The sequence below is a fragment of the Mytilus edulis genome, chromosome 13 (genome assembly GCF_963676685.1).
Source record: "Mytilus edulis chromosome 13, xbMytEdul2.2, whole genome shotgun sequence".
Taxonomy (NCBI): Eukaryota; Metazoa; Mollusca; class Bivalvia; order Mytilida; family Mytilidae; genus Mytilus; species Mytilus edulis.
The window spans coordinates 56,207,796-56,351,974 of NC_092356.1; the positions used below are offsets into that span (position 1 = coordinate 56,207,796).

The 144,179-nt window shown below is 32.0% G+C and overlaps 3 protein-coding genes across 3 annotated transcripts in view; 1 reads left to right on the forward strand and 2 right to left on the reverse strand.

Annotated features, from left to right (window-relative positions):
- Positions 1–7,928, reverse strand: part of LOC139502110 (uncharacterized) — an 11,102-nt gene extending 3,174 nt beyond the window's left edge. Inside the window, exons 1-2 of the mRNA XM_071291476.1 lie at positions 7,855–7,928; positions 6,316–6,636 (exon numbers count right to left, since the gene is read on the reverse strand). Coding sequence (XP_071147577.1) covers positions 6,316–6,636; positions 7,855–7,885 — 352 coding nt within the window. The 5' untranslated portion in view covers positions 7,886–7,928. The remainder of the gene's footprint in view (positions 1–6,315; positions 6,637–7,854) is intronic.
- Positions 7,929–22,693: 14,765 nt separating this feature from the next.
- On the forward strand, positions 22,694–54,091 carry LOC139500419 (uncharacterized). The gene is made up of 7 exons (XM_071289158.1): positions 22,694–22,975; positions 43,917–43,989; positions 50,357–50,497; positions 51,567–51,725; positions 51,891–51,960; positions 52,928–53,010; positions 54,012–54,091. Exons 1-7 carry the CDS (start codon positions 22,694–22,696, stop codon positions 54,089–54,091), a joined length of 888 nt encoding a protein of 295 aa, XP_071145259.1.
- A 6,241-nt stretch (positions 54,092–60,332) lies between these two features.
- Positions 60,333–91,826, reverse strand: LOC139499965 (uncharacterized). The gene is made up of 10 exons (XM_071288629.1): positions 91,692–91,826; positions 79,857–79,971; positions 78,629–78,711; positions 75,782–76,102; positions 71,905–71,946; positions 70,196–70,265; positions 65,934–66,013; positions 65,311–65,415; positions 62,972–63,061; positions 60,333–61,729 (listed from the first exon to the last, which is right to left on the reverse strand). The coding sequence occupies exons 3-10, from the start codon at positions 78,684–78,686 to the stop codon at positions 61,674–61,676; spliced, it is 822 nt and encodes a 273-aa protein (XP_071144730.1). The 5' UTR covers positions 78,687–78,711; positions 79,857–79,971; positions 91,692–91,826; the 3' UTR covers positions 60,333–61,673.
- Between the last annotated feature and the right edge of the window lie 52,353 nt (positions 91,827–144,179).

Here is a 144,179-nt window from a genome sequence, read left to right on the forward strand (position 1 = left end):
ACAGAGATGTGTTGAATGGATACCTCAATCAATTTGGACGACACTAACTCGTCACAAGAGAAATTGAAGATGTTTTTAAATGGATGCAGGACAAAATGTCACCGACACAATCTAAACTGAGAACACCAGGTTGCTTTAGTTGCTGCTAGAAAAGAGGGACGAAAGATACCAAAGGGACAGTCAAACTCATAAATCTAAAACAAACTGACAACGCCATGGCTAAAAATGAAAAAGACAAATAGAAAAACAATAGTACACATGACACAACATAGAAAACTAAAGAATAAACAACACGAACCCCACCAAAAACTAGGGGTAATCTCAGGTGCTCCGGAAGGGTAAGCAGATCCTGCTCCACATGTGGCACCCGTCGTGTTGCTTATGTGATTACAAATCCGGAAAATAGTCTAATTCGGTAGGTCACATTCATGAAAGGGAAGGGGATTGTAGTTACGACGTAAGGAACATATCCGATATCATTTGTGAAACGGTTATTCCATAACGGTCAACCAACTCGTAATGGCGTCCGTAAAATTTACGAAGGGATGATTTCAACTTCACCATTTGGAACTCTTGGTTTAATAGCTTCCTTGTGAGCAGTAACTCTCTATCAAGAAAATCATGATAGGAAATGCAAGCACGGGAATATCGTATCAATTGGGAGATATATACCCAGTATGCAGGTGCTGCTGGAATATTGCTACTTAGAAATGGAAAGTTCACAATTGGAAAGCTGAAATCATCTCTTTTGTCGTAAGTTTTGTTTTCAACCGACCCTCATTGTCAATTTCTAGATGTAAGTCAAGATATGAAGCCGACTTAAATGTATCTGTAGTATCCTTTATCTCCAATTCGATGGGATAGATCCGTTCCACATAGTCACCAAATTTTGAATTGTTTAGAATATATGACATCGATGTCATTGCAAAAAAACCTCAGACCGCTTAGATTAGAAAACTTTCAATCAGTTTAGATTAGGTTACCTTATGGTGTACTTCATCGAAATTAAGTAAAGATAATCTTTAGAAATCCACGTCTGGAATTGTAGAATTGTGTGGAATCTGAATTGTAGGACAGTATTGGTATCAATGAAAGGTTCTGACAGTACGCACCATGTTGAATGGTACCACGTACAATACCAACTGTCGGTTTAAGAAAAAAAAACCTATCATTGTTTATGTCGAGTTTTTCTGAATTTTGGAATTACAGTAAGTAGGAAATACAGACAGCATTGTCAGTGCACAGGTAGACCAGGGTTAATGTTGTTTGTTTCTTCGACGATGATCAATATAACATGTGTGGTCTCAGTTGGTAAACTGATCTCTTCGTCTTGTTTTGTCATATGTTGATTGTTTGGCCCTGCAAATCTTCAAGGTCTCTAAGGTTCATTTATTTTTGGTGCAAAGAAAACTGCATTTCAATTTTGTTTTAACCTTACACATGTTACAGAGTATCTATTGTATATTTGCTGTAAAAATTAACTAAGTTAAGTCATATATTTGCAATCGAGCTCATGGGATTCGTGAAAACAATATCATTGTTTTGTATAGGAAGTGCCAATATTGTATGTTATGATCGCTAGAACAGCTTAGATAAGTACCTAGATATACGAAGATGTGATACGAGGAGTGTCAATGAGACAACTATCCATCCAAGTCACAATTTTAAATGTTAACTCTAAAAGGTTAAGGTACGGTCTTAAACACGGAACCTTTACTCACATCGAACAGCAAGCTATAAAGTGCCCCAAAAAGTACTTGTGTAAAACCATTCAAACTCAAAAAGCAACAATCTAATCTACGAGAAACACTTTCTGCCTGCACAGCGCCGTCGGTAAATGTTTTATTAAAGGTACCTCCCCATATTGCTGCCAAAGGAGTAAGTCAAAAACCGCTTTCATGTCTTTTGAAATACTATAGGTGTGTATCATTTAATGAGATCATCCTTGCCTCCCCAGCCCGTTTTGAATGTGAATTATTACAGATCGATGTCACCAAGGAATGTGGAATATCCATGAAAACAAGCTTGCTGGTGAAACATGAGATGCATGAGACAGTACAAATTTGACAGTTTCTTGTCATTCAACGCTATCGTGGAAATGTAATGGTGAGGCAGAAAATCGTGTTTTGACCTTCATTCAAAATCGTAATGGTTTTCCTGACTATACGATTCATCGCCAGTGTTTTTGTAAAAATGTTGTGGGTTTGCGAGAAAGACAGAATTAAGGGGGCACATAACACCTAAGATAAGATAATTCTTACTCATAGTCTGATTCATTGCTACATTTTAAAATCATATACATTATGCATGCTTTTAAAAAATCATGATCAGAATGTTTACATTATGCTAAGAGCAGCTGTACACCTACTGTTATTGTGCAATTGAATATTTTATAACATGATTTATATTCATTAAAAAAGCTAGAAGATACCGAGGGTATAATCAACCACCAGAGCATCATTTACATGTCATGGTACAAAGAAAAAAAGAAGAAAAAAACATCCAATTCAGTCCACAAGACAATACACATATTCCGCAATTTTGGGGAAAGAAAAGTCTATATTTAGAATCGTGGTTGAAACTGAAACTATACATGTATGATATAAATAGAACATGTTTTTTTTTTGCATTATCAAATTTGAATTTCGAAGGAATAGCAAAATTTGTTATTTTTCTTTTGTTATGCATTTGTCATGTTTGTGTATCTTTCCGAATTTTTTTTTTATCAAATGCAATTTGAAATAAATATAAAAAAGAAAGTGTGGTGTTATATTGCAAGTGACAAGTGATTTGTTTTCTTCTAAAGTCTCAATTCAAGATTATTACTGAATAGAGTAATGATTCTCTTTACTAATAAGGGGCCCAAAAAATAATGTGAAACTTGTTACTGCCGTGCTTTTAACTAAAAACCAGTTATATCTAAAATTTTCATAACCCTGCATAAATACTAAAAAAGTTCTATGTTTAACAAACTTGATTTCGCAGTATAAGGATTTTGCGCAGTCAGCTCTATTTCATCTCTCATGAGCCGTCATTATTTGCACGAATAGATTTGTTCTTAAGTTTTGAATTGAATATTTTTGAATCTGTAGACCAATGAATTGAAAATCTTGATCATGTAAGCATCTGCCAACTTAAAAGCTTTTCCCTATGTATCATAGTTTGTTTTACGTGTCATGCTTAATTTCAACATCTCGTATCTCAAATCAAAAATCAGTTACATCCTTTTTTTGCCCCTGCAACTGAATGTCGGGTAGGGGGTGGGGAATTGTTTTACCCCTGTCCGTCTTTCCGTCAGTCCCATTATTGGTATATATTTGGCATAACTCCTCCTACTGTTTGATTCCTAGCAAGTTTTCACCTTGCTGTCTGTTGAGTAGTTAAGTACGTACAGTGCGCTTCAATAGAAACTATTCATTTTTCAAACAACTTTTTGTGACTGCATGTCCATTATGTATTCCGTGTGCATGGAATCGGTTTACATGTCATAAAATGTGTCTATATTGTTGTATGGTCGATTAAAGCTTGTGTGATATGATTTTTTTTAAAATAAATATGAATTCATAACTGCATAAAAGGCATGGCCCGTACAAGTGTTTCTGACCAAAAAACACAATTATCATCCTCGAGGTCAACCTTCAAGGTCACAAGAGGGTCCAAATTTTAAGAAGGAACACTATCTCATGATGATACATCCACATGCCAAAGATGTAAGACCTAGGTCAAAAGGCGAAGAAGTTATTGCCTACATGGTTTTGTTTTTCATGAAAAAAATAACATAAAGTTGACCTTGAGGTCACATTTGAAGGTCACAAAAAGGTCCTCATGATGCAACACACTTAACCACGTAATGATACATCCACATGCCAAATATCTAAGACCTAGTTCAAAAGACGAAAAAATAATATGGCCATTATGTAATTTTTGAATAGATTTTGCCCTTATTTAATGAACCAATTTGAGGGTGGAGGATATTTTAAACTTAAATACCAAAACATCTAACAGTTAAATTTTAAAAAAAAATTACAAGAACAACCGACTAGTATAGCACTCCAAATGGTTAGTTTTTTGAAAAAATTAAACGACACATTTTTTTTCAAAAACAAAAATCTTCTTCAAATACTAAAAGCACATCATTCACTTTTCGGGGCTGATTCTGACACCCCCTATTTAGTGGGGCGGCTTGGTACCAAAATTTGACACAATCATGCAAACGGTGATATAAACATAGGATTTGGCACAGACGTTCTTTATGGTGTACTTTATCATATTGGAGAGGTAGTCAACATGTTTTTGATTTTTTTTACGGAGGCCATCTTGAATTAAAAATTGACTTAATTTTGTACAATAGTGGAGATGACAAAACTATCCTAGCCGTTTTGTAACATTTTTGATACATTACAAGCAAAAGGGATACATCTGATGTTTTTTTCCCTGCAAAGACGTCATTTTGAGAATCCAAGATGACCGCCATGATCGGACGGATTTTTTTCGTGGCTACCCCTGTAATATGATTACATACACCTAAAGGCATGTTCTTACACAGTTTCATGCTTGTATCACCATTTGCATGATCTGTGTGGTAAGCTGCTTAACTAATTAAAGTTCGGGCAACGTTTTTAATCCGGAATAAAAAACTTACAAGAAAAGGGTATCAGTGAACTAATATACATCTCAGCTATCATTATTAGCTATGCTATTGTCAATTTAGGATTAAATTTTAAAATTTTTAACGTATTTAACCCCATACCAATATTTCAGAAACTTCCAAATTTGGCCGATACTAGTATGTAAAAGATGCCATATTTGAGTAGCCAAATCTTTTAAACCTAAGATTTAAATCTTTTTTAAAAGATGTTTAGGTTAGCCTAGTTTATCAATGGAAAAAAAATAAGAAAAATTAAACGACATGATTGTTTTGGGGTATAGTGTTGGGTACCACCTTAAAAATATTAATTTTTTTTAATGATACCATTTGTACTTTACGGGAAAAAGCTACTGCTGTGAGCGGCCGGATCTACAAAATTCCGCTGAGTACTAGTACTGAGAACTCTAAAGTCGCAACAGAAGCCATCCCAAGTAAAAATTGCAAAGGTAAAGTATAATCAACTTGTGTTTTGGAAAAAAATATATCTTGTTTTCAGGTTTATCTTAAAGTTTATGAATGTGACTAGTTCTACCGGAAGGGGACGAATTATGTGTCACAGACATTAATATGGAGGCATTATTTCACATTTTACAAATTACTTTACTGTGTTTCTAATTAGTGAAGTCTTTTCTGCTCCAATATGTGACACAACAACGTTTATGCTGTCTCCCGCATACAACTATTGTTATGACGCCTGACTATGCACTACAAGATTTCTTGATTCTTAAATTAACTTAACAAATTCTCGACTTGTTAACGCTATCCTTAAATTTCACGACAATTTATGCTTTTCTCTGTATGGGTTGACATATTCCGAACATTTTGAATTGTGTCTTGGATTTAATTGCCAATTTTGATCTTTACAATGATACATGATTGGTAGTTTGCTTTATTTCTCCTTATATAATACACTGTTATTACGAGTAACATTTATTACAACAAAAACAAAAAGTTTTAAGTATTTCTTTAATAAAAAATGTTGGTTTGTAAATATTTTCATTAATACAAGTATGTGTATAATAATATGAACCAATTTTAATCTGGGTTTGCAATTAATCAAATAAGATTGATTATTATATCCTAATTTTTCTAAGTTTGTTTTAGCGATTAAACTTTCAGGAATGTGTCGATACACAATTCACACGAAAGTTATACTGTAGTTGTAGTGTAAGACATCTTCAATACCGTCACGCATGTTGAAAGATATATTCAGACATTTCTTAGACTGTCAATAATGTGTCGAGACATATGCAGACATCTTTAATGTCAATAATATGTGAAAACCAATCAAGACAAATTTTAAACATTCGATAATTGGTCTAGACTAATTAAGAAATTTTCCTGACTCTCAAGAAAGTATCATTACTGAATAGGGTGATACTTTCAGAATGAATTATTTGGAAATGGCATCATTTTGGTTAATTATATGAATAATTTCCATAATCACAAATCTACGACATAAAATACTTAAGATGGTCAATAGATGTTAGTAAGTCACACATCAGTATATCGTTTTTATAATGTGTTCTTCGTATTTACATAATTGTTTTTATGTGTTAAACACCGATTTGAATTATTTACTTCAATTACAAGCTTTATACAATGAATGTGATTATAACTTTTGCCATTCTTTTGATTTTTAAAAGTAAAAAACAAACTATACTTACCGAAGAAAGCATCTTCCTCCAGTAACATTTTTTTCTTGCTGACTTGAAATCCATATGTGCATGAATATGATGTATTCAAGTCATTTTTTGTTATGTTACGTATGATTAAAAACCATCCTGTCTTTTCTATTCCTCCACCATATTTTGAGCTTCCATCATTAAGAAAATATTTTACATCAATAAATATAGTATCGAACTTATCATCGGATGTCCATTTGCCCCATCCTGCCGATTTTGTACAGCACTTTTCCACTTGACAGTAAAGGCGTAAATCCTCACCATACTTCAAAGCTTTCTTATCAATCCTCCATGTTAGATTATCTTCAATATAAATATTAATTTTGTTTGTCATATATACACCCGGAAAAAAGGTATTGCATCACTTCCATTGAAAACAATGTAAAATGACATGATTGTAGAATGCGAATTATTTGGGTTTTACCAAATACTTTTAATCTGTTGGTGGTTTAAAATTTAATTAATGGTATTAACTTACTTTTCATCCAATATTATCGCTACATTGATAGGACATAATAGCTGCACGGAAATAGTTTCACGCGCTTTTCACATAAAATGCAAATTTTGCTGGACTCATTTTTCCAAAACATTGGTTCTGCAATAAATACAGATTTTGTATGCATTCAACTTATTCAGAACTGTTTCGAATGGCTAGTTTAACACACATTTTCTGTATCAAATGTTTAGTTTGGTGTACAAATTTCTTTAAATTTATAAAATATCGGTTAAAAAGACAAGACAAAGCTTAAATAACTTGTCAGTACAGCTGGAATGGAAGTATTGCAATACATTTTTTCCAGGTGTATATATATAATTTGTTAACAACGTCGGTCATGACTTTTGGCTATAAATACTTATATCATTTTATTCTGGTATCACCTAAGTGGAAAAAACGTATACAGAAAAACATATTAATTTACATTACATTGTATTGTACAATTGTTGAGGAGGCATTAAATATCAGTTATTTTACAACGGTATGATCAGTATAGCCGACAGATTAACATCAGAGACTAAAGTACACATGTTTAACTGACCTAACTGAGTAACGTGAAAGAATGACTGACATTGACACTTAAAAACTCTTTTACTGACAATTTAATTTTTCGCCAGCTTATAAGATCTGTATTATATCAATAACTATTGAAAAAGTCTTTTGAGTCACATTTGCGTAAACCTGTTATGCTATACTGATTTTAGTCCAGTTTCATTAACTGGTACCCTTCGTTTTTTCGTCTTTAAGTCCAGTAGATATTACAAAAACTGATAACTTTATTTTTAAAGCATGACATTTTATAAAAAAAGAAATTCGTAACTCAGATGAGAGCGCATAGGTTTCTTATGTCGTTACTACAATCCCGTTCCCTTTTCGCAAATGTGACCTATAGAATTCGACTTATTTCCGGATTTATACTAACATGACGGGTAGACATATAAACGAAGAGGAATCATGACCAAGTTAGTTTAAATAACATGTTTCATTATAACAATGATACATTGATATTGGCTTAACTCACATACCTTCTGCTTTATTGAAACATATCATCACCATAAAAAGGAGAACCAATAAATTTATTAAACGACTTTTTGCAATTTGATTCCTAAAAATATATATAATTCAAAAGTTTTTATTTTGTTATGTATTTTATATTTTGTAGATAATAGGAAAATGTGTAATATCAACGCAAGGAAACAAGATGAAATGAACATGAACATCGTGTACGGATTTTGTATCATGAATGGATACCACATATCCTTTGTTTTTCTATCATATGTAGAGAAATAAGGTACATTAACCACAAATAGTTAGAACATATATTGTGCATTCTGTTTTATTTAAAAGTTTTGAAAGCATATATGAGTTATTGCCAATTGTGTTTACTTTACAACTTTTCATTAAATATTCTTTAAAGGATTTTGAGAAGATACATGCGATATAGAAATGCTTGGGCTATAACATTTTTAACCCAATGTTGTTTAAAAGTATTTTAAAAATCTTTGTGATTTACATTGTATTGAAAATCATTCTAGGACCTACATATGTCCATTTTTCGTGTGCACACTTATCACAATGTGTTTTTCAATCTTGATTTTATACATATATTTTCTTTTTCAAATTCCCACATAGAAGAACAGCTTCGTTGTTTACATTAATGGCGGGAGACTAGCAGATATGAATATAAACACCTTTTCTTTGTTGTTTATAAGGCGTTATAATTAACTATTATTGCTTACGTGCATTGAGAAGAAACTGAATCCACCATAGCCATGCGCTTTTTAAACATCTAAAATGTACAGTGTGGCAAAATGTTTAAGAAGTGTTGTTAAACATATTCTTAAGAGTAGTTATTGGAATCATTTGCAGTGTATATATAGTCGTTGAAGCATGATATATGTTACACTTAAGGTTAAAAAAAAACCCAAACAAACATATTTGAAAACAATGATTACTGTTGATCTATTATATATTGACTTCACACAGATTTTATGCACGGTTTGCAAAAACAGATTAAATTAAAAATGGTATCATACCTTGTACGTAACAAATGTGCAACTATGAAATTGTTTACCACAGTCTGCAGTTTTATTTACTATAAGTGAATCATGTTTATGCTTTGATTGCGATGGCAATATTGATATACGAAATATAAATCAGAATGTTTGGGCGGATTGAAAAAAAAGATATGGTATGATTGCCAATGAGACAACTTTCCACCAAAGTTTAAATGTGAGTGTTAGCAATTATAGGCAACCCTGCTTCCGGTGAGAATAAAAAAAAAAAACATGCTATATATGTGGCTTTAAAAAGCACCGACATAAAAAAAAAATGCAACAGTCCCATTGAAAAAAAACTAACGTCTAAATAAAACACAATTTAATGACAATAACTAATTTGCTGGCGCCAAACCCGCCCCTACCTGTAAAAAATAGTTGAGAACTGTTTGTTTTTTTGGTTTGTTCTGATAGTGTGCTGTTACGCCATTGTTCCAGAATAGGTAGAGGGTTTGCGACTTTAAATAAGTTAAACTCCGTCACATGCATTAAATACGGTCGTTTGTTACTGTATATTATATATTTTTTTGTCAATATTTTGAACATTCACCAGGCTGATAGTTTTCTCGTTTGTACTTTTTTACGTTTGCGATTTCTGGAATTTTATAACTGACTGTGCGATTTGGGTTTTCTCATTATTGAAGGTCATACAGTGACCAATAGTTGGAAATGTTTGTGTAATTTGGTCTATTGTGAAAGAGAGACGGAAGATAAAGGTAGAGTCAAGACAATCATACCATCTCTTCCTAATTTGTCATATCATTATGGTTCCATTATAAATAAATTTGGTGTATTTACTGTTTTCCGATTGGTTAAAATTATTAGTTTTATTTTCAATGTTGTCAATTTTGATGGCGACACGCCCACTCTGACGTTGTGTATTCATACGCCAACATGTGTGTACGTTGTTATTGTTAATATGAATAATATAAAAAGTTCTTTAAGCCTTATTTTTGATAGAAATTTATTTATAATGAATGGCAATAATTTATTTTGATTTTATTGAACGATAAAACTAATTTTTGACTCTTCACATTTTACATAATCCGCTTCGCGGATTATTCAATGTGAAGAGACAATAAAAATTAGTTTTATGGTTCAATAAAGTCAAAATAGATAATAGCCATTTATTAAGTAAAAAGTAAAATCACATTTCCGAGGAAAATTTAAAAAGAAAATTCCTTTATCAAATGGCAAAATCAAAACCTCAAATACAACAAACGAATGGACAACAACTGCCATATTCCTGACTTGGTACAGGCATGTTCTTATATAGAAAATAGTGGATTGAACCCGAGTTCATAGCTAACTGAACCCTCTCACTAGTATGACAATACCATCAAATTATATTTTATTGACACCGATGCGTGAAAAAATAAACAGACATAATAAGTAAAAATGTAAAAAAAAAAATAAGGATACAGCAGTCAACAGTGTGTTATCATCTGACTTACTATAAAAACAAACAAATGTTACAAAGAAGCACAAAAAGGCATACATCAAATTTAACAACCTCATTTTCTTAATCACCCGTATTTAGAATCCACCTATAAAGGATTCAGAATGTAAAGTACTGGGGCCGAAACCTTACCCTGACAGACACATGGTTAGATATTAACCTTAATTCTGATATAGAGTCGTGCGTTTGTCGTCACACGGGTAGAATTAAAAAAAAAATTGTCGTTCAAAGTATGATGGGAGGCATAAATACAGAGCCATGTCAAATGGATATATATCATAAAATTAATGCAGACCCAACAGTTAAAGAAATATTAATAAACACAAATAAAAGAATACTATAAAACGTTATTAACAACGTCAGTACGCATAATCTATATTTTAAGACAATTGTGTATTATTTGTAAAGTTGATTCGGAATATTTATCAATAAGATATTGGTACCTTTCGATGATTTTTTTAGAAAAAGAACTAGACGTTCTTTGACATAACCCTGGTACATAATTTTTCTGCTCAGACACTGGTTAAGTTTTACAAAGTCTGAGTTGGAGCTTCAAGCTCTTGCATACCGAATGTATATCCCATATGCAGGTGAAGTTTGTATATTGCTTCTAAGTTGGGGAAATGGACAATTTCAAAATTAAAATCGTCTCGTTTGTCATAGATTATTGTACTAAGATGACTTCCAATGCGTTTATCGATTGTTTTCCAACAAACATGAATAACTTACGAGAATGCTATGTTCTGCTCCTAAACAGTGAAGCTGACAAGCTCTATCGAAGATAACTTTAATTTGTTACTATTTTCTTGGGGTGCCAAAAGTGTTTATTGTTGGACGTCCTTTTTATTTAATTTGGTACTAAGAAGTCGACTGGGTGATTACAGAATAAAAACATCTTATAGATAATTCATAAAACAATTGACCTCGGTCCTCTTAACATATATAATACTTAAAACCGAATAACATCTATCTTTCCCTTGATATTTTTAATATATAACAGTCATATGACCGAAAACAGCATGTGTACATGATCAACTGCATGTAGCATACATAATGCAATTGAAAATTTAATTAGGAAGATGTCAATGAGACATCTGTTTTCTGCTCATTGGTCGAGTTATTGTCTCTTTGACACATTCCCCATATTTACCATGTTAACAGTACATAATGTATTTTTAGCTGTATGCTCATAAATTTTATTCGTGATAAGTCATGTCTATGAGTAAAGTGTAGAGTGAATTTGAATCTACCAAGCCCTTGAAACTTTCATACATTCAGCCTTTTTCTCTTGAATAGAAATTCAGTGTGTTCTTTGTAATTGTAACAAAGTAAAAAAAAAGAAATTTACCTGTGCAATTCATGTTTGCTTTTTACATCCTTGTTGTAACTCACGTGAACTGAAAACTTGTGATTTGAGAATATTTATAGATTGTTTCATTGCACTTTTTCGGCCTTTATCAGTTCTAATCTCCACTATCGGACAGAGTGATTTAGTCGAAGGAGCGATATGGAAATGTCATGTAATGATCTATAATAATTCATAACATAATTAACAAATACAAAAAAAATAAATCAGAAAAATTAAATATAAACAATTGAATAAGGATTACTGTTTTCTTTCTATTGTTTACTTTTCATTTTGTTCTTTCTTTTTTTTTTTTATCGCATTTGAAAATGATCTAAATTTCCCTCAATAATTCCCGTAACCATTGTATTGTCTACATCATTTGCAATATCTCACAACATACACATACGGGTAATCCTACATATTCTATAACATCATTTACCAAGGATAAAATTTTACACAAACACAAATCTGTCCTTCTTTGTTTTGGTATCAACATCAAGGAAAACGAAGAAAACTTTTCTAACGTCATTATACTGGATACCAAAACTTCATAAAACTCAATATAAAAAAAAACGATACATAGCTGGGTCATCAAAATGTTCGACTAAACATCTTTCTAAAATACTGACTTCTATTCTTTTTACAGTTAAAGATGGGCTTCACAAATGTTGTGATGAGAAATATTTTACCGGTGGTGGGAAACCAGATGTGGATTTTCAAAATTTCGAAAGATCTCCTGCCTAATCTTCGATCATTTTTTACGCTTTACACTACTATATCCCACGGTATATCCCGCTCTCAGTTAGAAGATCGACTTCACCATCTCATTAAACAGAGCTTTTTCAATAAAAATGGAAGTCGTTGATACAATTTTTTTGTTTTGGGTTACAATAATTCCTATTTTGTGAAGAACCACTAAATCTACCAGAAAATGAACTAAAGATCATATTATAAAAATGCTGGACTTTTTGATCGATAATATATTTGTTGAGGTTGGATGAGTTATATTTCAACAGACAGTCGGGATTCCGATGGGTACTAATTGTGCACCCTACTGGCGGATTTGTTTTTGTACTCGTACATGTTTGAAGCAGAATTCATTCAGAACCTTCTAAAAGACGAAAAGATAAAGCACCTTGCGAAATACTTTAATTTTACTTTCCGATATATTGATGATGTCTTGTCATTGAATAACTCATATTTCAGCCATATATTTACATTTCATATATCCCGGTTAATTTGAAATTAAAGATACTGTCGATACTAGAAGGACTGCTTCATACCTTGATCTTTTCCTCAATATTGACACAAATGGACGACTTCACACGAAAATCTATGATAAACGGGACTATTTCAACTTCCCAATTATCAATATCCCATTTCTCAGCAGTTACATGCCCTCTGCACCTTCGTATGGTGTTTTCATATCTCATTTGATACGTTATATTCGTGCATGATCACACAATACGAACTTCATATAAATGAGTGTGCTTCTAACGCAGAAACTGCTCCAAATATGTTAAGAGGACGACAGATTAAAAATGAACATCCGTAAATTGTACGGACACGATCACGAATTGGTTGATCCATACGATGTGTCTTTGTCCAAACTAATTTAGGACATATTTACCACGTGTTAGATTGTGGTTTGTCATTACGTCGTCTGATCTCTTAATTACCGAACGGGACCTATTCCCGATTGTGACTGTTTTGCTGAGTGTGAATTTGCATTGCTATAAGACGAATCACGGTACTTTGCTATCCAAAATTCATGCATTTAGTTTTGTTATTCTTATTGAAGTTTGTCAACTGTCTTGTCGTTTGTAGTTGTAAATCTTATTTTTTTTCTGTGTATTCGTGTTTTATGCGTTTCTGTGTGTGTTACATTTTAATGTTGTGTCGTTGTTCTCCTATTATATTTAAAGCGTTTCCCTTTTCCCCGATTTTGTTTTTTGTCCATGGATTTATGAGTTTTGAACAGCGGTATACTACTGTTGCCTTTATTTATGGTAAAGATAACCAATCACCCAGTTCATTTAATAGATTTTAATTTGGGTCAACTAAATTTATACGATATATTTGGTTTACAGTTTAATTTAGAAGAAACACCGACATAGCTATTTAATACAATTAATTATCTAAGTACTACCACAATTTTATATCAATAAGTGTTTTAATTTACAGTGTTATATCATGCTATATCAGTCATACAAACCTAATCTTGACTTCTATCCAAATTCTATCCAATTTTTTTGAAAGTTTTTGGAATTTGAACAGCGGAATACTACTGTTGCCTTTATGTATCTATCAAAAACATTATGATATAGGATATGACTTTTAGTATAAAGTTCAGTTTACTTTTTTGGAATAGCGCTATATAGAGTACAGAAATGTCCTTCTGACTAAGAAGGCAACCTGTCGAATTTTATCAACTACGGATTTAAAAGTCGATTACTAGGATATGAAATTTGACTTTTGTTTTGGACGTCAATATTGGCTCTGATTAACTTGCACGGAAAATCTACATTTAGTACATAACCTAATGTTGTTGTAATAAATATTCCATAAAACTCTATCCGTGTTAAGAGACATCGTGCTGCATAAAACAAATAGTTATAATCTTATTTCTGTTCTGGTTGAGTGTTTAAAGTCTAATAAGCTGAGTGCAGCATTTTGTGAAGAATAAGTGTTGTTGAACATAATCAACGCGTAAGTATATAAATAGATCAAAAATATAGAACGTGCTATATCACACGAAAAGCAATACAACAAGAATGCATAACACCGAGTTTATTTTGAGAGACTAGTACTTTAACCTTTTTTTTTGTACTTTGTAACAAATATCTATTATTTTTAATAAATAATTTAACACTGTACATATAATTCCTTATTTTTGTTATTTCCTTGAAAGGTGCAAAGTACACGAGGAAACTATTCAATTATATAAACCATACATCTTATATTATTTGAGGATGAACACACATTGAAACCGATAGGTAAGTTAACAAACCTGGGAAATAAACTAATTTTCTATCTGATTACCCTGAAATATCTTTTTTAGATATCACTAATTGAATATTTAAAAGATTTTGTAATTGTTTGCTACGAAGGATGTTTATGTTGTTACTTGTTATAAATCTTTAGATCGGATCTACCAAACTTTAAAGAACACAAATATGTCATTTAGATTCAATAAATACAAGGCTTTTACCATTTGTCAACTTTAACTCATTCAGTGTAAGGAACACGACATCACGTCAAAAACAAAAAGTCCTTTATTCAATATTTATCGGTAATTTGTGCATTTTTCCCTTGATGTGAACTGGCTGATAAAAGCAGTATCCGTGGACTGGTCGTGATAAAGAAATTATTGGGGCAGTTCGCAATTGACATGCACGGTAGCAGCGCGTAAGGATCTACTTTCTCTTTTATTCACAAAATTGTGCGTGATTTTTTTCCGCAGAGAGACACGAGGTTTTGGTGAACGAAACACTTGTCATTGTTTGAAAGTTTCAGTACAGTTAAGATTGAGGAAGTTAGTTAAGCCTTTTTGAACGATTGTGTGAAAATTGGAATGCAAAATGTACGAAAAACCCGATTATCTTTAGAAATTTGCATTATTTGCAGTATAAATCATTGATCGCTTTCTTTATTATGTCACTATTCACAAGGACCTACAACTAAAAAGTAAATTCTCAAAAATACCAAACTCCAAGGAAAATTCAAAATGGAATGTCTTGAATGAAATGGCAAAATCTATAGCTCAAACACATCAAACGAATGGACAAAAGCTCTCACATTCTTTACTTGGTACATGCATTGTCTTATGTAGAAAATGGTGATTGAAACATAACATAACGTCCGGCATTCTATTCCGATTTCAGTTTTTATTCATACATAGACTGGTGCTGTTCCAAGTTGTCTTCTGTTTATGTTTCTTGAGAAGTATTTGTTCAACTGTTCAGTAACTATAAAGTGTAACACTTAATAATTGCACGCAACAAGTAAAAAGTGACCAAAAAGGTACCACTATCGCACAAGAGAAGCTAGAGAAAGAAAAAAATGAAATGTACACATTTTCGACAATTTTTAAGGACCTTAATATACAATGTTAAAAGAAGATGTGGTTTTATTGTGAATATAATTTATAGTCAAATATTCATAGACTGAAGAACAAATAAGCAAACAAATACAAGATAAATTTTGAAAAAAGATGTGCCCGGGGAACCCGAATAAGACCACGTTTGATGTTTAACAATAAATATAGCCTTTATAAAGGATGAACCGGGTCGCCTTCTCCTTAATCCGCTTCTAAATTTGAGGTAACCGCACGACCTTCAATGTTTTATATTTCTCAATTCTGGTACGGGTTGAAAATTATAAAATGAACATGTCTGAAAAATATCAAGAATTTTAAGGGAAAAGAAATAGACCAAAGTTGAGTGACATCTATAAAAAATGATTGAATGAAGTCGACAAAAAAATAGCTAGTTCAGATGAGTTACAGTCAGCCAACAGATTCGTTGGCCCCTGTCTGTAAATAAAAGTCTGTGTATACAGTGCTTTTCTAAAATGGTTTGAAATCAATGTGATCGTGTTAATCATAATGAACAAGAAGCATATAACGAAAGATAAATGTTATCTACCCAACTATAAGTAAAATATTTAACGTGTCGTTGAACATCTCAAGCAATGATAAATCTGCTGATTCATATAGTATCATGTAATGCTTTATGAAAAATAAAGTAATTTGAGTTACCCGTAGGCCTTTGCTGAAATTCTATTTGAAATTGTGAAAGTCATGTGCAATGCAGAATTAATAAAACGCAAGCAGCAAAGCCATGTTGATTGCACTGCACTGAATATGACATGTTGAAAATGACTCTCAAATGGCTGAGTTTACTAATTTAGTAAATAACATACCCTTAAAAAAATATACATATATGCATGAAGTAACTGTATAAAAACAAGTTCTCATAATAAACTTTTATTCATTTTTCAGTAAACACCATGGAAGTGACAGTTTCTTTTGCTTTCTTACTTCACGGTAAGAGTAATTAGTATCAATGTACACTGTGTGTAGAATTCAAATTAAATAGAGTTAACAGACTTATATTTAATCTATTGGATTTAATGTTGAAATGATAGGAATACCAGAAATATATAATACAGAATTAAACTATAATATTTGGTCCTATATTTAAAATAGGAATTAAAATAAGGTTGATGAGATTGACCAATTTGAAACGTTTTACAACATGTTGAACGTATTTATGAAATTAGTTATTCAAAACTGGACACATCAATTGCCATTCGAAAATACTGATTGACATATTTGAACAGTAAATTTGGAAAATAATGTTTTTTTGTTTTTTTTTACTGTTGACTGTAATGAATTAAACATGTTAAAATCCATGTCACTGTGATAGATAGTGTTCTCATTGACAATCATACCATATTATGTCAGGAAAAGATCATCTATTCTTAGTTACCTATATTTGGAATAACCTTCCGGAAATTTTGACTCTAAATGCTCTTCATCTTATTTAGATTTTTCAACTATTTGGATTCAAGCATTACTGTTGAGTATATGTTGGAATTTGATGCGACTGTCATGCAAGTGAGAGGTTTAGCTAGCTATAACACTAGGTTTAATCCACCATTTTCTACATGCCTGTATCAAGTCAGGTATATGACAGTTGGTATCCATTCGTTTGAGCTGCTGATTTTGCCATTTGATTAGGGACTTTCTGTTTTGAATTTTTCTCGGAGTTCAGTATTTTTGTGATTTTACTTATTATTATACGATGATATGCACACAAACATGTTTAACCCCGCCGCATTTTTGCGCCTGTCCTAAGTCAGGAGCCTCTGGCCTTTGTTAGTCTTGTATTATTTTAATTTTAGTTTCTTGTGTACAATTTGGAAATTAGTATGGCGTTCATTATCACTGAACTAGTATATATTTGTTTAGGGGCCAGCTGAAGGACGCCTCCGGGTGCGGGAATTTCTCGCTACATTGAAGACCTGTTGGTGACCTTCTGCTGTTGTTTTTTATTTGGTCGGGTTGTTGTCTCTTTGACACATTCCCCATTTCCATTCTCAATTTTATTTACAAACAGTTTTTTCAGCGTTATGCTTCACGTTAGGAGGTTCAGGAACAATTCAGTATGCAAATATTGGAGAAAATGCTATACTGATATGTCAACAACCGAAAGGGGCAGCAAAACTTAGATGGCTCCGAGATAATTTGATTTTAACTGATGGACATGAGATAAACGATCATATTCCTCGGCACACAATGATCACGATAGATGTTAAAAAAGACGAGAGCCAGTACAACCTTGTGATTGATAATGTTACTGCAGAGGATTTTGGGGTATATCTATGTGAAATGCAATTAAGAAAACAAGTTTCACAACAACAAGTAACACTTACAGATAAAGGTAAAAATCCCAAGCAATTCAGGTTTATGATTCTAAAGATGAACTATTAATGTTAAACATAATTCAAACTACGACAAACGTAACCATAAATGCAAACCGTAAACCTGGTAATTGTTATTATTTGGAATCATGATTCCACATTTCAAAAAATCATGTATATATGTAGTCATGCTGCAAAAATGGGTCTTATCTCACTTTTACAATTATACGTTAACCTAATCTTAAACTAACACGTGTTGCTTTTATGAGTTCTGTGTTCTCGAATTTATAATAAGACCTGCAAATGTTTTGGTGTCGTCTGTCCCATTCTAGATTCAAACCAACAGGATATTTTTGGTTAAGAGAGCGGAAAAAACCTTGTATTTTTTTTATATTTACTTTTTTTGTTTCATCGAATTATAATTCTGTCTTTTGGTCATGTCTCACTGGGGCGTTGTCTCAATGTCATATACATTTACTCTCCGTATAAACTGTATAAAAATTTCAACGACAACAATCAACACGAATCACAAAACACCAACGTGAATATTGCACCTCCACTACTGCAATTAAGTGATACTTGAATCATATTTCAATGAATTAGATTTGTTAAAACAATATTTGATTAATCAAGGAAATATCATTTGAGTCATCAATGTAAACTATTTTTTTTTGTAAAGCAAACACATATTTACTCCAGAGGTACAACATTGTTTACTTTCGCGGTTTGTCCTATAATTTTTGACCTCGAGAACAACATTTTATTTTTTTTGTTTCTTTTTTCTGATATTTTGATAACTACTTTTTTACCTTTTTTTCAAAGTTTATTGCTGAAGTGTTACCTTCGATATTTTTTACACAAAAGTCCAATTAAAATATTAACAAAACAATTGATAGATTGAAATTAACTTGAAAAAAAGTCGTTTGATAAAGAAATTTGTTGAATTTTTTTCTCACAAAACTTCAGTATGGGTTTTGTTCATTGTTGAAGGCCGTATGGTGACCTATAGTTGATAATCCCTTTGTCATTATGGTCATTTTGGTCTCTTGTGGAAAGTTGTCTCATTAGTAATCATACAACATCTTTAGTCAACTCAACATTATTCAATAATTACATATGTAACCATTTTCTAGAAGTCCGAGGAAATTGTGTGTTTCGCCATTATATTTCATATTTCAATATTACTTCAGAATTCTGGCAATTAACAACAACAAATCCTGCTTCAAGCGAGTTTAAAAGGATGACAGGTAAATACTTTTCATTTTTTTTTAATTTGTTTAATTCTTTGTTGTTCGTCAGAAATGAAAATGATGATGATGATGATGATGATGATGAGGAGGAGGATGATGAGGATGAGGAGGAGGAGGAGGAGGAGGAGGAGGAGGAGGAGGAGGAGGAGGAGGAGGAGACCGATAAATGAAATCAAATTTATAAAAAATGAAAACGAGTCAGATAAACTTCTAATGTCTTGATATAGGACAGACATAGGAAAATGAAAGACTAACTGTCATGGCAATATACAATATACAAAACACAGCACACAACACTTAAAACTGATCAAACTAAACTATCAACATATGGGTTTTGTTCATTTTTGAAGGCCGTATGGTGACCTATAGTTGATAATCCCTTTGTCATTATGGTCATTTTGGTTTCTTGTGGAAAGTTGTCTCATTAGTAATCATACCACATCTTTAGTCAATTCAACATTATTCAATAATTACATATGTAACCATTTTCTAGAAGTCCGAGGAAATTGTGTGTTTCGTCATTTTATTTCATATTTCAATATTACTTCAGACTTCTGGCAATTAACAACAACAAATCCTGCTTCAAGCGAGTTTAAAAGGATGACAGGTAAATACTTTTCATTTTTTTTGTAATTTGTTTAATTCTTTGTTGTTCGTCAGAAATGAAAATGATGATGATGATGATGATCATGATGATGATGATGATGATGATGATGATGATGATGAGGAGGAGGAGGAGGAGGAGGAGGAGGAGACCGATAAATGAAATCAAATTTATAAAAAATGAAAACGAGTCAGATAAACTTCTAATGTCTTGATATAGGACAGACATAGGAAAATGAAAGACTAACTGTCATGGCAATATACAATATACAAAACACAGCACACAACACTTAAAACTGATCAAACTAAACTATCAACATTCGTGATTATCACATGTGCTCTGGTATGTCGAAAAATTCGACGCAACATATTACAATGCAAACATTTTTTCGTTAGCTTATATCGATCGCGGAAAGTCTTTTGATTACAGTTATTCCTAATAATATATATATTGATTTACATAGAGATTAATACATGGCCTTTTCAATATCAGCCTGGGTATCATCCCGAGACCCCCATATCAGCCCGAGACGGAGTCGAGGTGCTGATATGGGTCGAGGGATGATACCCAGGCTGATATGGAAAAGGCCATGTATTAATCGCTTTATCATATACTTCCGACAATAGTTTTATGTAAGGCAAATGAATAAATGCAATAACTAAAACAGTCAAAAACTTTATAAAGAAGTTAAATTATGAATGAAATATACTATAATTGTTCAACAACAGCAGCACTACCTCCTTATATAATAATAGTAACATTTCCTATAGAGGCATTTTGAAACATTGAAATTTTGGAAGAGTTTTATGATCATTACTACTCGGAGTCTCCATGTTTGTTGTACTATAAAATGATTCATAATTGTCATTGGCATTTTTTAGCAAGTACTAAACTACCCACAAAAGTTCCCGTTAATTTTGACGTCGTCATAAAAAATATCTGACGTCACAATGGAAAAGTAAACAACCGATGCCGGAAACACCGGAAGTAACTTACACGAGAGGCACTGATATGGGTTTTGTGCACGAGATGCACCTGATATGGGTTATCAGCCCGGGTGGGAAGATATGGCTTGTGCACTTCCGCTCATTACACATATGCAAAAGCTATCATATCAATGCTATAAAGTATATGATAAATGTTTTTATCTATTCCAAAATAAAATGAAGAAACAGCGTTCCCATCTGATGTATCAAATACACGAAACATCCCGACAACTCTTTCAAACACAGAAAATACTGGTAAGGATAGTACTACTTGTTTCCTTTTAATCATTTTATAACATTTGCTTCAAATGGTTACTAAAATCGTCAAACATACTGAGGATTTGTAACTCATAAAATCAAGAGTAAGTTGAGTAACTGTGTATCGACTGTTTTTGGATATTTGACATCTTTGATTTCCCCTCGTGGTGTTTTCAATTTCTAATAAAAAAAATATGCATATAGTATTCAGGAACATGTCCTATTCCATGCACATGTCGAATTCCCGCAGCATATCTATGTGATTAATGCAGTCATTAATATGTTGTTTTTGGCGACACAACATCGTCAATTTATCAGAAACACTAACTGCAGAACTTTTTGAGACGCGTTTTCGTTTGCCTAGTGGTTCTCTCCATATATATTTAGCGATATCACATAAAATAAACCAGGAAATATGTATACATTTATCATATATTTTTATAGAAATAAGAGTTGCTATAGCCGATCTTTCGATTTAGCATCGGTAGTGTAAAGCGTGGAAAAATAAGGTTTTAAATATTACTGAATAATTGTTGAGACTGATATTTGAATTTTCGTCAGTCTTAAAAAAGTTCAACAAGCAACAGTTTATTAACACCACTGGATAAAAAAATCATCAAAAGATGTCTGCAGGTAAACTTTAAATACGGTAAAACACAAGAAAGATATGTTGTCATCATGACAACCTGGCTATATATAGTTCCATATGACCTAATGTATGTTAAATCTAAAGGAGAAACAGACAAACTTGCCATTTTAATTTTCGTGGATGATGTCGTAATATATGTCACCTTGATAGTTTTTAATCTCCCAAATAACTTTATATGGATGTCCTGGGATAACTGGTTTTATTTATTTTGTCCTTGAACTGCAGCAGTAACCCGATCTAATCATTTCCGAAAAGACATGTAAGCGGTAAAATAATGGAGATTATCAGGAATCGAAAGGTGGGCAGGTTTCGGTGGACAGAATTTCTTTGTCACGTTTGAGCGAGTAAAAAATCGGACACATTTGAACGAAAGAAATAAAAGTACCCTTTTTGACTGTATATGAATTCAGAAACATTTTGGAGCGACATATACTCGTTTTAAAACTGTTATGTTTTGTTTACAATTAAGGATAAGTATTTTTGCCTGCATGTTAACATTATTAATAAAAAAGTAAAATTTTAAATGTCGAATTAGGTATTTATGTTTTTGGCACATGAGGACTGCAAACGAAAAAAATAAGAATAATTTAAATGATTAACCTCCATGCAATTATGATCTATGTATAATCTGTAGTGTATCGGTTCTTTTTAAAGAAATACTATTTATTTCAGTGTCAACAATTGACCAACAGTTTGCCTATGGGTTATTTGCTGCGGGTTTTGTCGCTGTGTTATTGGTATCTATAGGATGTAATATTTGCATAAGTAACTACAGAAATAGGTTGATACAATCACATGTAGGACAACAAAACATTAATAAACAAAATATGAAAATTCTTGATGAAAGCATACATGAATTAGGATCAATTGATGAGATTAGTAATGTCTCGTCCAAATATGAGACAATCAATGAAATTGACTTGGCAGTGCTTAATAATACAAGTCACGAAAGCCAAAAAATATCACCCCTATTTGAACCTTCTTACTTAGAGGTGATTGCAGATGATGCTGTCTCTACTGAAGAAACGATAGAATCTCCTGGTAAATCAAAGCTTAAAATGAAAACGTTAAATTCAGAGGAACAATATACATATGATATAGATGCTGAGGTAGACTCATATCGTTCTATAAATTTCGAAAACTGTCAGGAGTCAAACATATCTTCATCATCGAGTAAATCAATTCATGTAGACATTGAATGTGTCAATAAACTTATTGATAGAAAGATCTTTTCAACAAAGAAAAGGGAATTCATGAACCCTTATTTAACGTTAAATACAAGTGAAATGAACAACAGTCAAAGCTACTACACAACGATAAAACCCGACACTAAAAGCTCGATCACAACGGGAAAACCGCCGTTCAAAGCGATCAAAAGACATTCTTGTCCCTAACATTTTATGGTGTATGACTCCATATATTTTGTTGGAAATGTATTTGTATTATAGGAGACTCGTATTTATACATTTCAATTGGATTGTTTGTGTATTGTAATATGTATGAACTTGAATACAATTTTTTTTTATTTTAATGAAGGTTATACCATTGCTTATGATATGTTTCCATTGTAAGGGTTAAATTTTCATTTGTAAATGGTAAGGATTAATGAACATTTTAAATGTATTGTAAATTAGTTTGTCTGTCACAAGGTTTGGTTGTGAAATGTGATTCTTTTTTTATTTTGAGACTTGATGTATGATAGTAGTTTCCTTTGTATAATAATCATACATTTCAAATATTTTTTTTTATCAATTAATGTCATCAGAACAACACGTCAGAGGAAATTTAGAAAATGTGACATCCTTTTAACAAAGACAAAGCATAGCACAAGTTTTATTGATTGATAGTCAGACATTCCTTGAAAGTTCAATTCGGCTAAAATTAAAGAAACACATATCACGTTTTCGTCTGTACGTAGTTTAACAAAACAAGGACTAAATAGATTTATATGGAGCACAACATTGTGTTGAACGGAATGACTAAAATCATAAAAATTTATAATATACACAACTTTAAATTGTGTAAGCATTTATCTTTACAGCCTTTGTAAGATTTATAATGCATCTTTTAGGAGGGACTATTAGTCTCTAAGAATAGTCAATGCATTTGTGAGTTAGTGAGTTAATTCGGTTGTTTTTAGAGGAGTTCGTTCACTGAATGAATTTTTAGTTATTTCACTGTCCAATCCCGCCGTTGAGGACTATTCGTTTGAATAGCAAAGAATGAGAAGAGTTTAAACTAGTGCATTACCTTCCATTTCAAAAGTTGTTAATGCAGTCTAGCTCAGCCTGATTGGAATAGTAATTAGGGAGCAACAATTTGACTCCAAGGGGGAGTCGAATATTTGTTTTCGCGCAAAGCGCGATCAATCCTTTTTTTTAACGCTATTAATCAAATTATTTTTTTCCAATATTAAACACTATAAGGTATGGGAAAAATCTGAATTCAGATTTTTTTTTGGTCATCTGCTTAACCAGATTATTTTTGTCTCATCAAAATGGGGATTAAAATATCTTTATTTAGAAGAAAAAAAGTATACCCCCTTTCCTTCTGAAAATCAAAATGTCATTCCCTTCATGAACGATGAACAAAATGAAATAGAAATGACTATACATTTTCCTACAGTTGTTTTGCTTGGAAATATGTTTAATCATGTCAAAATCAATAATAGTCTAAAAATAATCATATATATGTGGCACTTGATGTTTAGTAATTTCCTTAATTTCATAAAGGTCTATTTCCGTGTATATAACAAACATCAAACATTTGTCCTTTGACCTTGCACGAATTCAACATGCAACCATTGCAATCAGTTAACCGATCTCCTCCAGTTTTTTGGAATGAAAGAAGATTTTGATTTACCTTCATAATGGATAGTAGTGATATGTTTCCTTTTTATCACAACGTCCTTTGAAACTACACGTGTTGTTTTTGGTTTAAGGGCAAATAAACACAGAAGAAATAGAGCATGAATCCCACTGCAACATTTCTTTGAATTCTAAACGTACCTTTTATCGGACAAATAGATCCAACTGACGTCATTTTTTTGCAAATCAAAACAGTATCACCCCATTATAAGATTGACATACCGAAAAATGCAGTAAAGTTTAATTGGTTAGGTTTAACCTTTAACAAGTGTCATAGCAAATTTATGCTACAAATCATGTATAGACAAGCCTTACTCACTAACATATTTAATCCCCTCAAAGCTACTCTTTTTTTGAATTACATAAGTTAATTCGTAATAGGCGTGCTATATATAGAAAATGTCATTTGGAACAACCCCCCAGTGACATAATGTATGTATTTTGTTTTTAGGAAACTCTGCAGATAAAAAATCTTTTGAGGAATTGAAGTTTCTTTATTTCATACAAAACTCTTGAATATGGCATGCAAACTACCGAAAATAAAATCAAAATACATTATAATATATTATTAAAACAATAAATAAATGTATTATCAACATGAAAGTTATTATTGAATGCATTGGCAATGCTTTACATTTTGTCAATAAAGGGGATCAGAAGGTGGTCCTATCATTTGTTTTACAAGAACTTTTTCGTATCAGTTTTTTCAAAGAATGAAATATCATGTAATTGGAATGCATTATATCTGAATCCAAATATTGGGTATGTTAAACAAAACATAATGTTATATATAATGAATTTTTCATGAACTTTTCACAATTGACATGAAACATCCGGTTTTGTTACAAAGTCGTACACAACGGCACCGATTACATTCATTGTGATACGGATATATGCCCTCACTGATTGCATGACTTTGACCTGTGTACCAGGAAAAATTAGTGTACAATATTCTACAGACCTTTTATTCCTTGCACTATGTACATGTATTTATATATTTGTTAAGGGGCCAGCTGAAGGACGCCTCCGGTTGCGGGAATTTCTCGCTGCATTGAAGACTTGTTGGTGACCTTTTGCTGTTGTCTGTTCTATGGTCGAGTGGTTGTCTCTTTGACACATTCCCCATTTCCATTCTCAATTTTATTATGTACATGCATTTTCGTTAGAGGTCAAGTATCTCTTTATACCATATCCTCTCATTAAAAAAAATATAATAAAAATATTTCGAATCATATTCGACTTGTTACTGCTAAAATAAATAAAGTTAAAAAGATATAGGAAACTTAATGAAAACATCTTTGTTGTCTTATGTGATATTTATTTACTGTTTGATCAATTTAATACGGTTAATCCTAATGGTACACGTCATGCAAAAATCTTAAACCACTCCAGTAATTGCTTTTTAGACACTGGATGTAGTATAAAGGCGCTAACAAGCAAAGGTCAATGTCGACACAGTGCACTGTGACACAGTGACAATTCATTCCTGGATTCAGTAGAGCAAGCCCGGGAGCAAGACCTACTGCATAGTACTTTGTTGTAAACAAAAATAGACACTAACATTTTTTGAAATTCCCTTCTCTAATTGTTGTGCTTATTTCATTCGTCTTGAGCAGTGTAAGAAAAATATATTTACTTACAGAGAAATATCTGTTCTCATAAATTATTGGTCAATATTTTTAAATAATGACGTTAAACTTTCTTGATTTCTTTTTAATTTCCTATTGTGACGGCATGAATAAAGACGATCATGCCTGATGACGTCATATAAATAAAGAACACAACCTTCTGGAAATATTTGAAAAAGACTGCTAAAAATCATAAGAGAAGCAGATTCGATTCCACCACTATAACTCATGTACTTCGATATTTCTGCAATCTCAACAGTTAAATTTTAATTATTTAAATATGAGCTTCGCGTATTAAAAATTAAAATATAATTGCCTCGAGTGGAGAAATGTCTATCAAACAAAAATACGTCGTTACAACTATGTATGTGTTAAAACTGAAATATGATTTAACATAAATGTATATTAAAATTTACAACACGTACAAGAGCTTTATTTCGAATAATACACTAGTCATTGTGAGCTTAAACATGCTAAAGAGACCAGTAGCTTACAGATCTGGAGCACTCGTCTGCATAACAAAAATAAAGAACCAGTTTCTTAGGTAAAAAACCATCAGATAGGCATTTGACTCTGCACTGGAAATCTTCAATGTTGAAACTACATTGACACTGAAGTTGAAATCCTCCCTACGTAGATTTTACGGACGCCATCACGAGTTGGTTAACCTGTATGGAATAGCCGTTTCAAAGATGATATCGGATATGTTCCGTACGTCGTAAAAACAATCCCCTTTCATTTCATGACGTACCGAATTTGACTATTTATCGGATTTGTTATAACATGAGCAACACGACGGGTGCCACATGTTGAGCATGATCTGCTTATCCATCCGGGGCACCCGAGATATCCCTATTTTTTGGTTGGGTTCGTGTTGCTTATTCGTTAATTTTCTGTGTTGTGTCATGTGTACTTTCGTTTGTCTGTTTGTCTTTTTCATTTTTAGCCATGGCGTTGTCAGTTTATTTTCGATTTTTGAGTTTGACTGTCCCTCTGGTATCTTTCATCCCTCTCTCTTGACACCACTACAGACATAAGAGAATGTATGGGAACGCTTTTTAAGATACGGCATATTAACAACCTTATCTTAGAACCCAAACTATGTTAATTAAAAAATAGCTTGGAATGCGACAATGACCCAGTTGGCGAAAGGAGCAAGGCTAGTCTCTAAATGAACACGTAAATGTCATAACTATGTCGGATGACAGAAGTGTAGTGAAGGTGTCTATAAAACTGAAATGGTAAAGCAGATGGACACTCAGTGAAACAGGGATACAGCTATAAGATCTGTTATATATATTGCTTGGGATATAGTACAACTAGAATTCCCTTAGCTCCAAATAGGAAGAATATAAACAGAACAAAAACGGCTACAATAGGTCAAACAAATACAGAAACCTCATATGTCAATCCCTCACGCCATATATGCATGCGGTAAAGAGTAAATGACAGAACACTACTTCAATCATGTATTGCTCAAAGCTCAAAATACCATCAGAAAAGATGGGACTTGAAAAGACAAATAAATATACCTTAAATTCCACTAAACATGCAAATACTACTTTCATATTCAAGAAGAGAAACATATCAAAACACTGCACAAGTTATAGGGAGAATTCTAACTAAATCAGTGCGTTTTCAAGAAATGACGATCCCTGACTCTTGATCCTGTGCCTACACAATCTTTCTTCAAGTACTGTTAGAAATTTCTGTGAGAAATGATTTACCATGCAGGGAAACTATTCGTACAAAAAAGACAAGTTGTGTAAATTGTGACCTAAGAACCAGGATCAGGAAATCATGACGTCTCAAGATCAACGGCGTCTAACGCATTGAACCATTTTTGGGAGTAAAAGCTGATGATTTCTTTGATAGGGTTCAACCGTCAATATCACTTTCTATATCATATTGTTAATAGCATGTCGGACAGTCAGATTTATTGGCGGAGTTAACCAAAGTACCAAGCAAACCACAGACATGAGGCAGGAAATCAAAATGGCATTAACCACATAAAATATCTGACGTGAAAGTTGACCTTTAATTGTAAGACTGTCTATTGAACAGTAGATTCAGGTTAGTTACTTACTACAGTTATCGGATCTCAACCTCTGTGCACACTGCAGGTAATCTCCTATGAACTTTACAACGGTTTTTTTTTATCAGTAAGAGCCATTTGTGTTCTTAAATTGTGTGCAGAATTTCAAGCAAATAATTTCTAATTTTCTTTCTGTTGTATTTGGACTTGAGACGAAATTTATCCGTAAGCTCAGAAATGATACGAAACAACTCACGACTAAGACTTATCGTTAGTATACTTTTTTTACGTACGATTAATCATAATCGTAAGGTTTTTTTATGAAACCGACGCCAGACTATCTCGAGCCAATAGATACGTTTCTGGTTGTTTTTGATGAACTGACTTGAGTTAATGAAATACACTAAAGCTACGACTCCTGTTTTAGCTTACCTGATATTTTATTTAGGTAAATATAAAAAAGAAGATATGGTGTGAGTGCCATTGAGACTTTTACAACTTTACACAAGTGAACAAATGAGGCATGAATTAACAACAATAGATCACCATTACGTACGTACGGTTATCAACAATCCTTCTTCAAGCTATTTAATTTAAATTTCTAAAGTTTTCCTCTAAAAATGAACCTTAATAAATTGAATTTAAGATTGGGTTTATTTTGTCAGTGCATATTGTGCCGGCTTCAGCAAAATAGTGATTTATATACAGTTTTGCTATTTTGCCCTTCTTAAGATTAATAAGAGGTATATATATTATGAATAGAAAAAATATAGATAAATTGCTTGATTGTAAGTTGTTCAACGTCCAGTGGCAAATATTTCCTGCATATTCAGGACGAGAACAAGTTAACAATAAATGCAATAGGTAGATCGTGTAATATTAGAGGTCATCCGGCATGTTGGTCGGGGAAATTTAGACTACCACTAAAAAAAAAAGGGTATATTGAATAGGGACATTAATTTTACCTAGCAACAGGCTATCTACGGACCCCTAAAAGAGTTGTTGCAAGGGTTCTAAAAGTGCAAAGAGCGTGGTACTATTACACAAGGCATCGGATTTAACGTCCCCATACTGACCGGACGTGGCTGCAAAGTTGATACATCCCGCACAAACAAACATATCCCAAATTTGGCAAGCGTTTTACTGCAGGTTGGAAGAAGGTCAAGTGACCGTATGTCTATTCCCTAGTCACCCTTAGGGTATATATAGAAACATACACTTAAATTAGAAATCTTGAAGCAAATAAGTCTCCTCTTAAGCATGTATTCAAGTGCATATCACAATTGTTATTGATAATTCTTTATTCTTATAAGAAGTCTCTAAAACATGGGTTTATTTTAAAACATTGTTAAAGTAATCTATTGTTCAATTTGATTCTATTAATATTCTTTTCTTTAATATGAAGTCTGTAAAAAAAAAATTGTAATCAAAATAGAATAAAATACCTGTTCGAAGCAAAGCATGCAAACTCAAATCATGAAAAAATGTTAAAGTCAATATTTACTACATTCACGATCTAAACACGCCTTCGAGTAAGAATTATTAACTTGATCCTTATCACATAGAGTAGCAACGGCGATATCAGTCAGCTAGGTGATCATGAACAGGGTACACGTTTTGCTCGAAATCTAAAATGTTCAGAATCGTGTATTTTTTTCTAAACTCCATTGTTTTTAAAAACAAAGATCTGGCTTCTACGTTAAAGCTAGGTTCACACTGCCGATCAGATCAACTCGATGATCCCGATTGTCCAAATTTCCACGACCAAGCTAAACCAAATTCTTGATCGGGCCTGTTTACGACTTCTACCCGACCGCCATCCAACTATACACGACCTTCATTTCGACCATTCACGACTCCTTAACGACTCTATCACGACTCCATCCTGACAACAGAATTAATACTTATTCGATAACTCCGATCAATTCACAATCTTTAATCGACTAGCTAGACCAAATCAACTATTCACGATCTCAGCCTGATCTCGACCAGACCAGATCGACCTGATCGTATATGGGTCGTAGGGATAATCGGGAATTGGTCGGGTATGCAAATATTTAGTATAAAAACGTTCGAATGTTTTTATTCCCTGCCGCTTCGGAGTGGGCATTATGTGTTACCCTTGTTCGTCCGTACGCACTTACGTCCCGACATGACCCTTTATAATTTTATATATGCTAGCTGGGTCATTATTGGTGTCCCATGGACACATTCTCAGTTTATTTGGTTATATTCAGTAGAAGGTCCAAGTAAAATCATGCATTTAACATATCTACAGAGAAATAAAGCAGTTGGATTTGTAGGCAAGGTGGTAAGAGCTCAGAGAGACAGGTTAATAGCTGTGACGGAGCTTGTAGAGTCTATTGAAGACGTAGAAGATGGTGTAGACATCAACAGGCGCCGAGAAATCTAGGTGAGGCAGTGGCTGACACAACGACCACTGTGTGGACAGTTTAAAAGACTTGCACTAACTCAGTAAAGAGGAAGCAATGCTTATTAAAACTTCCTCATAGTTGACACTGATATGTAATGGTAGTTTTATTGCTTTCTTTTGGAAATGACACCATAAAATGAGATTTGTCACTGAATTAGTACTTATGTTAGATAGCAATATATATAAAGATGTTTATTTTTTTTGCTGTATGACAACAACCTGTATTTGCCTAAAATTATAGCAAAAAGAGGGCAAAGATGTCTAATATTTCTCCAAAATTTGACCCAAAGTAGAATTTCAATCCCCTGGAGCTTACCTTTTCTAAAACAGTTTACAACTTTACTAATATATATCAAGAGATCAAGTGTGCATTTCTTTCAAACCAAAGTTTCGTAAACGTTGTGTGCCGTTTGATATATACTGTGTTAAACGTAACAGAAATAGAAACAAATGTATCGTTTGGTTAGAGGGGATTGAAATTTTGAGTTATATTAGACAATGTTTTGAGTTATGACAGGCAAGAACACGTTTAGATAACTGATTTAATGTTAAAATTAGAAAGAAATGCATCGTTTGAAATAACAAACGACGAATGACAAACTGTAGACGCATTTGCAGCGAGTGTATAGTTTGTGAAAGTGTATGCAAACTTGCAAAAGTATGTTAGAAACAAATAATCAAAACGTGTGCTCGCTGAATAGTTTGTATCGTTACTGTTAGAAAGAAATTCGCACCAAATAAAAAATATTTGTCTTGCGTCTCATTTTTTCTGTGAAACTACGACAAAAAGTCCGAATAAAAAAAAATACTGTAAGGTGACCTATAGTTGTTATTGATAATTTTTGTGTCAGTTTGTGTTCTGTAAAGAGCTGTCTCATAGGCAATTGTACCACATCTTCTTTTTTTATGCTACAAACATTTCTGGACAAACTGAAAATACGGACAGACAAAACAGAAAATAGCCAATAAAACAGGTAAAATATCTTGATGTTCTTAAAAACCATTAAAGATAACTAAGTCATCAGCAGTCTAACAATGAATATTATTGCACAAGTACTTTAATATTTGAAAAATCCGCCAGTGCCAAAATTGCAGGATTTTCTTCCCTTCCAGCACATCTGAGATCATCCCAGATTTTATACTGTACATGGAGGAATTTTTATACATTTAAAAATAATGTTGCCAATATATTTTTGCGGAAGCCGAGTTATGAGTGTTATTCAGATCTGCACACACTTTTAGAGAATCGTGTAACAGTCATGTGTTCTGGTAAATGGCCGAGTAGAGATCGAAGAGTGGTCGAATGTGAACGCGAAGGTATTGGGTATTGGTCGAGTTGGTTTGGGATAATATAAATATACAAGTCGCGGTGATCTGGAAGCGACCGGGCATTGGTCGAGTTAATTTGGAAAGGATCGGACATTAGTCGAGCAAAGGTAGAAATGATCGAGTACTGATTGGTCAAATTTTTGTATTCCGACCAAACTCGATCTCTACACGACCCTTGCTCGGTCAATTCGACCGCTACTCGACGAATTCTTGATCTCTTTTCCAGTGACTTGCTTTTTGATCCTTACACGAATGTTTTTGACATGTCAAAAACTCTCGGGTAGAAAGTCAGATCGATGACGAGCAAGGTAGACTATCCCGAACATTATTGTCGATTGAGTCAGACCAGTCTTCCGATCAAGTAATTTGTCTTGATCGGGCTGTGTGAACCTAGTTTTAACATATTTTTTTATCAACGCCAACCTGTACGATATGTGGTCCAGATTAACTCGACCAATGCCTGATCGCTTCATGATCACCGCGACATCTATATTTTTTTCCATCCAAGACCAACTCGACCATTACCCGATCTCTACGTATATGCGACCACATTCGACCACTCTTCGATCTCTACTCGGTCATACACGAGTATGCATGACTGCTATACGATTCTCTAAAAATATGTGCATCTCTGACTAACTCTAATATCTTTCCTTCTGCAAACGTCACTATTTATTTTTAACTGTACTTTTGGAAGAAGATGTAAAATTTTAAAAGAGAGACCAAAGATATCAAAGGAAAAATCAAAGCAAAGGTCGAAAACAAACCGACACAACTAAAGCGAAAAACAAAAGCCGACGAGAAGACAAACAGAAGTATACATAACACAACAAAGAAAACTAAAAGCCTTACAACACGAAACCAAATACAACCAGGGATGATCTCAGGTGTGATCTCTGGTGTTCCGGAAGGGAAGTAGATCCTGCATTTTGATCGAAGAGAATTTTTCAAATATGAAAGTAGTCGAGCCTTCAAAGTTAGTTTTAAGAACATCAATATTATATTTTAAATATTAATGGTGTTTTTTTTGGTTAGCTGTCCTTACTTTTCGTAAGTCCAGAAATTTTTGTAATATAAACATATTATTATAAGAAGATGTGATATTATTGCCAATTAAACAACTCTCCAGAGGACACAAAATGACATAGAAATTAACAACTATATGTCGACATATGGTCGAATGTTAACAAAAACGTTTTTCATTCGCTTTTTGACACAGTTTTCATAAATAAAAAATGAGACGATAGAAAAAAAAAATTGAACTCGTGATGGATATATTTTGAAAAAGGTACCCTTCAGGGGATTGAAATTATTTTTAGGCCAAATTTTGGTAAAATATTTGCCATCTTTCCCCCTTCTTGCAATATTATTAGTAAAACATGCAGGTTGTTGCCATGGATTTACCAAAAAGAAATATCTTGAACCCTTCAACTATTGGGTATCAGATTTATTGAAAATACTGATTACATACATATGCACATATATGAAACAAACATTGGGCGTAACTTGTAAGAAAGCAATGAAGAGGGGATTGTAAAATTTATGTATATTGCTATCTAACATCAGTACCAATCCAGTGATAAATCTCTTTTTGAAGAACAGAGCAAAAAAACTTCCATAACAAATCAGCGTCCTAATTTACTTTAAGAAAGATTTTATAACCAATGGGGTTCTCTTTGTTTAGCCCCTGCAAGTCTCTCATACTTTTGATTTTGCCATTTGATTAGGGACTTTCCGTTTTGAATTTTCCTCGGAGATCGTATTTTTGTGATTACAACTTATACTGCCAACAGAGTGGTCGCCGTGGCAGCCGCTGCGTAGCCTAGATTTCTCGGCACCCTTTCATGTCTACCCCTGTTTGTTCGTCTTCTTTGCTCTCTTCAAGCTCCGTCACAGCCATCAACCTGTCTATATGAGCTCTAACCACCTTGCCAAACAATCCAACTGCTTTTGTCCATGTAGATATTTTAAATGTATACCTACATTTTGTACTGAATCAAACAAATAAACATGTGTCCATGGGACACCGAAATAATGCCCCAGCTTGCATATAACGTTATAAAGAGTCATTACCCAAGAATTCGCACTTGATCTGTGTTTTATGGTATTGCGTTTCATAAAATTTGGGTTAGGCAAAACTAAATTAGAGAACGAAACTAATTATTGGAACGTACAAACGGACAAGGGTAACACTTTATCCCCCCGCTGCAGCGGGTGATATAAAAGAGGGACGAAAGATACCAGAGGGACATTCAAACTCATAAATCGAAAATAAACTGACTACGCCATGGCTAAAAATAAAAAAAAGACAAACAGACATACAATAGTACACATGACACAACATAGAAAACTAAAGAATAAACAACACGAACCCCAGAAAAAACTAGAGGTGATCTCAGATGCTCCGGAAAAGTATATAAAAGAATTCAAACGTTTTTATTCTGAAATTGTACATACCTGACCAATGCCCGACTATCCGTACGACCCATATACGATCGAGTCGATCTGGTCTGGCCGAGATCAGGCTGAGATCGAGTACAGATGATTTGGTCTAACTAGTCGATAACAGATCGTGTAGAGATCGTGAACTGGTCGAATATGTATTCAATTAGTGGTCGGATTGGAGTCGTGTTGAAGTCGTTAAGGAGTCGTGAATGGTCGAGTTATGGTTGTGTACAGTCGTGTTGCAGCCGGGTAGAAGTCGTAAACAGGCGCGATCAAGATGTTGGTCACGCTTGGTCGTGGAAATTTTGACAATCGGGTCCTTCAAGTTGATCTGATCGGCAGTGTGAACCTAGCTTTATAGCGACAACAGTAGGTAACACGATCATTTGGTCTTGCTGACCGGACAAAATACGGCTTTAATCTCTCAAATTTTTTTTGGTTCATTTTAATGTTTGGATTGTTTATACAAAAGTCATTACACACTTCAGTTTGAGATTTATCAAGTATATGTAGAGGATGTTTTAAGAATTGTTTGGGGGTCGATACGGATACGCTTCGTGTAATTTTTGTTTCCAGACGGACGGGATGTATTAGGATCTGTCCAAAAATTATACGCGATTTTCTTTACATCGTCAGTAATATAATCTTTCCTCGTTTTTTCTCTCAAAATATCTCCAGCATGACTTTTGAGAAGTAAATATTTGGGTACGTACTCTTTTCACATCTTGAAAATTTTGCTTGATCGACTACATGTATCTCTTTAAGATCATTTAGAACAGCATTGCCAAGTTGAATGTCCGGTTTTTTTCTTCAGGCGTCACGGCAAACGTTATTTTATCAAGCGATTGAACAGTTGGGGATTGCTTTTTTGATTACCTTAGCCGTATTTGGTACAACATTTGGAATTTTGGGTCCTCAATGCTCTCCAACTTTGTACTTGTTTGGCTTTATAACTATTTTGATATGAGCGTCACTGATGAGTCTTATGTAGACGAAACGCGCGTCTGGCGTATTAAATTATAATCCTGGTACCTATCTAAGCACTAAAATGGCTTCTTTTAAACAAGCATTCCTTTTTTTAAAACTCAATCATATTGTTTTGGTAATGATTTTAATATGAATTTAGTAAAAGCAGATTTTAAATATGAAAGCAGAAAAAGGCACAGAAAAACAGAGAAAGATGTAAACAAACTACTAAATGAAGAAAAAAGACAGAATGAATGCATTAAAACAAAACTGTCACAATTGTGGTTATTCCGAAACTTCCGCGGTCAAAAAAAAGAAAGAAAAGAAAAACAGTTTAAAGCTGATACACGACTTTATGAAATTGAACGAAAAAAAATTATAGAAAAACTCAAAATAAATATTCCACTATAAACACTATAAATGACATTACCAACCCTTTTTCTGTTTGGTAGTGCCGGTTCATAGTTGTTCGTTTTTATGTAGTGTTTTGTGGACTGTTGTTTGTCTTTCTTTTTGTCTTTCTTTTCGTTTAATCTATTACACTTCAACTGGATTATCAATTTTTGAATATCCGCCTCTTTTCTTTTACAGGTTACTGATAATTAACGAAAGACGTTAAACTTGCGGCATGCAAATTATGATGACGGACGTACGGACTCCCCTTAAACATTCACCAACTAATTAAAATGCGTAATGTATAGTATATATATATGTATGATCCTTTTTTATGACTACAATTGATACAGATCAATGCACTAAATGAACATCATATGTCAGTCATTGTAACGTCAATTTCCACCTACAAGAATTGGAAAACCTTTACAAATAGCTAGAGTAATAAGTATGCATAAGTCATAATTTTAAATGTCTTTTTTGTTGTTTGGCTTTCGATCGGTTCACGCTTTCCATGTATACAATGATGTATGAACTATTTGAATTGCCACTGGACATAAAACAACATATATATATGATAAAAAAGGTCATGCCGACTACACGGTATTGGGTTTTCTAATTGTTGGCGATCTGAACGGTTATCTATTATTACTTTCATCTACATTTGTACTTTATGTGAACTTTGGTAAATAGTTGTCTCATTGGCAATCATATGTTTGAAATGCAATAAATTAAATGCGTTTTTCTTGTATCACTGATAGAATATTGAATAGAATAAATGCCTTAATTAAATGACTTTTTGTCGTTGAACCGGATCATATATAAATAAATATTAGATAACCTTTTAAACAAATGTATACTTAGTTAAATATAATGGGAATTCCCAACTTAAGTTATAAAAATAATCCTGCAATACTTGCACGTTAGAAAGCTTCATCACTTGTATAAGGTAAGAAGTGATATTTTATATTCGATATTTCTTTTCTTTTCTTTTTCTATTTTGATATGCCTGTTCACATGTATGAAAAAGATGAATGAAAAGATATCGAAACAAGAAAGGAAATCTATGCAATTATAAAGTATGTTTACCTGTTAACACTCCTTCAAATATTTCTTTGAATCTTTTAATGATTTAAAACTAATTTCTCCGAAATTATTTAAATTTAAAAGAACGTTAAATTTCATTTTTATATAATAATTTTATATACTGTTAAGTTTATTACCGTTAAATATTATATTGTCAATTTGTGAACTACAGGCTTTCCTTATAATTCGGTAAGTTGTATTTATGCAATACAAAGCATTTTCTAATTTTAGGCATTTTATAAAATGCCCGAAAACTTTAGGCATTTTCTAAAATGCCTACAAGATTCAATCATTTTACATAATGACTGATTTTTCTAGGCATTTTGAAAATGCCTTGAAATCATTTTAATATTAAAAAAATAAAATTGAAAGCTTTGAACACCGTAGCAGTTTAATTTTTGATTACTGAATTAAACGAAAATTAATCCAGAACACATTTTACCGAATTATTTAAAATTCACACAAGCAATTATTTATTATTTCCCAAAATTTTTGGATGACAGAACTGTTACACAATATTTTTTTTGTCCTGATAATTTGCAAATAAATTGTTCAACCACATTTGGTGAAACCTGAATCATCACACATTCAGCTCTTTCATTACCTTTAATTTACTGATAAAACACTTAAGGTTCGACGATATTGGGTTTCGCATTAATTAAGCGCACACGTCACACATAAATATCTTATTTTTCATATATTTTAATAAAAATTAAAGTACATTATCATGATCAGTTTGACCTGAACCTATTTGCTTACAGCTTAAAATGGACTGAGGGATATCTGCCCATGACGGATCATGCATGTAAACCAGGAGATGCTTATCCTGTCAAAACACTGTAATTTGTCTTTATATGTCGATTTTGTAATATTTTAACCACAGTCAACTACTGTCTCATTCATTTATCAGATTACAAAGACCAGGGAATTCCCTTGAGGCAATGAAGATTTTATCAAGAAACTTTTAGCTATGCAATACAATAAAACACGTACGGACTTGTATGGTGGAACCGATGCTATAAAGGGGAATATTTGGACGTTGATGCATAAATTCTAACTATTTCTAAATGGCAACATAAAATATATTGCCACATCTTTTTGCACGTCAAGAACTCTATTATAATGACTGCTCTGCAGCTGGAACTTTTTGTCCCCATCTAAAATACATTTATTTTAATTGCAAGCGGCAGTCGGAATTTTTGGTCTTTCTCCAGGTCAATTCACTGAAGAAATAACCAATACGAATTAAAACAAAATTGTTCACGTCCTAAAAATGCATGACAAATGTGCTACTGATAGCAAACAAATAAAAATCAGACAATTAAAAACAAATTTCTTTTTCTCTGCTTCTTATGTCTCACTCTACTGTTTTGAATCTAGATTTTCCAAAAAAATGTTTGTTAATTTTTGTTCTATAGACAGATCAATTTAGTCCGGCGGCTACAAGCATATTTCAGACGAATTGTGCACATCCTGCTACAAGCATGAAATTTGGCATAGATCTTCCTCAACTACTACTCTTTTATTTCAGATAGGGAGGCATTTGAAAAAAATGTCTCACTTCCGGTAAAATCCAAAATGGCGGACTTCATACTTAAATCAGCCTAATATCGAAGGCTAGTATTTGAAAAGGTGTTATTATCATGCTACAATCATACTATTTGGTACAAATCTATGTTTTGTACTACTTTTGGATATATTATATAGATTAGATATCTTAAAAACCCTACTTCCGGTAAATTTCAACACGGCGAACATTGTACTAAAATATGCCTTTTTTAGGGAGGGTAATTGAAATGGGTTTTAACGTATTGCTACTATCATTATACAGGAACCTTTCTTTGGTGCTTCTAATGGATACAATGTATAAGAAATCTGTCTTTAAAGCCCCTACTCTCGGTAATATTCAAAATGGTGGACAAAGAAATATCAATTAATTATTTAAATATTCAAATTTTTTTCAAAATGTAAAGAAAATGTTGTTTTTCGTGCTGGTCATTAAACTTTTGGCTTTAAGTTATCCTCAAAACCCCTAATTCTATTCTGTCGTAAATGTTTAAATACAAAGATGACACTGCCGGTAAAAAATATGGCGTAAATTTTAAAGATGAGTCCTAAATCCATTTCTTCGATGTAGGGTTTTGGAAAGATTGATTAAAAAAAATCACTATAATACTAAAACATTTTTAAAATTACTACTATTTGGCCAAAAATACATGTTTATTCACAGTCACCATCACATGCACACAAAGCAGTCCACTGGAGACCCGATTTCCACATTAATAACGACCGCGACTTCCCTTCTTACATCCACAATGTACAAGCTTCTGACAAAATGATGAGGCCGCAGAAAGAGTTTTTTAAAAGGGATCCTCTTTGTCCCTTCGCCATTCATTAGCGCCTGGACTGGGTAGCATAAGAGCCAATCCAATGTTCGTCCCCCTAAACACCTGCCCTAGTATAGTTCACGTTTTGCATGCTGGAAAAGACTAGACCAAGTTGAGAAAATAGTCTCAATCGCCTTCACTTTTTGCAAATATTTATTTTTTTGCTTCGTTAACCATATTGGCCCCATCTGATAACTTAACTGAGTCATAACTCGAACAGTCGATACTGATGTCATTGCTATTTCGCTACTCCGTGACATAGGGGCAGATGAACTTTGGTTTGCATTTGGAAGTGGGAAAACTTAAGATATATATCAATACATGACCTTCCAAATGCACTAGGCATTGAAAGATTACACGTTTGCAGGACAAGGAACTGTGTTGGTGACATGGATGGCGTTTGAAGATGTGACTTTAGCATTTAGAATGAGTACAAAGCAGGAAAACATGCGTTTTTGGAAGAGGAAAGACTTATCTCAGTCTAGTCTTTTTCAGCATGTAAAGCGTGCAATATACTATGGCGGGTATGAATGAGTAACAAGCTTGGAATTGGTTCCTGTGCTAACTAGTCCAGACGCTTATGAATGGCAAAGGAACAAATGTGATCCATGGGAACCTTTTTGTACAACTCTTAGTGAGGCCTCTTCATCTTATCAGGAGCTTGTACGGGTGTAAGAAACAATAACAGTCTTTGTAAATGTGGAAAATCACCTATCCGATTGTGAATAAACATGTATTTGCGGCCTAACGAGTATGTTGATTAGGTATTATGTCCTTACCTCAACAAAATACCTTGAAACTGTAACACGAGTGGATGAATTATCGGATGCGTATGGCAGTTGTAGCAAGAAATGCTCAAGATATTCTATCTTATCCACCACGTTATGTATTTCAAGTTTAGCACCATGTTCACATTAAGAGGCAGACCATAGAATCATGGTGAATGTATCTGATGCAGTGAAACACATACTTAAACGAGTCATTATTCGAACAGTCGTTACTGATGATGCTGTCATTACTGTTTTGTTTCTCCGTGACATAGGGGTAGACGAACTATAGATTGTGTTTGGGAGGGCAAAAAACTTTGAATTAATATCGATCAATGACCTTTCAAATGCACTAGCAATGAGTGATCACACACATTTATTGTGATCCATGCCTTTACCGGTTGTGATACAGTTCTCTCTTTACTTGAAAAGAAAAAAGACTTCGTGTGAGATATTGATGGCATTTGAAGATGTGACTCTAACATAAAGAATGATGATTAATCAACCTAGATCACCCCGGTTTTACTGTTAGATCGCACAAACTTAACAGATTGGGTTAACATGGTTAACGAAACAAGAAAATAACTATTTGTGCAAAAAGGGAAGGCTAATTGAGGCTATTCCCTCAACCTAGTCTAGTCTTTTCCAGCATGTTAAACGTGCAATATACTAAAGCAGGTGTTTAGGGGGACGAGCTTGGAATTGGCTCTTATGCTACCAAGTCCAGGCGCTAATGGATGGCGCAGGGACAAAGAGGATCCCTTTTAAAAGATCTTTCTTAGGCCTCATCATTTTGTCAGAAGCTTGTACATGTTGATGTAAGAAAAGATGATGCGTCGGTAACATCCGGTGCTAATATTCATTAGGTTAGCAACTTTCGTATAGATAGTTAAAGAAAAAGGCGTGATCCTTGTATTTTGTTTGAAAAAGGCGAAGACTCGGTTTTCCATTACGAAGTATTTACATACATAACAGTGTTTTCAAAATCTATAAGTATTGATTGTTGTTCGAACGATAAAAATTCCTCTATAGCATATTTTGGGATAAAATTAGCAACAGACGGACTTTATCGATGGATGAAACTATACAAAATATATATTTAGGTATTTACAGTACCCGATTTTATAACACTTTTTTTTTAGCATACTGAATATTTTGATGTTCTTACATTTAGTTCAGGTCCTGATAAAAAGTTTACACATCCAGATAAAAGTGTTTCAGTGTCAGTTTTGGTGTTTTTCGAGGCAGAAATGTTTTAGGAATGACATTATACAGGTTTAAAAGAGCTAAATAATATCATACTGGATAGTGGTCACTTCATCTGAAATTTCACTATTTCACGCCGTGACATTATTGTATATTATAAGATGAGCTGGTTTACACCAGTCAAGATTAAAATTGAAGGTCCGGACTAGTTAAGACAGGTCGAGACTGGTTGAGTCTTGGTCGAGACCATTTCAGACTACACCAAGATCATCAAGTACTGAATCAGACTAATGAAGTTAAGTACAGACCTAGTCGAGTACAGTCGAGTACAGTTAAGTACTGTCGAGACAATGTCGAGACTAGTCGAGTAAAATGTGTGCTCGACTTAACTGGTCGAACACAAAATCTGGTCTTTTCAGACTCTCAGCAGTTTGTAGTGTAAACATGTTGCTGCTGATTACAGGTGGGATGATTTCTTACTTTTCTTCGGAATTGTTAAAATAATATGTCACAGAACTGTTAAAGACTGTTATTACTCACTAAAGGTCCCAGGTTTATAACTTGTAATGTAACTATTCTACAAAAGTCATCCTGTCACCTTCAAAAAAAAAAAATGAAAAATAATCTATTACAATGTTTGTATCATTTATAATCAATTACAGGAACAATAGTAGCATATTTTCATTTACTAAACAGAAATGAGCCTGCAACCATCACTATTCCTTGTCATCGTTTGCTTCATACCATTGGTGAGTATAGTTATGCGTTTTCTAGTAAAAACAATATCCCCTTACTTTGGAACTAACTTTGGCCACAAATCTATCCTTATTTTATGGTTTAGCTCCAGGCTCTATATTATGTGTTGCAGGCCCGTCATGGTGATTATTCCATTTAAATTATTAACGTCGTCTCTTTAACTGATACAAGACAGATCCTGATAAGTACCCGGTGTTATTGATGAATTTAACATGTATAATTCCTTTTTGCTAGTTAAAATTAATTCTAACTTTTCTACCATTAATACTCTAGTTCACAATTACTGATTTCCACCTGCCGGGTGGGATTGTCTCGCTGTGTTAAAGACTCATTGTTGGCCTTTCCATTTTCAATTTTATTAACAAAAGACCTGCTTGATTAAACTATAAGTTTGATACGATGGCTAGATTGTGAACTAAAACAAGGAAAGATACGCGGATATGGGTATCAATTTCAAATCAGGACACAAAATCACGGAATGCAAACATGAAAAAAACATCTAAAGTCCTAAAGCAAAGTAAAAGGAATGGTAGAACACAGCTGCAGGTTACTTGCGAACTACGAAAGAGTTAAAAGAACACCAACTAATGATTTAGTGTAACACATGCATATAAAACATTTTTTAAAATTAATATGATTGTTTATTATCAGCACTTAATTAAATAAGAAGATGTGGTACGAGTTTCAATGAGACAACACTCCATCCAAGTCTCGATAGCAAAAATTCAGCTACTATAGGTCAAAGTACGATCTTCAACAGGCAGCCTTGACTCACACCGAACAGCAAGCTATAAAGGCCCCAAAAATAACTCATTGTATCACCAATCAAACTGGAAAACCAACGGTCTAATCTATTAAAAAAGGAAACGAGAAACATTTATGAGCCCCATCAACAAACTACTGAAAATCAGGTTCCTGACTCAAGACAGGTGCAAACCATTGCAGCGGGTTTAAACTTTTTAATGGTACCATACCTTTACCGTTATCTGAAACAATAGTGTAATATCATAACAAAGAAAGTCACAATATACATAGACCTGTTTATTTTGAAATATGAGTTTGATACGATAGTACGATTGTGAACTCAGACAAGAAAGGATAAGTGGATATGGGTATAAGTTTCAAATTAGGACACAAAATCAGAATGCTAACATAAAAAAAACACATAAAAACAATCCAAAAGCAAAAAAGATGTGTTTATCTTGCTAGGTGTCGATCAGGCTACAGGTTACTGCAAACAAATGAAGAGTTGAAAGAACACAAAATAATGAATTAGTATACTACATGCATATAACAAATGTTACTTAACATGATTGTTTGTTTCCAGCACTAAATCAAATGTCAGGTCATATTATGCAAAACTTTCCTAAAAAGAATCGAGAATACTAAAAGACTATCGCTTAAAATAAAAAAAAAAATACTAATTGTTTATAGGTTACAAAAGACGGACGAAAGATGCCAAAGAGGCAGTCAAACTCATAAATCGAAAATTAACTGACAACGCCTGGCTAAAAATGAAAGGAGACAAACAGACAAACAATAGAACACATGACATAACATAGAAAACTAAAGAATAAGCAATACGAATCAAACCAAAAACTAGGGGTGATCTCAGGTGCTTTGGAAGGGTAAGCAAGTGTTTTTATGTTTTTGTTGTTTTACTCCATTCTTACATTATTACTGAAACATTAGATTATCTCATAACTTTAAATATGTTAATACACCATTATCATGATTATGATTTTTTGCAGTTGTGTTTTGTATCATCACTGTTAAGGGACGAGTCAGATTATGGATGTTTTGTGTTTGTTGAATGTCCTCCAGGTAATTGTGCTTTACTTTAAATACTGGTTTGATATATCGTCCAAACATACAGAGCTACGATTTTTGACATCATACGTGCTGTAACCATAGTAAAGCGTTCTTTATAAATAAGCCACAAACCGAAATAATTGGCGTCATTAAAATGAAATACACACTTTTGGTAAATATGGGCATTGCCCATAGTCAATAAACAGGTAAACACATTATTAAGCGCCCCTTATATCATTACAGTCAATTTTTCACTAAGCTATCGTCTTGATAAACTGGAATTCGCTTGTATTACGCTACACTCAAAAAAAGTGTAGTAGTCAATTGAGAACTAGCTTATCGTCTTGACCAAAAAAGTTCCTTTATAATAGTTATTAAATTAAAGGTACCAGTGACGCTCAGATCAAAATAGTTATAAAGCCAAACAAGTTCAAAGTTTAAGAGCATTAAGGACCCGAAATTCAAAAAAGTTGTGCCCAATACGGCTAAGGTAATCTATGCCTGTTATAAGAAAGTCCTAAGTGTTTCGAAAAAATCAGTCTTTGGTAAAGAGGAAATTTATAAAAATAACCATACAATTGATATTCAATTGGCTGGTGATACCCTCGGGGACGAAACGTCCGCCAGCAGGGCATCGACCCAGTGGTGTAAAAGAGGGACGAAAGATACCAAAGGGACAGTCAAACTCATAAATCTAAAACAAACTGACAACGCCATGGCTAAAAATAAAAAAAAAGACAAACAGAAAAACAATAGTACACACGACACAACATAGAAAACTAAAGAATAAACAACACGAACCCCACCAAAACTAGGGGTGATCTCAGGTGCTCCGGAAGGGTAAGCAGATCCTGCTCCACATGTGGCACCCGTCGTGTTGCGTAAGTGATTACAAATCCGGTAAATAGTCTAATTCGGTAGGTCATATTCATGAAAAGGAAGGGGATTGTAGTTACGACGTAAGGAACATATCCGATATCATTTGTGAAACGGTTATTCCATAACGGTCAACCAACTCGTGATTGCGTCCGTAAAATTTACGAAGGGATGATTTCAACTTCACCATTTGGAACTCTTGGTTTAATAGCTTCCTTGTGAGCAGCAAACCTCTATCAAGAAAATTATGATAGGAAATGCAAGCACGGGAATATCGTATCAATTGGGAGATATATACCCCGTATGCAGGTGCTGCTGGAATGTTGCTACTTAGAAATGGAAAGTTCACAATTGGAAAGCTGAAATCATCTCTTTTGTCGTAAAGTTTTGTTTTCAACCGACCCTCATTGTCAATTTCTAGATGTAAGTCAAGATATGAAGCCGACTTAACTGTATCTGTAGTATCCTTTATCTCTAGTTCGATTGGATAGATGCGTTCCACATAATCACCAAATTTTGAATTGTTTAGTGAAAGAACATCATCTATATAGCGGAAAGTAGAGTTAAAGGATATTGCTAACTTCTTATCTTTCTTCCTAAGAAGTTCCTGCATGAAGTCAGCCTCATAATAATAAAGAAACAAGTCGGCGAGTAGAGGGGCACAGTTTGTTCCCATTGGAATGCCGACAGTTTGTTGAAAAACACGTCCTCCGAACGTAACAAATATGTTGTCAATCAAGAAATCAAGCATCTTGATAATATCAGTTTCAGAGAATTTTTTGTTTGAATCAGAGTGATTCTTTACAAAGTAGGATTTATCCCTCCCTAAGACAAGATACTTGTATCTACGTTGGCCATTCTGTTTTATGAAGCAAAGTAATATCAACTCTTTCAATTTGTCTTTTAGTTTGGAATGTGGAATACTTGTGTACAGGGTAGAAAAGTCAAATGTTTTAATACTGTTACAAGATAAAAGAGAGTTAGATTGTATGTACTCTAAAAGATCTTTTGAATTTTTAAGTATCCACATCTGATTCACGCCATCTCTAGAATAGGCAGTTTCACAATATCTTTGAAGCCCGTCTTTGATTGCTGATAAAATAGATGTTAATAATTTAGAAAGAGGTTTCGTGGAGCACTTGGAAGACCCAGCAATATACCGTTGTTTGTAAGGACACTTATGTAGTTTAGGTATCCAATACAGTGATGGAAGATCCAGTTTTTCATCTTTGGTTGAAATTCCAAAGGAACATAGAACAGACCTATGATTATCCAGGATTTCCTCTTTGGTAAGTGTCGTGAGGGTATATGTTGAGTTTCCAAGTGAATTGTCAATACCGAGTTCGTTTATCAAGCAGTTGATGTAGTGACTTTTACACACAAAAACGATGTTATTTGGGGCTTTATCTGCGGGGACAACAACATATTTGTCATGGAGGTCGGATAGGTGTTTTGCAACATTTGGGTCTTTAAAGATTGACGTAGCATGGGCATTGATGGACCCATTCAGTTTCTTGATTCTGATTTGTATCAACGACCTCACTGCCTTAATCCATTCGGAAAGAGTGTCTACGTCTTCCTTCTCGCGCTTAGCCCATTGCCTTGCATAATCCTCGACTGAATCCATCAAAATTTTAAAGTTGTATTTCCAATTGATGGATTTAGGCTCACGATATTTGGGACCTTTCGATAACACATTTCGTAGAGAAGTGTTATTAACAATGTTAAGGTCACCGGTAATAACGTGGCCAGCAGGATTATATGTGAATTTGGAACTAGCACAAGTGCAATCAGGAGGTTTAGACTTGAAGTCGTCAATATCGAGATCCTGCAAAACGCGTTTGTAATTGAAAATTTTAGTTGCAATAGGTTTGGTATAGGTATAAGAAATTATTGGTACAGACTGGTCTTTGAAATAAGGAGATATTTTCGATTGGACTAATTTATGATGAAGGATATTGCCTAGGTTGACGCCATCGAGACCTTTGTTGGCAAAGGAAAGATTTAGAAAAGATCTTTTATCTTTTTCATCTTTTCCAATGCGAACTGGCTTGAAAAGTCTGTGACTTGCAATATCCGAAATTATAGCTTCAAGTTTGTATTGGTTTGAATGAGGGTTTGTAACAGTGGATTCCAAACATAAATTGAACAGAGAATGAAGTTTTGAAAGGGGTAATGAATAAAGTTTCGTGCGAATGTGATGAATACCTAACGGCTTTTGTATGAATGGCAGCAAGTCATTAATAGAGACATCATGCAGAGAAGGTGATGTATATAATGACGATGACCATGACTGCGTCTACGTCGAGGAGTCGAGTTGAAAATATTCATCACATTCACCGAGTTACACGAAGGACTAGATAGAATACCTATACCATCAATTTTGTCATTGCAGCCATAAGGTGTTGCAGTTCCCAATTGTCTAATCCAGTAGTCTTCTTTTTGTTTACGGAGAGTCGTTGAAAGATTAGGATTGTTAGAGCTATGGTATATAGTTATCACATGTACCAGGCTAATAATTGAATACGCCATACGCGCGTTTCGTCTACATAAAACTTATCAGTGACGCTTTGATCAAAATAGTTATAAAGCCAAACAAGTTCAAAATTTATTCAATATAACAATTGCGAACTACTTAAATAGTTCAATCATTCAACTCACCTTTTGACATCTGTAAACAGGATATGTACAATAAACGTTCGTAAAGTGATATAGTAGCTTTCTTATCAGAAATATGTGTATAAAAAGTCATGTTACTTACAATTTTGGTCAAAATAAAGCTAAAATATTCATGGTTCTTCTGCAAAACGAAATCACGAATTCACCAGCATTTTCGGAAAACGACATCTGTAGCACACATAAACTTTTAGCTCCTTCTTTACAAACAGAACCAAGTGAAAGTTCCAACTACTCTGTATGTCCTGGCTTCCGAAGCTACACAAGAAGCCTTCCAAATTTAGATTTATTTCGTCTTCAAGCCATTGTTCCATTACTAAATTGTCAATACTACTTACTAGTACACTTGGACCAATCAAAACCCTAATAATAAATAGTTCAAATAAGGCCTTTGAAAATAGTGGAATTTATAACTTTTGGAGTGTCAATAATTCTTTGGAAGTACTTGATATATTGCATGCTTATATTGGTGGTTTTGAATCTGATCAAAGTTTTAAATTTACTACCCTATATACTAATTTGTCTCATATTCTTATTAAGAAAAAAATCACACACCTAATCAAATGGGCATTTAAAAAGTCAGAGTACCAATACATATTTTAAAACTCTTTTAGATCATTTTTAGTAGCAATAAACAAAAGAACTATGTCAATTGGACATGCTTTGATACTATAACTGCCCTTGATTTTTTAAAAGAAAACATTTTATTCGCTTTGGAGATTCCGTATATTGTCGGTTTATCGGAATTCCAATGAGGACTAAATGTGCCCACTTATTGCAGACCTGTATCTGTATTGTATTGAGTTACCATTTATGAGTAAAATCAGCAAAGACCTATAGAAACTACATTTGATAAAAAATTAAACAATACTTTTAGATATTTGAATGATGTATTGGCTCTCAATAATGACGACCTCAGTATTCATACTAAAGAAATGTATCCTGTTGAACTAACATTAAATAAACCTAAAACTAATAATGAACACTACCCTTTCTTCGATCTTGATATCTATATCATTGACGGGAAACTCATTACCAAAATTTATGATAAAAGAAATTATTTTCATTTCCTATCGTTAATTTATCATTTTTAGATAGTGACGTTCCCTTATCACCATCTAGTGGTGTTAAAATATCTCAACTTGTAAGATTTGCTCGTGTATGTAACAACGTATTGGATTTTAACGAGAGAAATTTGTGTATTACTGAAAAATTATTACACCAGGGTTTTATATATCATAAACTAATTAAAACATTAAAAAAATGTTATCATCGGTACAAGGACATCATTCAGGAATATAATTCAACATGCAGAAACCTTATACGTTCAGGTATTTCACATCCAATTGTTTATGGTAATTTTCTTTACAAAGCACAAACATGTCGGTATTCACATTAAAAGCTAACAGATCCTTTAAACATACTTATTAAGAAGGGATATAGTTACGATACTGTTGTCAGACCAGTAAAGGTTGCATATTTTGGTTTTAATATTGATTCACTTATAGGGTATTTGCATCGGAAATAAATACATTTATTCTAAAACCAGCTGTTGGCCTGATACGGATTATGATCTTTTCCTTTTTTATGATGGCATAATAATAAACCTATAACCGGAAGGATTGCACTTGATACTATTATAATGAACACGTAATTTTTTAATCAGTCTTGAGCTGGCAAGTCTGTAACTTCTAGTAGTCCTTTGTTAATTTATGTATCATTGTCATTTTGTTTATTTTCTTTTGTTACCAATGCTGACATCGGACTCGGACTACTTTTGAACTGAATTTAACTGTGCGTGTTGTTGTGTGTTTTTTTTTTACTACATTGGCTAGAGGAATAGGGGGAGGGTAGAGATAAAAAAAAAAACTGTTTAACCCCGCTGCATTTTTTTTAGTCTTGTATGATTTTTTATTTTAGTTTCTTGTGTTTATATTTCGAAGTTTAGTATGACGTATGTTATCACTGAACTAGTATACAATTTTGTTTAGGGGCCAGCTGAAGCACACCTCCGGGTGTGGCATTTTCTCGATGCATTGATGACCCATTGGTGGTTCTGGACTGTTATCTACCTTTTGGTCGGGTTGTTGTCTCTTTGACACATTCCCCATTTCCATTCTCAGTTTCTATGATATATAAATGAAGTAAAAAAGAAAATGATATTCAATATTTATTTCAAAGAGCACAATAGAGGCGTGATGAAAATACAGACAATAATAATATTTAAACAACAAATAAGTGAAAACAAGTCATGAGTAAATTCTATGGATACCATAACATTGTAAGTATGTTCTATGAATACCATTACTGATATTAATGCCATACACATATACATCACGATTATTAAAAATGAGTTGCAACATATAACCTACAGCATGCACTTTCTTTCGAAGTAAAAACCGACTTTAGCTAGAAATATAATGAAAAAATTAGTGTAAAGAATAATAATATTTAAACAATTTTATTTACATCTTTTCCCATTAATTTTCGAAAGAAAAATACTAAAAATCAAATACTCATTATGCATGTTATGTATTTAGATGATATTATATAACAATAACCATGTAGAGAATTAACCATTACAGAGTGAAAACGTGATCAAATAAATCTGGTAGACTATACGTTGCAATAGAAAAGATGTAACAATTACAGTATCAATATGGCTTATACTACAAGCTCCTTTTATTTATATGTTATTGTTTTGTTGCATCCAGGATGTTGTTTGTATATAAATTAGAACACTAATGGAATGGGAGTATTCTTACGTATTGTTACTAATTAAGAACGCATAGTTAATACACTAAAATATCGCATCAAAATTTTGTAGGAGAAGAAGTTAAACCATGTCTCGAGTCTAATGAGTTTTACTGTAAGCAGTGTTTACCTGGATATAAACAACCGAACTATGTAACATCAAATCAACACCACAACACATGCTTCAAGCCAGAAAGGCCTTGTTTGAGTCAAGGTAATTAAATTTCTCCTGATAAAGTGTATATTTTAAGACGTACGAAAAACAAAGAACATATGACGAATTTGGAAAAACAATAGATATTGCAGCAAATAATCAATATGTTATCTTGGAGGTTCAATTTAACATTTAGCATTTGACATTGAAATAACTGTTATAAGCACACTTTGGAATTCATACTGAACAAACCACAAATGATCAAAAGGAGAAAATTATCAAATAAAAGCACAAAATGCATTTATTTGAAGTTTCAACAATGTCAAAAATGGTGCTAGAAAGTTTTATTTTCCTGCATTGCCAAGGTTCATCCCTTACTTGGTGGGAATTAAAGTTCATGTTGCATGTTGTTGTCGCTTTGACACGTTCCCCATTTCCTTTCTCAATTTTATCATGTTGCACAATCTTTGTTTTTCTGTGTAGTGTTTTTGCATTCTTTCAGAATCTTCTGTGTATTGGTTGTCATGTTGCTTTTTATCTAACCCCAATATATTGATTGTATCCCCAACCTCGCCTGTTTCATAAACTTTTCGTATATAATGACAATTACTCATAAATTTTATGTTTACTGCACAAACGTAAGAATAGAAATATTCGATACGAATTAAGATATGTCGCCGTTTTTAATATATATGTGTATTTGCCTTTATAGTTTGGCAGCATGGCAGCCTTCGTCCTGATGTTGTGTGATAACAATACAACCAACATAAAACAAATAAATGTCATCCTCATTAACAACAGAATGCAAATTGAATGGCTAATTTCAGAAAAAAAATATCTTGCCTGAAACAACAAGAAAAATATCTAAAATATATTTATTTGTCGAGCGTTTGTAACGGAAAATTAAATTACTAGTAATGTGAAGTAAAATACAGTTCATGCGTGCGAATATCTTTCAAACTCAAATACTTTTACATTTTCTGCGTGGCGGACCTGTTATTAAAGATGCAGTTCAAAATACACTGATTAACGCAAAATCTGTTGATTAAATAGTCTGTTTGTGCGTTTTTAGATTTATATGTAGTAAATAGACACCGCATGACACACATAATATGTTTTCTTGTTGAAGATTTAACATACAGTCGAAAAGATGAAGAATACCAAGGCTTTTGCGACAGTCTGAATGGATGTAAATGTAACACAAACCATTGTTACTATGGAGACCCATGTCTATGTAATTTTCATAACCTAGGATGCCCAGTAAACACATCACTTGTTGAGAATGGAGGTAATATGGCAACAATTTTAAATCATAAAAGTAAACATAATGTGTGTGTCTTTTTATCCTTTATGATCATGATGAGTTATTTTGAAATTTACGTTTATATTATTTATATCATACGTAAACGAATCTAAAAATGAAATATTTTTTCAAAAATTGTCTTCATTTTAGTATGTCAACCATGTAACCCTGGGACAGCGAAGAATAATACAGGATGTGGACCTTGTAGAGCTGTTTCACAGTAAGTTACTTAGGATAAAGTTGTAATAAAGCCTCTTTATTTTAGATCAAACACATACATGTACGTATAGCGACTGATATTAAAATCACCTACTTTATAAGAATCGTCATAAGTTTGTTTTTATGCATTCATTTCCAATGGTGTGTTTTCATCAAAGCCAAAGATAAAACAGTTCATATAATGATACTTATTTCCCGGTATATATTGGTACGCCGGTTGTTATAATGGTTGGGCTTTGAACATGTGTTGGGATAGTTGTATAAAGAGCATTCATTAAAAGGATATTGATCAGGAAGAGTTGAAAAGTAGTAATTGCAACACACAATATTTTGCTCATACGATTAAAAATGTCTGGTAAAAATTGTCTTGTTAACTTTTCTTGCAAAAACATTATTCCTTTTTCATTTTTTTTTTTATAAAACTACTTTTTGAAAATTTTGATTGACTTCCATTTAGTTAATTAACTTACGTTTAACTTAAACAAACCTAGAGATTAATACTAAAATTACTTGGTCAAAGCTAACCAAAAAATTTTTTTTTTGTTTTTTCAATTTTTGTTTTAATCTTTTCCAGTACAACGAAAGTTCTTGATTACTTTGTAAAATAAAGTTTTAGTGTCTAGTCGGATGAAGTAGCTAAAATGGATTACAATAGCTGTATTTAGCGAAACCTATTGGAATTGTTGGCTCTCACAGAATTTCAACTTTGTTCTGTTTTAGCCTTTTATATTTCGATTCGAGAGTTTTTGGTGAGGCTTCTGCAGACGAAATACGTTTGTTTCTTTGATGATTTTTTTATCATATGTTTAAAATGACATCTATATTGAATGAATTTTATTTTTCATCAACTACAAAATACATAGGTACAGAGAATGTATAAACAATTACATTAAATATTTTTAGTTGTCTTAATCTGCATTGCATAGGGATGCAACTGTCATTTTATGCAATTTGCTTTATTATTCCAGGAAAATTCATAGTTTACCTGGAAATGTTTCATCAATGGTACACACTAAGCAACCATTAATGCCAACCATGGAAACAATAACAAGTAATGTGACACTTTATGAATAAACTTAAATCATCTGTTTAATGCAATCAAGGGGGCAAACATGCAGCTAATATGGAGACCAAGACATTTTCTGCTTAAAAAATGTTTTAAATACAAATTTATATGCTCTTTGGTCGGGTTGTTTTCTTTTTGATATATTCCCCATTTTCATTCTCAATTTTGAATTTAGTAATAAAGACTGTACCGATTTCCGTTCTTACCAATTTGCAATGCTGATTCATTTTACTACAAACGTAACACAAAACTTGTCACCCGGGAAGAATAAAATGATGACTCATTGGCTTACTAGAGGCGTAACAATAAAATATGTCATTCGTTCAGTAAAAAAGGCTGACCCGTCCGGTATACTAAATATTTCCAGGGTTTGATTTGATTCATTTTGTCAAATTTTCAGTATTCTGTGAATTTTTGAAACGAATTTTGTGAGTCGCTTCATTTTTTCTTTCTCAATATACTGTCTGTTCTTTTTCGACCTTTAGAAGTGTAATAATCATTCCAAGCTGTTTCAGTTGTCCACATTAAACTCCTAATAATATATTGCATAAAGAAAATAAAAATGTGTTCAAGATCAATAAGTTTATATAAAAATGTTTCGAAATATTATGGTAGTACTTGTATTTTAACGTTTCTAAAGTTTGGCTTGTGTATGATGTTTAAAAATTTACATTAATGTTTGTTAAATTGTGTTTACGTTAAAATCTCTTCGTTATATAGACATAGGAAGATGTGGTATGAGTGCCAATGAGACAACTCTCCATCCAAATAACAATTTATAAAAGTAAACCATTATAGGTCAATGTATGGCCTTCAACACGGAGCCTTGACTCACACAGAACAACAAGCTATAAAGGGCCACAAAATTACTAGACGTGTAAAACCATTCAAACGGGAAAACAAACGGTCTAATATATAAAAAAAAAAAGTACTGTACATCAGATTCCTGAATTATGTTCTAGTGCTATGTTTTGATGTATTTGTAGATTCAATGAAAGAAGGTACAAATGATACAACTTCAAGATCAAATCCTATGTTTAATGAACGTACGTTTATGGCTATGTAAGTGTAACACAATGTTAATGCACGGAACTGAAACAAGGGTGCAGCAAGAAATTCTAAAATTCTTATGAATGAAGTAACGAGTGTATGAATATTAAAGCTATATATTACTTAATAAGGTATTTCATGGAAGATGGATGATGGAAATTATCACAGATGTTATAATTACGTTTATAAAGTTCTAAACGTTTTTTTTGGAGGGGCGGAGGGTTACAGTTTCTGTACATGAATTTTGATAACACATTTTCAATTCATAGAACTTTACGAATTCAGTTGAAGAGTTTAAATTGGCAATGTTTTTAAATATATACTTTCCTGCAACTATTTGAAACTTTGCTTGCATATTTAAGAAGTTTCCTTAAGCTAAATGTGTTTTTTTAATTCAATATTAGTTTGTGCGTTTTCTTGCATTCGATACAATTAAAGCTTTACGAGTGTTCCGAATACAATTACTTCCAACTTTAGGACTTAAATGTTCATCATGTTGAAAGTAAGAAAAACTCTTATATGATTTTGGTATCGTTAATCACCTGATCCACTGTTTATTTTCCTATGCATCCTTTTAAAATATTCGCCTTTGAGTGTTACCTCTTGAGATAAATCCAAGAAATGGCTTCAGGTGCTTGGTATTTATAAAGTGTTATTTCATTTTTATTTGGTTATCTTATTTCACTTATGGTGTAATGTTTTATCTTTATAACAGTATTTTGATATCATATGTTACAATTTCGACCTACATTTGCAGTTATACATCTTTTAAAATATTTTAGAACTCATGTTAATTATTGTTTTTGTTTTAGAGCTATAGGTGTAGCATTTCTGGTACTCTTGTTGGTTATAGTTATCATCGTGTTGTGTTGGCGACGGAAACAATGTTGCTTTGACCCAGGTTCGTATCATTTATACATTTTATAAGGTTAACATAATAAAAGTTTTGAGGACTAAACACTAGACGGCAGAGCAACTAGAACAGCCATGTAAACTCTTGTGAATGATTTTGTTTCCTTCTTATAACTAAATGTAAGGAATGGTAACGAACCATACACGCTTTTTTATTTTATAATACAAGACATTCTATCAAAACATGACCCAATTTCATACAACCTTTGTCTTAAATTTTGAATGTTAACAAACGTTCGCAAAGGACAGATGCGCAAGTACCTCCTAGAATAACAAACTTCGAGTTAAATTAGAAAAAGGCGACGTCCATAAAAACTGCACAACTAAGTTCTGGGGTCAAATATCTAGAGCTCAAGGCACTATCGTCAATTAGAGGTAAGTTCTACATCATAACGCCTTATCGGGTGAATTTGATATATAATACTCACAATTTTATCTATCAAAACTCGTTTAAATAAAGCTGTTTATGCATTTCAGGTAACAACAGACTTCGAGTAGTTAGTTCCAATGGAAGTTCAGGAGAAAACGGACGGGAAAATGAGTATATGATGAAAGCTTAACTGGACATAATTTAATGCATGACACTTGCTTAATGCGTGTAAATGGATATGAGAAAGATTCGAATTCAGTGTATCGCACGGTTGTTTTCAAATAGACGTGAAGACTCTTTCTTCTAATAAAAACTTATGAAAACGAAATATTGATTTTTAAAAGTATGATTTTGAATCAAAATGATGAATGGTCGACAACATAACGATCAAGGTTAGCAAACAGTCATTGATATGGTAATACAAACAAGTTAACTGATTAAAAAAAATTTATACATCATGAAAAGATAACTTTAGCTGTATAAGGCACACATTTCGGAACTTTTGGTCCATAATGCTTTTCAATTTTGTACTTTAGTTTGTCTTTTAAAATTTTGATTTGAGCGTCACTCATGAGACTTTTAAAGGCAAAAAACACGCATAAAAATTATAATTATAAAAGTCATTTACAATTTTGTGTCACGAAAAGTACGATGTTGATGAGCATTAACTTTGAATATTCAAAACATTACCTGAGACATAAAAACTAGATTGAGGAGCTTGTTCATTTAAATTCATCCCTAAAAAAACAGTATTATGCCAATATCATAGACAGCAACATTGTAAACAGATATTGAATTAGTTAAGTGCCGTTTCAAAGAAATTGATGTCTGTTGCTAGAAGTATGTTAAGACCAACTATTCATTTTTATGAAATAATACCTGCCTTTGGTATTATAACTGGTATTTGTAGACATTGTTGTCATGAAACGACGTTAAGAACAATGTTATCTGTTTTCATACAAACTTTAATCTGATATCACCCCTGGTTTTTGGTCGGGTTCGTGTTGATTATTATTTAGTTTTCTATGTTGTGTCATGAGAACTATTGTTATTCTGTTTGTCTTTTTCATTTTTATCATGGCGTTCTCAGTTTATTTTCGATTTATGAGTTTGACTGTCCCTCTGGTATCGTTCGTCCCTCTTTTAATGTGATTTTTAGTCAATGGTTTTGTTCAAGAAGGTTATTAGTTATATCCGTAACAATCTTTCAATCTTGTATTTTATATCGGTACTAACTGTTTTTGCTTTTTAATAAATTAATACACAACAACATATGTATTACTTTACAGCTATGCTATTACATCTTTTCCATACTCTAACTAATAGTTTGAACACTAGCATGACTAGCTAACTGTTCAATTACGCTTTTACTCCTTCCTGTTCGTATATCATGGACAATTTGTATGTTTACCATTTCGTATTCCATGGAAGATGTGTATGTACACAAATTCGTATTCTATGGAAGATTTGTATGCATATCATTTTGTATTCCATTGAGGATTTGTATGTATACCATTCCGTATTCCATGGAAGATTTGTATGTATACCATTTAGTATTCCATGGAAGATTTGTATGTATTCCATTTCGTATTCCATGGAAGATTTGTATGTTTACCATTTCTAAATCCATGGAAGATTTATATGTATACCATTTCGTATTCCATGGAAGATTTGTATGTATACCATTTCGTATTCTATGGAAGATTTGTATGTATACCATTTCGTATTCCATGGAAGACATGTATGCATACCATTTCGTATTCTAAGGAAGATTTGTATGTATACTATTTCGTATTCTAAGGAAGATTTGTATGTATACTATTTCGTATTCTATGGATAAATCAATGAATGTGTTCGTAGATAGTAGATGTTTTTGTGTTCTGTTAAATTGTTCCTTTTAAAATTGTTATACGATGATGACTGATGTACCCATATTTTGACTATTTTATTTATTGTGTCTGTTTATTTAACGCATCAATGTAAATATAACGGAATTTGATGAGACTGTCATTACAGTGAGAGGGTTAGCGTTATAGAACCAGGTCTAATCCACCATTTTCTACATTTGAAAATGCCTGTACCAAGTCAGGAATATGACAGTTCTTGTCCATTCGTTTTTGATACGTTTTGTTATTTGATTTTGCCATGTGATTATGGACTTTCCGAATTGATTTTCCTCTAAGTTCAGTATTTTTGTGATTTTACTTTTTTTGTGTGTGCATGCCATTTTCTTAACTCATTGAGGATATACATGTGTTTCATTTATTGGTAAAAAACAGTTTCATTAAACTTTTACTGTAAAGTGGTTGAGGTCACGAGAAATGCATAAAAATCCAATTTAATAACCTATAAGATAATATAAAAGTCATTAAACAAATTTATTTGAAATGTGTATTAAAAAAAATAATCTCAAATATCAGTAAGAGCGTTGATAACAATGTACGTATACAGGTGATATTGGTTTCGTCCTTTTAGTATAAAGTTGTAACTACTGAAACCCGCCGAACTGGCATTTTGATTTAAAAAGGTAGCATTATATCTAATTGGATTGGACATGTTTATTGAAATGACATGCGATTTGAAATTGCATCGTGTGCCTTAATATTGAGATACATTCAATTGATTATCACAAGCTGTATTTGAACTTAAACGTATCATATGCATGAATTTTACTTAAGGAAATATGCACAAATCATCTCAATTCTTTTTATATTTTGAAAAATGAGAACTTAAACAATTATATGATACAGATTAGAAAACATGTGTTTGTTTCATGAGATTCAAAATGAGATATGTGTTCCGGACCATTTGAGTATTTGGACCATACGCGTATGGTCATGACCATATGCGTATACTCATATGGTCCGACCATACGCAAATGATCCGACCGTACGCGTATGGTCGGACCATATGAGTATAATACTCGTTTGGTTATTAACGAGCCAGACCATATGAGTATTTGGATCATATAGCCTTTTTTTTAAATTACATTATAAAAGTTTCAAAAATACAAAAACTTTATCTAAAAAACAATGATGGTAACATGACAATGTGTTATTTTTATAATTCAAATACTACGTTAGAATTAGATATTGATGCCATAGTTAGGTTTCATCGCTTATAACATTCTTGCATGTAGGCTTGGGGTGACATTTACTTCCACACGGCATCATAGCTTTTTGTTTGGCATTTGCAAGTCTTTGTTGTGCAGGATCTTTTTCATTTTCACCTTTTGTTTGCGAGTGAAAAGCTATCATATTTGTAGTTACGTACAGTGATACCGAGGTCTAGGGCCGTGCCGATATGTCTACAGTGTTTTTAAGAAGCCTTAGATCTCAAATATTGTAACATGACTGCAATACACCATATTCACAAGACAAGTTAAATTAACTATGTTACTTTCGAGTGACTTTTTGTGTAACCGTTCATTAAAAAAATTTGTGGACTTTATTTTTTTAAGTCGAAATATTGCCATTCACTCGTAATAACAAATCGGTAATGACCATCAGTTCATGTAATGACCATCGGTATAAAATGTGTTTATTATAGTTTTGACAAGTAAGTAAAATTAACTATTTAAAACTTATAATTTTTAATAAGCTAATGTTTTTATAATAATATAGTAATAAAATTTAATTAACCTCTATGATAGCGTCTTTTTAATAAACAGTCATACCATATGAAGAAGTATTGAAAGTAAAGTAACAGTTGTAATTAACCCGACCATACGCGTATATACCCATATGGTCCTGACCATACGCGTATGGTCCAAATACTTATATGATCCGGAACATATGCATTAGGCCCATTAAGTGCAAAAGTGTTTTTAGCGTTGGTACGAGATGTCAAAAGTTGGGTACGAAATGGCCATGGTACAAATCTGACTATGCCATATGGGCTTTGATTTTTGTTGAAGGCTTGATATAGTTGTTAATATCTGTATTATTTTGTCCATTGTGAAGATTTTTCTCATTGACAGTCATACAGCATCTTTTTTTTTATATATCCATCGCATTTAAATAAGAATCAGTTTATAATCTAAGTTGTCACCTATAATCACTTAATTGGTTTTGAATACAATAAAAATGACAAATGTACCTATCAAAATATTTTATTCTGAAATGAAATCTTCTTTTTTATATTTACCAGAACACTTTTAAGTGTCGAAAATTTACCGCAATTATAAGAGCTTGCTATAATAGTATTTGAAGATGTTTCTGTGACCACTTCGGAAATCAGTGTTTCCTTTTTCATTGAATTCTAGACAAACACGAATCAAACCTTTTTGCCCTGTAGCAAGTTTCGCAGGAATGTTAATAACAAAATTAACGGTACCAATTTTCTTGCACCAGATGCGCATTTCGACAATACATGTAACTTCAATGATGCTCGTGGCCAAAATATTTGAAATCCAAAGCTTATATAAAAGATGAAGTATGTTAAGTTAGTCCTGGTATCTATGATGAGTTTATTTACAACCACTGGGTCGATGCCACAGCTGGTGGAGATTTATTTCCCCGAGGGTATCACCAGCCCAGTAGTCAGCACTTTTTGTGCTGACATGAATTATCATTGATATGGTTATATATATTTATAAATTAACTGTTTACAAATTTTTGAATTTTTGAAATACTAAGGCTTTTCTACCTCAGTCATAGATTACCATAGTTGGATTTGGCAAAATTTTAGGAATTTTGGTACTCAATGCTCTTCAATTTCGTACTTTATTTGGCCTTTTGAACTGTTTTGGATTCGTGCGTCACTGATGAGTCTTTTGTAGACAAAACGCGCGTCGGCTTATATACAAAATTTAGTACTGGTATCTATGATGAGTTTAATTAAGACCAATTGTCCATAGATCATAACATAATACCTTCATCTTGGTATTGGAACTTGTATTAGTAGAAGTTTTTATGTAACAATGCATGTTAAGTCATTAAGTTATACATTTGTAAGAAAACACTAACATGAACACACACATTACTTTTAATTGTTTGTTGCAAACTTAAATTGGTCATCAGATATTTTACTATTTAAATAGAATAAACTTTTTGATATATTAAAACACAACAACATACATATTTCTATACAGTTATAACAACACATGTATAACTACACAATTATGCTATAACATCTTGTCCTTACTATAACATATAGTTTGGCTTTGTACTAGCCAATTTTCCTAAATGCAAGATATGCACAAACAATATGTGTATTACAAAAATATTTACATGGAGTCATACCCGTTATATATTTAAATACACAAACACATACTTTATAAGAAAACATTAACATGAACACAAAAACTACTTTTGATTTTATATAGCAAGCTTATATCTAAATCTTGCAGCTAGAGAACTACGTAAATTAATGCCCGGAATTTATTGTTAGTTCGCTATTGAGAGATAATGCAAGCTTAAATTGACAATCAAATAGTTCACTGTTTAATTAAAATATGCTCAAAAGATAATTTGATATTTTTAAAACATACATTATATACATAAATAATAGACTTCGTTTTGCCCAGTTTCACAAATATGCGTACCTATTTTACTTTTGGCTAACAGTACGATTTTGTTGTTTAATTAATTTGAATATTTTTCAACCAAAAAATATTTAATTTCTTTTTGAAATGGTTTTGTCATTTTAAATAGTGATTAAAATTTGGCGTGGAAGTTATGATCTGCTAAAATCCTTATTCTCTATTTTTGCTGAATAATAGATATACCATATAAAATTACAAGGCGATCGGAAAACCTTTTTATATAGCATTACACTTTCGACACTACCAGATTAGCACAAAGAATGATGAAATATCAAACTCTTTTGTATGTCTTGAACAGTCTAATCTGCACAGCCAGACGATGGCCAATGTACAATTGTTTGACTAAACTATTAAAGGTAGACGCAATAATTTACGCTGTGTATACATTGCTATAGTTTGCTTCTAGCGTCAGATTTTACACAAATTCTACTATTATATAATTCTCTTATTAACGTACTTCACATGTATTGTGTATGTATAATTGAATCAAGTGACATATGCAAATGTCATAATAAGCGTCATAAGCATAAATGACCGACTTAACTGCATAAAGTAGAGTTTTACATAGGAGGGAACTCGGTCTCAATATAAACAATGTCTGTTATGGCTTCTTTATTTTGATACGTTTCACCTCACTAAACAATCACACAATGAGGCAAGTTACTTGAAATTAAATGTATCTGTATTGTCTGAACACTTCACACAAATCAATACCAACGTTGTATTTAAAACATATACACTCTTGGATATTCTTTTTTTGCATACAAACTCTCAAACGTCACGAAAACAACTTTTGAAACTGTCTTCACTGTAATTAGACTTATTACCTGAAAGAGAAACAAAACGTTATAAATATGATGGTTTACTAGGTCCTATTCATATTCAATGTATTGAAAATTATAAAATGTAAACCTAACGTGGTCCAGTTTTTCTACTGTAAACAGCATGTGTATTTTTTTTTTTAAATATTCTGACATTTAAATGTTCCTATTTTGCTTTTTGGCCGGGTACTTATATTCAAAGTTCTAATTAAACGTTAAATAGTTACATGCCTCAAAATTTTGAGTAACATTTGAACTACTCTACAAACGCTACTCTACAAACGGATATAGGGTTATGTAGAAGGCAAATGAAAACGTCTCTGATAATGTTTTGTTTAAACATTCTTATGTTTCTTAAGAATATGTGCATCAACATCATATTATTTAAGGGGACTAACATTTTAGACGTCAAATGAACGATATGCTGTTCAACAAATATATATGTAGCCGTCCCTTTACAACAATATAACCTTAATTTGATATATGTAGTCAAAGGACATACGTTATATACATGTAATGGTTTACTGTTGTCCCAATTACGTATACATAACTTATTAACTCAATCTGTTGAAGACCCATTGGTGGTCTTTGGCTGTTTCCTATTGTTTCTCTGCAACAGTCTTCGTATCCATTTTCAATTATATCTTATAACATATATTTCCGTTAGTATATGTTTTTATTATATTATTTGTCAAATATTTTTTACAAAATCTAGCAGTACCTTTTTATATCTTGACTCTAATTAACATACTGATAATGAAGCATATTTACTGAATATACAACAAATATAGCATGGTGTTGGGGCTTTCTTACTTTTTAAGTGAGGGGTCTAGCTAGCTATAAAACCAGATTGAATCCAACATCTTCCACATAAGAAAATATCTGCTACAAGTCAGGAATATGTAATCCATTCGTTTGATGTTTTTCAGTTTTTTATATTGCCATTTTATTAGTGACTTTCTTTTTTGAACATTTCTCGGAGTTGTGTATTTTTGTGATTTTACTTTTTTCTTCATCAATCAGCCATTGTGTCTTTATATCTTTGATGTTCATACTGTGCATTTATATAAAAATCTGCTTTGAATGTCATTTACAGCTGTGCTGGTTTTATAGTGCTTTACTAGATTCCTGTTTTGCTTAAAATAATTTTCAATATGAAGTATACTTTTTTTACATTTGATCAAATAATACACACTGTACCATTGCAAGTTAAGTTAGTTATATGTGAACACTTGATTTATCATTTACCTATACTGCTTCGTAGGTTCAAAAACGTCTTTGGAGGACTAGCTTTTTCATCAGTGTCCGATAATTGCGTTTCAGGATTACATGTAGGACCTAAAAAATAATGTAAACCATAAATCGTGGTAAAATTAGAGAATACAAACTTGAAATAATTGTTTGTCTTTTGCAATAACTGTGAAATAGGAACTCTTTCGATCCATCAACATATAAAATCTATCGAAGATGGGATTTTCGGACTTTATATGACTTGATATATCACATACGTATTGGATACACTTGTCTTCTTTATCTTACCCAAACGCTGATTACTGTCGTTTTTGGCCTTTACATTGTTATTTTCTATGATAATTTTAATGCAAATATTCATGACAATTTTTTTCTTTAATAGCTATTCTTTTCTGAATGAATTTTTTTCTTTAATTCATGACAAAACATTTCTTGAAGAACCATTCTTTTCTAAATGTATATTTTCTTTTATTTATGACACTTTTTTCTGTTGGTTCGTTCTTGTGGTGTCTACAAAATTCAGTTTGTAAGATATTTATGCGTTTGCAGACACTACAAACCATTAAAGTCTGAAATGGCCTATATCTGTACTCGACCAGTCTGCATTGGTCTGACTTTTACTTGACTGTACTGAATCGTACTTGACCCATATTGTTTCCGTTGAAAATAGTCTGAACTATTACTCCACCAGTCTGAAACAGTCTTAACCCATTCTCGGCATGTACTCGACCTATTTTTCCAGTCTAAACCATACTTAACCAAAGGTCTGAACAATACTCGACCAGTCTGAACCATACTAGGCCAAAAAACCTCTGCTTTTTTAACTGTTAAAATAAATTTCTTTTTAACTGACATATATAACAACAGCCAACAAAATTTATAAAAAAAATTAACCTTATAAAAGAATTATATCTCTGATTATATTTAGGATAAAAAAATATATTATATATAACTTATATCAAAAAACGAATAAAATTAAAAAAATATATAAACAAATATATAAAATTGTTTTTCTGATTAGTGGTGAAATATAAAGTATAACCTCTGCTTGGGGGCAAACTCATAAATAAGATCACACCTGGTCAGAGGTATTAAATTCTAAATAACATTGATTCAAAATTGCAACATCCTGTTTAAATTAAATAACAAGGCCTTTCGAATATACATGTATGTACTAGATAAGTAATACATGAATTTAAGAAAATAGGGCTTTCTTTTTACCTGTAAAACACACATGTACTGAGGTAATTAAAACATATTAAAGTGCTTTATGTATGACATGTTAATTTGACAAAAAAATACTTAAAATTAATTGAATTTTTTTTTTACTGATACTTTGGAATACATTTCCTTTTTTAAAAAGGTTATAAAGGATTGCTATGGAAATTCTATTATCATGATTATATTAAATTCTTGGTTTAATAAAACAAAACAATTAAGCTCTCATTTTTTAAAAATTTATTAAGTTGTTTTATATACTATTTTATATATATCTAAATAAAAAAAAACATTCACTGTATTATTACCTGAACTCAACTGACACCATAAATCTATACTAGGCTTTAGTTAATGGTGAAAATAGTCCAGTTACCATAAAATACTACAGAAATTTTGAATAATATTGAAAATATTAGTCACAATTCATTTTTTTTTAGATTATTTGATCAGCTTGTTTTATTTATATTTTAAAAGTTGATAAGTATTATTATGTAAGTGTTGATTAAAGTTGAGTTGAAGTTATATTATGATTGATTATTGTGACATTTTAATTTCAATACTGTATTGAATACATTTTTAATTACAAGTTGTTGTTCAAATTTCATTTTTATTAAAAAAATTCCTAAATTGATAAAATTCAGTTGATAGATAAAAGAATAGGTCTAGGTTGGTTAAGACTTGGTCGAGTATGGTTCAGACTAGGTCGAGTATGGTTCAGACTAGGTCGAGTACGGTTCAGACTAGGTCGAGTACGGTTCAGACTAGGTCGAGTACGGTTCAGACTCGTATAAAATGGTTAAGTACTGCTCAAGTACACATTCAGACTGTTAAGTATGGTTCAGACTACAGTCGAGTATTATCAATAAATCGCAGACAAATTCAGACTGGTCGAGTAAAAATCAGTACAGTCGAGTACAGATATAGGCCATTTCAGACTTTTAATGGTTTGTAGTGAGAGCAGAACAGGTTTTCGAATTTTCTTAAAATATAAATATACGGCTAGAGGTTTGCACTGTTCTTAATTCATTATTCGGAATAACATGATTTTTATTCATTACTTGTTAAATATAAGATTTCAATGTGTGCTCTGGGCAAAACTATTTGAACTGATAACTTACAATCATCGTCCAAGTTCATAGGATTTCTTCCCGTCTGTACAGGTCCGACATTCATACTCAATAATCTGTTGATGCCTTCGCTAGCGTCTTCACTGTGGGCCATTTCTTAAGGGAAAATATTGACAACAGATAATTATTGGTGGATATCAACTGTCAAAGGGCTTTATGTTGATATAATGGTTGCCAATGTTTAATTTCTAAATAGCTTGAAAATAAGTTAAACTATTATACAAACTGTCTCTTATTTTAATCTCCAATTGTTCGTTTAAGTAATACATAAAACCATTTTAATAATATGAAAAGTTTGTTGCTTTTGAAAAAGATTTTGAATCGATTGATTTGGGAAAAAGGTCAATGTATGAATAAACCATATGTTCTTTGTTTGCGGTCTGAAATAACTATATGGTTTGCGGTTAAATGCTGTATGTGTAATGATTGTTTAAATCCACTACATCTTAACTTAGGTGGATAGTTGCATGGTCTCCAAACTTTTTATAAAAAGTCATATTCGGATAATCTTTGTATTTTCGAATTGACTTTTGGTATGCAACACAGTTGAAATTTTAGAAATTCATATCACTCTTAATGTACTGTAGCATAACAAGCTGTAGTAAAAATATTACCTGTATTATTTTTATTTTTAAAATAGAGAATTATTACTACTGCGATAATGACAACCACAACCACAAATGCTGCCAGCAATCTAGGAAAAAGAAATTTGTATCAGTAACTGTTGTTTTTATAAGACATATTTCGTTAATAGTGACAAACAAAAAGGTAAGACATGCTACACAGAAGAACAAGTGGTCAGTATGCTAGAGTTTCTTATCGACAACATATTTGTTGAGTTTGGAGGTAGACTTTTCCAACAAATTGTCGGCATTCCTTAGTAGCAATATACCAACTTCACCTGCATATGGGATATATATTTCCCAACTTATTCGATATTCAAGAGCTTGCAGCTCCTACTCAGACTTTGTAAAACGTCATCAGTGTCTCAGTAGAAAGTTGATGAACCAGGGGTATTTCAAAGAACGTCTCGTCCTTTTTCTAAAAAAGTTCATCGAAAGGTATCAATACCTTGTTGATAAATATTCCGTATCAACTTCACAAATAATACACGATGGTATAGATTCTGAGTACTGATGTTGTTTATCATCTTAACAACGTGTTTTATAGTTCTTTCATTTGTATTTGTTCTATTATTAATATTAATTTTACTGTTGAATGGTTTTATGTGATATCCGTTTGACGTGGCTCGGTACTTATACATCTCGTCAATGTGTTTGTATTGTCTTTCATTTTTTGGTGGCGTGTTTTGTATATGCGACTTTTTGTATTTCTTTGGTTCTTATAACGTGACTCTGTACTTTAAAAGATCCCGTCAGTATGATATTGTTCTATTTTATGTCATTATGATATATTTCTATTATGAATTGCAAAATATGTTGAACCATAAACGTCAAAATCATTCAATCGCGTAGTGGAATTAACTATTTGTGGATTCTTATAAATTCTATTTAAAACTTTTGGACTATTTTCAATCTCGGTCTATTTCTGAAATTTATTCTTACATACTTTTGATTTTTTAACCCTATATGCTAACATTGCCTATGTAAATTTTAAAATTACCTGTATGCACATTGAACGACAAATCTATGTGACGTATAAAATTTTCGGACGTCAGACACTCAAATTAATGAATGTGTTTGTAGATAGATGTTTTGAGTTCTGTTAAATTGTTCCTTTTAAAATTGTTATACGATGATGACTGATGTACCCATATTTTGACTATTTTATTTATTGTGTCTGTTTAGTTAACGCATCAATGTAAATATAACGGAATTTGATGAGACTGTCCACTACGTGAGAGGGTTAGCGCTATAAAACCAGGTTTAATCCACCATTTTCTACATTTGAAAATGCCTGTACCAAGTCAGGAATATGACAGTTCTTGTCCATTCGTTATTGATGCGTTTTGTTTTTTGATTTTGCTATGTGATTATGGACTTTCCGAATTGATTTTCCTCTAAGTTCATTATTTTTGTGATTTTACATTTTATATATAAATCATTTGTAAAGCTGTCAATAAAATTCATAATGTGTACACAACTCTGTATGTTTTAGAATGGAAATTCAATAGTATATGCACAATAATTACGTCTAAAAACATGAACATTCATCTCCTAATTTCTAAATTTGAGTTTTACGATATGTGTTAACTCATAATATAGTGATATATTTTTAGCTGAATCGAACTATTTGTAATCAGGGACTCAAATCTGTAAATTTTTGCGAACAAAAAAGTAATAAAACAAAAATAAACCCGGGTAAGGTTTTTTGTTTTAGTGCACAGATTATAAATGTTTGGCCTGAAAGACGGAAACGTTGTTAGCACATTAGTTTCCTGAACTATCGTTTAAAGCCTTAACGGCCTGTATAATGTATACACCTCGACAAAAGTTAAGCAACACCTGAAAATTTTCCAGAATCGTTTTTTAATGAGTTCATAGCTAATAGAAATATCTATACAATGAACTGAATTTATGTTTTTATAAGATAACATATAAAAGGTTAATTAAAAAGTGAAAGTTTGAACCGTTTTCATGATTGAATTTTTGACTATTTCATTTTGGGAAAATGGTTGTAAAATGGCAAAATAAAATTCAAGATAAAGTTTCAGCTTATACTGAAGTTTTTGAAAAATGTGCTCTACACTATACACAAAATTATTTTCAAAACTCGACAGTGACAATTTGTGTATATAACTTAGATCAGTAGCGAGTATATCCTCCACGCTTCCGGAAAAATTGATCCATTTGTCGTTTCATGCTTTAAACTAAGAGTCGTAATGTTCTAACAGGACTTATTTGCCAGTTTTCAATCAAGGCTGCTCGTAATTCATGTAACTTCTGAAAAGATGGAATCCTGTTGTTGATTTTTCGACCAATCTCATCCCAGACATGCTCAGTTGGATTCCTTTCCGGTGAAATGGCAGGCCAAGGCATAGTGTAAATTACCCCCTGGCGCAAATTATCTGAAACAATGATTGCTTTTTGTGGCCTAGCATTATCGTCCATGAATATTGGTCTAGTTGCAAGATTGTGATTTTAAAATGTGACACAATTATTGGATGATAATATCGCGATATTTTGGACCAGTCATAATCCCATACAGAACATAAAAGTCAATTTTGCAGTCGAATAAAACTTATTCGCAAACTTTCGACCCCCTACTGCCAAACGTGTAGTTCCAAGGATGGCACAATACAGTCTGCAGTTAACAGTTACATCTAATTGCACGAAACTTGCAAGGAAAAAACGTGTATATAGCTTTAGAAAACCTGTTTTTAAGGTACCTAGGAATAAAATATGTAACTTATTTCTTACCTGTCGATTAACCAAAGATTTACGAAATTTTTGGAAACAAAGCAATACCAAATTTGATTTTAAAACAAAAAAATGTAGAAGGAAAAACATTTAGGTGTTGCTTAACTTTTAGTGAGGTGTATATATTACAATGACTATTTAATTAAGGTTAGATTAAACGTAACCTGTTGTCACTTTCATTGCGGTGTGCATTTAAAACAACTATATATGGAACTAGTATATCATTCGATAAGGAATGTTCAGTTTGTTGAAAACGACACATATGAAGTTGCAAATGTACAGTTACACAAAAGCTTTACTTTTAGAAAATGAATAATAATTATTGCAACACAAAAATTTATTTGTTCGAAATGGTTTACAAATTGTACCTCAAGTGAATAAAATGTAACTTTTAGTGAGGCATCACCACACATCACATAATTCTAGAAATATGACATTTAGATATTTTTTTTAACTATCTTTTCAAGGCTGTATTTTAGATTGATGCAGTACCGAAACTGTGACGTTTCCCATGAAATGCACTAGTAAATGAAAATATTAGCAATTTTGTCATTTCAATAAGAACAATAATATTCACCTATTCTAAGGAATACACTAAATATTGTATATATATTTTTGGCTTGAAATGTCTTGGTTTGAGAATTTCTGATGGAGGTATATCTCTTCGAATCACACAGTTAATATAGTAATATTTTTATCTGACAAGCAGACAAAAAAGATGGTTGCAGGGAAATGATACACATTCGTGGTAATTTATTTCAATCAACACAAACACTCTATCCGTTTTTTAAAAGCTTATTCAAACTAGGTTTAAACTGTTTAAAAAGTTCCACCCGTCCGGGAATGTATTTTATCTGACAAATTTTAAGCTTTAAAAACTTTGTTATTTTACATAAAACATAGTTGTAACTAACTTAACCAGAGTTGACCCGAAATAAGTGTGTTCGTCGTGAAGGTCTGTTCCTAGCCGAGGTAGAATGTTTAAATTTTTTATTCCATGGTATATAAGTAATAGGTAACTTGTATTTTACCTGTAAAAGGTATGTATCCATCTTACACTTTACCTTACTTTTAACTAAAAAATAGCGTTTTGCTTATGTCATTATCAGACTTTTATTTGTATTTTGTATTTTTTTTTTCTGCATCAGTTGTGTAGCATATCTAGGATAATGGATTTCACAACTGGACGTGATGGACCCCAACAATTATTACGTTGAACCATTGTTTATGTTTGAATTGCGCTCACAATTTATTAAATATAATGGCCCTTAAATCCACTATGATATAACGAGATTTAAATTTGTTCCCATTCGTTCCGTTGGTTGATAAAGTCCAGCATTTTATGCTGTTAATATGGAAGTCCCTTTTCATTCTTAATTTTGCTTTGATTTCAGTTTTATTGGAAGAGTAAGTCGATGGTCAAGCATTGAACTCAGCTATTCAACATTTAAAGCATCATTCTATAAATGTACTGTTATGCATGATGAATTACTTACGACAAAGCTATAGCGTAATCTGTTGGGATAACATGTTTACTTTCTTTGCTACTATCATCTTCTGTTTTTTCTTCAAAAGAATACACTTACACAGTAGAAGATATTAATGCTAGTTAAAACAAATTGTTAATTTTTTAACACTCTATTGTAAGATATATTTTACATAGATGACAATTAATGTTAAATTAGTTATTAACTGGGTCTGTTAAAAGCGGAATAACTACTGACAGTTAATTTGGGTTTCTCCTTTGAACATCTTTATTCTATCTTAAAATGAAGTATTAAACGCTGTAAAATATATTACAGATATAACAGAGCAGAGAAAAAGGTTATGTTTGTCTAGTTATTATACAGCCCATGAATCAGTACAGTCGGTCAATCATTTAGAACATATTCAAGTTAGGTATAGCGATGCACTGGGTGTTTAAAAGTATTAAATCGATATTTGCATTAAACTGATCACAATGCAACAGTAATGGAAGTGAGAATAAACGACGTTCTAAAATAAGAACTGGAATGACATAAGCCAATAAAAATATGCTTTTGTCACCATCTCATTATTTTTATATATGCTTGTTAGATTCGTTCGAGTATTTGGTTTTAACGGAATAAATCACTGTGTTACTGAAAAGCTATAACACCAGGGTTTTTGATATCAAAAACTAGCCAAAACATTAACTAACTTTTATTATCGGTACAAGGAACTCATCTGTAAATATAAGTCAATATGCAGATACAGGTTTTTTCACTTCCAATTATTTATTGTAATATTTTATACAAAGTACAAAAATGGCGGCATTCACCTCAAACATTAACCAAACCTTTAAACAGGCGTCTTAAGAAAGAATGTAGTTACGATAATGTTGTCAGGTAATTATAGATGGTATATTTTGGTATTAATTTAATACTGATTCAAACATAGGGTCTTTGCATCGAAAATAAACACATTTATTCGAAAAACAGTTGTTTCCTATACGTGTTATGTTCCTCTCATCTATATTATGTCTTATGATGGTATTATAATCCCCTAACATAAGGGATTGTGTGTTTTATATGGTGAAGACATAATCGTTCAATCAGTTTAATTGAGGTTTGGATCTGGCATGTCAGTAACTACTAGTAGTCATTCGTTTAAATGTGTCATTGCTATTTTGTTACTTATTCTGACATCGGATTCGGACTTCTTTCGAACTGAGTTTTAATTTACTGTGCATATTGTTTCTGTTTTTTTACATTGAGGTCTCACAAAACATATTTTTTTATTCTGCCGAATGTTTGCGTCTGTCTGAAGTCAGGAGCATCATGTCTCTGTAGGTCATGTACGTTTTCTTTAATTTTAGTTTATTTATATGGTTTGAAGTTTAATGTGTCGTCCATTTTCACTTACCTAGTACATTTTCCTTAGATGCAAGCATAAGCCTGCCTCGGGGTTAGGGGTTTTCTTGTTATGTTGACCACCCATTTGGGGTCTACGGCTGTTATTTGGGCGGATTCTCGTCTCTCTGACACATTCCCTATTTCAATTTTCAATTTAAAAATAAATATTCAACGCATAGTATAAGTGAGATTATAAAACACTACAGATTAAATCAACACATATGCTATACAAATCAAGTAGTCAAACAAAAGGAAATTGTAAAAAAAGCACAAGCATCCAAGCTGCATTTGCAAGCACTAAACTGACATGACCTGCTAATTCTAACCCATACCTTGTAGTTCTGACTCTCTAGAGCACTGCTCCTTCAATTTATCTAAAATTATAATTCTGATTTTTGATATCAATTATATCATGTACAAAACTTGATCTTCCAGTAGTTTATTGTTTGAGCTGTAATAATCTTCATAGAAGTTTTAGGAATTTGTCCATTTTAACAGAAATTTAATACAATGAATGAATTGTATGCTGTAAACAAAAAGATAATTGTTAAAGTGTAAGCCCTATAGAAGAGGGACGAAAGATACCAAAGGGACAGTCAAACTCATAAATAAAGGCAACAGTAGTATACCGCTGTTCAAAACTCATAAATCCATGGACAAAAAACAAAATCGGGATAACAAACTAAAACCGAGGGAAACGCATTAAATATAAGAGGAGAACAACGACATAACACATAAATCGAAAAATAAAATGACAACGCCATGGCTAAAAATGAAAAAAGACAAACAGACAAACAATAGTACAAATGACACAACATAGAAAACTAAAGAATAAACAACACAATCCTAACCAAAAAACAAGGGGTGATCTCAGGTGCTCCGGAAGGGTAAGCAGATCCTGCTCCACATGTTGCACCCGTCGTGTTGCTTATGTGATAACAAATCCGGTAAATAGTCTAATTTGGTAGGTCACATTCATGAAAGGGAAGGGGATTGTAGTTACGACGTAAGGAACATATCCGATATCATTTGTGAAACAATTATTCCATAACGGTCAAGCAACTCGTGATGGCGTCCGTAAAATTGACAAAGGGATGATTTCAACTCCACCATTTGGAACTCTTGGTTTAATATCTTCCTTGTGAGCAGCAACCCTCTATCAAGAAAGTCATGATAGGAAATACAAGCACGGGAAGATCGTATCAATTGGGAGATATATATCAGGTGCTGCTGGAATGTTGCTACTTAGAAATGAAAAGTTCACAATTGGAAAGCTGAAATCATCTCTTTTGTCGTAAATTTTGTTTTCAACTGACCCTCATTGTCTATTTCTAGATGTAAGACAAGATATGAGGCCGACTTAACTGTATCTGTAGTATCCTTTATCTCTAGTTCGAGGGGAAAGATGCGTTCTACATAGTCACCAAATTTTGAATTATTTAGTGAAAGAACATAATCTATATAGCGGAAAGTAGAGTTAAAGGATATCGCTAACTTCTTATCTTTCTTCGTAAGCAATCCCTGCATGAACATAAAAAAGAAGATGTTGTTTGATTGCCGATGAAACAACTGTCCACAAGACACCAAAATGACACATACATTTACAACTATATGTCACCGTACGGCCTTCAATAATGAGCAAAGCCCATACCGCATAGTCAGCTATAAAAGGCCCCGATATGACAATGTAAAACAATTCAAATGAGAAAACTAAGGGCCTTATTTATATATAAAAAAAAAATGAACGAAAAACAAATATGTAACACATAAACAAACGACAAACACTGATTTCAGGCTCCTGACTTGAGACAGGCACATACATAAATAATATGGCGGGGTTAAACATGTTAGTGGGATTCCAACCCTCCCCCTAACCTGGGACAGTGGTATAACGGTACAACATAAGAACGAACTATAAAAATCAGTTGAAAAAGGCTTAACTCATCAGATGGACAAAAATACAAGTAGACGTGGCCGGGTACTTATACATCCCGACAACAAAACGACAGTAGCAACTGATCTGAGAGTACTCGCAGTTATCTGACAGCTAGTCCGAAGCCACTAACAACTAATAAAAAAATCATGCATCTATGACTAAACTATCAATCCGTACACATCCAACATCCAATGGATTTAGTGTAAAGACGTCATAAACAGTCAGAGAAAAACATAACCTTGTGAAATGCCAAGTTACAGGTATCGATAGATTGTAGATCCATCAATGTGTATATGTATATAACATACTAGTAATATTAGTTTGCTTTTAATTTACTGATAACAAAGCAATATTTATACCAATAAAAGCAATATTCAATGATCTTATTACAGTGTTGAATAGGTAACCTTTAAGAATAAGTTTATTTAAAGAGGCGATAAGTTTACAAGGATCATTTCTAAATTTCCGTAAAAATGAGGATGTGCTATCCCGTTTGAAATAAGTGTTCTATAGGTACAACCAAACTTCAAAACCAAATCTTTATATGTATGTAAAAATTTCGTTAAGGTTTTAAGTAATTTATGGTAACGATATCCCTGGTTTAATAATTTACAAGTAATACATAGATTGCGTTCGTAAAAATCAAAAACGTCAAAACAGACACGGGCATAGCGAACGAGCTGTGAAATATAAACACCGTAAGATGGTGCCAAAGGAACATCACCATCAAACAACTGAAAATTAACAATAGGGAACGAAAAATCGTCCCTTTTGTCATAAGTTTTAGTATTGAGTTTCCCGTTTAAACCGAAATATCTAAATCCAGGAAAGGACAGTTATTACCGTATAAATTTGATTTTTTTAAAGTAAGTTTCTTGGGGTAAATTTCAGCAGTATATTGAGAAAATTCTTGATTACTTAACGAAAAAATATCATCAAGATAACGGTAAGTGTTGTTGAACTTATCTATTAAATGCAATTTCGACGGGTCTTTACTGAGTTTAGTCATAAGAAAAAGACAAAAAAAGTCAGCCTCATAATAATAAAGAAACAAGTCGGCAAGTAGAGGGACACAATTTGTTCCCATTGGAATGCCGACAGTCTGTTGAAAAACACGTCCACCGAACGTAACAATATGTGACAATATGTTGTCAATCAAGAAATCAAGCATCCTGATCCTGATATTAGTTTCAGAAAATTTTTTGTTTGAATCAGAGTGATTCTTTACAAAGTAGGATTTATCCCTCCCTAAGACAAGATACTTGTATCTTCGTTGGCCTTTTTTTATGAAGCAAAGCAATACCAACTCTTTCCACCAGAACGCTTAACATTATCTTCACAATATTTGTAAGGTCTCCGTTTGAGTTGAATGTCAATTTATATATATATATATTTGTTTTCCAATGGCAATAGCCTGGAGTCTGTCATCAATATGAAAACATGAAAGGGAACTGGATCATAAATGGACCGTTGCGGTATACTTTTAAACACTTTACGAAAAAGATATGCACAAGGTATTGAAGGGACATTCAAACTTTTAAGTCGAAAATAAACTTACAGCGCCTCTGAAAAATAAAAGAAAAAGACAAATAAACGTATATAAAACACACAATGGAAAACGAGAGACTGAGCACACAAAATCCACCCATATCCAGGTGCGATCTAGTGGATCCATCATATTAAGCAGTTCCTACTCCACAAGAACAACTAAACAAGTGACAACTCTACGACAAATCCAAACAACGGATAACCACGGCTGAAAACACATTTCCTATTCAAAATTATTCTAAATATCTGCACAATAATGTTGAATCTACAAATTTGCAATACTCGAAAGTTTGTTCTTCCCTCACTGAGATTCGAACTCATGTTATTTTGATGGAGAGTTGTCTCATTGGCACTCATACCGCATCTTCCTATATCTATTAAGATATCGATTCTACACCGCGCATTGTATCCATTGTTCAATACCAACTGGTTACTTAGACGGAACCTCATTAAGTTTTTGTTAGCATATTGTTACATTATCTCATCAGTATAATCTAGATTTGTGACAACGTACATGATATATTGGGAATGATGATGTTATTTTTTGCTGAGTCGCTAAATATCTATGGTAAGGGATCGTTCAATACAGTCACAACAATAGTTTTTGTAAGAGTAAGTATGCAAAAAATTACAAGTCTACGACAAATCAATCGATGGGATCACCAGTGAAGGTGATCTACTGCTGAAAACACATAAGAAGGGAACAAATGTGGATCCATACTCACCGATAAACGCATCACTATCCAGTAGTATCTTTTTTGTCCCCACTTGAAATCCGTAAGTACACGAATATGTTGTGTTCAAGTCATCTCTTGTTATATTGCGTATAAATAAAAAAATCCCTGTTTTATTTGTTTTTCCATTATATTTCGAGTCTGCATGAATATCTAGATCCTTTACATCTATAAAAAGTGTAGTGTAGTCAACTTCGGAAGACCATATCACCCATCCAGCGGATTCAGAACAACATTTTTGTACTGGGCAAAAAAGAGATAGTTCATCCCCGTACTGCGATACTTTCTTTTCGATAGTCCAGGAAAGACTACCTACAATATGAATGGTATTGGTTGTCAAATTGTGTAAGTAACTCCTTTTAGAACAAGTTATGATACTTGTATTAATTTTTGTTTAATTAAATTTTAGAATAGACATGCAGTTTGTGCTGTGATACCCTCTTATAAAAACGTCTACAAATTGGAATACACATACCATACTTTAACATGTAACCGCCATTCTAACAGAGTTAATACGAGACTTAATATAAAAAATATCCTAATTGTAGTTGATCCTTTTATTATAAATAGAATGCATAAGGTCATTTAAATAATGACAAGATATAAACAAGCGGTATGATATATCATAACTGAGAACATGTCTATTAATAAATCAAACATCACACAACTGGTACCTTAAAAGTAAAAAACATTGCCAATACAAGGATTCCTTATCTTCCAATCTACAGAATTAGAAACATTTGAGTTGTATTTTTAATGTGTACATTTACATAATAATTCATAAACACGAAGCAAGAATAAATATAAAATAATACTAATGAATTGATTTACATGGTCATATCGGGGCCTTTTTATAGCTGTCTATAAGGTATGGGCTTTGCTCATTGATGAAGGCCCTACGGTGACCTATAGTTGCTAATGTCTGTGTCATTTTGGACTCTTGTGGACAGTTGTCTTATTGGAAATCATACCACATCGTCTTTTTTATAAAGTTCATCAGTAAAAACAACGATATAAAAATATTTTGTTTGATATGATTAATTAATAACAGAATGGATTATAAGATTAAACGCCTTTTTAAAGTAATGTATTGGTGTATAAACTCGACCAATTCACTCACAAACAAATAAAAGTCCAACTGTGACTTGATACAGCTTTAACACCAATAAATTCCTTTAAAAATGCGTTTTATCCTTATAATTCTTTTTAAAATGGAGATAAGGAAATTATTTTCCAAAGTCGTAACCTCTATCACACATACATTGTATGTATGTGTCATTGATTAGGGCCTATGGTGTATGATTATATTTGTTGGTAAATGCAAAAATATGTACTTTATGAAATTTACAATCTGATAAAAATTAAACTACAAAAACTGTTATTATTATTCAAACAAATGTTTTGTGTTTATTATTTAATTTAACATTGAGCGCGAATTAAAAATAAATGTTGTTAACGTCGATCCGTATTGCCATTACCGCGTCGTCTTGTTTACATTGGTTACGAAAAGAAATTAGACCAATGTCATCTATCGAAAAACAAACGTCAAGAACAATTCAGAAAAGTCCTCTCAATCAATCAGATCAACGTATTCAAGAATAACAGACGATTAAATGGAAAACAGATAGGAATTTAATAATTCCATGATAGATGAAAATAAACGAATAAAATGAAGAAAGAATAATTAATAACTATATTAAAATTAATTAATAAATTGTAACAATAAGATTAATGAAAAAAACACTATCAAAGAATAGAAAAATTGAATAAATAACTATAGAAGAAGATAGAACTATACATAGCTGTTTCGGATATAGAACTGTCAATATTCATTCTAGGAAAGAACTGTCAAAATAGTTCTAGGACGCTATTGTCAAAATCAGATCTATATGTAAGGTACAACTTTCAAAATTTGTTATAAATTAGCATTATCGAATCTCGTTTTAGGGTACTTCGTAGTACTTTACGGATTTATACTAGGGTTCAATTTTCAATATTTGATCAAGGGTAGAAAGGTCAGAATGAGATCTGAGTCAGAAAAGCACCCTGCATATATGCAATTATGAAGGATATCACAAATATGAAAAATTGTAATACCATATATATACTATATCATAACATGCACCAATCTTGTACGCATAACGCACAACTTTTATCACGCGTTCTTGTCTTTATCTAAAAATATAGAACAAGAACACTTTATCAGTAAATTATAAAAAAAAAAAAACTTAATTGACATTTACTTCTTGATGCCAACTATGTTGTTCGTATAAAAAAGTACGCTCTATATGTATGACTCTTAAAGCAGCATTTACTAAACATTAGGTAGAAGTAATTTTGACTTTCAAAACATCGTGCTTTTATCTTCGTTATAGATTGTCGTTTATTATATATGCGTTTTGTATGGTTATGATTTAATCAAGATGCTATTGCCAATAGTTTTTGCATACGCACTTGACCAATCCATTCATGGTAACAGCACCAACATTATCAATTTGTACTTAAAAAGCAGTCCGTTTTTCCTATTTTAAGTTCCCTTTGTGTATTGTAATTTTAACTGCTGTTTATTAATTTTATATAATTTCTTTCATCTTTTGTGTGTTGTCTTTGTTTTTTCAGCTCTATATTTTTTTCTTAAAGGGTGTTTATGCGTGTAACTTTATTGTATACAAATTTCATTTTTGAGCATTATAATGTGTACTGCAAGCGTACATATTGTTTAGCGACTTGAAAGGGCACCTAAGAGATAGATGTAACGACAACCCCTACATAGATCGTTTCACTTTTTTTCCCTTTGATTTCGGTAAATGAACGATATCTTCTAATGAGACAACTTACATTCATGATTTTTGCATAAACATATCACCACCATAAGGTTTGTAATCGATATCTTCATTACTGTACTGTTTAAATGTTGATATCTGAAATACATAGCAGTAAAGTGTATGATATGTGTTAAATTTAAATTAGTGTTTGATACGTCTAAGTTATAAAATGCAATTTTACACTCTGTTTAATACTTACAGGACAAAAGCAACGAAAAACAAAAGAAACCGACACTCTTAACATTAATTACAAGTAATATGATAAGGAGACGTTACATGTTGGTTAATGAAACACATATCCATCAAAGTTCAAATGAAGTGGATTAAAGCTACCACAGGCACCAGTGTCACCTTCAACAACGATAAAAAAAAAACAACGACGAAAATAGACTGATAATGCCATGGCTAATTAAGAAAACAGACAAACAAGAGTTCACAAAGATATAACATAGAAAACTAAAGACTACACAAACCAAAAAGTTCCGACATGAGTAATATGAAACAATTCAATTGTAAAATCTTACATCCACGTTTTCAAAAAACTATTTACAAAAACAGAACTTGACCAACGAAAATCTCCAAACTATAGCATAAAAACATGTAATACTATATAGTATTATTGTAAATTTCTGATAACAAAATCATTGTTAATACTAATAAAATCAATATTCAAGGAACAAATTACAATGATAAATTGGTAACCTTTTATAAACAGTTAATCTAAAGATAGAAAAGTTTACCAGGTACGTATCTTAATTTTCGGGCTCGATTAAAACATTACTGTTAAACATTTATAGATACAGATATAGTCTAGTTAGCTTACGATGTGTGCAAAATTGTGACAAATTCTGATATGTAGCCAATTTTACAGTTCTTGACCGGAAGATGCATGTTTTTGAGTCGTTGAAAAAAGTAAAAACCTAAATAAATCTTTAGGAACCAACAATGTATTCTCTGCAATGAATTTAATTCAGCGAATGTGCTTGGAAACACTCAAAGGAATTAACATTCTATTATTCGTATTTGGTGTTTTGTTGTCTTGGATCACTTAAAATATATTGAAGTGTACATTTTCATTCAGTATTATAAAGTAAAAGGAGTTTAAGTAAGACTTTTTTAAATGAATTCTAAGGAACAAGCTTTATCCAATGGTGTATTACAGGGACAATATATATCTGATGTTAATTATCATGGGCAGAGAGTACAGTCAAATAAAAACATCATTTGCTGTTTATCCTTACATGTAAATAGAGGGTTGAGAACTACTTGGTCAGTCCTGAACCAAACAAAATCTGAGTTTGTTGGCATGTCAATTTAAGTAATCCAGTTATACGTCCGTGATGTAATCTGTATCACCTGAAAAAAAAAAAAAACACATCTTTAAAAATCAAAACAATAGTAAATTATTCATTGTTATTTAATTGACAGTCATCCTCCTAAACTGTATATTAAGTCCGTACAACATTGACATGAACGATGAAATTACAAAAAAGAATAAAAAAAAATAAAAAAAATTGCACAATATGACTATCAACGGACAGAGAGATGAATACATTAAAAATTGTTGATGAAGATAAATGATTGGATATGGTTTATAATAACAAGACTCAATTAATTCAAATCATAAAAAATCTCAATAAAAATGATAAATTCAGTTCAAGCCAGTAAATGTTCACAAGTAAATGAATGTATATGCTATAAAATAAGTAGGTACATATCTTATCTTAAAACTAAAATGTATTAATAATTTCATTTCTATTCGCAAAGAATGTGGTTTTAACTCATTATTTGAATTTTACATGCCATTATCAACTCAATAGATACAATGAAGTTCACAGGAATGGGCAGTTTGTCTTTTAAAATAGCAAGGTCTACCTCATGGTAGGTAACACAACCACATGCATCTCATTCAAAAAACATATTATTCTACGGAAGAATAAGCGGTTCATATATAAATGTACAACACTGAACATTAAAGCAGGACTAACACATATCCCCTATTACTCGACCACCAATGATTATACTAATACTGAAAAAATGTTCGTTTATCGTGCAAAATTGTAAATCTGGTATTCTTGATAAGTTTTTACTGTAACCTTATTTTCAAGTAGTACAAACGTGATCATGTAAATCCAAAAAAAAAAAAAAAAAATTAAAAATTGTTTTTGATAAAATTTTATATTTCCTTGACAGTGAAGTATTACAGGAAATAGTCCTTTAATACATTTTTTTTTATGTACACGGACATTTTGATAATATGTATTCAACGCAACATAATCCGTTTTCAGTCAGGTATGTTCAAATTAGTAAATGGTATTGGTACTGTGCTAATTCCTATGACTATCTGAAACGTTTGCAAAATTTCATTTAGAGTATATAATCTTTTTCAGTCGAGTAGGTTCTGAATCAAAGGCTAGTTAAATGTTTTAACATACACTATGAATTTGTAATTTATTCGTTAAACATTTCTATATATTCGCTTAAAATGATTATCATGTTCTGTAATAGTTATATACCGAGGGAAATGTGTTTCTTATCCAGACACGCCGTATCCCTAGGTGAATAGCTAACTTACACCCTATTCTAAGCTCTATATTGTTAACATTGATTATTAAATGAAAAAAAAAAACGATAGCATATATTTTATTGACAATATCAAACCATGATTTATAAGATAATTTTGTATTACATGAAACCCCACTAGTAACCATTTTTTTCGTCCAAACTTTGACAAATGAGTATATTTTACCAATGTCAAGGTTGTTTTGCATAGTCCAATTACATCCATGGGTTAATATGGATCAGCAGGTCAAGGTTGAAAAAAAGGTTGACCGTATCATGTATTCTTATTTACAAACAAAACATACGTCATGCTCCTTGAATGCAGTTGTCAACATGGAAGGGTATCAGACGGATGACATTGTGTGGCAAGCGTTAGATGTGATAGAAGAGACTAAAGATAAAGGCAATATCATAAACCAAAGTACTTACCTGTATAAGTTTAATTAAGCTAATCATAACTATATTTTTTATCTTACGTTTTAATAGAAAAAAACAAACCCTATTCTCGAGAATAAATAAACTTTCATATTCGGGCTTACAAAAGGATAAGTGTGTCTGCTATAGAAACCCGACTACCAGACACGCTCAGCAAACAAAGATACAGATTTAAAATTTCGTAACTCTCTCTTTTGAGTGCAGGGCTGATCCAGCTGGTTTTTTTTCAACTCAACAGAAAGGAGTAGGTAGCGAGAGTTAGAATGCCCCCTTAAAAAAGAATCACTGCTTTAGAGTAGAGACAAAGAATGACTGGGATAGAAATTATTATTTTCAGCAAAGGAGTAATTAAAGGAGTAATTTTATATTCAAAATAGATGCTTAATTGTTTTTCGCTATTGGAATTTTCTAAAATGTTTTTTTTTTAATATCTTAAAACAGTTTGTAGTGAACACTGTTAGCAATTTTTTTTACGTTCATGCTATTTAAACAATAATCAATTTCTATTGTTACGAAAACCAATGGAATTTGTTTGCGGGATGTAGAAGCAGGGGTTTCTAGAAACCCAGCTTATCACACCCTGTGGTCAAATCCATTCTTATTCGTAACAATAGATCTATTCAATTTATACGTGTTTCAAGAATAGAAACTATGAAGTATAACAATAGAGCTGGGGTGTAATTGGAGTTCGCATGAATATGGATTTAATGAGATCGAATTATTCACTTGCAAGTGAATAATTCATTATCAATGTTTATTAGCTTAATTTGACAAAATTGAATCATTTTAGCTGATAAAAGCTACTTATTTCACTATTTCACTTTCATTAATGATTGAACAAAATAATTTATACTTTAGATTTTTTATATATCTCGTAGCTTGTGCCCCTTTTAAGCCATCGGCCAATATGGCGTAAAGTGCTTTTCAATAAAGAATAATAATATACTTTGATGCAATTGACATCCCTCTTAAGAGAGAAAGAGATAGAGGGATTATTGCACTGGCTTGATGTACTGCACGGCAACGGGAAGTATTGAAAATCTTGTTTCGCTTCTATTTTACATCATTTGCAACAACATATTGTAGTAAACGATTGTTTCTCTTGTGGACCGTAATAACTTTTATTCATAGAGCAGAAACATATACATCCCTTTTAATCGGAAAAAAATATTTCATGCTAAGCTCGCTGTTATTTTTTTACAATTATGGATACAAATGCACCCTTTTCTCGAAACATGGATCTTCCTGAATATGCATGAAATATTCGCCACTGGACATATATCAAACATTATAATCAGTCGAAACTTCGATCCGCTCAACCTATTGTCATAGATACATAGATAAATTCAGCCGTATTTGACGTGAAACTGTACTTATGTGTCCCGTCATACTTTGAACCACACCATTATTTTATTTATTATTTTTACTGTAAGTCTGTTTTTTGTTATATCTACTTTACGTGAATCTGCATTTATGTATGCCGTCATACGACAAAATTATTTTTATGTCTACCTGTGCGAATTTCAAACGCGCAATTTTACACCAGTAATGAAAACCTTCTTTCATTTATGGGTAGACTTTACATAGATAAATTCAGCCGTATAAGAAAAGCAAAATGAGAATGTTAAATTTGATGTATGCCTTTTTGTGCTACTTTGTTACATTTGTTGTTTATGTAGTGATATTAAGATGATAACACAATATTGACTGTTGTACCCCTATTTTTGACATTTTTACTCTTTGAGTATGTTTGTTTTGTTCATGCATCGTTGACAATGTAATGGAATTTGATGCGACTGTCATACAAGTGAGAGGTTTAGCTAGCTATAAAACCAGGTTCAATCCACCATTTTCTACATTAGAAAATGCCTGTACCAAGTCAGGAATATGACAGTTGTTATCCATTCGTTTGATGTGTTTGGACTTTCGATTTTGCCTTTTGATTTTTGATTTTCCTTTTTGAATTTTCCTCGGAGTTCAGTATTTTTGTGTTTTTACTTTTTGAGTAATAATTATCATTTTTTCTTTCTTTCTGATTATATGCATTAAAAGGTGTGCCAAGCAACAGTTAATATTTCGGATAACTCCATAAAACACTCTAACAACGTGTCACTGTGAATAAACATTTAATTATACACACAGATGTTTCACCTGATTATGTGTACGAATTGTTTAAATCAAATATTTTAGTTTTACATGGAGTCTTAGTGTCAGTTGAAGTTACACGTTAATTTACATAATCTGTTTCTACTATTAACTTTAATAAATTACAGATAACTCAGCCGAAATTAGAAAGGAAAACAAATAATAAGATTTAAGTACATTTCACCGACAAGTTGACTGAGCAATTTGACCTAGCTAGGAGATTCTAAAGATGGAAGACTATTATTTTATAGGCAGTTGAGTGTCAAGTGTCAAATGTAGTTTATTTCTCCTTTTACGACACTTCTCGATGTTTCAATGTATAAAATTCGCACATAGATCCTGTCAGGATGGGAACTGCGTAGATTTGATGCCAGGCTCCTTGCATGTTTATAACACTTTATTTGTGACAACTCTAACCATAAGGGGGCGACGATAGCTTATTGTAAGGGTTCCAATATATACCATCATTTTTCTAGGAAGTTTTACACTCCTACCTAGGAGTTCACTCCCATATTCGGAAGAAGAACCGCAATCTTACTGATCAACACCAATATTGCTCTCGCCCCTAACATGCCTGGAAACCCCAGATTTAAGATTTATATTAATAAAATGTTTCACTTTATCTTTGCAATATTTTCCACTGGAAATAAAGTAAGCAAAAGTCACAATCAATAGTTGATAGGAAAAACTATCCCTGTGTTAGCCACTCTCAAAAAGGGGGTTAAATATACAAAACAATCAGACACAGGGATACATTATGGTTGCATTTAACGAAACGAAAGATAATAAAAAAAACTCACCGATTTATGTCCTGTACGGTATCAGATGTTTAACCGATAATACATGTGACATACACTGGTACATTGTATTCTTATATTCTTTTTAAAGGACATATATCTATAGACCATGCTTTTTAATTTTTTTAAATGGAGACACAACGCTGATAATTTGTTCAAATTCCAGTATTACTATGTTGTTGAATGCATGATATAGGTAACACATTTGCTCTTATCTAACCTTGAATCCTCTAAAAAAATGTAAAATTAGTCCTTGCCGTTCTTTCATTTCACAGATAGACGAACTGATGGACAATAGTTTATTTCTCTTTCTGACATTCTTACATTTTCAGACATTATAATACCTGTCATGTTATATGAATGATGAGAATGATGAATCCATTTACTTAAACCATTTTTAAACAATTATGTTTAAACGGACATTTAAAAGTAGTGCAATTTGATATAGCCATTTTAATGAGGATTTTTAAAAATAAACACATGTACATTAATAACTTGCCTTTAACTTTAAAATGTTTCTCTTCCTCACTTAGGGGATGGTATGAAAATTGTTTAGAATTTGGGACGTAAATAAAAGATTTTATATGTGTCCTATTAACACTATTTGGTATATTGTTAACATTGATTATTAAATAAAAAAAACCGATAGCATACACTTTATTGACAATATCAAACCATGATTTATAAGATAATTTTTGTTTAGTTTAAACATATTTATTTATAGTGGATTGGGGAAACAAGTTTTGCAACTTATATAAATCTCTTTCCACTTTGCGGGTATTTCTTTTTTGTATTACATGAAACCCCACTAGTAACCTTTGTTTGGTTATCTTCGCTCAAACTTTGACAAGTGAGTATATTTTACCAATGTCAAGGTTGTTTTGCATAGTCCAATTACATCCAAGGGTTAATATGGATCAGCAGGTCACGGTTGAAAAAAGGTGGCCGTATCATGTATTCTTATTTACAGACAAAACATACGTCATGCTCCTTGTATGCAGTTGTCAACATGGAAGGGTATGAGACGGATGACATTTTGTGGCAAGCGTTAGATGTGATAGAAGAGACTAAAGATAAAGGCAATATCATAAACCAAAGTACTTACCTGTATAAGTTTAATTAAGGTAGTCATAACTATATTTTTTATCTTACGTTTTTTATAGAAAAAATACAAACCCTCTTCTCAAGAATAAATAAACTTTCATATTCGGGCTTACAAAAAGATAAGTGTGTCTGCAATAGAAACCCGACTACCAGACACGCTCAGCATACAAAGATACAGATTTAATATTTCGTAACTCTCTCTTTTGAGTGCAGGGCTGATTCAGTTGTTTTTTTCCCAACTCAACAGAAAGGGGTAGGGGCTCCATTCATTCACATTTATTGATGAATGTAGAATCAGGGGTTTCTAGAAACCCCGCTCGTCACACTCTGTGGTCAAATCCATTGTTATTCGTAACAATAGATCTATTCAATTTACACGTGTTTCAAGAATAGAAACTATAAAGTATAACAATAGAATTGGGGTGTAATTTTCAAATCAATGTTTACATGTTACGTAACAGACCGTAACACGTGTAAAGATTCATAGTTTTTTTTTAATGCAGTTCAGACGTTAACGTATATGTAAAAGTAAATTAACGAGATGAGACTTACAGAATTGAGAATAATGTGCTTATAAACAGGACAAAACTCTAAAATTGTTTTCAATTTGAAACAACATTGTATCGATAAAAAATGCTACGTAGCAATCAGATGCAGCCCGTTTTAAAAAAAAGATAGAAAAATTCAGGGCCAAATTTTACTCTTCGTGACACTTCAAGGTTCACTTATGATCCATTATGGACCATATAGGGTGAGTAATATCCGAAATCTGTTTGACACCACCCTTATGAATTTAACTGACCCTCTATGGATCCATTGGGGGCCAGTAGCAAAAAAATAACTTGTATTTGACAATGATGCTAAAATCTGTGCTAGCAATCATCTTAAACAGTTTTTTGGTTGGTCTTTACTGTCTCTAACAGTGAGTATTTTACGAAAAACAACAATGACAGCTTTTGGATTTCTATGTAGTCATAGTGATTTTGTGTGCTGGAAGAGGAATAATGAATTTATTTTCGATTTACACATAGTCTCAAGGAATATGGCTCCGATGTTAAGTTTTGTCAATGATTTCTCATAACCAATGAGTTAAGCAAAGCACGCAGTCATATTCCAATTTTAATATGTACACCCTCTATTTATATGTATGTATTTTTGTACATAAATTTCTATTTATGCAGTTTTTGAATAGATGTTGCTATGGATAATATGAGTTTCTGTTGTAACTATTGAATTCATCAACTCTAAACAATGTTGCTTTGTACATTATCGTATCGGTTATGAAACAAATAATGACATTTAAGCTCTTAAACTTCACTATCCTGCAAATAATAAATCCGTTTCCAAGTAAAAAGTCGGCTGCTATGGTGATAAAACTAAAACAAGTCCCACACATTTTTCTATCTAATTTGGTAAAGTAGTATCCAAACTACATAACTACAGTGCTAACTATTCAGAACACATTTGCACTTTTCTGAAGAAAAAAAACACCAGAGAAAAATTGATAATTTCGCAAAATTCCCAATTTCAAAAAAGTTGAAATATTCATTTTTTGGCAAAATTTTTCAAAAAATTTACAAATTTGATTGATATGCAATCTTCCCTTAAATGAAGCTTAAATCAAGTTGTATCGATGTTACATATGAACATTAATGAAAATGCATGATTCTATTCATATTCAGGCTCAGAAATGTGGTGATTTAGCTGAATTTTGAAAGATTTTACCACGATTAACAACCCAAAAATAGAGTGTTCGTTACCATGTCAACCACTCATATTTTCCCACTCAAATTTTTTTTTGAGCAGTATTCACTTACTCTTCTACTAGGCCAATTAACGATAAAATCAGGAACCCTCATATATCACATGTATATGGCACTCTGCCTGGTTCTTTTAAAGAGCTGTACTTAAATTGACTAATCTCACGTTTGTTTAGTTTTCTCAATATGAAATCACTAATGTTGGGACAACACATTTTTTTCAAGTAAATCCGTGGAATAATCTCATAATTATGACTTATGCTTCAAATATAAAAAAAATCACAATTGTTTGGTTATACACCAAATAATAAAACTACTGTATATTGCAAAAATAAGAAGTGATGTCTTGTTTGTGTTGTTGATTATAAAAGAAAAACAACAAAGATATCAAATATTATAAATCATAGACGATTCTCTGAATGACTGCTGTACTTCATTATTTTTGTGATTTAACTTTTTTATAACACATTTTTTTTATTCAATATTAAAAACAAATAATCATTACATCACAAATCTTGATTAATTAAGTGATATTATTTTAAATCGCTTACATGAATATCTAGAACATTTGCAGATAAGTGTACCCTTACCAGTTAAATAAATGTATAGTATACATAAAGTGTTCCAGTTATATGTTACTACAACAATTAAAACCTGATATCAGAGATTAATGTGTTATAAATTTTCATAATAACATTTTAGTTTCCTGCCTGGCTACGTATCTAAATTCGTCATGCCTTCAGTGCAAATTTTATTGACCTTTTGTTATGCAATGTTAAAGCCCAGATATATTTGGCTTGACACAGTTAAAACCCATAAACATATATTCCTATACACAGGTAATCTACATGTATGTACAATATATGTATTTATTTAGAAAATGAAATTAGTTTTTTACGATTGCCTATATTCTCGCTTTGTTTCTATCGGTAGACTTCAGGAACAAAATTATAACTGTCTGACGTACATTTTCAGACCTTGACAAAACCGGAATATTAAACAGGTAGAATCCAGTTACTTAAATCATTGTTTCATTGATGATATGAGTTTATACCCCTTTGGAGAAATAACAAAAATATTATTAAAATAGGATGTACCTTAAGTGTACAAAAATAATGGAGGTTGATGTTGCTAGAAATTTCAAAAGGTTCCTCCAAAGAGAAGTGATTTAAATTAAAATCGGAAAAATTAAATGTTGATCTACTTGATCTAACTTTATATAATGTGCCTGTTTTCCCTTCTAATAGTTCTCCCTCGAGAGTTGAAAGTACAGAATTCGAAACAGATGAAGAGTTATATGACAAAAAAATACCTAACAAAAGCTTTGCCTCAGGGGAGTTGAAACCTTAGTTCTTTATAACTTCAATTTTTTTAACCGGACAATTTAAAAAAAGATTGTTATAAATCGTACTGACAACTGAAAAAGATTGTTATAAATCGTACTGACAACTGAGGTGATGATACCGTCGGGGACTGACAGTCCACCAGCAGACGAATCGACCCAATGCTGTAAAAAATGATAGCAACACGTTAAATAATTATGTAGATGTAGAAATTACAAAACTTTCTACATTTTCCAACGTTATCCAATGAAAGGGGCATATACGACTACTAAATAAAATTGAGAATGGAAATGGGGAATGTGTCAAAGAGACAACAACCCGACCAAATAAAAAACAACAGCAGAGGGTCACCAACAGGTCTTCAATGTAGCGAGAAATTCCCGCACCCGGAGGCGTCCTTCAGCTGGCCCTTAAACAAATATATACTAGTCCAGTGGTAATGAACGCCATACTAATTTCCAAATTGTACACAAGAAACTAAAATTAAAATAATACAAGACTAACAAAGGCCAGAGGCTCCTGACTTTGGACAGGCGCAAAAATGCGGCGGGGTTAAACATGTTTGTGAGATCTCAACCCTCCCCCTATACCTCTAACCAATGTAAAAAAGTAAACGCATAACAATTCGCACATTAAAATTCAGTTCAAGAGAAGTCCGAGTCTGATGTCAGAAGATGTCACCAAAGAAAATAAACAAAATGACAATAATACATAAATAACAACAGACTACTAGCAGATAACTGACATGCCAGCTCCAGACTTCAATTAAACTAACTGAAAGATTATGATTGCATCATATGAAATCAGGCACAAGACTTTCACCAGTGTTCTTTCGTTACTGCTTTTGCATTCTGCATTCAGTCCATTATTTTTTAAATAGAATTCGATGATTTTGCAGCAATCTGACAAAAGTGCGTTTTCTTTTTCGTTTGGAAATTTATCCTGAAGTCGATACGATGAATTCGTAGATGTTGAAAGTTATCTTTACAGTATTGATAAACCAATAGGGCTATCACGTGGCAGTAGACAACTTTTCCATGGGAGATAACAATTTTGCTCCATTTTTGCTCTACTACGTAAAGGTATGTCTTTTGTGGATATGATCCAAAATAACAAAAAAAAAACCACACAGACAGTTGTTCTAACTTTAAGACGTCCATTTTACCTCATATTTTGAACGATAAAATAAAAAAAGGACATGGCGGATTAAAACTATCTATCATAACTATATTACACAGCTACTTTTGCATAGGTACTATATGTACTATTTATGTACCACAAATCTGTAGTACTGGAAATCTACTTTTAATATTCAGTACTATTGTGTTACTTACGAATTATTGTAATATTCAAGTACCTGTATTTTACAGTACTTGATTTGTACTTGAAATTTTAGTACTACATATTTTTGGGTGCACGGTTACATTTTCAGCATTTTGAATGTTGGCTTTTTCAAATCTCATGAAGGTATGATGTTCAAACATGGAATACTGTGATCATTGTTGGTATCATTCTGGTACCAATATTTTGAGTACAAATCAAGTACTGGAAAATACAAGTACCTAAATATCACAATAATTTCAAAGTAAAGAAATAGTACTAAATATTACAAGTAAATTTCCAGTACTACAGATTTTAAGTACAGAAATAGTACCTATGCAAAAGTAGCTGTGTAAACAATGAAACCAATTAGGAATATATCTAATGTTTATATTTGAAACTTCTCTTTTTTGATATACTTTGTATGTTTAAATAAAGTTGAAGAATGAAATACATTAATGAAAAAAGATGTAAACATTGCACAATTTAGAAAACAAAACGTCCCACATCTCCTATACTGCATATTTATTCCAGACACCAGTACTTCAAAATTGTTGATTAAACATGACTTACAATCGGTAAGAACCTTAAAAAAACTTCCGACGTCAGCAAAAGGTGTTGACGCTTTTTGAGATTGGATTGGAATTATAATGATTTTTTTGGTAGAAATAATTGTTCTCAATAGGCAAAGTTGATGTGATGTTTTTGAAGGTGTTTATATGTGACCTTACTGTTTTGGATTATGTGATATAATGGCCAAAAAGATCATTATGTAAACGAAAATCAGTGACATACATTCAAACGCTCATTATTTCTATCTGAGCTTCTCTAGTGCTGAATAGTTACAATCCCCATACCCATCTCAAACTAAAAACAAATTACATTCGAAATCAACGAATATTTGTTTGTTCAAACGATACCAGAAATTCAAAACGGAAAGTCCCTAATGAAATGGCGAAATCAAAAGTTCAAACACATCGAATGAAAGGATAACAACTGTCATATTCCTGACTTGGTACAGGCATTTTCGAATTATTATGTGGACGATTCTGGATTTAACCTGCTTGTCTGCACCTCTTACTTGTATGACGATCGCATAAAGTTCCATTATGTTCACAATAATGTGTGAAAAAATATCAAATATCCTTTTTGAAAAACATGTTTGCTATTTGGAGGATTTGTTTTGCGCATTGTAAACGATATTAAAATAAGCAAACATAACATCGGTGCCAACAATTCAACGTTAAAAGCACTGGAATGAATTACTTCATTCCAAAAGGTTAGATACTCAAACTCGTTAAAACCATTATAATTGATCAATATTTTTATATTACAAAAAACTTCTTTTTGACATGTATTGTATCAGGTGAAGTGAAGTGAAGTAGATAATACCTGTTTATTTCAACGAAAACCTTGAATTTAAAAAAAAAGTTCATACGACGTGAAGTTTGTGGACATTATTCGTGTTATTACGAAGAAAGTATGTATCCTTGACTTCTACTTGTGTATAGTAAAAGGTCATTTGTAAGCCACAAAATACTAAAAATGCTAATAAAATATACTGTCAAAACAGTGGTCACAATGAAGCTTTTAAAAAGTAACAATATTACCTTAATCACTTTCTCCAAACACTGGTTATAATAACCTCTATGGCAAAAGTTTGAAAAAGCCTAGTCTCCGCATGAGAAAATGTGGGTCTATACCACAATCCTTTTGAATATATTAAATAAGAAGTCTTAATTCCTTCATTAATATAATATTGCCTACTAGGTGGCGTTATACTTCTTTAACTATAGGTTTGTTATTGTTGTTTACCGCTCTATTTATTTGGGAATTCTCATGGTTGTTTAAAAGGACAAACTAAATATAACAAATATTGAATTTGAAATTATTAAAATAGATATTTAATGTACAGGTTGTGGTGAGAAGTTGGCACGCAATCGTAATCTGATTTGCAGGTGAACGATTTTAGATACAAGCTCTTTCTCTCTAAATTATTTATATATAAAAGAAGTTTAATGTAAAGTAATTTGTCTTTTTATTAAAATTATTGAAGCAACTCATAATGCTTTAAATTGAAAAAAAAGTATTTTCTCTGTATATATGCTCTTATTACAACTATTATTTTTTCAATTAAGAAAGCATTAACCAAAACAACAGAAATATGTCGCTTAAGTCATTGTGTAAAAATTGAGAATCGTTGTTGTAGTTGTCTGGTGCATTTTACTAGTAGCATTCCATTTTCCTTTAAATTTGAATGATATAAGGGCTACAAAAAAGAGATATTTATTCAAAGAGGGGATTTAATGGTTTATTCATGTATTTGTATTACAATGCATTTAACACTTAATGTTCTGGCCCATTAATCTTTTAAATATTCATCTATATATACAACCATGAGACGTTTATATACCTTAGTTAGACTTAAAGACAAACTCCAGTGTATACGTATCTAATTGTTGTTACTAATATTTCAAGGTCAATCATTTATGTATCATACAATGTGCAAACTTGAATACAATCAAATATAATTTGTATAGTTTAAATGTCTTGACATAAACATTATACTTTTATGAAAAATTTGTATATCTAGTTTTATGAATAACGGTTTAACAATTTAAGGAAAAATAACATTTATAAAAATAATCATACAATAAAAAAAGTACTGGAAAGCATTTAAAGGATTAATCGTGGTATAAATGACAGGTAACAAAAAATGCAAAGTCGATAAATAATTAAACCGTATAAAAAATCGTTTTGAATAAACAGTCATAAACAAGGAAATTAAACTCTGCTTTCACATCATTTAACTTCATTTCTCCTAGAAATCTCTGCTAATAAAATGTGTGTCATAACAACAGTTTGAACCTTAGGTAGTTAAGCGTCTTTTATAAATAAGTAGAAGAGCAAGATGACAGCTGGGTTATTCATAACATTCGAAAAACAAGATAACTCTAAGTTTTTTTTAATCAAGTTTTAATGAGCTTGTTATTTCAACGATGAGGCCTGAAATGTAAACAAATCCCTTTAGAAAACTATTTAATGCATTGAAAGCCGCACAAATAGCATAAAATACCCAAAACATGTGTAAAATGTTTAATAACATATTTTTATCTTTTTCAGTAAATATTATGGACTCTAGAGTTTTTGTTGTTTTCGTTATTAACGGTAAGCGACATTTGTTATAAAATATAAATTACGGTGATTAAAAAATAAACACACCTTAAAAAAAACCTTATTGTGTATAACATCAAGAGCACAATACTGCACATGAACAGAAGCAACCACAATAGAAGAATACACAACTGAAATAAATTCAAAACATCGGTGTAACAAAACACACACCAAAAAAAAACCAGACATAAAACCACACGAAGTGGTTAACCGATGATCAACATTCGAAGACCCATTTGGAAAGAATCAAACAGGAGAACACACTGAGTCGTAAGAACTTAAATTGAAGAAAATTCTGATTGTATTTTGACACGGTTTATGTCAATTGTCAAAAAAGACAAGAGAAGATTTTATTTGGTATGCCCATAACTGAAACTGAGTTAGCAGAAATGGTAAAACAGCATTCTGACACCCAAGGAACAAATACATCAACCAACCAGAATATTAAAAAACTGGGAAATAAAATATAAAGAAACTGTTCATTTCTGCTTCATTACTAACACCAGAACCTAGCCATACATCTACTAAACTTGGAACTAGTCGCACATCTACAAAACAACAGGACCTAACTACACTTCTCTTAACCCTGGACCTAGCCATATATACATAGATGATTCCATTGACTTCAGCGATTAAGACGGTGAAAAAAATCAAGAAATTGAATATTCCTGTGTATATAAACAGTTTATCTACTTCAAGTAGACAGGAAGTTGGTGTTGAATTTACCAAATGTTTGCAGTGTGACAAGTATAGGTGTAAGCACGTGACACATATAAAATATTGTACAGAACTGGAGGTTATTATGAGAAACACCAAGTTTAACGGCATGCATTGCAACGACATGGGAAGGACAATTTTACCAAAATTCTTTTTTATTGCTACTTATTCTATCATTAAATTTTATATTTTGTAGATTTTTTTTGTTAATTACTTTTTAAAATTTACTTTGAGCATACAATGCGAAAATTGAATGTACTTGGTCCAATCTCTGTGAAATTGAGCGGAGCTTATTCCAAAGTAGACGTTCTAGATTTTTATTAATTACGGAACTTTAAACAGTTCAATAACTCAGAATGACATCATTTTCATTAAGCCAAAAGTCAGTTCGAAAAGCATATATTGTTGCAATGTCTAAAGTAAACAATCATATCGTAAAGCAGTATACTTCTGTTGCCTTTATATAAAATCCAAAGTGACATTTTATAAACTAGAAGTAAATTGTTTCTGTTTATTCACTCATTTGTATGTACAATAAACTCATCATAGATACCAGGATTGAAATTAAGTATTTTCGCCAGACGCGCGTGTTGTCTACCAAAGACTTATCAGTGACGTTCGAATCAAATAAGTTAAAAAGCCAAATTAAATACGAATTTGAGAGCATTTTCTAACCAAACATTCCTAAAAGTTTTGCCAAATAAAGTTAAGGTAATAGATATTCGAATCGATATACTAGTATATATATATATCTGTTTAAGATACACTATTTTTTTCAATGAATTTGAGATAGACGGAAAGATTAATTTGCTGCTTACTCGTAAAAACCATTCATCCGTGAACGATAGTGCATAAATTCAGTATCCTGAATGTTGATAAGGAACAACAACACATATACTCATGGACCTATCAAAACCCACACTATATCATTCGTTTTAATTCTCATTTTCGTATATGCAACTCCATTGTCTTAATCAAACTTGCTGTTCAAATGTTGAATTTAGTACGTCGTGTTTAATGTTATTCTGTTGTTGCATATGACGACTAGTACTGCATTTGAAGTTAACGTTGCGGCCATAGACATGTGTCGCAAATGGTGGTGCGTAATCATATTCTATTGACTAAACGTTGTCACTACATACTAATCTGCTCCTAGGTGGGCATCAGCAAATCCCGTCTGCCTGTGCTGTTTGTGTAGGACATTACGAGGAATTAATGTAAAGCATGTTCATGTATTTCTGTCTGCAACATTCGTATGGCCTGACCTAGATTTTTCATTTCTCACTCCTGGCAATATGCATTGTAATGCTTCATTTCTTACTGATTTTATTGTGGGTATGTTCCGGACCATATTTGTATTTGGATCATACACGTATGGTCATGAACATATTTGTATATATTTATACTGTCGGGACAATTAACACATTTAATTTCAATACCCAACTCTTCATAAGGTATGACCTTTCTAGATTTGACCTCATTAAAAAGATGCTATAAAAGGTAATTTGATTATAGTTTATCAATAGAAAAAAAAATCGGTTACTTTACTCATTATTCAAAACTATGCTAAACATATTCTATACCTATGGTTGTTATCGCTTTGTTATTACGTGTGCATGGTAATATCTCGACTTGGAAAGATAACTTTCAGAAATATCTTAATGCACTGTTGCACAAAAAGCAAGGATAAAGTCAAAAGGATAAAGACTCTAATAACTCAAACTAAATAAGTACAAAAACAGATGACACTTGTTGCGTTTTGAGTTTGGAAAACGAGCTGATAAGGCTAGCTTATCACTTGCAAAAAAAAGGTGTAATTGCAAATGATAGTGCACAATCAAAACGTCCAAATGCAAAAAAGCGCTGGTACCATGTAGAAGTAAATGTCACCCTAAGCATACTTGCAAGAATACAAAAAGAGATGAAAACTAGCTGTGGCATCACTATTGAATGTTGATGTTGCCTTTGATGTATACAATTTATTAATTTTCATGTAATAAAAAATGTTTATGAATAAAGTTTATTGTTTAATTGAAACGTTTTAAAGACTTAATTTTGAATATACCTTTATAGTCAAAATACTCATATTGTACGGCCTGTAAATAATCAAACGAGTACATACTCATATGATCCGGCCACACGCGTATTATATGGGTATACACCAATGGTCATGATCATACGTTTATGGTTCAAATACTCATATGGTTCGGAACAAGTATGCAATAAGATAGAAAGTAAAACAACAACTGCACATACAATGATGCACGCAGAGGACAAAATGATGATCTTGGATCTGATTCAATCATTAGAATTCTGTTGAACAGTAACATATATGCAAATGAAGCAAAGGAAAATCAGACCATCGTTTTTTCAAATAAGTTCAAGTACTGAATACAAGATCAATCATTTTGTGTCATTTAAGTTTTAAAATAATTTTGAGGTCTGAATCCAACAGAGGAAAATAAATGGAAAACAAAAAATGAAACACTCGCTGATTCATGAAATCCCTGTTGTACATGCATATGCATAACTATTTATTCTTAATTACAGCGTTTTGCGCCATAGCAGAAAATCGTGGGACAATCCAATACGCAAATATAGATGACACTGTTGTATTAAAATGTAAAGTAATAAAAGGGGCAGAAGATTTAAGATGGCGCCGAAATAACTTTATTCTGACAGATGGACAGAAGATAAACAAAGAAATTCCTTGGTTTAGAAAATCAAAGATAGACATCGAAACAGACAAAAGCCAATACAACCTTCTTATTGCAAATGTAACGGCAGCTGATTTTGGACTTTATCTATGTGAAATGCAAATAAGTAAAGAAATGTCAAGGCACAAAGTAACACTTGAATATAAAGGTATCTTATAATCAATTTAGGTTTGTGATTTTATTAATAAGGTTATAGTTAATTAATGTTAAAAGTGAGTTAGGCTCAGGAGAACTTGACTTTATCTTTAATCGCTAAATAACCAACCACGAAATTACAATTTTCCAATTCGCAACTATATTTTGATCTTATCAAACACATTTTGACACCATGAATATCGAAGATGAAAATATCACTTTTCAAAAACCTATATTTTGATCTTCTCAAACATATCTTGACACTTTTATTTTTTCATGACGATATATCTATGTTTTTTGTCGAGCCTTCGACGTTTGTCGAACAAGCGAGACATAGCGATCCTACGTTCTGTCGTCGGCGTTCACAAATATTCATTCTTTGATTAACATTTTTTTGAAATTTTAACAAACTTCTTAAACATTCATGGATTTCTACCAAACTTGGACAGAATCTTGTTTATGATCAAATTAAGATAGTATTCAGAAGGAAGTTTTGTTAACATTTTGTTTTTGTTTTTCCATTATCAACTTATAAGTGGACTTAGTTTATCTTCCAGTTAACATTACAAACAGTCTGCATTTAAAGTTTTTAAAACATTTAGTAGATTAATAAAACTATCCTGAATTTTTACCAAACTTGGAAAGAAGCTTGTTTATGATGAAAAATGTTTATGTTTATAAACAAAATTTTGATAGATGTTTGAGACGCTCCGAAATTTTATTATGAAAGTGAAGACTACTATGTACAACAACCCTATTTGACTGCGTGGAACGTATCAAGTTAATCTAAGTTGTTTATATATATATATATTACCATGTGCCCTTTGCAGACTTGAAAAAGTATATAAAAGTCATGAAAAGCAAAATGCATATTAATTTCAATTACAGGTTTTATAATGACGTTGCTAACGTAAAATGTTATTTTCGCGACGTCAAACTGTGCCATACCGGGAAAAGATGCATTTTTGACTTATTTTTATCATTCAAACTGATTTAATTTGAAAACATGTTCATGGACCCCTATTTTTTAAACGACATTTTGTTTCATTTTGCAGGGAGATTATGTGAACCAAATTTTATAAAACTGCAAAGAGTGCAATTTTTTAAATGTAGATAAATATACAGCAACAAATTACGTTGTTTTCTCAATTCATGACCATTTGATAAAAATGAGTTATTTCTGAATAAAATAATGCATAAGTTTTTAGGATACTTATAAAATACAATTTTTTTTTCTTTTAAAGCAAAAAAGTGTTGGCTTTCTTTCGTAAGAGAAAATACATCCACAAATCCAAATTTTGAGCAAATACACAAAATTTCGACCTTATTTAACTCACAAAGAAGCACATGAAGGTATATTTTGTTATTACTTATTTGATTTAATCAGGCAAAAAATAGCCTATATGGAAATTATCATCAAACTGTTAATACGGGATCAAAACTGTATCGTATGCCCTCAAGTAGATTCGTTGCTAAATCCACATGTTCATAATTTATCTTTGTGTCAAAGCTAAATTGTTTTACTGATATAGATTACAAATATTTATGCTTAATTTTATAAACTTTATAATATGTAACAATCTGTAAACTAACGTTTCCTGCATTTCATTATATTTGTTGTTTTGTTATTTTAGAAAACTGGTTGCTAATGACCGTTTTAGTTTATTTTAGTTTTGTTTTGCCGTATACTAGTATGTATCTGAAGGTTAAGTAGGTTCGGTGTTTGATCAACATGTTTATAAATTACCTTTGTGTCTAAACTAAATATTTTACTGGTATAGAATAACAGTACGAAATGGTGTTTCAATAGTACGAAGTACCAAAACAACGTTTCCCTTCAAACATTTTATTTTTGAGGATAGCATTACCCGTTTCATTATAATCTTTTTTATATTCATTTAGCGATGAATTCATTTGAAGATTTTCGGTGACAAGATGATGATGATGATAATGATCGAAGTTGATTTAACCCATTGTATGTTCCTTTCTTGTTTAGTGAGACATAAATGCTTTCTTGCGCTCTGATATACGTTGTCCCATGTAGGAATGTCATATGCAACACAGGACAAGATGATCTAAAGCAAGTTTGTGTGGTATTTTGTTATACTGAAATTCAAATCATTGCAATATTCAATAATACAATTGTTTTGATTAAAAATGTGTTATATTTTATGTAGAAATAACGTCACAGTCTGATATATCAATAACTAAAAGCGTCCAGACAACTTTTCCAGGCACTGAAATAATAAGTGAGGATACAGGTATGTTTTGTTCGTTTATTTTTCTCGACAGATTTATAATAACAACATAGTTATTGTGCTGTTTATTTTTTCTCTCACCAAAGTAAAACTCACTTAGATGAAAATTCTGCACTAAACTTCTTCACCAGTTGTCAAGGCTGTTTTATAAATCACAAATTAATGACGAATACTAGATATTAACTTTAAAAAAAAATTAATCGAATCTTTACGATTGATTCATGCTTATATTACATATTAAGCTTTTGTACAAGTGAGATAATCCTGAATTATATCAGAACATAGTATGCTCACGTTAACTTAACCCAAGCTTAAAGTTCTTTACTTTGTGATAGGGAAATAATTGTTGTAATTTGTTATAACACGTACCCATACACAAATATTAATAACATTGCAGAAAAAATGTTTTTATGATATTTTACGTAAAGCAATATTAATTCCTATAAATTTATCAATTCAAATGTGGAACATTTTTTTTATTCAGACACAACACCAACAGTTGTATTGGTAGTTACTCAAAACATCCAGACAACTTTTCCTGACACAGAAATAATAAGTGAGGATAATATAAATAATATTCTTCATCTTTTTTTGTTTATGGGGACGAATCCAAAGAACTAAAATTACATCTAAAAATGTTTTATTCTCTCACGAAATTTGAAATCACATTATTAGAATATTTTTCTACATAATCAGAATTTCCGTAACTGTCTAGTCTTACTCATATGTTATCACAGCTACATGTACTGCATATACACTGGAATTTTGTATTTCAAAAATTAAGACTCTATTAAAACGAAAAATGAAATCTTAATTCGTTAACAGAGAAATGTTGTTTTACGGCATTCACTAACACATTTTAAATGTTTCTATTAATGCAAACACGGTTGATGCACCATAAAATGACACTATTGTAAAAACCAAAAAGATTAAATGAATAATATGCATGGAAAAATGGCATTAGGATTGAAACCATAAGATGCGTTTTTTACACGTTAACCTTTCTACTACTAACATTTCATTTTTTCTCCGTGAGTTAGTTGTCTTATAGGCAATCATACCACATCTTCCCTTTTTTATATTTATTATGATTTCAGTGAAGGATCATTATAAAAACTACGTTTTATTTGCTGCCGGGTTTATCGTTGTGTTACTAATATCTATTGGGTGTAATATATGCATAAGTAACTACAGACAAGGAGCAATGCAGATGGCAATGACACAACAAATTAAGATTCAAAATTCGCAATCTTTTGACGAAACTGTCCAAGAATCAGATTCAGCTGGTGCGATAAGTCACGTTTCGTCTAAATATGAGACCATAAATGAAAATAATATGTCAATGCCTAATTTTGAAAACTGTGAAGACAGGATACAAAGTCAAACATTTAACAGAACATCATCCCCGGTATTGAACCAATCATACCTTGAAGTTATAGGGGATGATGATTATTTTGCCTCAAAAGAAGTAGCAGTTGAATCATTTTCTATGACAAATAATAACAAGAACACGTTTAAACCGAAGGAAATATTTGCAGACAATATAGATGCTGAAGTTGCCTCAAATCATTCTATATTATCAAAACAGTTTGATGAATCTAACATGTTCTTATCATCAAATAGTTCAATTCAAGTAGAAATGAACAGTGTTAACAAAGATATGACCAGAAAAGTCAATTCAACAAAGAAAATAGAATTTGTAAACCCTTATTCGACTTTGAATACAAGTGAAATACAGCACAACTATAAAAACTGTTATACAGCTGTTAAACATGATACAACAATCGTTATTCAAAAAGAAAAACCATCGTATGAACAGATGAAAAGAAATTCTTATCCTTGAACATTAATCTTTCCTTTTTAAAGACTCATGTTTATGTGCTATTTGAGTGAGCACAATATTATGGAATTTTCACTTTTCGACATTCTTCGTCTAATAAATAATTTTTTATTTCATTTGATTTATCCGAATGACATTGCTAATGCCCGCGTCACACTGTCCCGATTTTTATATACGATGGACACTCGAATGCGAAAATTGTAAGTTCGTACGAAGTTGGTCCCGATCTCGTTAAAATACAAAAAAGTGACCGAAGCAAGTACGATGAATAACGAAGTCTATACGAAGGTGCCGAAATTATATACGATAGCAAAAGATGGACATACGAAGGTTAACCGAAGACGGGTATTTAAGCTTCATATCTCAATCGAAGCCTACACAATGGATTACGAAGGCTACACGATGGATTAAGATGATGGCGCGATGGATTACGATGATGGCGCGATGGCCATACGATGTCTAAAAGATACGAACAGAATTTCGACAACATATCGTTTCTGTACAAGTCTGCCATGCGTGGCGGGAAATCGATCTTTTTATCTAATTCTTATAAAACTTAGTTTATTATCCCCTCGCCTACTACATGTAAGTTGCGTGTAGATAAAATTGTTATGGACACTCTAGAACCAAAATGCTCAAAACTTGGTATGGCGTTACTCGTTAAGAATATCTTAAGCGCTATTGACTTTAAAGTTCAAGGGTCAAGGTCACAGTGGCAGTTGTAATACAAGGCAATATCACCCTTGTGGACACTCTAAAACCAATATGCTTCAAAAGATTTTAACCACATTTGGTATATTGTTCTTCCTTGTACTGAACTGACATTTTTTACGTTCAAGGCCAAAGGTCAAGGTCATGCAGATGGACTTGTTTTTTCTCCTTGAAATAGCATAATACACAGGAAATTGGTTGCTGATTTTTTTTTACCTGCTGGTTCTAAAGACAATATTAAAGGTATTTCCAGTTACTGAATGTTTTGGTTGATTTCTAAAAAAAAATAGTTTATGTATCAAATATGCATATTCAATTTACTATTTTCTGCATGTGTCATATACAAATATAGTGTCCACATTTGTCCCCAATGTGTTACATACGAGGGGATGCCACGCTCGGCATTGCCTTGTTTGAACTGTAAAATGTGTGCACTAGTCTGAATAATCACCCATAATTATGCCCATGTTTACTGATCTATTTTAAAGGTAAGTTAATGAGTTCGTTGATCCCTTTTATTCAAAAAGAGCCCTTTCCAAAAGAATATCATAATAATATAGACAAAAGGAAGGATGTGGGGAAAGCAACAAATGCGGCAAAATATGACATATAGAAAACAAAATGGTTATGGAGTAAACATTCTTGTGACAACAACTGAGACGAAACATAAAAATCAGAATAATGAAGAAAAAGTTGGTTTCCCTATATACGTGTACCTGCAGTGTTGGTGTACGAGGCGCGTTTATGATTTTCATTATGTTACTTGATATGAAAAATTGACAAAAAATAATATTGTACTTGTAAAAGTAAATCATGAGCCTGTAATAACTGCTCTTCTTGTTCCATTTGAATTAATAGAAACAACGCTGTCGCCTTTCTTGTTCTCATAGAATCATATGATATGAGCTCCATGTTTTGTGAACGTCTTTCTTAACAGTCGTATTAGACTGACCAGTGCATATCGCGCATGGCACTTTAAATGTATTTTAGCGCTAAAATTAACTTACATTTAGCTGGATTTATTGCCGTCGTAGTTCCATCTTGTCGCCTTCGTACTTTTATTCGATGGCAACACGACGGGATTACGAGGTCTTCACGAAGTCGTGTTGCCATCGTAAGACCTTCGGGTATCTTCGTGATTCATTCGTGTAGACATCGTAATGTCAAAACTGCCCGATGGAAACGATGGAAACACGAATGCAATACGATGTGCAAAGATGCATTTCCGGTGACATTACGATGCTGAGGATGGTGATACGAACTCAATACGAACCCTCAACATCGGACGCACCTTCGGGGATTTTTTAACATGTTAAAAAATTTAGAACCCTTCCCGAAGTTGTCCCCGAAGGCTAGGAAAAGTAGCCGATGGTTCTACGATGGTTAAAGATGGCACTACGAATAGCCCGATCTAAATACGATCAGTCCCGATTTTGAAAATTTCCATTATCGTGTTGCCATCGGCGTACAAATCGGGACAGTGTGACGCGGGCATAAGAATTATTATGACAAAACGCAAGTCTTCAGAAGAAGCATCAACGGCAAAAAGGCTTAGCATTAGGCTTACAGTATTTATCGTGTTTTTCATGTGCATAATTGTTTGTCTATTGTTCAGTAAGGTCATTACATATATCAACAAGGAGATGTAGTATGATTGCCAATAAGAAAAATATTCACTAACTAAAGTTCAATGAGTTGGATGAAAGAAACAATACGGCTTTCAACAATGAGAAAACCCATACCGTATAGTAGGTGTTAAAATAAACCGACATGCACAATATGAAAAGATTCAATTGAGAAAACTAACAATCCTTTCAACAAACAAAATTTACCAAAACAAAGTTGCAGACATGAAAAAACGACAGCCACCAACGCCAGACTCTTTTAAAAATTGATGCAGAATGTGTTGGGATTTAACATAATTGAAAGCACAAGAGCTCTACTTAACTTTCAACCTTGGTGTAACAGATCGAGAGAAACAAGTTAAAAAACAGACCGAGCGGGACAGGGAATTCATACATCTCTCCCAACATCAATACACACAATACAGATCTGAGAGTAGTCGCAATAGTTGATACATTTTTCGATGCAAATAGTTACTTATAACAATCATGTATCTTACACTAAAATTTCAATCAGTTCACATTCAACATCCAAATAATTGAGTGTAAAGTGTCTTCAATACTAAGAGAAACAAGAATTTGTCCATAGTACACGAATGCCCCACTCGCACTATCATTTTCTATGTTCAGTGGACCGTGAAATTGGGGTCAAAACTTTAATTTGGAATTAAAATTAGAAAGATCATATCATAGGGAACTTGTGTACTAAGTTTCAAGTTGATGTAACTTTAACTTCATCAAAAACTACCTTGACCAAAAACTTTAACCTGAACTTCGCACTATCATTTTCTATATTCAGTGGACTATGAAATTGGGGTCAACACTATAATTTGGCAGTAAAATTAGAAAGATAATATCATGGGGAACATGTGTACTAAGTTTCAAGTTGATTGGACTACCTTGACCAAAAACTTTAACCTGAAGCGGACGCGCAGACGGACGGACGAACGGACGGACGGACGAACGGACGAACGGAGGCACAGACCAGAAAACATAATGCCCCTCTACTATCGTAGGTGGGGCATACAAAACGTGACCTTGTTGACTGCCAAAATATAGGTGACGATAGAGTGAAGTATCGGGAATGTGTATGTGTGTATAACAGCAATATTTTTAATTTACTGATAAGAGAGTCAACAATTTTATTCCAATAAAAATATAAGGACTACTAAAAGTGGCTGACATGCCAACTCCAGCTCCTGTCTGTATTATATGAAAATCAAGCACAATCCATCCCGTAAGGGGTTTAGTTTCATACAAACCCAAAAATATATGAGATGAAAATAATCTGTATCATGCCAACAACTGGTTTTAGAATAAATGTGTTTACTTTCGATAAAAGACCCTATGAGTGAATCAATATTTATACCAAAATATGACATCTTTAATGACCTGACAACAGTATCATAACTATATCCCCTCTGAATAAGTCTGCTCATCGGTTTTGTTAGTTTTTGGGGTGAGTGTCGACAATTGTGCGTTGTTTAAAATCTTATCATACAAGATTGAATTTAAGGAGTATTTGTTTTATTATGTAGATTGACAAACTAGAGTTAAACGGTACAATCGATGTGTAGTTCTTATCTTATTCTTGTATATAAATCACTGAGACAAGTAACTAATTTAAACTGTAAACAAAACGACAAAGAGACAGACAGCAGACCTAAAGCCCCAATCACACTATACCTCGAACACGTCATGATCCTAAGAAAATTCTGCTACCATTCCTCTACGACATTTTTACGATTATATTGTAGAACATTATGATGTAAGTTCAAGTAAAAGAGCATCTGCAAAATTAAAACCAAGCTACAATCGGTCCGTTTAAAGGTGCAATCGACTGTTTTATGTTTTTTATACACGATACAATCATATGAAAATTTCCAAAAAACTCAGATCTTAATCCTGAATTCACTTCTTATAGTTACCCTTTCTTGATCGGATACCATCATGTCGTACCACAAAGTAAATCATTTTTCGAAAAACGATATTCTTTGAGTCAAAATCAGTAAGATGAACATACTAGTAGTCTATTAAGATATACATGTATCCATATACCTTTAAATTATTTCGCTTGTCTCGTGTGTATGTTGTCGGTTCACCAGGGTTAAAACAAAGACCCGCAATATTATTTTTCTCCCTCCTCAACTTAACTCTCTATTTTCTTTTAAAGTAGGAGCAATTACATATTTTTTTAGAGTCAGAAAGACGTGTATGAAAAGAGTGACATGACCCCCTTTAGGCGGTTATCTTGTTAAATATCTTGTTTAATTTTGATTGATATGTCAGTAAAGAGCATATATGTCAAAGTATTACTGTGATAATTGCCATCGACGTTTCACACCAATTCATTATCATCTGCATATTTTACAGGATCTTTGTATATTTCACATGTGCATTTCGCTAATAGACATCAATTTGTGACCTTCATATTGAATTTGAGTTGATGTCCAGAATTGTTAATTATAGTCTTGTTTAATACATAAATGAAAATGAGAGCAATTAGTAAAAATATATATGAAATAAAAAATAGTTACTAATTGGTCTCAAAAGTCAATGAAAACGTCCGGTTATACAATGGAAATCATGACCTTCATTGTTCTACGGATATGTGTTCTTCCTGTCTGAATGACAACGATCTGTTTACGTACTAGAAAAAATATACTCAGCGATTCAGGGCTTTTTATACTTATGGAGTCGGTAGTTGGTATGATTTAAATGTTGATACACACAAAAGATATTGTTTTAAGTACAGGCAATGCAAGTTACTTCGTGAGAGCAATTATTAAGTTAATAAACATAGTTACATAGATCTTGCCTTTTGGAAATAAACGACAGATTGACAAATATTCGTATCTTATCTTTACATAATGGTAAAGTTAGTTAGATCTATTGTATTTTTATGAAGTAAATGGTTCATCTTTACAGCATCTGGTTTTACAAAAATTGCCTCCGAACTGACAGCATCAGATTATTTATTGACAACATATTTATTATCTCTAATTGACGTGCTTTTCAACAGACAGTTTACATCCCTTCAAACACAACTTTTTTTCAACTTATCCTTGTATCGTTTCTTTATTATTTGAAAGATGCAGTGGTTTTTCTCAAAAAGAAAAAAAAATAGCTTTTATGATCTCTTCATTTTTCGTTTTGCGGTACAGATGTCTGGTCACTAATTAATTAAATTTGGATTACTGGGTAGATTGCATGTTTTCTATAACTTTTCGATAAAGTTCTACACATGAAATAGAGCTCACTCTTGTAAACGATACTGTAGATATTGCGTCTATTATCATTTTACTTTCACAAAAGGCTTATTCCTAAAAAAGAAAGCTAATGTCCTTTCTTGAATCAAACTTTACAGACGTCATCACGAGTTGGTTGACCGTTACAAAATATATCTTTCACTTATGATATCGGATATGTTTCTCATGTCGTAAGTACAATCCCGTTACCTTTTCACGGGTATGACATATCGAATAAGACTATTAACCTGGTTTGTAAAAACATGAGCAACTTGACGAGTACCACATGTTGAGCAGGATCTGCCTACCCATCCGGAGCATCTAATATAACCCCATTATATAGTTGCTTAGTATTTAGTTTTTTATATTTTGTCTTGCATGTGTACTACTATTTGGTTGTTTGTCTTTTTCTTTTTTAGTCATGGAGTTGTCAGTTTGTGTTCGGTCTATGAATTTTAATGTTCCTCTGTATCTTTCGTCCCTCTTTTGAGGTGTACGAGGTTCTGTCTTGGTCCTATATAATATGGGGTTATGGATAACGTATGTCGTGAATTTGGCATGTATTTAGAAGTACATGTATATAAAAATGGTATTTAAGTGAATGTATATTCAGTACGTACTATAATTTGAGAGTGCACGAGCTCTGACTAGCTTTGATAAATGTGCCTACTTAATGTCAAGAGCCTGTTAAACAGAGATTTTTTTGTGTGTCATTTGTTACAGTCTGTCATCATTCTATTATTGTGAAATGTTTTAAGTTATCGTTTTACACTTTGTCCTGTCTGCGTCTTATTAATACAGTACTCTACGGAACGGGTAATCCACTTTGGAAGACTGTGTAGTGTTTAAATAGATACTTACGTCTACATCGTTTAGTCTGATTGATAGTTTGACCTATGGGAAATCATAGCAAACCTCCTCATTTTCATACCTACAGGGCAGATACTATTTATCTCCCCTTTGATAGTCAACAATTTGAACCAAAGTGCTCAATATTGATGTAGACTTGTCTCATTGGCATTCACACTACATTTTCTTATATCTATGACTGAAATGCTCCTCTATGTCTAATGTAAGGTAACAGTTCAACCCTCCAACAGATTCTGACAATTTTTCTCAAGACAAAGTTTCATTACTAACTATACCATAGATCAGTTCCAGATCCTCTCTTCTCTACAAGATTTTAGAACTGTTATATTCGTGCTGAAGAGTGGTTTGAATTGCCAAAACTTTTACCAAAAAAAGAACATTACAACGAAAGGCTCAGTACAAATATATTTATTTCGATCTTATAACTTTCAACATAAAGCTTTTCTCTGTTTCCGATTTTAAGAACTATTGTTACATGTGTTTGTGTGTGTGTTATTGTATAGCAATAATATATTTCCCATAGAAAGAAACCAAAAGTTATATATTACACTATTGCAATAAATCTTCAAAATTCATGACGTCATTAACGACACAATCTTAATTTAAACCAATTTTTACTTTCAAATATTATATTGCTATACAATAAAAGGGTTATTGCTTGAATATTAGGGAATATTTTCCCTCGTAGAACATATATTGCACTCGCAACCTCGTGCAATATAAATTCTACTCGGGACAATATTCCTCAATATTCATGCAATAACCCTATAGTCTTATCTTGAATATATGTGTGTCATGTAACGTTTTTCTAAACACCATTACTGAATAGTTGACGTATAATGGTGGGTTTCATTCAGTTTGATATCACTGTTATATGTATATCGATGATCCATTTTCATTTTTGTCAAAAACATCCGAGGTAAATCGTTATGTTTGCGTTATACAATTTAATTATTTTCTTGTTCATATCACTTGATATTTAAGTCAACTTCTCCGTCTAGACTGAATACCAACGCCATAAGCATAACGTATTACTCCTTTTGTTTTTCCATCACGGCGTGGATGAGTGGAAACTACAATACTTTCTATGTCTTTTGGAATTAACTATAATGACTGAAATATACTCCCTTGTCTGGTTGTGTCGAGTACATTTTTATAATATTGATTCTTCTTCACCATCAGTCGTCACTTGAAAGAAAACACCAAAATGGTTGATTAACATTCAAACAAAGACTTCCACAAAAACAGATATTTTTTTTTACACAGTGAAATAAAAAATGGTAAAGTACAGCAGACACAAATGACAAGTATATTTATATCGTCAATGGGTTTGTATTGGCTTTCATTTTTTTGTGGTTTGTTTTGTATTTGCGACTTTTTGTATTTCTTTTGTTCTTATAACGTGACTCTGTACTTTAAAAGATCCCGTCAGTATGATATTGTTCTATTATATGTCATTATGATATTATGAATTACAATATACGTTGAACCACTAACGTCAAAATCATTCAATCGCGTAGTGGAATTAACTATTTTTGGATTCTTATAAATTCTATATATAACTTTTGGACTAGTTTATATCTCGGTCTATTTCTTAAATTTATTTTTACATACTTTTGATTTTTTAACCCTGTATGCTAACATTCCCATGGAAATTTTAGAATTGTTTGTACGCACATTGAACGACAAATTTATGTGACGTATCAAATTTTCTGACGTCAGACACTCAAATCAATAAATGTGTTCGTAGATAGTAGATATTTTTGTGTTCTGTTAAATTGTTCCTTTTAAAATTGTTAAACGATGATGACTGATGTACCAATATTTTGACTATTATATTTATTGTGTCTGTTTATTTAACGCATCAATGTAAAAATATCGGAAATTGATGAGACTGTCATTAAAGTGAGAGGGTTAGCGCTATAGAACCAGGTTTAATCCACCATTTTCTACATTTGAAAATGCCTGTACCAAGTCAGGAATATGACAGTTTTTGTCCATTCGTTTTTGATGCGTTTTGTTATTTGATTTTGCCATGTGATTATGGACTTTCCCAATTGATCTTCCTCTAAGTTCAGTATTTTTGTGATTTTACTTTTTTTGAAAGAAAACACCAAAATGGTTGATTAACATTCAAACAAAGACTTCCACAAAAACAGCTATTTTTTTTTACACAGTGAAATAAAAAATGGTAAAGTACAGCAGACACAAATGACAAGTATATTTAAAAGACAGGTTCGACTGTATAAGGCTTATTTTTTGTATTTTTATTATTATTCATTGTGGCGTAGGTTGTTATTATTTTTTAATAGTTTATAAATAACCAAAATAAGAATTACGCATTAATGACATGTATATACAAGTAAGCATAGTTCCATAAAAAATAGATCATAAACAATAAGAAATAACATAGATGCTTGCCATTTACAGCAACAACTGCTAATATCTGTTTTACCCTGGAACATATTTTGACATTTCTACCCTATAATAGCTCCTGACAGTTCTAGATCTGTTATAGAACACCTTTAGAAACTTCCTCTCTAGATAGGATGTTTACTGTTCTATTTTATATTTGTTTTTAATGCTCAGAACAGTTATCTACACGATTTAGAAAGCTATGTCAAGAGTTTAAAAATGAGCTGATATGTATACATTGTATGCATTTTTTAAAATAGATTTACAATTTTGTTTAGTTTACACAAACACATGTTTATCAACTAACAATTTCCATAAGTTCTACCTAATTCAGATTGCATCTGGTCACGTCGGTTCCCGGTTACTTGTACATTAGCTCTAAATCCAGTATTTTCGGTAATTTCTCTGCAAGAACCTAATTTGAATTAAACAAGTTACAATACAAAGCATATACAAAAGTACAATAAACTTATAATAATTAGAGTATCCAGAGGAATACGTATACAGGAGATGGTTGGAAAACTAAGTCCATTTATAAGTAAAATACGGATAAACTGTATTTTTGTTTACATAATTTACTTCTGGATACTATTTTATGATCATAAACAAGCTTCTGTTCAAGTTTGTAGAAATCCAGGATAGTTTAAGACAGTTATTAAATTTTAAAAAACTTGAACCACACCGTGAATATTTGTAAACGCCGTCGACAACGAAGAGGACGACGACTGAATGTAGGATAAAATTTGAAGCTAGATAGGACAAGACAACTAGAATTATATAGAAATTCAACTTCAATCTTTTATTCTTTTTTATTATCTAAATTACTTATGAACCCATCATATTCTAAACTGATCAGAAAATGGTGATAGACAAATTTGAATTCGATCCCTTGCTGTTTGTATCCCAAGTTTTTCTACATCTAATCTTACGTGTATTCTTTCTTCCTTTTTGTATGCATCTACAAATTCACATGAATTAATCATTTTAAAAATCAGTAAATACATATATGTACATTGATTAAAAACCTCGTTGAAAAACGTGTGTTTTCTTTTAAAGTTTCAAAAATATATCTTACATTTATTCTGACATGGTTTCATGATTGATCTGCACCTTTTATTTGTGCAGCAACCTGTGCATACCAATAAAACAACGATCCCTGTAACTAATCTGCAAATAAGAAATTATAGACGAGTGAAAACATTATTCACACTAACAATGCAATCTGTCGTAATACATTAATGTAAAATAAAAGCAACAGTAGTATAGTGTTGTTCAATAGTCACAAATAGATTTAGCGAAACCAAACCCGGGTTTCAGACTAAAACCGACGGAAACACATCATGAACCAATGGATAAAAAAAACAGAAACATTGACCTGCAACAAAAATAAACGCTAACATACATAGAGACTTTCATATTCCTGACTTGGTACAGGACATTTAAAAAAAAATATGGTGGATTGAACTTGGTTGTAAGGCTAGCCAAACATCTCGCTTTAATGGAAATGTTACAAATACTGCTATACTGACAACATTACGTGACAGGAATACAGTAAAAATAAATGTACATTCAGGACTGGGAAATACATTAATAAATTATTTAATGGTACATAACATTGAAGTTAAAAGATGCGGTAGGATTTCGTATAGCCAGCAATAAAATGCACTGACATGACAACATGTAAAAAAATTCAAATTTCAAAGTTTGTCTAATAATTTCTTTCGTCCAAAAACGTCGATGGTCGAGTAGTCTAAATGGTTGAATTAATGCATCAACAGCCAATCAACACTAAGGTCATGAGTTCTTATCTCACAAAGGGCAGGTGCACTCGACTATAATCTTAATTGACCAGGATTTTTAGTTTTCTTACTGATAGTCGATGGTTTTCTTAGAGCACTCCGACTTCCTCTGCGAAAAAAAACTTCAATGTCACGAACTAGCACAGTGTTGAAAGTGGCTATTCAATCAATCAAAGTATTGGAACGTCATAAAGTTTTCAAGGAATAATTTCTATAACATCTTTGCTTGTAAAAGTAAAAATGTCAGCCATGTAGTTGTGGGAAAAAAAGCACCTGAAGAAGGCCAATGGCCGATACGTCTTAAAAATTGGTTTAATACTACAATAATGGAAAGTATGATCCCTATTGGAATTATTAAAACAATGAAACATAAAAGACAAACTTAAGTATATACTACATTGTACTATGAAAGCTTATTTGGGTTATTCTATGCTTTAGAAAAAAATATAAGTCGTGGTAACGAATTACGAATAAGTTATTAAGTACATTAATACTGTAACTAGTGGCCAAGTTCACCCTTATTAGTAGTTCATTGTCACAACTAATATTTTGTTTAGGTTCAGGTTTTAATAAATCTGTATTTGGGTAAGTTGGTGCAAGCTTAATATCATCTGTTTTGTGAATTATATGCTATTAGAGGCAAATAAACCTTAACTACTATATTATTATATTACTTTGTGAACACGTTAGTTATGAGCTATGAAAATCAAATAGTTCAAGCATTTGTCTAGTCAAGTTTTACAAAATTGCAAACAAATATTTATTACAGTGGGTTAGCATTCATTTGTCGTCACAATCCTATAGATTAAGAACTTGGTTCAATTGATAATTTAGAATCTTCATTCAAAGTGGAGCACAAATGCAGTGCTAATTAATTCTATTAATGTGTTATGTGTATGCAAGTTGGAAATTCCTTTGTGCTTTATTCCAATTCGAAAAAATCAATCCAAGCTATGTGAGTATTGTCTCTCTTGAACAGTTGTATAATTTTATATTCACATACAGTCATTTGATTTAATTTTCAAAAAATTCAAACTTTACAAATTCGATACATTTCAGTGTTTGCTATTGCTTTTTTTTTTAAAAACATTGATGTATAAATATAATTTTGAAACTTTTAAAATTATCATTCATCCAAAATGAGGAACCTTTCATGTTTTTTTTTAAAATATCATTCATATACAAATAGGGAATTAATAGTTATCAAAGGTACCAGGATTATAGTTTAGTACGCCAGACGCGCGTTTCGTCTACACAAGACTCATCAGTGACGCTCATATCAAAATATTTATAAAGCCAAACAAGTACAAAGTTGAAGAGCATTAAGGATACAAAATTCAAAAAAGTTAAAACACCGCCCATGCAAGACTAAACACTATTTTATTTGTTATATACATATACACATTCATGGAACATCATCTACAATATGTCGATACCTGTATCTATGCATTGCACAAATTCATGTTTGTCTACGAATGTTTATGACATCTTAACTAAATCCAATCGATGTTGGAAGTGTACTTATTGATGAATTGGTCTTAGATGCATGTTTTATCCGCGTACTTTTTTTAACCCAACAACAAAGAGACACTAAGTACAGATCTGAGAGTACTTGCAGTTACGGACAGATAGTTCAAAGCCAGTAACAACTAATAAAACAAATCATGCATATAAGGCTGAATTATCTATCAGTGCACATCATTTAGGGTTTAGTGTAAAGACGTCATCAACAGTTAGAGAAAAACATGACGTTGTACAATGCTAAGATACATTTATCGACAGATTGTAGATTAATGAATGTGTATAAGTAAATAACAATATTATTTAGTTTTCTTTTAATTAACTGATACCAAACACTAGTAGCAAGATTTAGGTCTGAAACGGTCATTTTGGTCTGATCATATCTTAATTGACTGGATTTACCGCTAGAGAAATATGTTAAGACTTTTTAGACCGTTAAGACGCCTTTCCGATCGGTAGTCTCATTAAGTAAATCATAGATATAGGAAGATGTGGTGTGAGTGCCAATGAGACAACTCTCCATACAAATAACAATTTAAAAAGTAAACCATTATAGGTTAAAGTACGGCCTTCAACACGGAGCCTTAGCTCACACCGAACAACAAGCTATAAAGGGCCCCAAAATTAGTCTATTAAGACCTGTCAAGATAGTCAAGGCCCAAGTGATAGTACAGTAAACTCGCAAGCGATTGTACAGTCAATTAATTTATCCGATATTGAAAAAAATATTATTTGTGAATTTGTGACATGCAAGACAGAGATGTATATTATTACACCTGATAGTTCAAAATGGAAAGTTACAAGTTATCGGCCGTGTACACGGATCGGTGTGTTCCCATTTCGCCTTAGTTGTGAATTCCAGGTAATTCCAAAAAAAGGTAAAATATATACTAAGGCCAGATGGGAATTGTACTAAGGCGAAATGTGAATTTAGATGAAAAAATTAAATAAACAAATTAAACCTCTGTGTTTTTATAACAATATAAACAACAAGTAATTAGGGATTTTTGTCTCTTGGATTATTAATTTAATATTTATTTACAAAAGGACACTTTTTATGATTTAAAAAATTGTGATTTCAGAAGAAAAAAAAATCTACTATTAAACATTATTTAGTATCAATTGTATGAATTTACCCACAGACTTATTTAAATATATTACAGAAATTTTAAATAAAATAATAAATATTGTTTTTAAAATTGTTTTAATGATATATAATAAAGATAATACATGGTACACTTTGACTTCTACAAGCTTGGTCCAAATTAATTTACCAATGATAAGGTCATTAGTTAGCTTTGTCTACATAACTACTGAATCAAACTCAGCAATTGGCTTGGGATAACTCTTATTTGTCACTTCACAATATATATGGCTTGCACAATTCTTTATAATTAACAATGATAGGCCAACCACACAATCACCTACCAGACCATGCATCAGTCAATAGTAGAAAGATATTAGAATCTGTTAGATCTAGATGCAGATCAGAAACTACACCTATACCATCAATTTACGATGAAGAAATTACAAAACTCAGAGATGCACCATGGGAAACAAGTTAAAAAAGAGAGTAAAAACTTCACATCCAAATATATTCGAAATAATTAATGTGTTCAAGAAAGAGCAAGCAGCTAACGAGGTAAAGAAAGTACAATATGCAACAGGTGCAGCTTTACCATTACTGCCCTTAGATCGTGTGGAAGACTACTGGGTACATGCCTTGGAAAATGCACCACAGTCAGATGCTTGCACCAAATTAACAGATTATGTACTTCTGACATGGATAGAAGGCAGATACCCACAACCAACATGGAACCACCACCTAACAGAAGGACCCAGAACAAATAATCACTTAGAGGGCTGGCATAACAAGTTAAAAAAGAGAGTAAAAACTGCACATCCAAATATATTCGAAATAACTAATGTGTTCAAGAAAGAGCAAGCAGCTAACGAGGTAATGAAAGTACAATATGCAGCAGGTGGCAAGATGCGGGGAAAAGCAAAGAAGTATAGGGAAATAGAAGAAAGATTCGCAACTTTGAAGGCATCCCTACACAATGGTACGAAAGACTATATTCAGTATGGTGATGCAGCATCTTATATCCTCAAACTTGGAAATTAAATGAACTTTGAGCATTCAAATGTGTAAATTAGTGTCTTGTATTTCACAATATGAACTTTATGGAAATACTTCTCATGTTTTATGTATAACAATGTAGTGCTTTTTCTCATGCTATTATAACAACATTGTGCTTTGAATTCAGTGCTGATTGAAATAAAATATTTGTTATGATAGTTTGATATTTGTCTTTATTTTTCATAAAAATATGAAATATCCATATCCAATTTGTCATCTCTACTAAGACTTTGTTAAAAAATATTACACACGTGTATACAATTTCAGAAAAAGAAGAACAACTGAAAAAAGTGGGACAAAAAAAAAATAAACAAAAATTAAAAAAATATATCTTCTTTTAAATTGTATTTCATGGTCATATTTGATATTTGACATCAAAATAACAAATATCAACTAATTGCAATACAAACAAAACATAACTTAATAACATTGTTTACAGAAGCTCCCATTTCGCCTTAGTTAATTCTTGTTTACCAGAAAACTTTCAATTATTTAAGATTAAATTATGCAAGGAAAAGTGTCTGCTTTCTGTCAAAATAATATACCTTTTTTTTACATAAAGTTGTGGATAAATAAATTAGATACCCTGCATTTTAATAGCATAGTATCAAATTGCTGTAAGATCTCCTACATGTATTAAACAGGGTGTCCGTTAGTATTGAAAGCCCCTGTCCTTAATAATTCAATTTGAAATGTAAATTACATTTGTAGTGCAATCGTATCGTGAAACATGAAGTTCGAAGTTTAAAATCATGCACAATTTCTTTATATACGAGTTAATAACCGATGATGCGTTTCATTTATGTTCATTTTCACGTAAAATAATGAGCAAAAAACGAAATCCAAACTTTATTATGCTAGAATGAAGATAGAATGATCTTAAGACACCTTATTGGGTGACTTAAAGTTAGGACGAAAATGAGATATATCATAAGTTAAGAGAGCTTCGAGAACACGACTTAGGACAAAGACGTGTCATAAGATAGACTTAGGACACGTCCTAATCCTAAGATAGCTTCGAGAACACCACCCCAGGTAGTGTTCTCGACCTGTTCAACTATTTTATTACTTCAAATAACATACGTGTGCATGAATATGAGCAAGAGACAAAATTCATATTATATCGGTGCAAAACTACAGACTCTCCTGGGCGACGTGGAAAAGTATAAAACTTTGCCTTTTGGCATTTTTCATATGTTGCGACCAATTACATACAAATTATCTGTTAGATATATTAAAGAATTGAATAACTCAAGGATTTGTATAGTAAATCCTTCATGTACCCTATAATCTGTATTGCTTTTGGAATGACGTTTTATATTATTGAAGTTTTTATTTTTTTGGCGCAAATAAAAGATTGGATTTTTTTTCAAAATTAGCGCATATGCAATGTATTCCCTCTTTGAAATTCACCTGTATTGGTATGTATGGTGTATGTATATCACACGTTCCATCTATTATAAACGGAAACGACACGGCCGGGCCCGGGTATTGTAAAGCTTTTGAGGGACTTTTAAAAGTCAAATTCATATCCCTGGGCGACGAAATTATCGATTTGTGAAAAACACCGTGTGTATATACTGACTTATAAAAGTGCTTTAGTCTTTCATGCTGTCTAGTCTGAGCAACTTTTGTAAGTTATAAATAAATCAAAAAAATTATGTAAATGGAAAATGAACTTTGCATACGTGTCTCTAACGATAAAGAAAATGTAGAATATGTGTACATAATGAATATTTATATTATTTAGACTTTCATATTGATGTTTTTTTAATATTGTATTATACAAATTCATGACGATTTAGACCTTGGCATTTCGTGTAGACACCTGTTTCTTGTTGAAGACTAAACATGCGGTCTTGATTTACCTATGGTGCTTTTGTCGTTTGGTTACTGTCAAATTGAAGTATATCCCATAGCTCCTATAGTATGTGCTTTAAAATCAGCTTATAAGGATTCATAATTGAAAGGGTTATTTGCATGAGTATAGGTCAATTCCATGAATATACTAATATATTAATCGGTGTGAGCTGTACCACATACTTATATATGAACCTTATTAATTTCGATCTAAAAAAGTTCCTTTAAAGAAATAGATATTTTGAAAAGTCTTTATAAATTCCAACAGATCACAAATCTAATCTAAATCCGATTTTAATTAATTCGTGATACTAAAATACGGGGGTTTCTTTTTTTGGCAAAAATTACATTTTTTGTTATCTAATATGACTTTAAAACACTGATTTAAGATATATATGTGTTCAAAAAGTATCATAATATTCCCAGTTTAAGGAAAACAAAAGACGTTTTTTCTAATTATTTTTTTTACAAAGTTGTTTTATTTTGTTTAGTTGTGTCGTAATTTGCTAGTCAGTCAGTGTCGGATTCCGGGCGACATTGTGTACGCTTTGCCCTTTGACTTGAAAATATATAATTTTAGCATTATTAAAATCGTTTTTTTTTTCAATCTTTGCTACACTCGATATTATTGCTTCCGCTGTATCATTAAAGCTAGTGAATTAGTCTAAATGTCCGTACAATGTATAGTAATATTTTTTTCATGACTTGTTTATTCCTAAATATAAGCGTTTTCTTTTTTTATATGACAAGTCCACACAAGAATTTTCATTAGTCTAGACAGTTCGCTATAGTGTTCCTTCAATGTTTTAGTGCAGGTTCGAGAGCTTAGACTAGTTAGTGCACCAAAGCAGCCTAGGTGGTTTTTAGACGTACCGACAAGTCCCTGACCCACAATACCACAACCGTCCTTTTGATGATCAATTTGTTACCTTACTGGGACTATCATTGTTATTAATGTAATTATTTTATTTTTACGCTCTCTTGATTTGTAATTAGTTATTTAAAAAAGTATAATATCAGTGGCGGATCCAGAGGGGGACGTAGATGGCGTACGCCCCCCCCCCCCCTCCCCTTTTGCTTTGACTTTTTGTTGTTGTTGGTAAAATGATTAATCAGACTAAACTGATTTCCCGTGTCTTTAATTTTTATGCGACATTTCTTTACTTATCAAGATATTTTTCGCTGGTATTAACTTATCATGTCATTATATAGTGTCTTGTAAGTCATTTTTGGGCAGGATATTGTTTGTTGTAGAGTGTATGAATAATTTTTATTGCAATCAATTTATATTTCATTATAAAAAAAACTAAACTATGTGGACCGTATGTGATCGAATACAAGACAGCTGATTGGATAAATATCATAGGTTGTTACGCCTACATTGATACTGATGTCCAATCGAATACCAGCAGACACCTGTCAGTAAAAACAAATTGCAAGCGTGTATAAAATTAGAGATTTATTTGTGTATTCGATATTTGAAAAATAAGTTAGATAGCCACTATTCGTTTACTCTTTTTCAGGTGAATTTCAATAACTGTTTTTTAGTTTTTTTTCACTTTCTTATATTAAACAGAAAGGTATTAAAATTGATCGTATACATGTAACGGAATTTTACATGCATTTTATATAGCGACTTTAGTTTTCCGGAACGTCCCATTTTCAACATTTCACAGACCTCTGAAAAAGTTAGATCATACAGGTTTCATCTACCATGTGCATAAAAACATTATCAAATTATATTTGTAGATTGTAAAAGATTAAATTTTGTTTTATATCTGTACTAAATAATCTGAAATAAAATAAAACATATTTCTCTCTGCCTGAATGCAACCGTAAGCAAATTTTCACACTTTTTTTTTTATCTATTTGCAAATGACGAAGAATTCTCCTTAAACTGTGAATTATTAAACAGACAGACTAACTTTAAAGGACAAATTAAAATACTGGCGAATACTACCATCCAAGGAAATGAGTTTCTATAAAGTAACTAATCTAAGTGGTCATCGATGTGTAATATTTGACACTGGACATTATTTTTAGAGCACTGCAATACATATATAATGTATACTATCAATGAAAATTAAAGACTTTTTAATGTAACAATATGGTACAAATCCATTTGGTTTACTGAATTTTTATATATTTTTTTTTTATCTAAATGAAAATGTTGTAAACGGGAGAGATCCGTTTTGGGGCAAAAATAAGAATACATATATAGTAATCATTAATATTTATGATAGCATGATATGTACAGGTAAATTGGCGCAAATGAGTTCCGAATATTGGCGCAATTGATACTTTTTGAAAATAAAATTTGGCGCAAATGATACCCCTGAAAAACAGTAATTGGCGCAAAAGGACTGCTGCCTTGTAAACTACTCCCGGTTAATATAAATAAGAAGATGTGGTATGTGTGTCAATGAAACAACTCTCCATCATTCAAGTCACATGGTATAATTTAATAAGAGGTCAAAAGTACGGCCTCAACACGGAGCTTAGGCCCTCATCGAACAGCAAGCTATAACGGTTCCTAAAATGGCTAATGTAAAACAATAAAAATGGAAAACAAAAGTCTAATCTATAAATACGGTCATTTCGCTACGTTATTTTATAGCTTTTTGGCCAATTCCGAAATAGCAAGTAAGCGTCTCACTGCTTTTCAAAATAAGTAGTAACACTGGTGCTTCAAAAAATCTGATACGAAACAGAAATATAAACTGTACATTAGATTTTATCAATCGTGTCTTAACTAACGTTGGTTGATATTTTTATTTGATATGATTTACTCTTGTATTTAGTTCGGGCTAAAAAAAAATGACGAAAAAAAAAATTCAAGAGAGTTATCGACATCGGTCTTTATATGTATATAATGGTCAATATAAACTGTCAATTAAATTTTAAAATATGCTTATATAATTGTTGCAGTTAATAAAAAATAATGTTTTATTTGTAAATGTAATAATTTAACCCGGTTTAACCTTATACATTTTATATAAAAGATAAAACATGGAACTTCATTCATTATACGTCCAGTGACACGAATGGGTAATTATTCAGGTAGTTTATGATCATCCGTTTCGGTTGACTGCTTAAATAATCCGTTTATTAAAAGGTAAATAACTTTCACCAAGCATCTGTCATCTGTGTAAAATTTTAAAATATAAAGTTAATTAATTAATCTTTTTTCATATAACCAATGAAATGTTAAAGATTCTATCTGAAATAAATGAATTGTTTTTAAAGTTTGCATACTTTATTTAATGAAATAGATATACAGTCATATTAAAAGACCACAAAAGAAGATCATCCAAGATATAGAGATTATATTCATAAAGGGGGAGTAACCCCTGATAAAAACAGATAAAGTGTCGCCCGTTTTATTCAAAATATTTAAAATCTTAACACAACTGAACACGATCTTACAGCAACTAAACAGGTTTTTCAGCTTTGGTCTTATTTGATCTGAACGTGATCTAATCAAGTCTTATTTGAATGCTAGATGAATCTGTATTGTTTATCTTGACACGACTGATCTGACTGAACACAATATATCTTAACAGAGTCTGAGTGTCTAAACAGGTCTTAACGTTTTTCTCTAGCAGTAAATTAAGTCGATTAAGACTTGATCAGACCAAAATGACCGTTTCAGACTTAAATCTGGCTACTAGTGAAAATCAATATAAATACAAATAAAAACAATAGTCAATGATCTAATTACAGTATTTACTTTGTTACCTTCTAGAATAAGTTTATTTAAAGGATCGTTTCTTAATTTTCGGGCACGGTAAACAACATTAAAATTTTCCGTATAAATGATGATGTGGTATCCCGTTTGAATTAAGTTTTCTACATTAACAACCAAACTTCAAAACCAAATCTTTATATCTATGATAGAATTTAGTAATCGTTTTAAGTAATTTTTTAGTAACGACATCCCTTGATTTTTAAAATTAACCAGTAATACATGGATTACGTTCGTTAAAATCAAACACGTTACAACACACACGGGCATAGCGAACGAGCTGTGAAATATAAACACCGTAAGATTTTTCAACTAACTTTTATAGTTCGTGCTTATGTTGTACTGTTACACTAGTGTCCCGGGTTAGGGAATTGTTTGGATCCCGCTATCATGTTTAACCCTGAACATTCCATTTGTATATGCCTGTCCCAAGTCAGGAGTCTATTATTCAGTAGTTGTCGTTTGTTGATGTGTTACATATTTGTTTTTCGTTCATTTTTTTGTTCACATATTATTCCGTTAGTTGATTTGTTTCATTTTTGTCATTTCAGGGCCTTTTATATCTGAATATGCGGTACGGGCTTTGCTCATTGCTGAAGACCGTACGATGACCTATAGTTGTTAATGTCTGTGTCATTTGGTCTCTTATGGAGAGTTGTCACTTTGGCAATAATATACATCTCCTTTTCATATAGCACAGGAAATTACGGTCGTTCTTAAACCCCTTACTCACAAGATACTTTGCTTAGTGATGCAATTTGCCTCAGACAGATACAGGTTACAGTCGAATTATAATATGAGGTAACAACATGGCTGAATTAAAATTAAGCAGACAAATTGCCTTAGTATAATTAAATTACTTGATTCCTTAAATACAAAAACATGCATGATGTGACACCCCTAACACAAACTCACACTAGATACACATACGCATAAACTCAAATCATAACATCGTTACCACCACTTTATTCCAAAAAATTACAAGCTTATGTCAACTAATTTAGTGAGAAGTTATGATTAGAAACTTTATAAAGTATTTGAACTTTTATGTAAAAGACTTTATATGAGAATTATCTCCCCATAAGTAGTATGATGAAATGTTGAGGAAATTAACCAAAGATATCTATATTTTATCACAAAAAGGGGACAGAAAACGAAGTTGAGCTAACTTAACGTTAAAACAATTTTCAATTAAAATGAATGTTACTTTGTTCAATTATAAAGATTTAGTTACCCATATCTAGTTATTTATTTGATATCATGAATTGTGATGACAATAGATAAACATGCTATATAAAAGTTAAGGTAGTGAACCGGAGTGGGACCTGTTAAATGCTGAAATAGTTTAATACATTAAGGGTGTGATTTAAATAAAAATGTTACTACATATACAATATGCCCTCTTGAAATATTATCTACTTACGCATATAAAATAACATCAAGCGAGCAGTTTCGATACAAATAAAATGACTCCTCCATCATTATCTTTATCTGAAAAAAAAGAAACAAAATTTTTATGTAATTCACGGGTTAATACAGGTTTTTTGTTAACTATTTGTAATACACTAAAGCATGTCTTAATATATCTTTTATGACGGATTTATGAAAGTCATAGATCAATCCTATGATACGTTTTTCACTTTAAATCAAATCAGTTTTAGGATAGCCCGAATCAAGTTGTATGCAAGACTGTATTGTTTTTGTGTTTTTCATTAATAGTCATTCAGTTCTAAAAATCAAGCACACAGTTATCTTGTAGTTCATTTCTTCTAGATAAAAAGCGCAAATTAAAAAAATGTCACCTGCGATATCAAAAAAAGATTGTTAGGCGAAGTGTAATACTTTTTGGAAAAGATTATTTCAAAATTATAGAAGAGTCTATCTGATCTAACTCAAAATATGAATATATTTTTGTTTAAGGGCTTCTGTAAGTTAGTTTGACAGCTTCCCAATTGTTCACGTTATGAACAGCGAAAATAAAAGGATGAAAACTACATGTCCCTGGACCATCATATATATATTCCAGACCATATGAGTATTTTGACCGTACGCGTACCCTCTCGGTGAACTGAGACGAATACATATTTTGTAGGTAATTTCTCTCTGTCGTAGTAGCAAAGCATTTAATATGATGGATGCAGACGACAGAAATCGTTATTCCTATTGAACTCTTTCCTATAATTAAGATCAAACAAACTTCAAACATAACCTTCACACACTTGTCAAACTTTATCCAATCGAAAGAGGTATTACATGCCAAATGATACTATAATTATGGTTACCATACCTGCAATTGTCATATTCCTCAATAGAACCTATTTCAAATCCATATATACAGGAATATTGAATATTCAAATCGCTTTCATTTAAACGTCTGATTATCAACAAAAACCCGTTCCTCCTTTCCCAGCCAGTGTATTTTAATTTTTTTGTCATGGTTAAATCTTTAACATCAATAAATATTGTTTTCAAATTTGGTATTCATTTCCCCCATCCAGCGCGTTTATTACAACAATTTTCAAAAAGGCATCTAAGTGATAAATCCTCGCCAAATTTTGACACTTTCTGCAGCACCCTCCAATGAAGTTCATCTGAAAACCAAAAGTCATATTTTTAAGTTTTATATTTATAAAAAAATACAATCGTATGCCATAATTATTGGTTGAAATTTCATACAGAGAATATACAATGTATCTCCCAATTGATACTCCCGGGCTTAAATTTCCTATCATGATTTCCTTGATGGAGGGTTGCCGCTCACAAGGAAGCTTTTATTCCAAAGAGTTTCAAATGGTGAAGTTGAAATCGTCCCTTCGTAAATTTTATAGACGCCATCACGATTGCGAGTTGGTTGACCGTTATGAAATAACCGTTTCACAGATTATATCGAATATGTTCCTTATGTCATAACTTAAATCCACTTCCCTTTTCACCACGAGTGTGACCAACCGAATTAGACGATTAATCGGGTTTGTAATAACATAAGCAACACGACGGATGTCACATGTGGAGCAGGATCTGCTAACCCTTCCGGAGCACTTGATATCACCCCAGTGTTTGATGGGGTTCGTGTTGCTAAGTCTTTAGTTTTCTAAGTTGTGTCTTCTGTAGTATTATTTTTCTGTTTGTCATTATTTTTAGTATGGCGTTGTCAGTTTTTTTCGATCTATGAATTTGACCGTCGCTCTGGTATCTTTCGTCCCTCTTTTACACTCACGTATACCAGCGTTAAAATTTACTCAAATTAAAAACAACAGAACGGATCATTAAAACTAACTATGAGATGAACAACAGGATTATCGACACGTAAGCAAAATTTAACAGCCGCATTAGCTAACGGACAAACTTAGGTTTATGAGTTTGTTAGATATTTTTACTTCTTGTTTTTTCCTACGCTACTATACAGGGTTAATTAATTTGCCACAAATCACCCATGTTTTCCTTTTCATTAAACAGATCCTTGATTTCTTTTCTTTCAATTGAAGATCAACATAAAACCAATTGAAATAAAAGGTCTAAATCCGAGTCACCTTATCCCCGCCATTAATATAAAACAAAAACATGAACACCTTAAAAAGGAGCTCCATAATGTATCAATATTTTTAGCTTATTTTGTTGCTTAACTAATGCTCGTTTGACTTATTATATACGATCAATTTTAAATTTAAAATTTCATCTTCTTATAGGGGCATTTGATACGAGATCTTTTTGTTGTTGGTTCAATTATTAATGAAGTGAAATAGTGAAATATTAATTCGCTTTAAGCATCAACCTCTGCCAAAAAATAGCTAAGAAGTATCAGTGATATATTATTCACTGGCAAGTTAATAATAATACCTCATTAAGTCTGTATTCATATGACCTTCAGTTAAACCTCTCTGTTAGAGATTGAAAGCGTATGCATTATTCGTGTGCAGCCATTTAAAAGAAAAGTAAAAACATTGAAAGTGAAACAAAGGTGAACCATATCGTTGACTGTTTCGATCCACAAAAATCTTTCTTATACACACACGATGATTAACTTGGTTTAGTTTAAACCTATAACATGAAATCAAACAGATCTAGAAAAATGCAAGTACACGAGGTCGCCACCTATTTACTTCTATGTTTATGTTTATGACGGGTTTTGTGACCGTTGGCTCGAAACAGGAGTAAAAGCTCGCTGAAGCTCGCATTACACCTGTTTCTTATCGTCGTACAAATACAGCTGATATTCAACGACACCACATAGTTATTGTCTATTTATACCGACAAAGTCAAGAATAGATGTTCTATTAATTCGACCCCTCCACACCCAAAACTACATTTATTTATTATAAAAAGTTCATTTGTGCAATAGTCTTTATATATAATCTATGTTTTCAATCCTAAACTAAGGGAAGTTATTAAACCAAAGGGCCAAAGTCACGTGGTACATATCGCATGAATAAAGTATCCTTGATTTTGCCATATGTGGAGCACAAACAATTGTTGAACGGAATTACGATATTCGAAAAATCTATCATATACAAATATTCATATTGTGATAGTGTTTATTTTTACAGCCTTAGCAAGATTTATTACACATCTTAAAAAGTGAGTTCCTATTTAATTTGAATCCAGCAGAGCGGTACGAACGCACATGATTTAAGATTGATGGTGGATGAATACAGTAAGTCTACAGTCAATATATCTTTACTTAAACTTTTTGATTAACTTCTCTGATGAAAAATTTAGAAATTATCATGAACGCAGGTTCCAAATCCCTCAGTCAAATTCAACCTTAGATAAAGTTAACTATTTATTATTTCATTTTTGATAAAGTTTTTCCTGTCGTTTGCTTATATAGATGTTGGCAATATTTGTGTTTCCGCGTTAAAGTTGAACGTATCTTCGATTTTTATAAATGATCAAACTTTAAGCTGCAAATTACACATTTTACATTCAGTAGTACAATTCATAGTAATTGTCACGTATTAAAGTCAAGCACACAGAAAACAACACAGTCAGAAAATTGAAGACGTACAAATTATATCATCGAATTTAACTTATCTTTTAACATATTTAATGACCTTAAACTTGAGTAAGGCGACTAACCTAGAGTAGATTCTGTTTACCCTACAAAAGCCCCATTTTTATGTTAGGGTTTATTTTGAGCAGTTTTTAATTTTCTATGGTGTGTTTAGAGAGAATGTTGTTGTCCCTAGGTCGTATTCCATTTATTTGTCATGGCATTGCCAGTTTATATTCGACCTATATGTTTTAATCTCACTTAAGTACCTTCAGCGTCTTATTTATGTCCACAAAGTCACTTACTTTAATGTTTCTATTCTCATCGGTTTGTTAACTGTGAAGACAAATGCATATCGAAGTTGATGTTTAAGATATTTACTCGTTATAACCATGTATTTGTAGATGAAATTACCCATAGGGGATAACCTTACAACATTTGTATGTTATTTGATTGACTGGAACATTTTTTACTTTTGGAACAACCCCCTAGTAACTTAATATATGTATTTAGTTTGATAACACTGCATATAAAAAAATGTGGAAATCTTTTGAGTGTTCTTAATTTCATACAAACATTTTGAATATTTCATGAAAACCACCCAAAAGCATTATCAAAATACATTATAATGTATCTTTAATACAAAAAATGTATTATCAACATAAGGGTTATTATGGTGGAATAGGAATGCATCATAAATGACGTGTTTCAGAACATTCTGTAAGTTAGACAAAACATATTTTTTATAATCAATTATCATGAACTTTTAACAAGTGCAACGAAAACATCCGGTTTTGTTACTAAGTCGGCTGGATACAACGGAACCCATGACATTCATTGTGACACAAATACTTTCCCTCTCTGATCGTATGACTTTGACCTCTGTACGAGGAATAATGATTGATTAATACAGACCGCCTATCCCTTGCAAAATGTACATTTATATGCATTTCATTTTAAAGGTCAAGTATAGTCATCTCTCTTTATACAACATCATATCATATAACAAAAATCAAATGTATTTTGAATCATATTCAACGTGTCAACTGGTAAAAGAAAAAAAGAAAAACAATATAGAAAACTAAATGAAAAAAAAGTTCGTTCTCTTATTTGGTATTTATTAAAGTCTGACCAATTTAATACGGTTAATTCTAATGGTACACGTTATGGAAAAATTTGAACCGACTCCAGTAACTGCTTTTTAGACACAGGATGTGGTAAAGGTGCTAACAATGAAAAGTCAATGTCGACACGATAACAATGTATTCCTGGATTAAGTAAAGCATGACCGGGAGCAGGACCTACTACTTAATACTTTTTTTCAAACAAAAATGGACGCTAACTGTTTTTGAAATTTCTTTCTCTAATTTTTGTGCTATTATTATTTTTTTGATCAGTACGAGAAAAATATTTCTCCTTACTAGTAAAATATCTGTTCTCATCAAATTATTGGACAATATTTAATCATTTCTTTAAATTTTTGTTGATTTCTTCTAAATGTCCTTTTGTGACGTCATTACCAAAGGCGACCATGCCCGATGAAGCGACGAATTAAGACCACAACTTTTTGCAAATATTCGAAAAAGAAGGCTAAAATCATAAGAGAAACAGATTCCACCACTTTAACACCTGTACGTCGATATTTCTGTAATCTTAAGAATTAAAGGAGTAGGTCCGGTAAGGGCCGATTTTGGCCTCAAATTTCAGGTTTGTCGAACGAAAGATTTTGGACACTTTTTAAGCACTTAAGTGTCTATTTAAATTGATTCAACCAGTTTAAGTAAACTATTGTAACTGATTTAGTCATTAAAAACGCTCCGATTTCAGCTTAAATATGAAAAATCTATCAAATAAATTAAAAAACGTCACTTTTCAGATAATATTTGTCAAAAATGAAAGTGGCCGTATCCGTGTTCATCCTCAACCTTTATATATGTTATTTATTATCATAAAATACAACTTACATTTCAATATTATAAATGAACACGAATGCTAGTACACGATATATGTGCATTGTATTGTCAAAAACAGCCGATATTTATGTAGCAGAAGCATTCTACTTTCCAGTCAATAACTAAAAGATTACATATTCATATTTTTGTAAAAAAGCTATATTTTGGGGCCAAAAAAGGATCTTACTGAACCTACTCCTTTTAATTATTTAGATATGAGCCTCGCGCATTAAAAATCAAAATATAAATGCATCGAGTGGAGAAGACATTCCCTGTTATAGAAATATACTGATATATGAACATATTTTTCGTTGGATTCATTTTAATATCGCCTATCAAATTTCTTTCAAACAGGGATACTTCGTCACAAATATTACTTTGATGAATTGACAAAATTTATAAGTATAATTCATTTTGAAACAGACTTATGCTACCCCAATCTTTGCCAGAGTATTTGTTAAAACTGAAATATGATTTAACATACATGTATATTGATGTGTAGTCGGAACTACACCATTTACAAGAGCTTCATATAGAACAATACACAAGTAAGTGTGAGCTTTAAACATGTTAAAGAGGTCAGTAGCTTACAGATCTAGAGGATCAATACTATTTGCCGAATTTGTAGCTATCCTTATGGTTCTGGTGCACTGCATAATAGAAATTAAGGACCCGTTTTCTTAGGTCAAACTACTCTCAGATTGCCAGACTATGGAACGCCACAGCTGTCGTATGTGGAACTCTGATGTTACGTTATGTTGTTATATTATTACTTGATGATAGTTTGACTTTATATAATATGGTTTTGACATTACGTAATGATGGTTTGATATAACTCAATATGGAATAATCATTATATAATGATATTTCAATATTACATGATATGGTTTCGTATTGACTTGATATAGTTTTGTCATTACTTGATATGGTTTTTCGTTACTTGATGTGGTTTCATCAGTATTTAATGTGGTTTTGTCATTAGGCAATGTGGTTTTAACATTACTTGATGTGTATGTGACATAACGTTATGTAGTTGTTTCATTACATGATGTGGTTTTGTTATTTCGTAATGATGATTTGTCAATTATTTATATGGCTTTAGCATTACGTAATAATTCTTGTTTTATACCACGGTGAAGACTGTAGGTTTCTGAAATCCAGCCGTTATTAGACAGGCATCCTTTAGTATCATTGTATAACGTTTTAACCCATTTTAAGAAGGAGTGTGGTATTCCAAATTTTAGTAGAGATTCATACATGAAGGGCCATTCTAAAGAATCAAAGGCTTTGGAAAAGTCTATGAACAATAAAACCCCATCTATATTAAATTTTTCTGAGTAGTCTATAATATCTTGAATCTGGCGAATGTTAAAACCTATGTACCGATTTTTTATATATCCATTCTGATCGCTATGAATAATTTTGGACAACACCATCTTTAATCTTTGCGCTAAGGCATAGGCCATAAGCTTAGTGTCTACATTTAATAAAGTGATTGGCCTGTAGTTATCTAATGATAATGGATCATTTTTTTATATAATAAGGAGATAACACCTATTTTTTGGAGAGTTGTCATTTCTTCTTTTTCATAACATGTATTAAATACCTTCACTGCAGATTCTTTTAGGTATGACCAAAATGTTCGATAAAATTCTACACTGAGACCATCTAGTCCAGGGGATTTATTTAGTTTCATGTTAAATATAGCATTTGTACATTCTTCTAATGTTAGGTTGCCCCCCAATAGTTCACTGTCACTATTGGATAGTGAGTGATCTATCTTTGTTTGACTTATATAATTTTTTATTTCTGAAGGGTCCGGTTTAGTACTTTTATACAAATTTTGGTAGTAATTTTTCCCTAGAATAAGAATATCCGACGCGTCTGTAACAATATTACCATGGTCATTTCTAAGGGCGGAAATGGTTATTTTGGTTTGTCTTGATTTTTCAAGACCCAAAAAATATTTTGTGTTTTTTTCCCCTTCCTCTGCCCATCTGACTCGGGATCTAATTTGTGCGCCTCTAGTTTCTTTTACATATAAATTTTGTAAATTGTTTTCTACATTATTTATTTCTTTTTTAAGATGTTGAGAATTACTTGATTTTTCATTTAAGAATTTTAACTTATTTTCTAAATGTTTAATTTCATTTTTACTTTCAGCAGCCTTTTGTTTGCAGTATGCAATGGTTACCTCCCTTACTTCAGTTTTGAAAATGTCCCAAGTAACTCGAGGATCATTATTTTTGGTGAGTATTTTTTCTTGATGAGTATCAATTAGTTTAATTATTATTTCTTTGTATTTTGTATCATTCAGTATGCTGTTATTTATCTTAAAGAATCCTTTGCCTTTATTTTGAGCTTTAAGTCTTATTTGTACAGAGATTGCTTGATGATCTGTATGTGATATTAGTGCAGGTCTTATGTCTGCTGATATTATGTGACGTCTTATATCTGGGCTTATTAGAAAGAAATCAATTCTGCTTGCAACACTTCTATTGTTTTTTCTTCTCCATGTAAATTGACTGCTGTTTTGATTTAGTTCTCTCCAAATATCAATAAGTTTATATTTTTTTATAAGTTGCTTTAAACTGTTAACAGGTTTATTTTGATTATTAGGGCTAATACTTTTTCTATCAAATGAAGTTAAACTTTCATTCATATCACCCCCCAATATTAATATTCCTAAGCGGTTATTGTTAATGATATTGTTTACTTTTTTGAAAAAAGAGTTTCTATTTCGACGAATGTTCGGAGCATATACATTCAATAGCGTAAAAATATTACCATCAAGTTCTATGTTAATGAGTATTATTCTTCCATCATTATCTCTAGTTTCATTAATAGTTTTATATTTTATGTTATCTTTTATAAGAATTGTTACACCTCTTGATTGTGAATTTCCGAAACTATGGTAAAGTTTCCCTTTTATCTCATTGTTTATGACATTTTCATGTTTTTCAATAAAGTGTGATTCTTGTATGAATAAAATATTACATTTTTGGTTTTTGCACCATAGGTTTAATCTTTCTCTCTTTTCTTTTTGCCCTAAGCCTTGACAGTTTAAGGAACATATATTTAGTTTTTCACTCATTATAGAGATTAATTATTTTTATATTACACGTCATACACGTATCTTCAGAATTATACAATAGAGACAGAAGATTGAGCTTAAAAAGTAAATAAGTTGATATCATATTGTTAATATACACACTGAAATTGTTTACAAACACATATAAATTATACACATATAAATTATACACATATAAATAATATAGATAACAGTTGAATTTTATTTCTAAATTACATAGTATCATGTGTTTAAAACCAACATTAATCATGATGATGAATTTCATGTTGTGTGTGATAATCATATACTTGTTCACATGTTTGTTTAAGAAAAAGAAAAAAGAAATCATTATTACGTTTATTTTCGTTTTCAGGTTGATGTGTCTGTTGCATAGAACATGTAGAAGAGATTTTGTATTTTGCGCAAATTTACTTTTGGGATTTTCATGATACACAAATAGGAGTATTTTTCTCACAGCGTTATGAAGACTGTGATTTTGGATATAAAGTAGAAGCATAATGATATGACAACTGAACCATGATGACTGGATTTTCCTGTCCTCTTTGCTCAACAATTTTATTTTGATTTTGAATATCCTATGTATATTGAGAAGGAAGTGTACAAGAAAATTAAATATTTGTGCAGTGTATAATGTACATTTGATTGGATTTAACAAGCATAAAAGTATTGGATTTGTGATAGTATTTGGATTATGTCTGTGTGAAAATGTGATTCTAGAATTTTCCTGATCTAATTTGAGTGTCTTAGTATAAGGAACTGCTGATGTACATGTATCATAACTCTTTTTATGCATAATGTTTTTTTGGCGGATAACGTTTACAAAACATTTGATAGTTGTGATCCACTTTTATTATGACATTTAGTTGATAGATATATAGAAATTTGTTTGCCGTTAAATAGATTGTGAATTTTTAAAAGATGAGTGCTTTTCAACATGTTCAATATCAAAAATAAATTACATGTATACATATATTTTTGAATTACTCTTTCATGGGAATATGTATAATCTACTATTATACCATATCCGGTTTTTTTTTCATTTTTTATAATATAGATAAAAACAACAAAAGAGACAAAAATAACATAGATAAATTTACATACACACATGAATATTTACAAAGAAATATTTGGGTGTTGGCCACACAAAAAAAAGGGGGGAATTAAAAATACAATTTGTTCTTTAATCATAATACATTGACCTGAATTATATCGTCTTCAATTGAGTAAATGCCCTTTTGGTTTTTGAATAGGGACGGATCGTTCATGGACTTCATCAGTCGGTGTTGTTGCTGGACGCTTTTCACTGCGAGAGTCTGGTGTTCCCGCGCCAAATTGAAACATTGTTGTCTGAATATTTGATTTTTTAGCTGTAGCGTCTCCTGATTTTTTCCTTCGTTTTGTTGTTTTCTTTTTTTTCTTTTTGGGGTTTTCCACTTACTCCAAAATATCATTGGTTTTATTTTCGAATGAAAATGTCTCTTTGGTGATTTTCTTCGAGGCCTTTCCGAGTACATTTGATAACTTTTTCGGATTGACTTTTGTTGCTGATTTTGAAACTGCTACATGCATGTTTTCTTCTGGTGTATCATCAATTGACTCAGTGTTAGATTCGTCACTGTCAGTATCACTTTGAGAAGAGCTGCTGCTTTTTGGCTCATTTTCATGAGGCATGCTGTTACTCTCCTTGTTTTGAGTTTCAAAACTTGGACAGTCAGCCTGCTTATGCCCTGGAAGTTTGCATTGTTTACAGACCCAGTCATTTTGACAGTCTCGAAATCTGTGACCATTTTGAAAACATTTATTACATACTAAGTTTTCGTTTGTTGATGGCATTTGATCTTTGTGGAAGACCGTAGCTCTATACTTTCCTATTCTGATAAATCTTGGTAGGGGTTTTTCTAACGGGTCGCAAAAAAGAATGCGGTCACCCGTTTGGCATTCTGTCAGCAACCCATCTACTCGGAGTCGTTCTCTGTTTAATTTGTGAACGGTACATTTGCCTTCATTTTCAATGGCCCTCAAAATCTGACCATCGTCTGCAGAACACGGAACGTCTTTGACTCTGACACGTAGGTACAAGAGTGATGAGTATTCACTTGATTTAGGGTTTGTACTATACACGTTAATTAGCTTGTTACGTACAATTATCTTTTTGGTAATGAGAGTTACTCTGTCATTATCAGAATCTGGGTAGATGCGCCACATACCTCTTACTCGTTGTAGGCCTTTCAGATGGCTCTTTGGTATACATGAGTCAATGGAGTTGTAGAGTTCGAGGTGTGTAAGGAATTGATCTGGGCTGGGTTTCACCTCACCAAAGAGGTCAGTTTCCAGAATAAATACAGGTTTTACAGAGCTAAGAGTTTCGTGAATATTGACATGAGGTTCACCATTCAGGTAATCTTTAGGTATAAGACCTAGTTTAACTGCATCATTGTAAGTTTTGGATGAATTCGTGTTATGGCTAACATCACTGTCATTTTGTGGTTTACCTGCAGTAGCCATATTGAATTTACTGGATGTTTTTTTTTCAACGTATTTTTGTATGAATTACAAGTTCAATTTAACTAATTAAATAGTATATGCACGTCACTACACTTTCATAGGTTTGTTCTGTCGAAAAACAATCGTTCGAAGTCTTGTATTTACGATTATTTCGTAGATTTGGTAAGAGCTCAAAATTCTCCTTGGATAAGCTTCAGGCCGCTTACGTGATTCAAAATTTGACGATTTTACACTACATGAAGTGTTTGTTTCAGTATTTGATGTGGTCATGTCATTCTTTGATGTTGTTATCAGTTTACTACTACGAGGTATAACCACGTGACCATTTTGAAAAAATATGTTCTATTTTTAGACCGATTTCCATATGTCGTTTGTGTAATGCACCTTTGATGAGTACCACTATCCATTAATTAAGTTCAAATTAAAGTTCAATTTGTTGTTCATATTTATTTGTTGTTTGACTTTCAATCGGTTTACACTTTCCATGTATACAATACTGATACGTGAACTATTAGCCACCGGACATAAAAAAATGTTCGTTAGTAATTGTCATCAGTATATATCTAAAAAACGTCATGCCCGAGTCTACGGTATTAGGTTTTCTCATTGTTGGGAGTTTGACCGGTTATCTATGATTATAGATTATCGTTGATCATCTCAACGAGATTGATTTTCTCGCTTGAGTCGGGACGTCGAAAACGAGAAAGACAATCGAGTGGAGATGACCAACGATAATCTGTTTATCGCTATTTTACCTATGACGACGTTGTCAATTTCATGTCAATTTCGTTAGCAACGCCACGTGCCTGCTTAGTTTCTAGCGATATTTTTCCATATCAAGCGAGTAGCATGATATGAAAAATTATCATAAAAAAGATCAAAGGAAAAATACACAAAATAGCGGTAATTGCTTTTATCTACTAGATTTGAACTTTTGTAGATAGTTGTGTCATTGGCATTCATATCTTTATATGTAAATAATTAAATGCGTTTTTCTTGTATTACTGATAGAATATTGAATAGAATGAATGTCTGAAATGATTTTTTGTCATTAACCGGATCAGATATTAATAAATATTAGATAACCTTTTATACAAAATTATACTTAGGAAAATATAATGGGGAGTCTCAACTGAAGTTAATATAATGCTGAAATACCTGCATTTTAAATAGCTTGAACTAATTTTTTTAAGGTAAGAAGTGAAAGTCTTGTCGATATAATTTTTTTCTTTCTTTTTTTCCCTTGGTTTATATGTCTTGTTCACAGGTTCGAAAAAAAGATGAATAACACATATCGTAACAAGGACGAAAGACGTATGCAATTATAAACTATGTTTACCTGTAAACACTCCTTCGAAAATTTCATTGAATCTTTTATTAAGGATTAAACACTGACTTCTACGAAAATATGTAAATGCAAAAGATCGTCAATTTTCATTTTTATTCAATAGTTTTATTATGAAGATGTATAAAAAGTAAGTTTATTACCGTTCTATATTATATTTTGAAAGTGTGGATTACAAGCTTTCCGTATATTTCGGTAGGTTGTATTTATGCAACATAGGTGTGAATGTAGTGTTCAATTAAGACTTGTTTATATTTTTTCGTTTGGGCTTGCATCCTATTTTCCCTCGGTGTATTTGATCCGTTCATCATATTTTGACTCTTTGAAATTCAAGAGTCTTTCCTAAATTGAGGTAAATTAAATGGCCTTCCAAATACTGTGTCGATCCCTAACATAACTGAAGAGACATGTATCCGGATCTGGTGTAAGATAGATTTCAGCATTTCATGTTTGTTTGGTAGTAAATTAATATAAAGATTAATTTTATTACATCTTTCTGATTAATTTATTTGGTAATCGTTAATAGCAATCAGCAGGGTTTAAGAACAACAGTTGTTCGTCCTGTTAGTCAAATGCGTTTTGTTGAAATATACTTTTTCACCCTTTTGGTCATTTTGAAAAATGTTGTTTGTGCTGTATTTACACACCTCTACAACGAAATTTGTTTGTATAAAAATACTAAAATGATCAACTCTCTCTAATGCTGATTCAGCATGTTATAGTAGTCTCCGTCGACCAAACAAAACCAAACAACAGGGGGAAGAATGTTAGGAGGAGGTAATTTAGGAAAACAGCAGAATTGTAAAAAAACCCATCCCAACAATCTAATACGATTTTTACCTGTATCATGATAGGATATTTGCGCTTTAAATACTATAGACATTTGCACTTTTAATTATGATACATCTGTAGTAAATTGACCGGACATTTGCGATTTTTACCTTTACTCGCCAACCTGTTATTGTGAGTTACGTAAATAAATTCGATTTGTTTTTGTCGTTAGCTAGCTTACATTGACACCGTCTTAAACTCTTAAAGTATAATGATATAGAGACAAGTTAGGAAAATGTATATGTTACGATTGATTTTTTTATTATGGAACAACAGGCGGTAACAACATTAAAATTCGTTATATTGATGAACAGGCATCTCAGTCAAGAATGGAGAAACAGAGTCTAGAATATTTATTTGAAATAAGAGCGAAATACCAGTCAGGACATATTACAAGAGCAAAATTGTACTTTCCGTGGGATTCAGATATCAAGCGAACACCTGTGATAACTATGCGTATCTTAAATGTCTTCCTGTTGTTTATTTACCTTAAAAGTGTATATGACTTTATGAATGTGTTATGAAATTACCTTTAAACAGGAATGTGCTAGGGAAAAAGTATTTATCTTTTAATCAAGAAAACATTATAAATAAACTCATCAAAGATACCAGGACTAAATTTTATATATACGCCAGACGCCCGTTCAAAAACTGGCCGCCACGATATAGCTCAAGAATGACGCTTAAAATTGGCTGTAAAACACACAAAAAAATAACTGTTTAGTTTGAACTACTAGTTTGATACGCTAGCACGATTGTGAACTAAGACAAGGAAAGTTTCCTGAATATATCTATAAATTTTAAATAAAGACACAAAATCACGGAATGCCAACATAAAACAACATCTAAAAACAAAAGCAAAGTAAAACACGGTGTTCTTCCTGCTAGGTGCGGATCATACTACATATGTGCATGGTAGAACTCAGCTACAAGCTACTGTCAACAAAGGTAGAGTTAAAATAACACCAAATAATGCAATAAAATTAGTAATAAAGCAAGTAACTTAATATGATATTTTCCTAGCACTTTAAAATTAGAAATAAGGTCTTATTATGCAAAACTGTCCTCAAATGAATTTAGAATAATAAAAGACTAAAACAGCAAAAATATTTTACTAATTGTTTATAGGTGTCTTGTGTACTATTATTTGTTGGTTTGTCTTTTTCTATTTTAACCATGGCGTTTTCAGTTTATTTTCGATTTATAAGTTTGATTGTCTCTCTGGTATCTTTCGCCCCTCCTTTACATTTTTTTATGTATCGTAATTTTACTCCATTCTTACATTTATACTGAAACATTAGTTTATCTCCTAGCTTTAAATAATTTAATAAAGCTTTATGCCTTTTTCCAGTGGTGTTTTGCGTCATCATTGCTAAAGGACGAGTCATATTATGGATGTTTTGTGTTTGTTGAACGTCCCCCAGGTAATTGTGTTTACTTTTATTACTTGCGTGATATACAGACAATAAACGTTCTGTAAATAGTAATAAAATATTGGAAATGGGAAGAAAATAGTGTCCATATATATAAAGAGTATATGGACACGATTTTCTTCCCTATGCTAATATGTTATTACTAGTGGCAGAACGTCTACTGCATGTGCTTGATATATCGTCCAAATATGCAGATTTAAGATTTTTGACGTCATGCTTGTGGTAACCATGACAAATCGTCTTTTTATAAATAGGTCAAAAATTGGAATTATTACTGACTGCGTCATTCACAAATACATACTTTTTGTAAAATTGTCGCAATGACCAGAGTTCTAATTTCATTACAATACACTTCAAACCAAGCGATCTTCTTGACTTATCAATTCTCAATGAAGTTCCTTTATATATAACATTTATACTATATAACACTTGCGCACAAAATTAAATAAAGTTATAAGGGGTTTTCATTTCAAAAATATGTGTGCATGTTAAAAATACAATTATGGTAAAAATAAACCAAAATTACCACATGATATATAGAATGAAGCAAACAAAGAAAATAGTATATAAATATAACGGCAGTAAGCGTCTGACTAGTGGTATCATATGCAGCATATGTGTCATGAATTTTTGTCATTCTATTTTCAAATTTTCAAAATCTAGTCAAAAATTGTTTTCTTTTAATCAAAACCAACCAATTTCACACGATATTTCCAGTTACCCCTGACGATCGAGATTCTTTTGTAATATTCTGTCGATTGAAAATACAGTATTGTCGCTATAGTTATTTTGCGTAGCATGTTGTCCTGTGATTGGGAAAGATTCGATTTGACTTCATCAGAAATAAAGTCTGCAGGTATTTCGTCAACATAAATTATGGCTGGTTCTACTGCATGTTTGTTCGATGGTGGTGTAATGCCCGTATCATATGTGTAATTCGTCCATACGTTACTGTCTATTCATATGAACTCCCGTCATATTTTCGTCTCAACCTAACGTGTATTTCAGAGTGTGTATAAAACATAGTGCGGACCAATCCAAAGTCTTTTCAATTATTGTCCAATGCCTGCTACTAGAACAGGTTTTTATAAATATACTAGGTCACCCACAAAGCAATTTGGATTGTCCTTGTTTTTATATGCTTTTTTTAACATCGTAGCTTTATGGATTTCCATTGATTCTCTGGCAATTTTTCTAGCTATTTCAAGTTCTTCAAGTAAGGTGGTAACATATTCCTGATTTGTTTTGTTTGGAAATTTAGAATCAATCGAATTTTCGAATGTCGACCATACACTAAAAATAATCACGGTGAATAGTCTGGTGTATCACAGACGTGTGCTGTATGAAATGCGAATTAAATAAATCAGACAGATAATTTTAAGCCAATTATTATACTCATCTTAATATTTTGATACCATGTCTGCTACTGGCCGAATTATTATTTCCCTTTGACTATTGTACTATGATTTGTAGTTCGTCGATTGAGTATTTGTAATTAAAAATAGGTTGCATGTTTCTCTCACAATGTTCGATAAGTAATTTAATCCTCTCTCGAGGTACAAAATACTTTGTGAACCATGACGACACGTACAGTACAATTTCTATAAATGCTTTATGAACTATTGATAATCTTATATGTGACAAGGGTATACATTCAACGTATTTTGTAAGATAGCAAATAAAGAAAAGCACATATTGATATTTGGACAGTCTAACGGCAAACGGTCCCTTAATGTCAGTACTGACTCTTTCAAAAGGCATTGCCTCTATTGGATGCTAGATAACTGACTTCGATCACGATGTGGAGGTTATCAATACTCAGAACAAAGTGCACACGACTGTATCCAGTTTTCAAAGGCGCTATTCATTAATGATTGCAAATGAAGACTTTGAGTAATAAAGATACAATGTAGTTATAGTTATTCCTTATTCGTTTTTTAGTGGAATTACTAACTGAATAATTGCATTTTAGTATCCTTATCCACACTTTGATCTTTTATCAACGTGATATAAAATGTCATCATGTAAGAAATACAATTATGGTTTCAGCATTAAATATATACGTTTTTATGCTTGTCCTTGTCTTAAGGTTATCTACAGGTATCAGAGGATAATATGATATTTCTATTGTAATCATCTACACGACGTTCAGATCTTATCTTAGTCGTTATGAATAAATTATTAACATTAACATGAATGTCTCTGTCCGTGTTAAACTGACTGATAGGCAATTTTACGAAAAGGTGATGAAGTTATCAAATTAGATGATTTTCTCGTGTTTAAGTGCCAGTCTGCCTAAGAATCAGGCAGTGGTGAAAACATGACCAAAAAAACCCACCCTATTTGACATTGATTTCAGTTCATAATATGAAGTTATGCACACAAATAACATTCAGTTCCATTTTCTTTTCTGGTAATAGAAGATATAATTTGGTTGAAATGTACTAGAAATTAACGAATAAGGGGAGATAACTCTGTAATTTGCTATCATTCTAACCAATTTTCTAACCAAGTTAGTTGATATTACCAGACACACATGTACGAAAGACTTATACTTTTTAACTCAGGATGATGGTTAGTATTAAATAGCATGATTAGCTCGGTGGGTTTTTTCTAATCATGTTTTAATTTTTACCTAAATTGCCTGATTCTTACAAAGACTGGCACTTAAGTGTTTTAAGTGTATTGTATTTGATATGATGGTAATCAATATGATTATTCAAAAGACTTTACATCTGTAGTTTCATTTCAAAATAAATAAATTTTTATAATGATATGAGTATGATTTTTCAGTTTCATCTCTTAACAATAAATCCCCTTGTATAAAGATTACTCTCTTAATTTCCACGATTGTTATTCCGAAATAACTGATCAGGCGGAGCTTACGTTTTAATTTGCAAAAGGATAGTCTATTTGAAGATGTGTGTGATAAGGATGATTGTCGTTATAATTATTATTGATTTCTAATCACCTTTCAGTGTCACCAAACAGATATACACAAGAACTGAGTGTAATTTTAAAGTTGTCGTATAAACACCTGGTTTTAGAAGTCATTCTGATAAATCTGGTGGTAATATTTTGTATCTGTTACTTTATTACTTAAAACTTTTAATTATCTTTTGTTGTAATATGCATCAAGTAAATCTTAGAATTTTTTAAAGACAATTCCTTTTGCTGTTCAATAAGGGTAATCAAAAAAGGTCGAAGTACCACTAACAACTTATCCTTTAGCCCTCTCCCCCACAGAACACAAAACAATCATTTGGATTAAAAGGAAGTAAAAAAACTATATCAAAACGCGATAGAATTACGATATATGCATATTTTGCAACTGCCATCGCCATAGTTATACTTTCATATCCACAATTTCTAAAATGTGACAATTATTACATGATTTTAAACTCCGTTTTACGAGATAATCAACGGCTGTGTTTAACTATTTACTTTTGAGAGTACACATATAGGCGTTTACATATTATAACCGGATCAGTGGCCATAGCTGGACACGTATTGATGGATTTATCCCAAAAAATTATCTAAAGATGGACTGGTCTATAATAAGCGAACTGGTTAAACCCCGCCCAGTCAAGTGAAATAAATCTAGTAATACTTTTAACCTTAATTTTATACTCTGTTAATTTGTATCATTTCTTATTACTATATCATGTATATAGATGTTACAAACTTTACTATAAATTATAGTCACCACATAACTACAAATTAGCGGACATATATAAACTACAGCAGGCGCTAGAAATATCATAAAACTGAGTGTGACCATTGATAAAAAGTGTATAGGATATTATATTCTATTTTTTCCCATTCATGACTGACCGAAAATACTAAAAAAATCAACCTTTCATCATGCATTTAAATGTAATAATAATGCTTTAATTGAAACAACAATTCTGGTATTTTATAATCCTATAATGTGAAGAATTATACATTGCGGCGTTAAAGTATAATTAAATAAATCTGACAGACTACGTTGACAGAAAACCAGAACAGTATTCTTATGTCTTATACTATAAAGTTTTATATGTTTATGAGTAATAAGTTTGTTGCATCAAAGACGTTTTAAAAAATATATCAGAAAACCAATGGAATGGGAGTATTCTCAAGGACATATATTTTGATACACTAAACTATACTAATCTAAATTTGCAGAAGAAGAAGTAAAACCTTGTCTGGAGTCTAATGGGTTTTACTGTACGCAGAGAGCCGTGGTGTAGTGGTTAGTGCATCGGACTACTAACACAAAGGTTCCTGGTTCGATTCCCATTCCGGGATGAAAATTTCAGGGACTTATTTTCGGCTCTCTTGAGGAAACGATGATAGTCCGTCGGAAGGGGACGATAAATTGCTGACCCATGTTAAGAGAGAGCAATATCTCTTGCACGTTAAAGACACCCTTGTAGATGTCGAAAAGAGTAGGCTTATGCCGCTACAAGGCAGCACTCGCAAAGTGGAAAGGGATTAATATAAGTTGCAAAAATTGTTTCCCAATCCACTATAAATAAATATGTTTAAACTTTGTTTGGAGATGTACAACCAAATTATGATACATCAAATCAGCACAACAACACATGCTTCCAGCCTATAAGTGTGTGTGTTGCTGAAGGTAATCACATTTCTGCTAACAAACTATTTTATATTTTTTTTAAACCGTACGAAGAATAAAGAACATAGAATTTGGAAAACTGAGATAATGCAATTGATGATACATGACACACATCATATCTGGGATGATCAATTTAACATTTAGCATTTGACATTAAGATAACTGTTAAAAGGTGAAAATTATCAATTAAAGCAAAAAATGCGATTATTCAAAGTTTTAACAATGTCAATTGTGGAGCTAGAAAGATTTATTTTTCTGCAGCACCAATGTTCATCCCGAAATTCGTGTTGCTGACGTGGTAAGAACAAGAAATGCATGTCAACTTCCATTTAAAGACAAGCAGGCAATTTGAAAACAATACACAGGTTCTTTATATATCCCGATTAGGTTGCCAATCCGTCTTTTATATAATCACCTTTTCGGAAACTGTTTATATTTTTTGGCAAAAAAGAATATGATTGGCCAATTTCAGAAGTATTATCTTCCCTGAAACAACAAGACAAAATATTTCAAATCTTTTAAAAGTGAACTACAAGAAAAAATTATCCGTAATTGTGTTAAATTCGCCCGAAAAATACAATCGGTTAAGAGATCTAGTATTATATTATTAGAAAGTTGTACACTTTGATGTAGAACACAACGCCACCATACATTAAAAAGGAATGCACAAATATTATACATTGCATATTGTAAAAGTATATATCTTTTACGTTTATCTTAGCTTAATATTTATGACTGTCGATAGTTTGTAATCATTGGTAATGGAAAATTAAACTAATGTGAAAGTGGAATAAAAATATCGTTCATGCGTGCGAATATATTCCAAACTCAATTACATGTCATTTTCCTCATGACAGACCTATTCACAAAGTTACAGTCGAAAATAAATTGTTTTTGAGAAATCTGTTAGTTAAATTTCATGAACGTGCCTCGAAAGATTTGATAATAATAGCAAAAAGATACCACATTATACATGAATAAGTATGTCCTATGATGTTTAACACGATTCACTTAAGGTAGACTAGACGCCAAACTACGATCTACAAAATATAACTATCTCTTTATCATATTGCAAGCTATAACTGAACAAGATCTAGACAGGAAAAGTTTAACGAGCAAAGATCTGACATCGAGATTATAATTCCGTAATCTGTAATATGTATATTTTCTTGTTGAAGATGTAACATACAGTCGAACAGAACACAAAACCTTCTGCGACAGTCTGGATGGTTGCAAATGTAACACAAACAAATGTTACTATGGAGACCCATGTCTATGTAATCTACATACCCCAGGATGCCCAGTAAACACATCACTTGATGAGTATGGAGGTAATGCATAACATTATGTATAAAAAAGAGCTACGACTATGTGGTATGAGCTTTGCTCATTGTTGAAGGTCATATGGTGACCACCTTTAGTTGTTTATTTTTCTATCATAGCCTCTTGTGAAGTGTTGTCTCATTGGCAATCATACCTCAAATTTTATTTTACAAGAATATGAAATAAATATTTGTTTGTGATTTTTTTTTATTCTCGATTAAAATGATTTCTATTAAAACTTTTGGGTTATATCATTTTCACAAATATATAAATGAGTTACTTTTATAAGAGTTGCTTTTTTTGCATTTTTAGTATGTCAACCATGTGACCCTGGGACAGCTAAGAATGATACAGGATGTGGACCATGTAGATCTGTTTTACAGTAAGTTACATTTGATAAAGATACAATGCTTGCGTTTTAAACTTATCTAAGCTTAAACCTATAGTACACATATACGTACAACGGCTGATAACAAAGTCTCCTTAGTTTTAACAAGTTTCAGAAATCGATGTTTATGCATTCTTTAAATGTAATCTACCAGGATGAGTGAGGAAATAATATTTGCAAGACATAATATTTTGCTATATTAGAAAAAAAGTCATGTAAGAATTATTGCCTTCATAATTTTTATGAAGACTTTTATCAATCATTTCAGGTTTTTTGTATATATAAAATACTATTTGATCATCTTGATATTGAATTCGTTGATTCATTTGGCTTACACAAGCCAAAAAATGTAGCTTTACCAACATTAATATAAGAAACACTTGTTCAAATTGAGATTTTTTTTCAATTTTTTCCCCAAATCTATTCCAATAAAAAGCTACTTCATCGTTATTACAAAATACAGTTTAAGTTTCTTGTCAGATGTAGTAGAAACGAAACTACTATAGTTGTATTTGTCATAACCTTTCGGAATTTTGGCCCTCATAGATCTTCAATTCTGTATTTGTTTGGGCCTTATAAATCTGCTATATTTGATAAGATTTTGTTGATATCTTTTAAATGATGAAAGGTAACTATTTTGAGTGGTTTCGACCAGTTTGGGGATGCATCAGCAATTTTATTCGGTAATTTGTTTTATAATTCCAGGAAACTTCATAGTTTACCTGGAAATGTTACAGCAATGATACACAAAAGGCGACCATTAATGCCAACAATGGAAACAGTAACAAGTAATGTGACACTTTAAGAATAAAACCTTTTTCATGTAAATCGGAGTGCAAACATTCAG

Excerpts from the sequence above, each read along its gene's own strand:
- LOC139500419 (XM_071289158.1), top strand. The coding sequence starts at position 22,694 with ATGAAAATTCTTGATGAAAGCATACATGAATTAGGATCAATTGATGAG. Across the intron at positions 43,990-50,356 it reads GTTTGTTGAATGTCCTCCAG|GAGAAGAAGTTAAACCATGT; the intron begins GTAATTGTGCTT and ends AAAATTTTGTAG. Across the intron at positions 51,961-52,927 it reads CCTTGTAGAGCTGTTTCACA|GAAAATTCATAGTTTACCTG; the intron begins GTAAGTTACTTA and ends TTATTATTCCAG.
- LOC139499965 (XM_071288629.1), bottom strand. The coding sequence starts at position 78,686 with ATGAAGATATCGATTACAAACCTTATGGTGGTGATATGTTTATGCAAA. Across the intron at positions 71,947-75,781 it reads GGATAGTGATGCGTTTATCG|ATAAATTGAAGGAGCAGTGC; the intron begins GTGAGTATGGAT and ends TTATAATTTTAG. Across the intron at positions 61,730-62,971 it reads GAACCTACGAAGCAGTATAG|GTAATAAGTCTAATTACAGT; the intron begins GTAAATGATAAA and ends TTTCTCTTTCAG.